The sequence below is a fragment of the Dermacentor andersoni genome, chromosome 1 (genome assembly GCF_023375885.2).
Source record: "Dermacentor andersoni chromosome 1, qqDerAnde1_hic_scaffold, whole genome shotgun sequence".
In the NCBI taxonomy this organism is placed as follows: Eukaryota; Metazoa; Arthropoda; class Arachnida; order Ixodida; family Ixodidae; genus Dermacentor; species Dermacentor andersoni.
In genome coordinates, this window is record NC_092814.1 from 232,393,825 (window position 1) to 232,525,131 (window position 131,307).

Genomic DNA, 131,307 nt, shown 5'->3' on the forward strand with positions numbered 1-131,307 from the left:
GCCCAGGATGCTAGAAAATATATGTATGTTGGGAAGAGTTCGAGGGCATTGTGGTCAGCTTCATGCTTGATCCATAGTACTATCTGCAATGCGTGTCAATAATTGGCCTCCTGAAAGTTGTTTCCTATGTAAGCATGGCTGTGTATGTTTCAGCTCAAGAACGGAACCTGCTTCTGTGCCTGAATTGACAGATGAGCACGCTTAATAAACCAGAACGTGTCAATAGTATACTGAGTAGGCGTATGTTAGCAGGCTAGGATTTTATTTGTCTTTAGTTATATTTCTCATCATTTTACCTGTTGCACAATGTAGACCAATGAAGGCCCAAGCACAAGAGGGAAGATGAAAAAGTGAATGCATACATGACTTTCTTTAATGACAAAATGAATGTTTTCTGCATCAATGTCATAATACATACCTGCCAACTTTTACAATTTCATCACAAAAAGTCATATTTTTAGAGGTTGCTTATAATTCTTCTATTGACACAAATAATTATAATGTGGGCATTTCTTAGGCACTTCATCATCTGCACATGATCATCATCAGATCGTGTTCTTCATCTTCATCTCTTGTGGGGACCCAACTTAAGATTGAACTGTGCCTTCAGTGTGATCGGTCCACCATGTCTTCGGGGCGTATTAAAGGTCATGCTAAATGCTACGTCACAGTAACATTTTTTCATTTGCATCCTAGTAAAGGCAAAAACTGATCTTAACGGAATGCAAATATTATCAATGGGCAATTTTCAGAGCCAGACTACTCAGACCCACTCAGGTATTCAGGCTTACTGGCAGCAGTGCCACAATAAAACGGCAGGTAATATTTTGGCTGACGTTACATGAATATTTTGCGAATAAACATCACAAACATTTCTTTTTCTATGATGCAGATTATGTTTGCTGCGAATATAGAGCAGCGTGCGTTTTCCTAGAGCCTCTACAGAATGAAGCCATGTAAGGGTCCCAGAAATGTTGCATAATTCAGTTTCCTAAAATCAGCTTCGCCACAATACGGTCTTGTTATGCAGTGAAGCATATGCAATGTACGACAGCGAAGCATATTATAAAAGTGGAAAGGGGCCACTGTCAGGGACATATAATGTGTTCCTTAAAGGGACAATAAAGAGAAAAATAATTTCTTCTGCATTAGTAAATTACCTTTCTACAACACCAAAAACACCACTCTTACCAGTATAAGATGCTTGGTAGACCAGAAAAAGTGCAAAAACAAAAGACGGGTGGCGACGCCTCCTTGAAGTTCCCAGACCTGGTCGCTGTGACGTCATGGATTTGGATGGTATCTTCTAGGGCCTACTTAAGTACATAGCGGTACAGACTGTCTACATTGTGTTCTAAAGGAACCAAATATGAAGTTTCTGGAATTTTTACTCAGCTAACGCTGCCCAAATGCAAAAATATACTTTGAAATCCCTGACGTCACACTGACGCAGCTGTGTCGAGGTTTTGGCGTGAATTTCAAATACTGATACTTCGAACTTCATTTTCACATCTAATAACCAAACTATTGTTTTAAAATGACTGCCTGCAGGGTCCTAAAACAATGCTTTATTAGTCTAAACTGATTTATTGTTTTGCTTTAGTGTCCCCTTAATGATACGTCTGTGCACCCTCCGTCTCCTGTCAGTAAAAGCACCAATACACCTATTTATTGTACTAGCAGGCCATCAGAGCTACTTTGGACATGGCTGGGACAATGTGAGCTGTTATTTCAACTACCTTGCAAGGATGTAGCTATTATTCTAGAAATATTAAACACTTAAAAAACATGAACTGTAAACTTTGGCTTGATAAACAAAACGTTACTTTCTTACAGCTAGGGCCGCACTTTTCACCCCAGAACATGGGCCTTAAATCTCCACAGAAACAGCTTTGAATGGCTGCCAGTAGTTATTACATGTGTCGGTATTTGTGGTATGACAGGAGACAGCAGGTGCGTGCGTGTGTAATTAAGGAACACGCATGTCCTGTCAGCCTCTTTTCACTTTTGACATGCTTCACCGCGTAACAGAGCTGTATTACGGAAAATCTGACTTTAGGAAACCGACTTACACAACATTTTTGGACCCTTGCCCAAAGTCAACCGAATTTCTTGTGCAGAAAACAATTCCCAGAATTTTTTACCATATTTTAGTATTTTATGTCTGCAGTGGTAGTACTTTTTGGATTTAAAGTTGAAGAGTCTGTAATACAAATGGTTTGTTTGTGTGTAAAATGTTTATCGGGGTATCTTAAGCACATGTGTAAGCACATGTGGTGCGCACGTCTGTAATTAAGGAACACACATGTTTTGTGACTACAGCTGTATTACGGAAAAACTGACTTTAGGAAACCAAATTATGCACCATTTTTAGACCTTTGCCCAAAGCCAACCAAATTTCTTGCGCGGAAAACAATTATCAGAATCACTATATTTCAGTGTTTTCTGTCTGCAATGGCAATACTTTTTGCATATAAAGTTGAAGAGTCTGTAATACAAATGGCTTGTTTGTGTGTAAATTGTCTATTAAGCGCCAAGTATAACACAAAAGCAAGATGACATACAACACAGAAAAGCTTAAATTTGGCCTGACAGCACAAGATAGCACGAATTTTAGTTCTTGTGTAAATGTCTTTTGACCATAAGTTGAAAAACCCTGTTCACTTAATGTTGAAGATAAAAGCTATAAGGAAAAGTACACAAATCCTTAAGGAATGAAAATGCACAGGGTAGGCTCATCAGAAAGTATAAGCTTTGCCTTTTAGTGAGAGTTTCTTGCAAATTTAAATGTGGTTTGTAATGAGAGCTAATTTTGAATGCTGATAATTGTAAAAATTCTATCACATTGAAGTCGTTTAATAAGGATCTAGCTTCGCTTTTTCCTCCAAGTTTGGCGTCGGCATCTAACCAAGTAGACGTAGCAGGATACAGCTGTACAATGGACAGGGAAAACGTGAATATTTACAGGACAAAAGACTCCTGCCAGATAGACTTAGCGGAAGGGCTCTGCACTTGTGTGATGGGTGTATTTAATAGCTCATGCAATTCAGAGATGCTCAAACAGTAAACATGTTTAGTACCTCGTAGCGGCATGACTGTCACCTCTAACGCAGGCGAAAAAGATGAGCTCACATGCAGGTAGTGCGAGAATAGATCACGCTAGCGCACTTGACCAAAGCGGCCGCGGTGTCAGCCTGCCCCGAGATCCCGTGGCACCATGGCTGGCTTAAACAAACAGTGGCTACGGCAGCTACTTCTTCGCTCTGCCTCCCTCAAAGTGATGACACAGCTGACCGAGCCCAGCCTTCCCACAACTTGGTGACCAGGACGACTGAGCCCTGCCATGCCAGCATCAGTGCACCAACTTTACCAAGGCGAGTAGTGACGTGGCCTCGCACGGTTTGGCAGAAGTCTTGCGATTGTAGGGGGCATGGGAATTCTACATTGACATGCTGGACATCTGGTTCATCCCGCTAAACAACCATTTCCTTCTTAACAAGGTTCCAGGCTCCGGCTCTCAGCCCCTGCTCTGACTTGTACAAGGACTCGTGAGCAGCCGTCCTTGCTCACTATGTCACCTCGAGCACTCACTCTCCTCCAGCTGGTGCTCCATCACAACAGCTCTCGCCATCTATCGTGTCATTCTGAATATGGTCGTCCCACATCACCTGCGTCCACCCGTGCCGGTCGTCGGCATGCGCCGACCCCAGCATCAAACCTCTACGTGGCCCCCAGCTCAAAGGCAGCTGCTCGACGATTCTTTCCAAGAAATACACTGGGCTAAACGCAAACGCCTTCGGCTACTTTACAGCTCGTCGCTCTCCTTCCTTAGACGTCCCCACAAGCTGCCCGCTTTCCACTCGGGGCAACTCACTCATCGCCAATTGAGAGGCTCAGCCACCGACTCAACAAGGCGCAAATTTCACTCTCGCTGGCGCGGCGTTGCCACAAGCACAACCTTCGTGATGCATTGAGTGACCCCTGCAACCCTGATGCTATCGGCATTCGAGATTCCACTGAAAGCAGCAGCAGGCAAGCTTTCCGATGTTGTGCTCACATCTTCCGCGGATGCATGGCCTACCGAAATTTTGCAGGAGCAACTTTGCCATCTGGTTTCTTCAGCTCGAGAATCACTTCTAAGTCAACAGCATGAGTGACCAACACTTGCGCTATCTCCACGCAAGTCCCAAGCTGCCAGATGGTCTACTTTTGGAGCTCCGACTTCTACAGGCCCGTGCATCTACGAGTGCCTGTGGCAGGTTGCGATTTCTCACTCTGGTATCATTGTGGCTGCGCTTCACTCACAACCTATGCTGCCTGGTGTATATCTCTCAGATTGCGAGAACCCGATCAGAATCAGAATCAGAATCGGAATTTATTGTTAGAATTTGGGTCATATTACAAGTATTTAGTATGCAGGAGGAGGTCCCATAGTCAAAGACTGTATCGGGACCTCCTGTACAAGAATAGTTATGATGAATGACATCTCAAACGACATTAGCATATAATAAGGTATTATATAAGCAACAGGAAATGAACGTTAACAGAGCAAAATACAGAATTCATTACAAATAATAACATAAAGAGTTGCATGTGAAGAAAATACCAGTAGTTTATTTACAAGAACAAAAACAAACAAGAAAAAAAAAAAAAAAAAAGAACGGACAAAAAAAACGGTTACAGTAAATTTTCTTATTAGTTTGTCATTAATAAATGCATTTTGAGTTCCCTTTTGAATTGGTGTAAAGATCTTGTATTTTTCATAATGAGAGGAAGAGTGTTCCATATTGATATGGAAGTGAATTCCACGGTTTGTTTACCGTAGTTAGTACGGATTCGTGGTAAAAGAAAATTGTTATTCAACGCGAATCTGGTGGTACTATTAGTTGTCAGGTTAGATGATGAAAATGTGATCGATGGTAGCTCATTATGTAGAAATCTGTAGAAAAAAATACATAGGTTGTATTTAGTGAGCCCAGAAATAGTAAGGATGTTATTTTCGTGTAGTAAGGAAGTGGCATTAGAAAAGCATGAACTATAGGTAATTATTCTGATGGCTCGGTTCTGAATTGTTTGTAAAGATGTAATATGAGTATTATAGGTGTTTCCCCAACATATGATACCATAAGTAATGTGAGAGTGGACGAAAGAGTGGTAAAGTGAGAGCATTGTGGTACGTGTGAAGTAAGGGCGTGCTTTAATTAAGATGCGTATACCATAAGCTATTTTCTTTTTTATGTGAGCAATATGATTGTGATATTTCAGATTACAGTCAAGTAGAACGCCAAGGAAAGACGAACACGAACTGGGATGAAGGCAGTGGGGACCAAGATTGATAGGTGGAATGGAAGCTATGTTTCGCTGATGTGAAGAGAATACAACAAATTTAGTCTTGGTTGCATTAATAGATAGCATGTTTACATTACACCACCTTAGAATGTTTTCTAAGTCAGCATTTAGTTTACTAACGAGAGATGAGATATCTTTATCAACAGTGAATATAGTGGTATCGTCAGCGTACAGAATGCATTTTGTTGAAGAAAGACAATTAGGTAAATCATTAATATAAACTAAAAACAGGAGTGGCCCAAGGATGGAGCCCTGAGGTACACCGATGTTAGTAGTTCGCTGTCGAGAATAAGCACTGGAAACAGAAACAACTTGAACCCGGTTATATAAGTAGCTTTTTAGTAGTGAAAGGGCAAGACCGCAAATGCCAATTGCTTCGAGCTTAGAAAATAGGATAAGATGGTTAATGCTATCAAATGCTTGCGTTAGATCGATGAAAACTGAGGCGGCGATAAATCCCTCGTCAATAAATTTTTTTAGTTGGTCCGTAAGATGAATAAGTGCCAGCTCTGTGGAATACCCATGGCGAAAACCGAACTGACATGCAGAGATGATATTAAATTTAGAAAGATATTTTGTTAGCCGTATTTCAATTAGTTTCTCAATAACTTTTCCAAAGAACGGCAGAATGGAAATAGGTCTGTAATTGTGCAGTAGTGAGTTGTCGCCTTTTTTAAGAACTGGGATAACTTTGCCACGCTTCAGTTCAGAGGGAAATAAACCTGTCCTGAATAATAAATTAACAATAAATGAAAGTATGTCTGAAATTAGGTGCGAAATAAGTTTAATGTGAGCAGGGTGGACCTCATCAATTCCAGCGCTTGTCACTTTTAGGTTATTTATAACAGCAGTTATTTCTTCTGGCGTTGTAGGAAATAAAAAGAATGAATGAGGTAGACGGTTCATGTTAATGTTTTCTGCAAGAGTAGGTGGGTTGTTAGGAAAGAAAAAACTACTAAAAGCCTCAGCTATTTCAGCAGGGGAATCGAGCTCTACTCCATCCTTTAAAATTCTAGATACCTGGTTTAGTCGTGAGTGTCTGTTTAAAAAGGAGTTGACAATCTCCCATTTCTTTTTAGTGTTATTAGCTGCCTGTAAAATTCTTTGCTCAAAATACAAACGTTTAGCTGATTTTATTTTACAGTTAACAATGTTACAGAAGTTTTTATATCTGGCACGTAAGTTCATGTTAAATGGTTGCCGTTTAGTTTTCCTATATAAGTTATCCCGTTTGCGCATTTGTGCTAATAACTGCTGTGAGAGCCATGGATTGTGAACAAATGACAAATTTTTTTTGCACTTCTTCTTGCAGGTGAACTTACGGAAGTATGATGTGATTAGAGAAAAAAATTTGGAGAAAGCTTTCTGCGGGTCATTTAGTGATTTATTATCAGACCAGTTTGTATTAGCAACAGCAGTTATGAAGCCATCTTTGTCAAGAACGTCTTTAGTGTGTGAAAGTGGGTAAGGTTGTACATTAGAATTGAAACGTAAAAGCAGGGGGTAATGATCACTGATGTCGATGTGCAAAACTTTTGCCTCTGGTGAATGAAGCAGGTTAGAAAAAGCATGATCAATAAGTGAGCCTGTACCATAAGAGACTTCGCGTGTGGGCACATTGATTAAGCAATCATATCCGTAGCTGTTGAATAAACTAGTATAGTTAATACAAATTGGTGATGTTTCATCGAGTAAATTAATGTTAATATCACCTATTACAACAACATTTTTATTTTCTAGTGATATAGTATGTAAAATATGATCGAGATTGGTACAGAATTCGTTGACTGACGATGAGGGAGAACGGTAAATGCAGCCAAATATGAAATTCTTGTTATCTTGAGCAAGAAAGCAGTTACTGATTTCAATCCAAACGGATTCGCACTTAGTAACGGTTAAGGATAGATCATGTCTTCGTCGATAAGCAATATTAGAAGAAACATATATGGCAGCACCACCATGATTAGTCGTCAATCTGTTGCAGTATTCCACTTTATAGTTAGGGAAGCAATACAAATTATTGTCATCGTCAGATAACCAGGTTTCAGTAATGGCAATTAGTGAAAACGGATTAGTTACTGATGCGAGGAAATTATCGATAGCGTCGAAGTGTTTACGAAGACTCCTAGCATTAAAATGAATGATAGAATGAAATCCATTTAGGAAAGAATTCAATTGATCGGTTTCTAGTGTAGAAGCCATGTTTGTTGTGTCAATAGGTTAAACAGTTATGCCTAGTCTAATTTGGTTAAGTCGGATTCGTCACGAATACGCAGAACTTTGCTGTTAGTAGTCTTCCTAGCCTTAATTTGGCAGTTGTCCGTCCAAAGGAACATCCAGTTTCTTTCTTTCTTCAAAGTTAGAGCTTTGGAGAAGAGAGCCTTGTTAGATGGGGTCAAATGCTCATTTACAAAAACGGGAGCGTTGGAAGAGCCGGAAAATCCAATGATACTACCAATGACGACACCGTCTGCGCACTTTACCTGGGGGCTTTACCATTGGACTTTATTTCAATTACACTTCGCACTAGGAGATGGGCTCTGTAGCCGCGCAACTATCACTTCCAACATAGGCAAAGAAGATGGGCTCACGCACAGGCAGAGCAAGAATAGAACATGCTAGTGCACGCGACCTGAACGGCTGCTCCCAAGATCCCGTGACACCATGGCTGGCTGGCTTGAATAAGCCGTGGTTACCTCTTCATGCTGCCTCCCATAAATTGGTGACCAGGACGACCAAACCTAGCCTTCGCACAACTTCTTTGTACATACACCTCTGCTCACAGTGCTTCCGTCGCAAGTCTGAAAACATTGCCTTAGCCTGCAAGTCATTATTGCATTCATGTAATTAACAATGAGGACTTGTTAATTTGAATTCCAGCAAAAGGGTTAAACAATTACACAAGTCGGAAATCAAAATGGAGCGACTCCCATGCATTATGGGAACCAATGTTATGGTAACATTTTGCTGGTAACCCAACATTGTTATGATTAACGTGAAGTGTTGCTAGGCGGACCAACATGTTTGTGTAAAATGAACTATGTGTGTAACAAAAGCAAAAAGACGTCAGTGACTATGATTGTGTGACACTGACAGCATGATTTCTACTCCGGCCATTTGAAGTCAGCTTACAACATGCAGACTGTTGCGTTCTACATGTGTACTGGACGAGCATATGAAAGAGAAGCATGGATTGTCAAGTTATCAGTGATTATGTGTTATACAATCGTACGTACCTATGGCTATGTCATGTGATGTATGTTAAAACAATGATGGCTTCATAGGTTTCTCAGCCCAAAGCAGTTTTTTAAAAACCCATAAGGGATTTCCTCGAAAAAAAAAAAAAAAGCTTCATAGCTGAAAAAAAATTTTCTCCAGGTCCTGGGATGGAACCCAGGACACTGTGCTAAAGTCAGGTTGATGAGAATTTTCCTTTTCGTGAACCCTCCTTGATTTTGCGGGCTTCCACAGAACTGATTTGCCATTAATCGGGCTTAGGAGCAGGCAAATGGTCGACGGCCCTAACTTTGACCGCCTAAATGCCTTGGGGCAGCATACAACAGTTTATTGGCTACTAGCCTGCTTCTAAGGTCACATGCAATTAAAATGAATTATATTAACTAACACGTGCAGGATTGTTTTAATAACATATGCCTCCATGAACTCATGCACTGCCCAAGATCATAACACGCAAAAAGCACAGTTCACATTAGTAGGCCTTGCAAAGCGTGCCAAGATGCACACCATGAAATTTATTTGAATTGTTTGAGTGCTTCCTATTATGGCCATTTAATGGGACACTAAAGGCAAATACTAAGTAGATGTTGCCTATTAAAGTAGCATTCCATAAACCTCACAGTGCTTCTTCCATGCCAAGAAGAGATAGTTTACGAGAAAATTGCATCTGAAGGGTTCGCATACCTAGAGAGCAATTCAATTCGCCTGCTCCCGAGGACAGAGTGGCGACGTTGTGCCATCACTGCCCTTCACTTCCATTGGTGAGTAAAACAGTACCCTACAGACGGTGCTACAGTTTTCTGTGCAAAATGCGTAAGCCCGGCCATGTAGCAACCGAGCCAAGACAGAACGTTGGACTCGCCGCTGCAACTGCTCTTGATCAAGTAGCACGGACTGTTCGGGAATCCCGCAACATCACATAAACATCGAATTCTCTGTAACTTGCGGTTTGTGCGAGTTTCGCGAGCCAGAAAATCCAGCTCAGCACTATGTGATAACGAAACTACTAAAACATGTAAGCGTGGGCGATGCTTTCAAGGGTAACCTCAATGGGTTCTTTTTTCTAAATATCAAATAGAACTAGACGAATAGCATTTTCTTTCATCTTATAATGCAATGCAGCAATCTTTTTATTACTAGTAGATAAGTCCTAGCGACAGAACTTTAATGAGGAGTGCCTTCATCATCGGGCTGGTACTTTAATGTGCTGGGGCAGCCTCTAATTGTGTATTGCAGTTACTTCCGTTCATCAATTACTGAAGCTCTGTTCGCAATAACAGTGATGCCTTCGACGTTCTCGAGCACTAATCTATTACTTTAGCTTGACTTAATAATTGCCTTTAGTGTCCCTTTAGACACTAGTCCCTCTGACCTGCATAGGACTTGCCACAGCAGAGAGGTATTGCGCTGATAACCCCCACAGCACAACACACAAAGTGCTTGGCATGGTTCTCTGTACATCCTTGTCTCTCAGTACTCGTGTTACAAAGACACAATTGGGCTAATCACTTCGGTGCGGGAGAAACCACTGGGGCACGATATCTACTAGTCAAGTTTTTCAATTTGTGGCTAATTCTGAGCACATATGGCACGAAGTCATATCTAGTGATATCTGTTCTTCTTATGTCCGATGGTGTGTCCTAGTGAGGAACGCTTCACCTTTCAAAGAATAGATTTGGTAACGGCATGTACAACCAATTGAGTAAGTGGGATTTCAAATGCCTGTTCGTTTGGTCAAATCACATCAACAGGCCACTTGCCCCAATTGGGCAAATGGCCAATAAACCATCATACCCTGTCTTAGGGCATCAAGGGGCAGCCGAAGTCAGAGCCCTTGAACAGTTGCCTGCTGATGTATTTTATGATGCCTGCAGTTAAGACGTCTGCTGCTGTGGCTGTGAGTGGTAGTGGCTTATGCCAAGGGGATGGGAGGGTGAGTGCCACAGTAGCTGAATTGGTAAGGCACTACATGCCTAATGAAGGTGGTGTGGATTCAGCTCCTACCTACAGCAAACTATCTTTTCGTCCACTTTCATTTCCCTTATCCATACTATATATAAATTCCAAAAATGCACATTTAATTTACCCTATGCTTTCTCCGAGTTCATTACCTATTTTCATCATCTGGTCAAACAATTATGGCTCAGCTCGATAAAGGCTAATTCAGCTTGGAAGATAAGAACATCCGAGGAGGCCAAAGGAAGTGACTTGGTCGGCAATTGTGGATACTGTTCAGAATCAGCTTTAAAAACATAGAAGGTTTTCAGCTAAGCGCATAGCAAAGACAGTCAACTTGTCATAAAGGTGCTTAGAGTAACTACTCACTAGTGCACTAAACATGAAAGTTTTAGCTAAGTGTGCCCAAATTGCTGACAAGAAATGTGGAAATAAGGTTACTTGTCAATCTAGTATATGCTCCGGACAGAGCACCTTGGAGGCAAGCACCGCAACACCCATCACAGCAGAAGCGCAACTAGCGAACAGATGGGGGAATAGGCACCCTGCAAGACAGTGCAATTTGCGGCTTTGAAGCTGGTCGGCGCACAGCATGGTATTGGCGTGTTCAATAAAAGCATGAATCTTTTTAAAAGGCGGGAGCTGACGCATACGCTTTCCATTCCGCGTTGTGGTACTTGTTAAGTCGTCAGTCCTCACATCACCGGCAACTGCGCTTTCCGTGCTCGTATGTTGACATTTCTAATGGCATTGCCAGACATTTGTGTCATTCTTCTGCCTGTCTGTGTAGAGGCTTGGTTAAGATGTCCTCTTTGCGAAATTAGGGCGAGACAATTGCTTAATAAAGCAAGATTAACATAAAATACATGTTTTATTTAGACTGTTGCTCCGGGTGATCACTTGATTCCCCCTCTCCCCAATGCTTCATAGGCTTCATCGCCTCTCTTGTTTCATGCTGCCGGCCAGACCAGGCTCTAGTTACTTCAGCGTCCAGTGAAGGTATGCGCCTGGGGGGTGCTATTTACATGGAGCAGCAGTGTCTGCCTAACCGGACCCTTTAATCTGATTTGCAACTAGAGACAATTTTTACATTTAAAATAGTGTGAAGCTTGTCACCGACTTGTGGTAACACTGCAATGCATACTAATAATGCGGCAAAAGTCGATCGTGAGGCAGCCCTATTACAAAAATCTGGACGTATATCTACCTTAACGCGCCCCTAAATAAATTTTCCATTTCGCTTTCCTCAATGGCACTTGGACTATCTTGGACTATCTAGTGACGTAGATGCGCTTGCGGCATGTTTTGAAAGCATTGTAAAATCATGTATAAATCTATTTGTTCCTTTGAAAACTAAGAGAAAGAAACAATAACCTTCCCTGGATGAACCGAGAACTGCTGCACTTATCGCGACGTGCAGGCAGACTTCGCACTAAATGCTCAAACAATCCTCAGGCATGCGTTTTGTACACTCAAGTAAAATATGAACTGCAGAAAAAAGAAATCCTCGGCCAAATGTTCAGTTGCCGAAACTGTTCAAATCTAACCCCCGCAAATTCTAGTCTTTCACATCTCCTGGCTCTTCTTCTTCGACATCTTTTAAAATCAGCAACAGTGCTGTTAACGATCCATTAGAGATTTCAGAAGTGTTTAATACATATTTTCAGTCAGTGTTCGCCTCGGATGATTCCAGTCTTTCAACACTTACAACTAACGATTCTTATGCAATTAATGATATCAACATTACCCTAGATGTTTTGAATCTCGTACTAAACTTAGATACTAAAAAACCAGCCGGCCCTGATGGAATTCCGTATTCCTTTTTAGTATGATTCTCGCTATGGACATATAAATATCTGTTCATTATATGTCAGAAGTCCCTTAATAGCGGCGTTGTGCCTTCTTCCTGGAGAAGAGCTCAAGTACTACCTTTATATAAATCTGATGGCACACAGCTCTCATCTAACTATAGGCCTATTTCTTTAACCCCAACCTCATGCAAAATACTAGAACACATAATCTATAAGCATAAAATAATGTTCCTTGAAAATAATACCCATTGAACAGATTTCAGCATGGCTTCAGGCGTGGTTTTAGTACTGTAACCCAACTTGCGGAGTTCACTCATGACCTTTCCCATTACGACGACTTAGGTAATCAGATTGACACCATTGACTTTATAGCAAAGCTTTCAACACTGTACTACAATCTAAATTTCTTTTGAGACTCCATAATATTCAAAATAACCCTCAGTTAATGTCTTGGATTTCCAGTTTCCTTTCTTTGCGTTCCCAATTCGTATGCTATGATTTTACGGATTCATCTGTAGTCGACGTCACCTCAGGGGTCCCACAGGGATCTGTACTTGGCCCTCTACTATTCTTATTGTTTATTAACGACTTTCCAGACCATGTTACTTCAAAAATACACCTCTATGCAGATGATTGTGTTATGTACAGCCCAGCTGACTCACTCGCTGATCATCAGCGCCTTAAAGATGCCTTTGTTTCATTTTGTGACTGGTGTGCTACCTGGAAAATAAGCATCAATTTTGACAAAACTGTTATAATGTATTTTACTAACAGAAGCATGCCCATATGTTTTGATTATGTATTCAACGGTGCACCACTAACACGAGTTTTTCAATACAAATATCTAGGCGTCATTTTTACACCCAGCTTGTCTTGGTCCAAACATATAATTACACTTGTAGTAAAGCGTTAAAAAAACTTGGTTACATCCGCCGAACTTTGTCTGCTGCTCCGAGGGACACTAAATTAGTAGCATACAAAACACTGATTCGCCCAATTTTAGAATATGCTTCCTCTGTTTGGAACCCATATAAACAATGTGAAATTAATTGTATTGAATTGGTCCAGAGGAAGGCTATTCGTTATGTTTGCCGTCGCTTCGACTGAGACTTTTCACCGTCAGCTGCTCTTGCGGAATTAAACCTCCAGTTTCTTTCTAGACGGCAGCACATATAATCTCTGAAGATTTTCTATTCTTACAAGAACTCTCTTTGTCACCTATCAGATCCCTCTCTTTTAATGCCTGTTTGCCCGACTTCAACTAGAGCTTATCATGCCTCTAATATCAGACCACTCCATCCACCAACTAACACTTTCAAATAGCTTTTTACCCCGCATGATTGAACAGTGGAATTTGTTACCTGCCGAAGTTAGTTTGTTATCCATTTCTCAATTTTTAAATGCTATTGCTGATGTATAGTTTTCATTTTTCTATTTCTATGTTCCTGTTTCTGCATATCATAATTAGTTTTACTCGCATGTACACCCACTCCTGCCATAGCCCTAACAGGCTGCAGTATGTATTAAAAAAAATGTGTGGCCGCAGTAGCAGATCCAGCGAAATGCATAGATATTTCAGTGGCGTGAATATAATGGTCACACTTCATCATTACCTCCGTGCATCAGCTTGAGAAGCGGCTAATCACTTTGAACACGCTAAAGTAATCAAAATTTGAGGGCTCACTAGAGCGTTGAGGCAGTGCCATGAAAAAGTGAGCTATTCGAATATCAAGCCGATTCATGCTCACACTCTTCTGAATTGCTATCTCAGCAAAAAAAAAAACCCCTTCTTTCACGCCAAAAATATGCGCAGCAGTGTACAACATTTGTCTATGTGAAAGCGAATAATTTTGCTATTGGCTTTCAGTAACAAAGCAAAATTCGTGCCATTTCTGTTGCTCTAAGCAAGAGCATGCATGCAGTTTCGATATTAGCCCAACACTGGCAGACCAGACCCACTGTGCCAGTGTTGACTCAACTTGTCGTGCGAAGCAATGATAGCTTTTGCACCGACGCGCCGCCTGGGCAGTGCCAGAAGCTTGTACGTTATTGTGAAGAGAGGCATCCGTTTTTTGTAGGTTACTCTTAATGAATTGGCACACAGTTATTTTTGTACAATGTCAAAACAAAGAAAATTGAAGACATTTGTTCCCCTCAACCTAAAGAATTTAAAATCTATACTTCTGCAGGTAAGGTACGGCGTCCATGTTTTGGGACCAAACAGGATCACCTTGGACTATATTTAAGTGGGTGCTACAGTAACAGCAGTGAATTATTTATTACTGATGGCTAAATGAGGCAGATAAGATCGACAGGCTTTTAAAAGCAGGTTTATCCTATAGGTCATGCGTGCCATGGCCGAATCCATTTCCCGAAAGCTGAAGAGCAGCTCGACAAGGACTTGCTAATCAGATGTAAGCAGAACAGACGCCACTAGGCCTGAGGTGTACAAATTGTACACCTCATGTACAAATATGCGCACAAATTTACCCACAGCTTCAAGAACATGCCTGCTAGATACAATGTCCCATTTGTTCCTTTATACACCTGTCAAATTAGCCCAATTGTGTTCTCGTACCAAAAGACAAGGGTGTATGAAAAATCACGCCAACCATATTGAGCATTGTGCTGTGGGTTGGTCATTAGATATCTCTCAGCTGTGGCAAGTTCTACGTGGACCAAACGGCCCAATGCCTGAATGACTATTTGAGGGAGCATTCAAACAATTTAAATAAACCGGATGGTGCAGCACACATTGCAAGGCCTGCTCATATGAGCCGTGCTTTCGCACATTATGATCCTGGGCAGGAGTAGCAACAAAACATCGCATGAGCTCACGAAGGTATATTTTATCAGAGAGTGCACATGTTAGTAGCACTTCAATTGCCTTAATTCCCCAGAGGTGCACTTGTTTAATGGCTATTTGTAGCATTAAAAGACAAACTAGCACTGTCACAACATTCACCTCTTGCCTGTGCACAAAATTTGTACACTATGTTTCATCCTTTGAATCATTAAATCAGTTAGTAGTTCGCACTTTCATGTGTCCTTCCTCTGTGAATAGATTTTCGCACACAAAAACAATGTGCAGCAGACTTCACCAATTTGCCCAAGACGAAGTCGTAGTCACACTCAAAAATCTCCTTCAGAGATTTTCTTACTGTGATGAGAATTTCTGTCACTGCATGGCACATCTGTTCGAACAAGGCCTTCACTGATAAGATGGGAAAAAAGAAAGGTTACAGAGGCAGAAATTGTCACATTGTCACTCAGATATATTCCCTAATGCAATGCCTAAAAGATTTTTTTTTTGTTGGACAAGAGGATCAGGGTAAGGCTCATGACTAATGAGCATTCTATTGCACAGATGAAGGGATTAACCAAACAAGCCCTGCGAAGTCAAGGAAGATTCATACAATGGAAACTTGGCATTTGTTTGAGAGTGGCATGCATGGACCTGCAAACCCACACCGGTCATATTAGCGTGCATCTCACATCTATAACATAATGCAGGTTCCTGCAATGAACCTACATCATGTTTGTAAACAAGTTGCGAGGAACATTTGCGCAAACCTGGTACCTCGCATAGCGCCATCAAAAGAAGCAATACTAAATAGCAGCTTAGCAAAATAGCTGGAAGAAATGTAAGAAAATTTCTTGGTCTAGCCAAGCTTTACAACAAAATTGAGCCAGAGTAGAATTATGAGCGGCTGGGCCACGTTCTGCAATATTTGTCTTCATAGTTTACATTGGGGTTGCTCAACATGTTCCTATTGAAGTGTGGCGAGCAGGTGCTCAAGCAAGTCGCGATTCGCTAGCCGCCAAAATCCGAGATAAACAAGGGAACAGTATGAACATGAAAGACAAGAAACAGTAGAGGTAAATGCGACGTCGAGTGCCATATAAACATTGCAACAGCTCACTTACTCAGGCAATATCTGCAACAGCAATCCTACGAAGGACGAAACACTTTTTTTTTTTTTGCGATCGATGCACAGCACTAAGCGGCAACTGCGGCAACAAGCACTTGGAACGAGTTTAAACGTTTTTACCATAAGAGCAAAAAGTTCTGCCAAACTAAGAGCCCACATATGCCCCATTCACATCAGTAAATTCAACAAACAAGAGCAACAGCACTGAAAAACGTAACAGGAGCTGCACAAGACCACACTACCAACCATAAACGCTCTCCAAGGCATAAAGAAACGAGCTGCTCCAGCGTTGCGCCCAAGTGTGGCTCGAGATCGCAAGCTCGAACACCATCCGGTTCTTCCAGCGCAACTAACTAGAACAACATTCTATCACACAACACAGTAAGAAACCGTAAAATTGTGTTTTAGCTAAGCTGAAAAGCTGAAGCAGCTCCAGCAGCGCGCGCAAAACTATAAACCGGAACACGCCATACTTGTTTAAACAACGTCTCATAACTGTGACGTCACTTCCGTGCGTGGCAGCAGCGTTTTAGTACGGCATTTCGCTTCTACCACGCGCGTGTCACCAGTTTACGCCAAAAAAAAAAAATGCCTCTCCGAATCTAGGACATGTGTCGTGGGCCAGAGATTCAACGGTCCACATGGCGCCACTATCGCGCCGCCCTTCTCTCTCTCTTGGCGCCTAGGATCAGGTCACGTGAGGGATTTTTGTACGACATTTTAGACGCACGCCCCAGCCCGCGCTGTTCGGATGTTTGTTGTTTCTAGCTTGTCAACGGCGCAAAATGGTCCGTAGCCCTGCGAGGTCGAAAGAGAGCAAATGGTCCCATTTAAGGTGAGCACAGTCTTCCTGCCTTACAAACGCACAAGTGCGAACAAGTTGTTTTGCTTATATAGCGAAGACAGCTTCGTTGCGCTTCACAGTAGTGTTGCCTAGAAAGAATAAAACAGCAATATCTGTCGCACAAGTAGCCATAGATTGTCGCAGAATGTGGGAACTTGTCTGTGTGACGCTTCACTTGCTCATGCATAAGAACTGTGTAATATATTCTAGTGACCACAGATGTATGGTCTGTGTTAGGTTGCATGGTTTGTTCATAATTGCGTGCACGAAAGCATGCATGTCCATCTTCCCGCGGCACTGTAGTTTTGGGCACTTTATTTCAGGCAGCTCTGCTTCCCATTGAGTGTGCCTGTAAAGTCCTGCCGCTTATTACGTGTCATCCTGCCTGCAGAAATCGCCTGCCGGTTGCTACCATCACTTTCGGTCACATTGGTTCTCAACATTTTCACCAGTCAACGTTACTATCAGATGAGAAGTAGCGTTGGTACTCAACCATTTACACAGTCGTCTTCAAGGGTATTCCAGGCTGTTGTGCTAAAAGCATTGCGTTGCTTTGTAGGAGCGGCTAGGCCAGGTTGCGCTTAGCCCCTGGAGTAATCTTTTAGGTCTGTTCTGAATTTTATTTTGCTCATTCAACGAGGCAATTTGTCGGCTGCGCGTTGACAACGCCCTTTCTCGTCTGAAGAACCCCGAACCCCCCCCCCTTGCTATTTCATTTTTTTTCCGACTTCCTGCGTCATTTTGATCGCGTGTGAATATACCTGGCCAGGTGAAAATTTTAGCCCGCGTTCCTGCTGCTAATCAAAAAGAGTGCAGGCTTTGCTTGAGTTAAATCTGTTCTCAAACAGTGGAGGTGCGATTCTACACCTTACGACCATCTCAAATTTCACTGAAGCAAGGTTCAATATTTATAGGCATGGCTACAGCCTGCCCCACGAACCTGAAAGGATAACCATCCTGTATCATGCTCTGCTTTCCCTCATTCAGCATGTAGCCGTGCATCTCATCTTCCCTTGTCGAATTCAGAGAGTTTAACAATAAGACATAATGACTCCACGAAAGTTCTAAGCTGAGCTGGTTGGTTTACATTCAACATAGCAAACAGCACAGACGAGACAAGTGAAGGAACAGAACAGATGCGCTATCAACTGAATTTTACTTGCAGCTGTAAAGTATACAAGGCACATGATACAATTAAAGCACACTGAGTTGCTCGGCCAACTGGCAAGAACAGTCTGTGAAAGCAAAATACTCAAAGGGCAATAGCATATATGGCAAGAACATGACAATCTAACTGCAGAAGATCTTATGTGGCGCGAACCGGAAGGTGCATTAATGACAGACTGGGTGAGCATCCAAATTTAGTTAAAGGAACATCAGGCAGTGATCTAGTTATTCGTTGCAACATGTGTGGTTGCTTGCAGCTGTTATATGGAATAGATATGTTGCAGTAAACAAGTGTGTTCCACTTCTCTGCCAGTGTAAATTTTCCAAAGCAGCCTAATAGCGGTCATGATTATGCCGTTGCTGAAAATTTACACCATCAGCAAAGTAGAATGCACATTGTAACTGCAGTAATAGCTCTGTCTGGTTGAGCTCTACGCCACCAGGTGGCTGCACTATGCAGGCCAGTCACGTTTGCGTCCCCGCTCACCCGCTATTTGGCCTGATCTGCCAGTGTTTTGTGGAATCAGGACATGCTAAAAACTGAGTTTTAGCGTGTCTGGTATTCCGGTAAATGCAGGCGGACTGCGTGTTTTGCTAGATGGGCAAAGCTGCAAGCGTGAGCGGCCTGCAGGGTGCAGCCACCTGGTGGCACACACGTAAATAGCTAATATAGCAGTAATCAATTGTATTCTGCTTTGCTGCTGGTGTAAACTTTAGGCAGCAACGTAATCATGTATTTAAATTTGTAGACTGTTTTACTCTTGGTTACAGCAATATTAGCTCTTTGTTTGCCAGTTAAGCTCTGTGCACCCACGTTCCTGCACCCTGCAGGCTGCTCACATTCAAGGTAAAGCCTCTTCATCATTGCACTAGTAATATGGAGGTACTTCAGTTTACGCCTCCGCCTATCTGTGAAAACGCCCAGCTCACCTATGTTTACCGCAATACCAGACATGCTCGGTGCTGTGATAGAAGACGCACAATGCACGCTACTTGGATAGCTCTCTGGGCATTGATGGCCAGGCAGCTACTGGAAAGATTGGAGAGGCTTCGTGTGCTGGCTCCAAGACACCGGAGTGAAGGACTAAGCTCCGCCAGTGAAGGCAGAGCAAAGCATGGGGAGAAAAAGCATGGCTAGGTAGGAGGGTAACTTGTAATTGTTCGTAGATCTCGTATTATAAGGTGTATCACTTAAATTGTGGTGCGAGTGTTTTACTGTTTCTGTACCCTATGCGCCTACAAAATTTCTGCAAACCTTTTCAGCGACCCTTTAAACAGGAAAACCATGGAAAAATGGGGTTTTCGTTATCTAGCAGCCTAAAGTTCACGATTTTCCTGGTAACTTTCACCGATATACATGGAAAATGGTCTTTTGGCCATAAACATTCTGATTAAACAAGTGAAGTCACTTCATGGGAACATGTAAAGAAAAATAATGCTGCTCATAAATCGTGTGACGAGCTCATTTGTACAGATGTTCGTTGGCATGCAGGGATTATTAGTACTTTTAAAAGAAACCACATGAACAAAAACAACGAATAGACGTGTTTGATGATCCCTACTTTACTTTGTTCTTTGTACTCTTTTTAACAAGGGAAAAGCATACAAATATTAGTGCACACATACATGCTTTGCAAGAAGTGTGATGCTTTACCTTATTACATGCCTTTGTTCATGTGCATTTTGCGCATTTCGTGGCATTTATCCTAGACCTGTCGGTCCTTTCATCCTTGTCCTATTTTACTGGTTCCCACCATATCTTTTTGCAGCAAGATTATTGGATTACCAACTACCCGAATCAGTTACCCTTTGAATGTAACATGGTTGGGTAAATGTCGTCTCAACGTCACAGCTACTGTTTGCAATGTAAATGACTGTCAGTGCTGTGGTCACTTCATAGCACATTACCGGCATCTGCATGTATGTGACATGCATTAAATTCAGTGCAATGCGCCATAGATGTATTCATGTAAATGCGGCTTCTGAGAAAGTAACACGCTTTTGTTCACTCAAGGCCATCACAAGTTAAATAACACAGAAAGAGGTGAACACACTTCAGCAATGTTAGTCGCCTTTTCTGCTAATGTTTCGTCTTTCTGCTGCTGATGCAAATGCAAAACAACCAATTCAACTCATCATAATCCAGTGCCACTGAGATTTGAGCAATTTTTTTTTTCTGTACATGTGCAGTGCAGCTATGTTGAGCACTTGCCTGTTGTGAATTCTGTGTGCTACTGTACAGACTATGTGACATGATCACCGCAACGCCATTGTCGGCATTCATGCTGTTCATGCTTTTGATGTTGTTTTCCACTAACTGCCTCTATTGGGGCTGTGTGCCATATTTGAGGCTGTTCACCATCATTGTGATGTATGCCTTCCTTTATGTCACCGACAGTGAAGAATTTCATGCCAACACACTATCATCTTGTTAAGAACAATATATATGCGATCCACATAATGTCATCTTCATGCAGTATTGGTTATTCTGGCATCCAAAATACATGCACAGGCTCCACCACCCTCAGAATATGTGTACAGCACAAAATCCTTGCTGTAATTGCCCAGTGCTGTGGTACGGTAGCCTGGTGGTTAGTGTGCCCTACTCCAAAATGCATATTGCTCCAGCAACATGGGTTCAAATCAGAGTAGTGGTGGTTGTAGATTTCTTTTTCTTTGTTTTGTGGCAATGATCAGGCTGAGGATGATGAGGTGGCCTGATGAAAAAATTGTTAGACGTCGTTGATGATCATGGTCGTCGTCAGTATAATGGAGTGGATGGAAAAGACAAAGCCAATTATGTGCACTTAACTGCTGTTGCAGTAAAAAGTCAATTGTGAGTCTCCACTCATGCTTCGTTTCCATCCTTTGTGCACGGTTACGTTTCCCAAAGTGCTCCAACTTGCCCAGCTCTCGATTTTGGCAAATCAGTTAGCGGAATCTCGCAAGGTGGAAAACGGTTCACGAAAGGGAAAATCGTCATCCATGCGAATGTAGCACAAAGCTGTAAACGAAGCCCATGTGGATTTCTCAGAAAGAAAGCTTCGCAGTTGATGAAAAATTCATCCTGGTCTGGGATTTGAACCTGGGACCAGTGCCTTCCTGGGGAGGTCACTCTACTATCCGAGCTAACCAGGAGGATAGCAGATCGCAGCGTGAGGGTGAACTATTTGACAACTCAAACCACGGGGACAATGAATATGGCAAACCAGTTCTGCAAAATCCTGCAAGATGGGGAATGGTTCATGAAAGGAAGAATTGTCATCCACCCGAACGTAGCGCGAAGCTACAACGGAAACCCGTACAGGTTTCTCAGAAAGCTTTGCAGTTGAGGAAAAATTTGCTGTGGTCCGGTATTCGAACCCGGGATAAACGCCTTTTCGGTGCAGTCTATCACGTGAGCTAACCAGGAAGCTAGCAAATTGCAGCACGTGGGCAAAGTAACTCGAAGAACAGGGACACTGAATATGGGAATTCGGGTGAATAATTTTTCCCTTTCATACACCCTGTTTGTATATCCTAGTATACCTACTTCTTGCCGATTGTGTATTTTTTTCACCCCATATATATTTACTTATTTAAAATACCTTACAGGCCCTATGGGGGCATTGTGTAAGGAGGGCTACAAAATCAAGGCAAAAAAAGAGTAAGCAGCCTTCTGAAGTCTAATACAAAAGATACACCTCAATGCAGGACTCATCAACATTACTACCAAGATCAAAACATGAAAAAGGAAAAACTGAAGTAATGAAAGGCCACGAAGGTACACTTTAGGAAATAACACGAGTAAAACTTAACGTTAGGCACTAATACTAGAAAGCAAAATACACTAAAAATGAATAGATCTGGGAGTACAATTCTTGAAGGGATATTTCGGGAAAATGATGCAAAAAAAGCAATAATATAGGGAGCATACAATATATACAGGCCATACAAGTGAACACGTGACACAGCATAAAATAGCAATTCATAAGAGCGAGATAGCAATGCGTCAATAAAAAAAATCGCAAGAAGTTCGAAGCACATTGCCAAGTGTAAGAAACTAGATAAAGTGATTTGTAAGTGCTATCATGAAAAATGCTCGTGTAGGAGATGACGAAATTTTTCTTGATCTGACTCGGAAGCAATGTGATCAGGCAGATTGTTCCACAAGTGAAGGCCGTAGGGAGTGTGGAAAAGTTAAAAGCATGTGCCGTACCGTACATGCGCGCAAAACTTAAGTGGTTATTTAATCGGCGAGACGTGTTCGAGGCGATCTGGATATGCAGTGTGGATTGTGTGGCATTATAAACATAATTGTGAAACAAGGATAACAGCGATATTACGGCGAAGAACTAAAGGCGGGATGGAATGATCGAGTTTGATTTGCGTTACTGTGGAGTGGTGGCTATAATTACGTGAATTGAAACGGGCAGCTCGGTTCTGGACTGATTCAAGCATGTTGATTAAGTAGGTAGGATGTGGGGACCAAATGGATGATGCATACTCGAGCTGTGGACGAACAAATGTCTGATAGGCCAATTTGCGGATGTTGGAAGGTGAATTACCCAGATCACGATGTAGGTAACCTAATGTCTTTTGCGCAAACGGCTGCAATGTGGTCTGTCCAGGAGAGGTTTTCGGTTAGGTGAACACCCAAATATTTGTATGATACTGTATGTAGCAATTCTTTATTATTGACGTTGTATAAAAAATGTGAGTTGTCACGCTTACGACTAAAAGAAATTACCTGACATTATGATACATTTAAAGCCATTAACCAGGTGTTACACCAATAATGAATTAGGCTAAGATCATTTTGAAGGGCCAGGTGGTCGTCAGTACTGTTACTTGACCTGTAAATAATGCAGTCATCAGCGAAAATACGTAAGCGAGAAGAAACACTAAGTGGCAAATCATTTATGTGTATTGAGTAGATCCGAACTAGTCATCGGCTAGTAGGGATTGGCTAGTTGACTAGTTGGGATTCATGTGTACTCTTTGTAAGATTCTTTTTTCTGAATAAAAGGCGATGATGATCATATTGCTACAATGATGCACCATGCTTTACATGTCGCTCAAAAGTTATCGCAGAACGATGACTGGATGATGTTTCTACTGATCAGTCTGTCATCGCTTCCAGATAATTTCAGTGCTCGTCTATGATATGTGTCAATCTTTATGGTGCCCTGTATTGAACTAATAGCCAGGCATAAGTCTTGCAATGTTCTGCAATATGCAATATGCCAGGTGGCTTTCTTTTCACCATTATGAGCTCATTCACACTGGTGATTTGAGGAGGTCGCGCGACTGATTGCAACTGGCTACCAAAAAGCAGTTTAAGGCGACCAATGTTCCACACTGGTATGTGCTTCCGGCAAGTCTCCACATTCAAATGCCTTGCGATATGCTGTTCACACTATTCATGTACATATACTCGCAATACCATGGCCACGTAAAATAAGCTCCAGCATATACAGACGTCCTGTTTCTGTGCATCTGATTGGTTGAGTTTTGCAACTGCGGTCACATGAGTGAAAAATCGAGCAGCGAGCGACTGGCCCAATGTGGTCGATTTATTTGGTACTAACTTGGTCTCATAACCGCTGTCGGTAATTGGTGTGAAAGAGCCTTAACAGAGTTTAAAAACAATTATTGGTATCATTGTGTTGCGCAGCTGAGCTCAAGGTTGTGGGCTCGACCCTAGTCACATTTCAATTAGGCCAAACTGTACAGCGCTCGTGTACTCTTTAAGTGCATGTTAATAAGCCAAAGAGGTCAAAATTAGTCCCGAGTCCCACACTACGGCATGCTTTGTCATATTGTGGCTTTGGCAAGTAAAAGCCCAGGACTTAAGTTCATTAAAAATTAATATCAGATCATAATTCAATTCTGTCTATCCAGGTGAAATACTTGTAAGTGTAGACATTACTTACACAACATTTGGCCATAGCAATATTTAGCTATCACAGAAAATGACAATCAATTTATTTGATTTGTGAAGTTTAATTATTTACTTTGGGCCACATGTTGCCATTGTGAAATTGAAGCCGGTCAGTTAGTCATTTCCATTTGGCAAAAATCGTGAGACAAGTTTCCTGCTATCTACTACAAAAGTCTGCTATGAAATATGATGGTGTTCTAGTTAACACTTTCCCAAAAGCCTCCCGTAGCCCTTGCACACTTCAAAACAAAACTGACTTGAACACTAGTTAATTCTGTTGCATGTTTTGGGGATAGCTGTCCTGAAACTCGAGGAAAATGGACCTAATCTTGTATGTTCACTAAAGTCAGCAATTTAATAGTTTACTAGTGCACCTTTGTTCAATAAATTATTTAAATTTGCTGCACGAGTAATATCTGCATATACAAGGGATCCACCTGGAAAGATGGAATTGCACTGTCAGTACAATGTTCGGTGTAAAAAGACATCTGAGGAAACCTAAGCTCTTATGAGTTGTGAATGTGAACGCATTAATGTGCAATTGAATGCCGCTGAGCAGTTCTTTGAGGTTTGTGAATAAATTGCTGTGGGTTATAATTTTTTTTTTTACACTTTATATTAGCATGTTGGCTGTAGACCGAAATCATTTGGGCAATATTGCTGAGAAATCAAGTATGTCACATGCTACCAACATCCTGCACAACGAGAGACCGAGGAAGCAACAGCGGCCACCAAGGCCAGCAGGCACGTGCAGCAGCTAATCTATATGTTGCAACGAAACTGCTTGTTGGCCTAGTTGGTGCTTGCTAAGACGTTTTTTTGCCGCAAGTTAAAACACACAAAAAACAAACAAAACACACAATGCTGCCCGTGTCTGTCTTCCTTTTGTGTGTGTTTTAACTTGCGGCAAAAAAAAATTCTTTTAGCAGCTAAGCTCAGTGGGGGTGAGAGAGAGAGAGATATGGACCACGTGCCAGCTTCTGAGATTGAGACGGCGGCACCCATGCATGCGGGTGCTGCAGTCTCGCTCTCTGAAGTGTGCCTGCCTCGCCAACGACTACCTGTCTTGCCCCATGGCATCACATCGCCGTATCTACTCAATCGAGGTGCGCTCGTAATGTGGCATTGTCTCAGATTCCGTCTCCCCTTGCGCAACACTTGGCACGCTATTGCGGCAGCAAGTGTTCCAATTCGCTGGCCCTGCTCAATCGAGGCATGCTCATGATTGAGTGTCGCAGCCAATGGGAATTTAGGTGCTGTTTCGCTGCTACAGACGCCGGCTTTCTTGCTCAATGGGCCATTTGACAGTTTCGCATCAATAAAGGAAAACAGTAGATGGTATAAACTTCCACAAACTGAAAGAAACCGAATGTATGTTACTAAAGAATCTGACGAGAAGGCTTGGGACTGGGAGAGGCCGTGTAATTTCTTAACTTCACTGACCCTGCAAAATTATGGTTTATGCTTTGTGTAGGCCTACCTGATGCATGACTTGTAAAATGAAATGTAGCAGCAGTTGTAGGCCTCATGTGCACTTTTGCAGCTAGTTAACAGAACTCAAGTAATTCAACTTCAATGTTATATGCCTTAAGATGCATACTGCATTTGTAGAATTTAAGCCTATCAGTGCTTGAAGCATATCCATTTGATAGGCACCCTGAGACTAGCACCAGTTTCGACATATCTGTCCCCAAAATGTGGCACAAGATATAGCACTCCATGTAGTGCTATGCGAAAGTTTTTTGGTAAAATCCCTAATATGAGGTATAACACCACTGTAGATTAAAGCCAAATTCCTTGTTCAACTGCTTTTCACCGCTACTGTAGTAGTGTATTTCATGGCCCGTGTTTGAGGCAGATGTCTTAAAAGTAGTGCTAGTCTTGGAATTCTTACTCAACAGACATGCCATGAGTGCTTATTGGCTTCAACTCCTCTATTGAAAGATATCTCCTAAAGTAAATTATTATGGTGGTAATTAAAATACTCTAATTTAACGAACTATTTTCATTTCCCGAGCTTAGTAGCATTGAAAATCGTGTATTTATTTTTCGTAACAAAGTTTTCGGTCATTTAAATCATGTACTTGGAGCCTGTATGTCTAGTAAATCTAGCAAGAAACTATGTCGGCCGAGGCAAAAGTTACTTCAAGCGTCCTTCTGCATGAAAAGTTCGAGCGGCAAAACTGCTGGCAAAGAACACACGCCAAGATGCGGTAGGCAGGAAACACCGCTGTGCCATTTATTGCACTGTTAAATAACTCGGAGAAACACGAGAGCTGACAATTCCTTCTGCACAAAAGGGATAGAGGGAATGAACTCGCACTAGTGGTTGGGGGAGGAAGGAAAGTGCACCCGTCTGCCGTCTCCTAAAGCGCATCCTTGTGCTGGCCACATGCCCTATCAATCTTGGAAGTAATCTCTCAATGGCAAGCCAAAACGGATTGTTATTCCCGCGCTTCTAGTGATGCTGATTGTTTCCGATACAGAGACATGGTACGAAGCGCTCGCTCACGTTGTGACTAAGTTAATGGTCATTGAGTGAGATCTGTTAATGTTTGCCTGAGCGCGCATGACACCGATAAAACTACGAACCCTACTTTGTGTGGTCTCTTTGCTATCGCCATCAATGCTCCACCTTTCTAGTGAAACTGACTTTCCTTCTTTCTTTTTTTTTTCCTTTTGGCTCAGGAGTAATATCCGTATCTTTTTACACTCTTGTTTTTAATTTGTGGTCACAGGCTGCGACAGTCAGCAATGGCATACAAGATTTACCGGCGCTGCGTGACGCAACACGCAAATCTCGGATGCCATGAGCCATGTCGATGCATTGCTCTCAGTGCGATCTGCACTGCACACGCTGGCGCTCATAACCTCGCTATTATTAGAGAGGTTTATCTTGTCCGGTATTCGGGTAAACGCAGGCTGACGGGGCGTTGGGGCAGAGGTGTAAATGGGAGTGGCCTGCATGGTGCAGCCACCTGGTGGTGCAGAGTTCAGATAAACAAAAACAGCTAATATTGCAGTAACCAAGTATATTTTGCTTTGCTACAGGTGTACATTTTTGGCAGCAACACGATTATGCCAGTGCCGAAAATTTACACCAGCAGCGAAGTAGAATACATTTCGTTAAGGCAATAATAGCTGTTTTTGTCTGTTTGAGCTCTGTGCCACCAGGTGACTGCACCATGCAGGCGCTCCTGTTTATACCTCTGACCGCAACACCCTAACGCCCTGTCCGCCTGGGTTTACCTGAATACCGGACAAGCTAAACCTCTCTTATGGCCCGACATTCTTGTGATTTGTTTATAAGTGCTTACTAACAAGATAGTGTCCACCCGGAATGCTCTGGGAATTGGTGAAGTTTTTAATGCTGAAACTGTAAAACCTCGAATTAATGAAATTCACGGTCTAAGTTTTTCGCTGCAAGTACAACTTCGTTCTATCGTGGCTCGACTGTATTCCTTGAAAACATTGTTTGCTTTGGTAACTGTGGAAAATGTGTTTTTTGTTTCAGTGTAAAGAAAAATAGATTATTTGTCTATAAGCACCCTGCCATGTTTGGTTGAACCCTACAAAAGATTGTATTGGGATATGGTCCTCACTTAACATATAATGCAAGCTTCTCTACAGCAGTGAGTCATGTTGAGCTACCATGCATTTAACCCTTTCAAGTGTCACAGACGTACCGGTACGTTTTCGAATTTCTGTCCTGCCATGTCGCTTATGTCAGATAGGAATGTGAGGACCATACCAAAAGAGCATTTTCCTTTATCCATGTCATTGTCTCCCTTTGCATAGCCAAAAACAAGCTGTTGTGTTTTATAATATTCTAGAAAAAAACCCGACGCAGGAGATGTAGCATCTTCGAAAAACTTAACACTGAAAGGGCTAATAGGTCGTTCTTTTCGCATAATTGCTTTGTATCTGCAGTACATTGAAATGTGGCATTCTTTTACAGGAGAAGACCTAGGTATATCAAGCCAACACACCGTTCTTTCAGAGTTCCTTGGCAAGACAGTACGGTATGTATGATTCTTTCACTTGAAGCTCTGTTGCACACTTTCGCAGACTTAGTTTTGTAAAGATGGCTATTGAAAACTGAGTGATGCCCTTTTAACCTTTAACCTTGATGAAAAAAGAGAGCGCTACGAGGACGAAAGAACAACATTTCATCAAGTATGCTCAACCAACTCGCCCACATCAAGCTTCTGCTCCTTTAACCTTGGCTCATTCCATTTGTCTATGTTAGTGATTTGTACTACACTGATTTTTCTAGCTACTGGAGCTTTCATTCATTTATATTTGTTTGAATTATACATAGTGTTTTGGAAAGGTGATTGCAAATTGGGGGAAGGAAACATTGCTATATATTTGAGAGGTAGGTTCAAATAGGGAAATGTTCTAAACAAATAACAATATTTGAAGAGCATGTGCTTCAAAAATCAGGGCGAATACCAAATATTTTTCCACCTCCTATAAATACAAAATGAAATATGCAAAACAAATATGACTGAAAAATGTAATTGATTTTTTTACAGCTTGTGCAATGTTGTTCATAACTCTCTTCAACTCGGAAATTATCAGAAAGTGAAATATCACTGCAGTTCCTGGTTAGCTTTCTGCAAAGACATGAAGCAGCTAGCAGCGACAGGCAGGGTCCAGTAATAACTTCAGTAGCCTTGTATATTCAGTCACAATTGAATATTAAAAGAAATAGAATATTCAATTCTTGAGTTGAACACCTTTATTCAACACAAGTATTTCATTTGTATTCACAATTTCTAATGTCTATACAACCTTTGTTTAATACAGTTAAACTTTGATGTCAGTCAGTCAGTCAAAAACTTTATTGAAGTCCTGAGGAGTTTCAAGCCGTTGAAGATCCCACGCGGGGAACTCCTCCAGCAGAAACCGTAGGCGACGCCCAAGTCGGGACAAGAACGTGGTGACGCTCCGCCAGTTCTTGGGCCCTCTGGGCGGCCTTGAGTTGTAGTTTGAGGTCCGGGCTTTTGAGGGCTTCTTCCCATTCGGGCTCACTGGAGAGAGGGCCCTTTGGTAACGCGGTACATTGCCATAGCATGTGCGAGAGTGAGCAATAAAGTTCTGGGCAGTCTGGGCAATTTGCCGGGATTTCTGAGTTATAGTGACTTAGTAGGCCTCGTGACGGATACGAGTCCGTTTGTAGCATTCGAAACGCGGCCGCCTGCGCGCGTTCGAGTTTGGCGTGTGGGAGCGGGAATTTGGTTCTGCCTTCCTGATAGTGGGAGGTGATTTCTTGGTAAGTGAGCAGCGGGTCATTAAACTGAATGTCCAGCCCCTCGGTGGCCGTGGGACCGTCGCGGCGGGCAAGTTCTCGCGCACGGTCGTGGGCCGTTTCATTGAGGTTAGCTTTTTGTGGGTGAATGTCTTTCCCCATGCGAGCGGGGAACCAGGAGAGGCACCGTTTGCTCTTTTGAGCTCGCTAGTAGTATACGCGCTGCTTCTTTAGATACATTGCCGCATTCGTAGGCCCGAATTGCGGCACGCGAGTCCGTGAAGACATAAGTAAATGTTGGGTCTGCCATGGCGATGGCTATGGCTATTTGTTCTGCTTTAGCGCTGCTGCTCGTTTTAACCGATGCGGATGATCGTAGCGTTCCGTTGCCGTCCACGACCGCTATTGCGAAAGTGGATGTGCTGCCGTACTGGGCCGCGTCCACAGATGTGGTGGCTTCACGATCCGCGTCGATGTGGTCGAGAATCACGCGGGCCCGGCGCCTACTCACGTTGTGTTGTGGGTGGACGTTTCTGGGAAACGGTGAGACTTTGTCTTTGTCTCTAATTTCGCTCGGTAGGGTAACCGCGTGCTGGGGATAGGGAGAAGGGGAGACATTGGCTTCATTTAGGATTAGCCTACCGGCTTTGGACGAGGATAGGCGGAGTATTTGCGCCATAGTCTGAGCCTCGATCACTTCGTCGATGTTGTGCATTCCTAGCTGGTCAACCTTTGCTGTACTTGCTCTTTGTGGAATGCCCAAGACCTGTTTGATGCTTTTGCGCACGAGTGTGTTTAGCTTCGTCTTTTCTATTTTTGTCCAGTTGTGGGCAGAGGCAACGTAATTAATGTGACTCGTAAGGAATGCGTGGTATACGCTGTGGGGCTTCGGGCTAACGTGCCCGGACCCGGCTAGCTAAGGTCTAAGGAGACACGTAGCTCGTCCCCACTCCGCAGCGCACGCAAAGGGGCGCCGCGGCGGGTTCGCTGACTCACCGGCAAGGCGTAGAGACGACTCCAGCCGTGGCACCAACGAATGGGGGTTTATTTCCTGCTATGTACAAAATGCGAGTACAATACAGGAATACGGCACTGGGGTGGCAGTCGCAGACTACGGGTGAAAGCTCCCGGGAAGTCTGCTCCGCCACGCTGGCTCTTCCGAGCAGGTTCGCCACACCAAAGGGGGCCGCCTTGCTCAGAGGGGCGCGGGACCAAGGGGGTCCGCACGTCCGACAGCCATGAGCACCGAAAGTCAATCTGTCCGGGCGAAAGCGCCCGCGCACCTCCGATGCTGAAGGAGAGGGAAACCGAAGAGAGGGCAAGAGGGGCCCGCTCCTCAGGCACTGTTCTTACGCGCGGCGCACGGCGTAACGTGAGCCGCGCGCACAAGCAGCAGGCTCCGCGTCGCGCCGGCGCCCGCGGCCGCGGGGAATGTACGCTATCCAAAATGAGGCTTGGAACTGCGTGTCCCCAGCGATCGCGCGGCCGAATGGCCCAAGTCGCGCGTAGACAGGAGACAGGGGTCCCAAAAGGGGTCCCCACAACGCGCAGAAGGTTATCGTTTTCGCTTTTGGCGGTTAGGTGTTTGATCGTGTGTCCGTGGCATCCGGTGGCTTCGATTAGGAGGCCAAGAATGCATATGTGGTTGACTCGCGGAATCTGTTGTCCGTCTCTTGTGTGTAGTGCGATCGGAAGTTCGTCTAGAGGTGTTAGGTAGCGGACTCCTTGGCAAGACTTGCGAAATAGTAATAGTTCCGATTTCTTTGAGGATAGTTTCATTCCTGTGCTTAGTAGGTACTCTTCCGTAGCATCTAGGGCAGACTGTAATGCCTGCTCCATGTCTCCCAGGGAGCCTCCCGGGCTCCAGATGGTAATGTCATCTGCGTATAGAGCGCAGTTTACGTTTGGGATGTTTCGTAGTTTGTCTGAGAGTCCCTTCGATATCACAAGCTTTTTTCAGTTTTCATCTGAGCTCTGTTGAACTCCACATATTTCTTCGAACAATTTAAGAAATTAATTTTGTTTCGGGGTTTCTATTTAACAAAGTGCACGCTCATTGCATGCAGATACTTAGAGGCTGTGTGGCAAACAGAAAAACATTGTCCAACAGTGAATTTATCTTTTGTAAAACATCCTTCTGCGAGCAAATGTCAACAGGTGCATATAACACTGACTGTCGAGCAGATTACAGTAAGGACGGAACATACCACTGTTCTATCTGTTGTGCTGAGTAACCACGATAGGCATGCTCCATTCAGGATCGTATTATTGTGGATATCCTCCCAAGTGTCATTGGTCAGCCAGAACAGATAAATACTAGGGGTGTGCAAATACCAAAATTTTCGAAAATGGCTCGAATACAAAAACTTCCCATAGAATATTGAATAATATGCACATGCACTTATTAGTAAGCTGGCTTATTTTGGCATGTTCAAACATTGCAATTACATTGTCATAAATTGAACTATTAAGTCATTATACTAAAAGATTGTATATTTGGCTCATGTTAGCTTTGGAAAATTTAATATCTGCTAGTTGTCTGTTCTCACCAACCTGTGCCTTAATATATACCGCATCAGTTTCCCGTTAACTCGGATACATCTGACCCTGCATCACTCGTCACTCATTGCATTTGCTGTCGAGCAATAAGCTCAGGATTGGGGGGTGGAACCTGCAAAAGTGGGCCCCCTCGCTGTTTGCATACCCGTGCCCCTTGCTACTGAGAGGCTGGCTTTTCTGCAAATCTTAGGTGTCCAGTGGCTAAGCGGGTTTTACAGGCGAAATTTTGCCAGCATCATGAAATTATAGCAAAATTCAGCACAAAATCACACTTTCTTAGATTAAATAGAAAAAAAATGCTAAGAACCATATCTGCTCCCGCACAGCCAGCAATATATTCGATTCTTTTTTCGAGTCGGATGCAAATATTAAAAATAAAATATTCGATAATAACCCAAATTTTCTAATATTTGCACACCCATAATAAACGCTCAAAGTGGGCTTACAAGGGTCTTGGCGACGACGAAAGGAATCCACATTGTCTCAGTGTCATCACACCATGTTGTTGTCATGACTGAATATAGGTGAGCTTGGCCTCACGACTCGCTACACCTCTGTAAACAAACAAAATGGCAGCTTATGATGATTACAACACACATGTACTCATTTTGATACACGTGCACGTGTATTCAACTTACAGAAGTTGGGCTCATAACACAATCTCTACCGTACCCATCAGTGCTTCTGAATCTGTATGTTAGTTGGGTTTCCTGCGGGATTCTTTACATAAATACTTCCGACAAGATGCCGTCCACAAGGACCATTCTAAAAACGTGCAGTAATTTTTACAGTAGAAATGTTGTTACGGAAGGATAAAAGAAGACTGAGAAAGATCGTGAGACACTGACTGCTGCGTGTTGTTGGTGGTTAGCCATCTTGTCTACGCTGACTCATCCTGTATATATTGACACAAAGATGTGGGGCTCCCGCACCGCAGTACGGCGCACGCAAAGGTCGGCGCCACGAAAGACAATGCAGTGTGTAAGCTGCACACTCTTCTTCTGGCCCGCCATTAAAAGCGAAACAGCTATTTTGTAAGACTCAGTCTTCAATCTACGTTACATTTTTCTGGTGGAGGTGCTGGGTACATGCTACTACTCCCAGGTGGAACGGCGCCTACGAGCCCAGTACGAAGTCCGGTCGAGCTGACTCCTGTTCACGTACGGACAAGCCGTCGACTTCAAGGACTGCCACCTGAACACGAGCCTCTACCGAATAGTCAGGATGAGTACATCGGTTCCGTCTTCTTCCTCAACGGCACCGATCGAGGTCGTCCTTAACCAGCCGCGAATGCCCACATCTTTCCATGGGGACACCTTCGAGGATGTTGAGGACTGGCTCGATCACTTTGAGCGTGTCACAGAATTCAACGGCTGGACTCCAGAGCGCAAGCTACGCAATGCCTACTTTGCCCTCGAGCACTATGCGTGGACATGGTTTGAGAACCATGAGGCGGCCTTATTGACATGGGACAAATTCTGACGGCAGCTAATCGGCACATATGCCAGCCTCGATCACAAGGAGCGAGCTGAATCTGCAATTCAGGCGAGAGTACAGCGGCCGAACGAAAGCGTAGCAATGTTTGTCGAAGATATATGCCGACTTTTCCGATGCACGGATCCATCCATGCCGGAAGAAAAGAAGGTAAGGAACTTTATGCACGGTGTCAAGTAAGAGTTATTCGGTGGCCTAATACGCAACCCACCAAAGACTGTTGCAGAGTTTCTCGCCGAAGCCATATCAATGGAAAAGGCACTGCAGCAACGAACAAGGTAGTACAACCGCGACGTGTCGACCCTATCGCGTGACTTTCTCGCTATACCCTTGGCCAATACCGACGCCTTGCGGGAGCTCATTAGGCTTGTTTTCGAGAAGAGCTCCAAAAGCTTCAGGTGGCTCCGGTATTGGATCTACGACTTGCTCTGGCTGAGGTCGTCCAGGAAGAAATCGGGCAGGCAGTACAGGTACCAGAGCGAAGCGAGACACCACAGCACGAGGTACGGCAGCCACAGCCTTGCATGTCGTATGCGGAAGCTGTGGGAAGTTCGTTGTCTCCGACTTTTCACGATGCGCGCGGCGTCCCGGACTTTCATGGTGTCCGCGCCGTTGAACAAGCAACTGGCGACTTCATGACTCGCGACACGCCATTCATGGCTGGAACACGACCACCCCGCAAGAGCAACGTATGGCGCACCGCTGACCAGAGGCCTTTGTGTTTTCATTGCGGTGAAGCCGATCACCTCTATAGGGCGTGTCCTTACCACCGGGCTGGGCTCCGTGGATTTTCACTGAATGCGCCGTGCCCGCGCAATGGTGAATGCCCCCTGGAGATTGAAGCATACCTCGCAGACGCCAGGACCTCATTTGCCCCACGATTCCGTGAACCACGATCACCGTCACCTGCCCAAAACAGGTCTTCTACCCCCCTATTCACGCCGAGAGCAACGAGGCGTGAATAGGGGGCTAGAAGGGAAAACTGAGTCCAGTGACCTGCGGAGGTGAGGTCGCTGACGTTGCGAACGCTGAAGATCCTCCACTATGACAACCATGATATGACTTAATTGAGACGCAGAGAAAGCAGTGTAGTTCTGTGTCAGTATACTGCGACGTACCAGTTACCATAGATGACCACGAAGTCACGGCGTTAATCGACACGGGTGCGGACACGTCTGTTAGGAGCCACAATCTCGCGCGTATACTGAACAAAGTTTCGACGCAATGGACCAGAACTTAGATTCGTACTGCAGGAGGGCATCTCATAACTCCAATGGGCCGGTGCATGGCACGAGTCAACATTCGGAGCTTCACGTACATCGGCGACTTCGTCATTTTTCCTGAATGTTCAAAGGACCTTATACTCGGCATGGATTTCCTTCAGGCGAACGGTGCCATCATCGACCTGCGAGAGTCTAGAATCAGCTTCGCTACTGCGCAAGCCATAGTGTGAACAGTAATGACAACGACCGTGACATCGCGCTTCACGTAGCTGACGATCACGTCACGTTGCCACCCAAGAGCAGCGTACTTACCCTTGTCAGATGTGACATGGAGGACGACGCCGAAGGAATTGCTGAGGCAAACATGCCCCTGCTTCTTGAGCGCCACATTTGTATAGCCAGAGGGCCTCAGGTGCGAAGCAAATGTTCAGTCGTTTTGCTAACAAGCTTTAGCAACGAGTATTGGCATGTACTGCAAGGAACGACAATCGCACTTCTTCGCAAAATCACTGATGTTACTGACATTGCCACTTTGGAAATCGCATCATTTTAACAATCTGAGTTACCCAGCCTAAAAACAACGGATTCACGTTAACGCTGCTCTGCCAGACCATCAGAAACACCGTCTGCTGAGTCTTGTCAATGAATTTGCGGACTGTTTTTCAACGTCGTCCAAAGTGCAGCGCACATACATCGCAAAGCACCGCATTATTACGGACTAGTCCGCACATCCTGTTCGTCAGCATCCTTACAGAGTGTCTCCAGTGGAAAGGGAAGCGATCAAGCATCAGGTGAAAGATGCTCCAAGACGACGTGATCCAGCCGTCCACCAGCCCGTGAGCCTCCCCTGTAGTGTTAGTCAGAAAGACAACACACTACACTTCTGTGTAGATTACAGAAAGTTGAACCGTGTCACCAAGCGCGATGTTTATCCATTGCCACGCCTCGACGGCGCATTGGATCGTCTACAACATGCCAAGTTTTTTTCTTCGTTGGATCTTAAATCGGGGTATTGGCAAATCGAAGTTGATGAACAGGATCGTGAAAAAACAGCGTTTGTGACACCTGACGGGCTTTATGAGTTCAAAGTTCTTCCCTTCGGTCTCTGTTCCGCACCTGCCACCTTTCAGCGGACGATGGGTACCGTGCTTGCTGAACTCAAATGGCAAACCTGCCTTGTATACTTTGACAACGTCGTCGTGTTCTCGAGCACGTTTGACGAACATCTCGCACGACTCGAGAGTGTCCTCGCTGCGATCCATACTGCCGGCCTCACCATCAAGCCTGAAAAATGCTACTTCGAGTTCCAAGAGCTCAAATTTCTTGGCCATGTCGTTGGTTCATGTACCTGAGGCTCAAAGCTGTGAGGATTGGTGCTAAACTTATTACGCAGGTTCTCCAAGATGAACGAAGAAACAAAACAGCTGTTATCCCGTACATTCATAGAATATCCCACGAACTTAAAAAAAATAGGACAAAGAGCAGGTATTGACATTGTTTTCTCTGCTCCAAAAAAACTTGCCCAGCTTTGTGTCAGAACCAATCCTGCTGCAAAGAAACGTAGTATTTGCAGCATTAATCATAGAAAAAAGTATGCAGTTTGTTCGAAATGTGTTGTGTATAAGATACCTCTGAAATGCGGTAGGTCTTGTATAGGACAGGCAGGCAGATGTCTTAACGTTAGGTTGCAAGAACACAGCAATAAAGTACGCAAAGGGTGGGAAGGCTTTCTAGGTGTTCATTGCGCAACAATGCGGCTGCGTCCCAATTTTTGAAGAAACCACTATCTTAGCTAGGCATTCTAATGAATGTACCAGACTTATCATTGAAGCAGCAGCAATTGCCAATTGTGACTCAGTTAGTAAGCCATCAATTGCATTAACAAAGAACTGGTTTTTTTTGAGGTCGCACATGCGCTCTTGTTCATCTTGGGTCATGAATTTTGAATGCATACTTATGTTGACGCTTTGTAGGTGGCGCTTTTGTCTTGGTGTCTCAGGATATGTACGGTTGTTTCTGAAAATAAAAATCAGTTGGAAGTCAGCGCTTGTCTTTGTCGTCCTTTTTGTCCCTCGTCTATGTATGCGCTGTAAGTGACGATTGATACCGTGGAATACCAACTAGCCCGTATCCAAACCTTGCTTTGATAAAGGCAGGCTGAGTTCCGTTTGGCGGCACGGCTGCCTTGGAATTTTTCACTGATTTCTGCACTTGGACATCACTTTTTGTATTCTTTTTACACATTATTTAGACGTTTCGCATAATCAAAAAGTCTTCGAGCGCAGCTTTCTGCGTCGGATTACATCGACATCTACAGCCGCAGCTCGTTATCGTCAAATATTGGGGAAAAGGTCCATCGCTGGTATGAAATAGTGTCAAAATGTAGCAAAACATGCATATCTGCGCATATGTGCCATGTTGTTACACACTGAGACGAGTCAATATGAGAGGCCGAACCACTTAAACAACGGCAACTGTGATCCAGATACATATATTACGGGCTGTTAACTAATTCTCGCTTTTCTTTAACTCCATCATACTTAGTTTTAGCGTGACATAGAGCATTATTAGAGAAAACTGTGCTCGCATAAGTGCTCATTTGTAAGCCATGTTGTTCTCTCACGAAAACGCGCGGAAGCCATCGCTCACACGGCGTTGGTATAAATGAGCGAGGCGGTTGTTTATGCTGCTGTATACCGAATACACCGTCTCTTGTTTGCCGCTTGACGCAGAGGCAAACAGTGCATCTCTGAAATTGAGAAATGTGTCTGCAAAGCAACACGTACAGGCCCACCCATATACGTAGTGAATGTGGCCGACAGCCTACAGGTACGGTGACGCACAGACGTTGGCACAGCGCCGTGTTGCCGCTTACCGTTTATTGTGTACGCGCCGTGCGAAGTGAAGTGTAGCTGATTTCAAGTCGCTAAGGCCAGAATTGAACAATAAAAGCAGTTTAGTTCCACCTAACTGCTTACATTTCAGTTCAGGTCCGCCGGTAGCAAGTGCACGAACTCGACGGCCTCAAGTTAACCTTCGCTGAACAGCATCGACATTGGCTCAAACTTCGTGGGCACGGCTTGAGAGGGTTAAAGCTTGTGCATTTCAACTTGGTAGGCGTGTATGACTCATTTTGAGCACGACTAATTATATATACAAGCGAAGACGCTGTCGCTATTGTGTTGTCGATTCGACGGCCGATCGCACGGGGTTCAGTCGAACAATGGTTGGCACGCTGATTTTGCCGGTGCCTTCGACATAAAAGCCTACCGCAGTACAACTCGTGCTCGTCGGTTGCGTCGTTGTCGACCTGGTATGATAAAAAGGTTTCAGTGACGCACAACAGTCGGTCAATCATTGGAGTGAGCATCTTGTCGGTCTTGTATCGACCCAGTGTTGCCGTGCCCTACGAGTACGTGCAGTCGGGAACGCGCTGCCACCATCAGCAAGTGAGGACCGACGCTGCAAAAAAGACGTCAGCAACGTGATGTACTCAAGGGTCGCCCAAGTGTAACGTACGGTTCTTTCGTTAAATTAGCCAGCCATTCATGAAAGGCGGCAACTACCCGGCTCACGGTACAGTCCGGACAACTCGGATGATGCCCTGGCCACTTTCTCTTTTAAAGTGGAGTTGCGGTCTTACGCTACGCACGTTTTCAGCACCGCACCGACGTTGAGCCACCAGTAGTTTCAATGCGGCACGCGGCACGAGTGCTTGCAGCAGCGTGCATCCGAGCGCTCTTTTTTTTTTTCCGGGGGACTTCCTGGCGCGCGGTCGCGCGCGCTACCCTTCCAAAACGTTTAGCGTCTCATCCGCTAGGGCAGGGCGCATGCACCGTCGCGCCATGAAAGAGGCAAATTCTTCGCCTACCATGCGTCGAGACGGTGCTTTACCACCCGGGGGTCCTGTTACAGAAGGATGAAAGACAGAGGAAGAAGATGGCGAGACACTGGCTGCTGTGTGTTGTTGGTGGTCAGCCATCTTGTCTACGCTGACTCATCCTGTATATATATATATATATATATATATATATATATATATATATATATATATATATATATATATTGTAAATACAGCCTTTATATACTCCTAACATCCCCGTAACAATATAAAGACTTCGAATGAATTCAATTTGCAAATTAGCTAAGTTTTTCGCTGCAAGTTAGACTTCATTATATTACAGCGCAACCAAGAGTGGCACCAGTCAGAAGACAATTCGACGTGTGGAGGTGGAAGCGGTCTCGACACTCATCTTGTTTATGCATCGTTCTCTCTTGTAAATATTGTAAACACATCTTTGTACTATGTGACCTCTGCAACATAACAAATTCGTGGAGGGACTGCGTAGCCAAGAGAAACAACAATGGAGTCTAGAGGAAATTGAATGTCCCGATGTCGGCTGCCATACTGGATCTTTTGTGCGGCCTGAGACTCGATGAGCCAGAAGCCGGCAGTCTGGCGTGATCAAACCAAAGCCTTCTCCGCCCTCATACACTTGTTCACGGCTCCCCTGTTGCTGGCTCATTATGATCCATCTGCCGCCACTGAACTTCACACAGATGCCAGTGGCTATGGAATTGGGGCTGTACTTGTTTAATGGTAGCGTAACGCAGAGCGCGTAATTGCACGCGCCAGCCGCCTCCTGTCACCCACCGAGAGGAATTCTTCAATTTCCAAACGGGAGTGCCTGGCGTTAGTTTGGGCAGTTGCCAAATTCTGCCCCTTCTTGTACGGCCACACGTTTCATGGTTACCGATCACCAAGCCTTGTGCTGGCTCGCCTCGCCTAGAGAACCCACTGGACGATTAGGTAGATGGGCATTGCGGCTCCAAGAATATTCATTTGCTGTTTTAACCAGTCGGGCTGTTTGCACAAGGACACCGACTGCCTCTCCCGTCATCCTGTAGACCGCCCTGAATATGATGCACATGACACCGACTGTTGCGTCCTATCCATTTTTGATCTTTAGACATCCGCACTGAACAACAGCGTGATGACTGCTTACGTGTTCTCATCGATCATCTCAATTCTGGACATTCGGAGCCCACACTGTGCATGTTTGTGCTCCGCAACAAAGTTCTCTAATGTTGCAGCTTACGCCCTGAAGGACCAGAATTTTTACTCTTTGTACCATGCCATCTGTGTTTCACGTACTTACGAGTGTGTGCGGCACCTCTTCTACTGGCCAGGCTTGTACCACTCTCTGCATCGCTACGTTGCAGCCTGTGCACTCTGTCAGCAGCGAAAAAAACCTGCTGTGCTACCCGCTGGACGCCTTCACCCCATCAATGTTCCCCCAGAGCCATTCTTTCACGTTGGTGTCGATCTTCTCAGCCCTTCTCTGATGTCGAAATCTGGCAATAAGTGGGTGGCTGTTGTGACTGATTACACGACCCGTTATACAAGCTTTGCACTCAAGCTGTGCAACTTAGATGTCATATTTCCTTTCTTGATTTCCATCATGGCCCACAATGGCAGCTCCTCACTGATCGCGGCCGCACCTTCCTGTCCAGAGTAGTTGAAGACCTATGTACTTTGCTTCTGTTCTGCCGAGCACAAGTTTTCCACCGCCTATCACCCAAAGACAGACTGACTCAATTGCATGTTGCAGGACCTGCAGGGCTCAATCGCATGTTGCCAGAAATGCTGTCTATGTACGTTTCTGACTGCAGTGATTGGGACAGTACATTACCCTTCATGACCTTCGCCTATAATTTGTCCCGTTGCAAGACCACAGTCTTTTCACCCTTTTACTTTCTGTTTGGCCACCACCCTTCTTTGTCTTTTGACACACTGTGTGCAGTAGTATAAATTTTCTACTTTGTGGGTTTTGCAAGCATGCATGCACCATGTGTTCCACTGTTGAGGGCTGTATGAAAGATGCAAGGTATTGCGGTGCTTTATTATACACTGCTGTTTATAATATGCGAAGTTTATTATACATTGTATTACATGTGCCGATCATTGAAAGAGTATCGTATTGTTGTCTTTGTTGCATTGGAATTTCATATATAAATGAAATTATGTTGGCTATTAAACCGTTCTTTTATCAGATGCTTACTGCACAGCTGAGCGTGAGTTCATAAATGTAAACAGCACCAGGCTAATTTGTCAAACTTTAAATCATGAAGTCCTCAATCCTTATCCCTGTCTCCTTGTATTTGTTGGATGTTAATAGGTGCACAGAAATACTAAACAATTTTTGTCTGATGCAGCTTTTGTTGTGAACAGTACATATTGTACTGAAAAATTCACACAGTTCTTTCCACTTAGCTAACTGGAGAGCACAATTCAGCCTTCGTTTTGACTGCTAGAAAGTGGAGTTTTTAAAGGTACGTCACCTGTCTGTGCAGCTGCTCTAAAGTGTCAAGGTCCAAGCGTCGGGCAACATGTCAAACTATCCCTACTTTATATTGGTACCTTTAGTCATACCCTTGAGAAAATTTCTCTAAAAATATCCATGCCTTGACAAAACTTTTTGCCGCACATCCAAATTTGCTGTCTTGGTCTGCAAGCCTATGTAGGTACCTGACACATCAGGGATGGAAGCCTGCACAATAACAGAAGGCTGTGCTGTCAGATGTTTGTAACATCACAAAAAATTGCGTACATAGTTTTCATACTAGAATTTCTTTGCAGACACCACAAGCTTATGGCCTGTAGACCTGTATAACTGCAAAGGCTAAATTAGGAAAATCATTTACTGTGTATTAAGAAAAACCCTGCACCTAAAATTAGACAGCTGAAACTTTGTTGCTCTGCAGTCTGCTGTGAAATGCTATCTTTCTCACATCTAATTATCAACCTTGTTTTCTTCAAACAGCCTAATAGCACTGAAGATGGCAAAGGCTCCTCCTGCAATGTCTCAAGTGCTGAAGCCGTGCCTACTGGAAACCCTGTTAATGACCCTCATGCAAACCTTTTGGCACAGTCAAAACCGGACTTGCTTGACAAGTCTCCAAGTTTGGAACTCGATACAGTCCCTCCATCATACTCCACATCACCTGACAGAGAGGAGCTTGTTAATAAACACACATTGGAAGTGGTGAGAAGTGGATATGAGAGTGACCTAGAAGAAGACCCAGTTCCACATTCTGTACCAAAATTGCGACTCTTGCCATCATCTGGAAAGGCCTTATCTGAGCTGCTACCGAACTTTCAGCCTAGCAAGTCCATTGGACTCTTGAAGCATCTGTGCGTTGACTCACACCCACTTATAAGTGAATGCACAAGAGAACCTCAGCTAGTAAAGAGGCCACTGCTAAATATAATTGCTGAGCAACAACCATCAAAGAGTGAAAATCTAGCAGCAAACGGAATGTCAAGCTCTTTTGGAAAGGAGCGATCAAGAAAGAAACTAGACTTTCAAGCTGACACAAATGGTGTAGCTGTATCAACGTTTTGGAGGCAACATGGAACATTTTCTACAAATGAGAGTGCAAATCTTCATGGGAAGGAAGAAAGGTCTGCTGAAAAAGAATCAAAGAGCAGACATTCCAAGATGCATCATGTGGAAGTTCCAAAAGGCAGCTCACCTGAGAATCAAGAAGTAGCATCAGTTAAAAAGCATATGTCAGACGTTGCATCCATGTCAAAGGGTCAACTCACAACTGTCGCTAAGATCCAAAACGAAGAAAAATCTGTACGTGCCTGTGAAATGGAAAGTCAGAAACACAACTTATTTGGAAATCAGCTAGTTGTGGCAGCCAGAAAGCGCACACTAGATCTTGCAGCATTCAGGCCAAAATCTCACAGTACACCTATCGTTCCTGTGAGACATGTTACTTCAAATGCAGAACCTAGTATTCCAATGGAGCTCGGCCCTGTGTTGTTACCAAGAATACTTAAAAGAACTGAACTGAAGTTGGAAGCACAGCCTGTCTCTTCAGACATCATTCATGCTGCCAAAAATGCACCGCATATGAGTTCCATTTTCCCATGCACACCAGCTCAATATCAACAGCACAGCAGAGCTACTTCGCACTCATTAACAAAACAGAGGCAATATATAACGCGTCCAGATAACATTGCTTCTGGAGGAGCTGACAAAAACAATGAATTATCTATTGGCAAGGCGGGCAAAGTTATTTTGGTAGAGCAGCAAGATGTTTGTATTTCTAGACATCAAGACTGTGATAGTGCAAAACAGTTGTGTTTGCCAAAGCATAACCGAAGCCAAGACTGCGCTGAAGATATGCAAGCCAGTGAAAAACGCCTTGCACGACTACATGTCTCCTTTGATGGTCAAAGTAGGCATTTGGAGCACAGTGTCATCAGCAATGTAAGTGACTTTTGTTCTGTATATGCACATATTGTCATCTAGGCTCTTGCAAACAATTTAGCTGCAACTTGGGCTCTTCAGCTGCATGTTTTTGTGCTGCGAGATGTTACTTTGTACTATTAAAGTTGAAAATTAAGGTTTCTGCATGTAACTATTACAGTTCAAAAAGCATGTGCTCATGATTATGTGAAAAGGTCTTTCGAGTACGCCAGGGCTCCTTGAGCTGTTACTATGGCATTTTGCTTGGCCGTTCCCAACAATTTCCCCGGTTACAATTATTATTATTATTATTATTATTATTATTTAAATAAATTATTGGGGGTTAATTCTCACAAAGGCACGATCCCTGAAGTAATCTACGGGTAGCTATATTACAGTTAATTGTTCACCAAGCTTTAAAATAAGTTACGAAGATAAACACTGAATAATGCGCATACTATATTATTTTCACGTACCACACAACATATAGGCTGTCCACTATAACACACCAGCCCTCTGTATTGCCTTTTTAAGTAAAGGGGGGCAAATATTAACCTTTTTCAAAAATGAAATGAATACTAATAGTAAGTTTCGAATATTGAATAGGCAAATGCAGGTGCATATATTTAAAGTAGGATATTTATTTTGATATAATAAAGCCTCTAAACTTTAGAGCCTCATTTCAAGCAAGCTTTCCAAAAAATAATGGCTGCTGTATGACTAGCTTACCAAAAAGGCTAAATAAATGGTCACAGCAAAAAAACTTTTTGCAGAAATTTAAAAAAAAATGCTGCTGAAGATCTTGTGTGCTATAAACACATGTAAAAGTGCCCATTGCAAGGAAAGCCTTGCAGGTTGTAGTGTAAAAGAAAAAAACTGCTACATAACGACTGTCGAAACACTAAATGACAGACTACAAGCAAGAATTACAAATGTAGGTTTCCGCCATGAAACCAAATACAGAGCTCTCACTGCTAATTTTTCTTCTGCGTTGCATTGAAAACGTTGATCATTGTCTCGCTTCTGATAATTTGTGACACTTTGTTCAGCAGATGGAGAACAGTAACCAGATGTTAACATTCAGTTGTAAAATATGTGGTTACCTTTGAATATCCAAAAATATCAAATAGTTCCATCTTGAATACGAATACAAATAGTGTATAGTATTCGATTCATATTCGAAACTTCAAATATTCACCCACCCCTACTTTTAAGTAATGGATGCCTGAAGCAGTGACAAAAAAAACTAATGAATCTGCATATTGCATAAAAATATTATGTACTTGAAAGTTGCCTTATCAGTAAAGCATTAATTGTAGTTTACTTGCCATTATCTCTGAAGTCTTCAATAAATGTTTTCCTGTTTTTATATATGGCGCGGCAGTGCTAAAGGTCGTCCTATGATACATCTGTTGCGTCATACTACAGGCCTTGTGTTGCAAGTTGCTTGTAGCACTAATTCTGTAAATATGTTCAATTATTACCAAACTTTTAGTAGATTCTCTTGGGTGAGCAGGAGCACTCTCCAGGCATTTAAAAGGGGCCTTTTTTTTTGCCTTGTGGAAATTTTATTGCGTGCTCTGTTTGTGTCATGTAAAAGCTCTCTCCAACTACAGTGATGGGTGGAGATATGTACTGCGACAGCAAAATACTAGATTTTGTAAGCAAACTATCAAACATTCCCTTCAAGAGTCATCTTCTGGCCATTGGCCATGGCATGCTGATTATCCCAGTCCTCATCAAATCGCCAAAGCTGAGCAGTATTGTGCTTGGACAGCTTCTGGGAAGGAGATGACTTGGAAACACAGAGTGCTGTTCCTCTGCCAAAAATAGTTGAGATATCCGTGATGAGCAAGACAGCTTTGGGGTGTGTGGCAGGAGGTCGTATCTTCAAGCCCCGAGATTTACCTTGTGTGTTTTTTCTTCCATATCTTCTGTCTTTATTGCAATGCCACAGCTTTCAATTACACCTCATTGCTTCTAGCAGCCACTGAATCCCCTTATATCTTCTCATGCTGGTACTATAAGCCATTGAAGGAGCTGGGAACCGTACCAGTTTTTCTTGAGGTCTTTGATACTGCTGCGGTATTGCCATTGCAACATCACACTATGAGAAATAACTCACTACCTGTAATGAAACTTCACAAGCATTTGAATGCATGAACAGAGCTGCTGCTGGGTCCATATGAATGGCCTCTGCAACACTTTAGGCACTCCAAAACTATGGAGTTTGGAGATGAGTCATCCTCACCCTCCCGAGCTTCATGGTTCTAAGTAAGCAAAGCAAGCCCCACTGCAGAGCCCAGAGTTAGCATTGATCACTCTGCTTAGGACAGGTCAAGTACGCACATTTTCAGTGAGTGTTTGCCACATACACTGTCCTTTAGCACTGCCAAAGCAGACACTGCAGCCATTCTGGTCACGATTGGGATCAGAGGTCATTAGTGGGATCAGGCACATGCACACTGAGCAGTCAAGTTTGAATTATCTGGCGAGGACCAATTTCAGGATTGAAAGAATGAAAGCCTTGTCTTAGAGAAATGTGGGGGCATCTACCGGGACCTTCGGTCAAGACTGAACTAATAGAAAAGTTGAATTAACGAATGCTTACTTATATGCAGCCGTAGACTGTGTGCATATGAAGTTCTGCCAGCGGTGCCTTGAGTGTATAGTTTATAATTGCCTTTAGACTAATGATAAAGTGCATTTTATACTGCCCGAATTGGGACACCTACAATAATTTCGGCCTTGGTTTAATGAAAACAGTGCCATGCTTTATACTTTTTGGTACATGGCTATTTTTTACAAGCCATTCACTTGTATAGGCAAAAAAAATGTAGAATTAACTGCTTGTTTCATTTTATGAAATCCTAGTTATTTGTGATGATGCCACATTCTTAAACAAGCCCTGAAACGATTTTGACAATTTTTACAAATGTACTGAGTCGTTAAAGTAGGTCCTGATTATTATGTGACGCATTTAAGTGCTCCATGTAAAGTGTGTAATTTATTATAAGGTTTCAAAAATGTTCATTGCTACTGATTGCAGTGGCGCCGCACCCCTGAATTTTCAGCTGCCCCCTCACAATTGATGTAGTTAGCCCAATTGATGCCAGTTCAGTGAGCTATACGATTGGCTACCGAGGTTGAGTCATCAATAATTTTTCCAACTTTATGGTGGACAAGTGTTCGTAATAGTTGGGATGTTGGTGAACTTGTTTCTATAAAAAGCAATGTAACAGAGAAAGAATACTAGACAACAGTTTATCACTACACTCAAGCACTTCTGGCACACAGCAAGTGACGTCTGCTTGTGTTCCAACATTCTCCGTGTTGATGCAAGCTGAGTGGTCACTGTTATGTTGAATTCCAATGGCGGAGTCGGAGCAGCCGACTAACTCCGCGAGCGAGCACTCGACTCTGCCGTAGAACAACGCCTCCAAGTACGCGAGTGGAACACAACCTGCGCCGCCGGAGCAAGGCGGAAGCGGAACTTCTATCGCCGAGTTACCCAGGATTCCTTGCGTGTTGTGCTTTCCTTCCGCTGTTTGATCCCAGCACTGCCGCACCGGTCACTTGTCTCTTCAGCGCCGTTCACCTGTTGTTTTTTTTAAAAGTGCGGAATGGATATCTCGCCAAGCGTGCAGCAGCTTTAGCTTCCTCGCGAGTCGTGACCGGTGGCGCCTCCTAGCAGACAAACGTGGTAAAGGAAATACGTCACGCAGAGTTCCGGTCCACTCCGCCGATTTTGGCGGAGCAGCTTTTTCTGCTCCACGGAGTGACTCCCGCTCTGAATCCCCTCCGACTCTCTCATTGGAACGCCTTATTCCCGCCCTCACTCTGCCATTGGAACAAACTTGCTCCGAAACGAGCAGAAAAACTTGCTCCGACTCCGCCATTGGAATTCAACATTAGTCTCGAGCTTTCTTTTCATGAGCACCATGGATAACCCCTTGCTATGTTGTGAGCTACAATTCTAGATATTGGCTGCAGCGCATCGGGCTGTCAGTAGATGATAGATACCAGCATCCGCACGTTTGCGGCCGTCACCATGCCGGAGGATTACTACCACAACAGAGTTTTAACATGTCCGGTATTTGGGTAAATGCAAATGCAAGCGGACTGGGCATTTTACTGGATGAGCAGAGGCACAAACATGATCAGTCCTGCAAGGTGCAGCCACCTGGTGGCACAGAGCTCAACCAGACAAACACAGAGCTAATATAGCAGTCACCAAGTGTATTCTACTTTTCTGCTGGTGTACAGTTTCAGCAGCATTCTAATTGTGAACATGTGGTCTGTTTAAATGTTTAAAATGTTTTACACTTAATTACAGCAATATTAGCTTTGTGTTTGGCTGGTTGAGCTCTGTGCCACCAGGTGGCTGCATCATGCAGGCCGCTCACGTTTACGCTTCCGCCAATCTGTCAAAACATCCAGCTCGCCTGTGTTTACAGGAATACCGAACGTGCTTGGCACTGCGACAGATTGCTTTAAATGCACGCTGCTTGGATAGCTCTCGCAGGGTATCGACATCCAGGTGACTAGCGGAGAGGTTGTAGAGGCTTTGTGCATTGGCTCCAAGACAATTGGAAGTAGATGACACGATGTCGCATCATGACACAGAGCCAGTGAAGGTGGAGCTTAGCCCCAATTACTCAGGGAATGAGTTAAGCAGAAAAAGCATGGCGAGGGAGGAGGGTAACTTGTAATCGTCCGTAGCTCTCGTAATGAGACGCTTCACTTAAATTGTGGTGCTAATGTTTTACTGTAGCTGTACCCCACGCATCTACAAAACTTGTCCCAACCATTTCTGGGGCCCTTTAACTCTTTCCTTACCGCACCTATAGTAATAGATCAATTTGATCTACAGTTTTTCTATGCACTGTTAAAAATTTCTGTTGGAATTCTACTAGCACGTCATGCACCATCTTAAGTGGCGACTGAAATTTAAATATTTGTCACACATGAACATTTTTGGCAAGAACAGCTGCATGGGCTTGTTGGTTTTCCATCCTGGTGTTAACAGTGCAGAATGTAGATGCGGATACGAGACGAGAAGACACCTTGAGTGCTCATCTCGTGTCTCCGTCTATGTTCTGTGCTGTTAACACCAGAATGTTTGGCAGATTGTGGAGCCTGGAAAAATAAAACTATTACTGGAGATACCGTCAAAACTAGCCTCCAGTGCTCCTAGCACTTCCTCAATAACACGACGCAAAATTTGCGCTTTGGCCGACTTGGCAACACAATTGTTAAATGACAGCAGCAGTGAAGACCGACGCTTCTCTCGAGTTGTCTAGTTCTCTGATGTGATGTCAAAGGAACTGACAACCGATTTTTATGGTACCCATTTTATTTAGTGCAATGGAGAGCTTACCCTTCAAAGTGGCTAATCATAAAGTGCTAATGCAGAAAACGCCATGGAACATATTTTATCAGAATTTTTCTATCTGCAGTGAGGATGTAGTTCACTGGAAGCATGCTGAAAACGGTGATAGGTGAGCGCGATAGCGATTATACGCTGATATAAGTGGGAGGTAGACGGCAAGTGTGGCCATAGCTGTAACAAAGCACGAGTTTGTTTATCGAGTCGATGTTCCTGCGGTTCATGTTTTCCGAATTGTTAAATTATTTCTGCAATAATCCCTACGTGTTTTCGTGGTTTTCTGTCCAACTGCTTAGGTATTTAACCATTTGAAACAAAAGCAGTTGTATAGAAAATAAGACGACTCCTTTACGCGTGACAGAGTCCAGCATGTTGCCGTAGCAACGTGGGCATTCTTAATTCCCAAAGCATAGAATAATTCAAGCATGTCTAATAATATACTGACTGCAATTTTAAGCAATAATTATGTACAGTAATCTCGTAGAATACATCCGAAGTACCAAGATTTCACCGCCATGTCTCTCCACTTACTGGTTTTTGACTTTCTTTGCCAATTTAAAATTATAATTCCTACTTAAATCGTGAACAGTGTGCTGGATTCTATCGCTATTAATCATGGTCATTTCATTTCCATCGTCCTGCAGCACATTCTGGGCAGTTGTCAGCCCCTTTAAACTGCTTTAATGATGTCTCAAACAACAGTAGATAATCATGAGTGCATGTTATTTTGATAATTGTGTACATATAATATCAAGTGCAACGTTATTTTCCCCACCACGGACTGCTTTTATACATCAGCGCTTCGACAGCACATGTACAAATTATTATGAGTATTCCTGCTTGTCATGTGGGGTTCTCACTCGCACAAGAACATGCAGTCAGCCTCAGACTGACCTTCAACCGAAGCTTGACTAGCTGTATAATCTCGTACATTTTAACGCTGCCTGTGCAAGTGCCCTTATTCATTACTGTACAATATTGTACAACACTCCACATTACTATACAGCACTGCACAGGAACTGAACAAAACTTGTGGAGGCTCCAGTGCCAGTTGAATGCACACTAGAGCATCTTGCTTGCACAGAAAAGCTCATCTAATGCAATAATCAAGTATGCGGAAGTTTCTGCATATTTCCTGGCGTGAAAACTATTGCTTCTTGAGCCTATAGGTTGCAGTAAAAAGCAAACCAGGTGCCTGCTGCAATGAGTAAAAACAAATGCTCCCATTACAACAACAACTTGCCTGTTTTCACATTTGCAAAGCTACTGCTTTCTTACATAGCATGGGCATCACTATTGCTAGTATTGATGCAAACGAATCTTCATATTTTTTTTTTGTCTGTGATCTGACTTGCAAAAGTTGGGAACTAGGAGCCAGATGCGTATTGTATATTTTAGAATTTTGTTTAATCTCAGTATTTATACTAAAAATCGCAAATTATTATTTTCATTCATGTTCCTTGAGGTGGACCCGCCGTGGTTGCTTAGTGGTTATGGCGTTGGGCTGCTAAGCATGAGGTCGTGGGATCGAATCCTGGTAACGGTCGCCACATTTAGATGACTACGAAATGCGAAAACGCCCGTGTACTTAGATTTAAGTGCACATTAAAGAACCTCCTGGTGATCCAAATTATTCTGGAGTCCCCCACCACAGTGTGCCTCATAATCAAATCGTGGTTTTGGCACGTAAAACCCCATAATATAAGTAATTTTTTTCCCTTGAGGTGCTTCTTTAATGTTTCGCATAAGAATTCTCAAACTGCCTGAGCAGTTATTACCGCTTAACATCTATTCTGGAAACCAGTGATCAGGCTATCATGTTATGTATCACGGTATACGTTGTGACTACCATGTACTGAAACAAAACATTCAAACATAAAAGCACCGAAAATGAACACATTTTTAATGGTAATGAAAGAGTTAAGACATTTATTCATGCACTTAACTTAGTAGGTCATCACAACATATATGCCAGCCTTGCTTGGCCTAAGAAACAGTGGAAAACCTTCAGAATTTTATTGCTTTACATTTTTCTTAACTGCAGGAAGCAGTTGCTCCTGCTCTGTACATCTTTGTACAACTTGCCAGTCATGAGTTTCTCGACTGTTGGCCTTTCTTTGCTGCTATATCCTGCAGGCACAATGAGAATCAGATTTGATTCTCCCAAAGTTTGGAACAGACCCCAGACAAAAACCTAGTCAGTAGCTCGACTGGGTCTGGAGCCCCTGGTCACATGGCATCACATGGAAGCACGAAGGAACAAAAATGCATGACAGTGAAATAAAATGTACACACAAGTGGCCTATCGTACTGCCTAGTGTTTTCATGCAGCTAGTGCTAAAGATGAAAATAAATATAAAAACACATGGCACAATATTCAGAACAAAACAAGGGAAGATAGACTTAAAACAAGAAAAGCACAAGTACCACTCATGATTAAAAACACAAAAAAAGGTATTATAATGCAAATAAATACGGACATACACAATTATTTTAAAGAGTGTATCTATGCTATGCTATACTAATAGATCGTACCTGTTTGAAAATCCAATTACAGCTCTGGACATTAAGTGTACCTTTTATTCAAGTAGTTATGCCCACTACAAGCTTTGAGCATTTCATGCTTTTCTTTTTTCTCTCGGTTCTTTAAACTTCTAGGACATGCAGAGTGAAGCAGGGTCTCCAGTCATACCTAAGCTTCAGGAAAGTGGTCGTACAAGAAAAGGCAAAATGGATGCATGCAGTGAAAGAGAGCATCAAGTACTCGAATTAAAGCTTCTGAAAAGTGGTCAGACAAAGAGCAGTAGGGATGCACAGTGTGGAACAGAGTCGCCAGTCATACTCAAGCTTCAGGAAAGTGCTCAAGGAAAGAAGCCCAGAATGGACAAGCATGACCTGCCAAAGTCTTCAGCCATAGCCAAGTTTCAAGAACGTGCTGAAAGGAAGAAGCGCAAAAAAGCCAGTTTGTACACTTTTATTCTTTTGATTGTGCTTGCTATTTTAACTAAAAACCCTTATTTGCTACATAACTATATATATCCAACATGTATTGTGCTAACATTTGAGTAAACTTCATGTGTGAAAATCCTGGTGTCCCTCAAGCCAGGTTTTCAGTAAACATATGCTCGCATCAAGATGAGTTTGAACAGTGCCTCCTGTTAATATGCTCCTAGAACACGAGGGTTGTCTCTGGTTGCTATTGTCCTTTTTCTTTTTTTTCAAATATTGTACTAAATTATTTTTAATCTAAATTAATGTTGTAGCTCTGAAAGTAGTCTGTGCTTACATATGTTTTAAAACAAAGCTTTCTGTGCCTGTTCCTTCGACTTTTGCACTGCTGCTGCGGCTGCTGTATTCTTGCACGCCACCTTGGGGGGTGGTTCAGAGTGTGTATATGCATGGCAGGAGCATGGCAGAAAGGAAAGTCAAGGCGAAAAACTCGTATGGACCTTTCCATTGCGTCAGATGTGCACAATGCCCTCTGGTACACCTTGGGTGTCGCCACATTAGTCTCTTTACAGCTGTAATTATCTGTGACCCCCCCCCCCCCCTCAAAAGCATTGCAGAAACTGCATTGCTTACCTGAAAACTATTGCTTCGTGAGCCTAAAGAACGCAGTAAAAATACAAATAAGGTGCTTGCTGCAATGAGTAAAAAACAAATGCTCCCATTACAATAAAGGCTTGCCTTTTTTCATATTTGCAAAGCTACTGCTTTCTTGCGTAGCATGGACATCACTATGGCTAGTATTGATGCCAACAAGCCTTTCTTTTTTTCTTTTCCTGCATGATCTGACTTGCAAAAATTGGAAACTAGACACTAGGTGCACATTGTTTGTTTCAGATTTCTTTTACTAAGTGCTTATACTTAGAAGAGCAAATAGTTACTTTCGTTCTTGTTCCTTGAGGTGCTTCTTTAATGTTTCACATAAATCTCAAAATTGTCTGAGCAATTATTACTGCTACACATCAATTCAAAACACCAGTGATCAGATTAAAATTTTATGTATCCCAGTATACGTTGCAACTACTATGTCGAAATAAAATGTTCAAAACTTACAAGTACCAGAAATGAGCACATTGCTAGCGGTAAAAAAGGAGTTTAAGAAGTGCCTAGTTCGTACCTTTAAAATGTTCAGGGTAAGCAGTGCAAAATGTCTAGAAACAAATGTGATGGAGCATTACTTTACTGCGCCTATTTGTATGAATACCATATGGTGCTGTTCGTCAGTGTAGATGAATGTTTTACAGAGCATGCAGTTAGAACTACACAGTGGTTTGAAGTGTATTAAATGGCCCCTAAACCACTGAGTTGGAATGTGAGCAAGCAGTTTCTCTCACCTTCGCTACCCTCCCCGAGGTGCTTTCTTCTTGCTGCGTGCTTCTGTAGAAGACATGGGGACACACTACGTCAGTAATGAACATACTGGCGAGCGAGCGGTTTCTCTCTCAGCTTAGCTACCCTTCCCCGGGTGCTCTTCTTGCTGCGTACTTTTCTAGAAGACGCATGGATATTACGTCAGTGCCGAAAGTACTGGCAAATGAGTGGTTTCTCTCACCTTCACTAACCTTCCTCCAGGTGCTCTTTTCTTCTTGTCGGGTACTTCTCTAGAAAACACATAGGTGCTACGTCAGTACCGAATGTCACACTGGAATTCTTTTTTTTGTTTGACTATACCATCAACTTCCACTTATCAGCATGCTTTGACTACATACTGTTGCCACTGCCCGTGCAGTGCAGAACATCCTATGTGAGGTAAAATTAGCTGATGGCACATGACTGTTAATGAGACGACAAAAAAGAGCAGTTGTGCAATTGTATGGCAAAGACATGCTAGCAGATAGAGTGGAACTGATGTCCCTCATATATGGATCAATTGACAGCCTTCACCCTGGTGGTGCTGTCAAGCATTATCCACTTACCAGAGGTGGTTTTTAAAAACGGAACCAGCATTTGTGGTGGCTACCGTGGTAACAAAAAATAATGTATGAATGATTTTCATGTATTGCTTGTGCATTGAACAAGGATAAGGGTATCTGAGAGGCTAAATTTTTTTTATTCACAACCATATGAAGAAATGGATGATGTAGCCACAGAAAGAATTGGGGAAATCAATTATGTTGAATTGCAATGTATAAGGTATAAGATAAAAGAAAATGAAAGTAGACAAAACAGTAACTTGCCACAGGTTGGAGCCGAAGCCACATGTTTCTTGTGCATGTTTCTGAAGCATGCATAAAGCCTTTGTGTAACTGGTTCTGCACACATTCTTTATAAGCTGCGTTCTCAACTTATTTCATTTACAGTAGAATCTAAGTGATCCAAATTATAAAGGACTCCAAAAATTTGTACCATCATAAATTTATATTATCTAATGAAAAATTAAAAGTAAACAGTGAAGTAAAGGGCATGCATTGTTTTTATTTCTAGTCAATACTTTCAGTAACAAAAATTGATACTCAATTGGGGCTTTCTCTCCTTATCATTATGGCACATAAAAATATACACACTCGCTCAGATTGCCAGAGTTCAGTGTTCCATGAGTTGTCTGATGAATAAAGTGTTTCAGCCATCAGTAGGACCTGCTCGTTAATCTTGTAGCCACTTGCACTGTCACTATTGTTCCTTTTGGGCTTCAACTTTGTCGACAATGCCCTCAACTTCCCCAAATGAAAAAGCAGCGAGATCACCACCTGTGGTGACAAGGTTATACACTAATGCTTCTGTCTCAAATTCTCAATCTTCAATCGTCTAATTCTCCACTGAACAGTGGAGACTCGCCAGATGAACCTAAATATGCGTACTAGCTGAACCTGTTTGAAATGGTGGCTGCACTTGCATCACTGCATAGCGTATCATTGTGTGGCATCCAACATGCTTAGTTGAGTGCACTTCCTAGTAATGCTTGTAAAGAGACTGTGCAATAAGATCATGATTCCTTTGAAACTACGTCCAACATTTTGCTATGTGCCAGCGCTGGTGGCAGTGCCTTGTGCGTACCTGGCAGCTGGGCTGTGTATAATCCACCACAGCCCAATAAAGCATTTGCTTCATTCCAAATGTGGCATATACCTAATCTGATCTGGTTGGTACTCCTTAAAAAATTCATATTCTTAAATTTGCGGCAGCTGTGTTTGTATAATGAGATTCTACTGTATTTTGATACATTTATGGCTGGCATCTGTATTAAGCTGACTGTTGTTTTGTTTCAATCTAGAATGTGCTTACTACAGGGATTATTCATTCACTTCAATGCTTGTCTCAAACCAGCTTGGTATTAACTTGTTGGCGAAATTAATATAAATAATACTATATTATTTCAGAACAGATAAGTATTTTTTAAATGTTTATTTCATCTATGCCTTGTTTTCGTTGTAAAGCATGGGAACAGTGGGCAATTTAAGGTTACAAAATTTTACAGCTGCCAGTTGTGCTTGTGGGCTGTACGTGCACATATTCTGCATTGCTTTTACTGTATAGTGGTAAAGGCACACTTTCATACTGAGTGGGTAGAACAAGGGAAAGAAACACTCACTCACCAATGTGCTGTGGTTGTCCTTGCAGAGGTTTGGGTTCGAGTTCAACTATATGACCAGCCTAATGGAACGCGCTCAAAAGCTGATGTGAACATGTACGACATCTATCTTACACTTGCACTTGAAATAATTGAAGAGAACAGGTAAGTTGCTTTGGCTGTATTCAATTTGTGGCCACTTTTCTCACTTATGTGGCCTATCAATATTTCAAGGGGCACTAAAGGGAAAAATTGTTTTAGCTGTATCAGTAAATTACTCTTCCACAATACCAAAAAGGCTGCTGTTGCTGAGAGAACTTTGGCAATCCAGAAAAGACGAAAAAAATGGAAGACTGGTTGTGATACCACCTTGATGTTACAGCACAAGCTCCGTGTGATGTCATGGATTTGGATGGCGTCTGCTAAGACCTAGTCAATTTGTTGGTTAAGATGGACTACATAGTATTCTAAAAAAGCCAAGGACTTGGCAAGATTTACAAACTCTCATCGATCCATAACTGCTCAGAAGTGCAAAAGTACTTTTGAAACCCACAAAGTCGCACTAACTTACCAGTGAAGGGGTTCAGGTGCAAAATTCATAAAAGTTAAACTTTGATCTTTATTTTCTCTTCTAATAACCAACATATCACCCTCAAAATTAACAAAAATAGTTTTGAAGAAATATTTTATCAGTCTAGACTGATTGAGTGTTTCTCTTTAATGTCCCTGTAAGTGTTTGTAATGGTGCTGTCATCTTTCTTTTTTTGTGCTAGTTAGCTGCCATGTGTGCTCAGCGACTATATTCTATTGTGGAGCACATGATCATGGTATTGGTTACTCAACACTGCAGCTACATTGCCATAAAAGAACTTCGCAATTCTCGTCCCTATCTCACATCAAGATTTCAGCGATTCTCAATGCCCGTTCGGCTCATTTCAGTTCTGTGACAGCAGACAGTAAAAAGTCTAATCTCAATGTCACTCTATGGACTTTTTTTGTACTTTTCTCCAAATATTGTACAAATCTTGTTGAAACTTTCCCAGAAGTATTATTGTCCTCCAATGCTTGTAAGACCGTAAGGTCCCCTTCAGTCTTTTACAAGTCTTGTTCAGACCACACCTTCCCTCGACAATTTTACAGCATTTTCCGATGACACATTTTTATTGTACTTCTGCTGCTTTACTACTCTTTTCTGCTTCCTGCTACTTTGATTCATGTTTCTGTTCTTTGCACAGCTCTGCAACATCAAGCATCTGCCTGTCACTTGCAAAATGCATGCATATGTTCCCACGCTGCTGCTTGTTTTTTTTTCATGCTCCTTCACTCTATACAAAGCAGCATCGCACCTAACTGCAACTCTTTCTTTGCTTGAACGGTGAGTATCTTCCAGTTGTGTGGCAGCATCCTGCACTGAAATGTGCACCCGCCATGGTTGCTTGTTGGCTATGGTGTTGGGCTGCTAAGCACGAGGTCGCGGGATCAAATCCCGGCCATGGCGGCCACATTTCGATGATGGCGGAATGCGAAAACATTCATGTACTTAGATTTAGGTGCACGTTAAAGAACCCCAGCTGGTCTAAATTTCTGGAGTACCCCACTACAGCGTTCCTCATAATCAGATTGTGGTTTTCGCACATAAAAGACCATAATTCTTTTTTGCACTGAGAGGTGCAGCACTGTGTGTTACTGCATGCTATCTTACATGAAAGAACTGCTGAATGCATTCTAGCATTTCGAGTCGTCTTTAGCTTTGTGAGTAGTAGTGATGTGCTAGCTATTGCTGTCATTGCTTCACGCAGTTGATGGAACTGCAGCCTTTAGTTCTTTTTGTGTGCCTTATATTTACAACAGGTTAATAAGAAAGCAGTGATGCAGAAAGAGAGGTTTAAATTTATTATCAGAATCTTGATATTGTTGTGGTCTATTTTCTTCATGACTTGTGAAGGAACAGGTACCAGCACACACTACAGTAATCAACTATGCAGGAAAAATTTATGCTGTGTAGCAAACTTAATTTCTTTTTTCTTCTTTTAAAGTAGCTTATTCTAAACTTCACTTTATGCCAGGGTATTGTTTCAAGTTGTTTCCTCTGACTGTTCTTGCCTTCTTTTTTTTTGCAGACAGAAGTGTCAGTCAGACAAAGAAAAAACAGTTATGAAGTGGTTTTATGAAGAAGTTGCCAAGGATGCCACTGCAATTGTAAGGCTGCCTTCAGTATCTGTCTGGACAACACCTAGCAAGCACAGTGTAATATTCTTTGTCAATGTGCTTTGCTCCTCGTGCGAGCATATGGTTGACTATGACCACACATCTGTACTTGGTGTCCTAATTTATGAGGAAGTGACCATCTGCCTCTTTTTCATATGGTTTATGATATCTCTGAGAGGTCATTTTATACATTAGAGCCTGCCTTTTCACATTTATTGGGTACAAAAGTGCACATGGTAGACAGTAGCACACATAGCCTGTATGTCGAGCACAGTGTGAAGTGTCCACAACTCATGCAACATCCATTGTGACGGCCGGGAACAGCTGCCATTGAATCCTTTCCACTTATGTGTATTGTCTTGTACGTTTTCTTGCCCACTTTGGCGTTTTTTCTCTATATCGCTCCACCAATACACTCTATCCCGTACTTATTTCAAACTGTGCTTTATTATCCTCTTTCTGCCTTTATTTTGCCAGAGCCCATCTCTTCAGTTTTTGGCACTGTGGCCACAAGTTAGCAGCAACACAAAAGCATTGTGGCTGGCCCTGGAGTGCCTTATATTTAAATTATTTCCTGATACAAAGACTTTTGCCTTCATGTAGTTGATTGGAAGTTCTGAAACACATCCAGTGCTGCATCTTTGAAAGCTGCAAATGCAATTCTTAAAAATGTGCAGTAAGTAAATGTTTCTGCAAAGCAGTAAAGTGCACTTTCTTTATCTGAACTATTTTTTCACCAAGCTGATTACATGCCAGAGACAGCACAAAAATCATAATGCTGGCCCTCTTAATGCTGTGCAAAAAAAGGGGGGGGGGGGGTGAGTGTCGTAAAAGTGAGCGTGGAATACTGATGTACATGAAATTGCAACACCACCAACAAAGTTATAATTTGTAATACCATCTATGATCAATTTGACCAGATGAATTTTGAACAACAAAGACTTAACCCTCTTTAAAAAACGGTACCAAATAAGCCTTCTCTTTCACAAAAAAAAAAATTTAATTTATGGCTTTGGCATGTATAACTTATTATTATTATTATTATTATTATTATTATTATTATTATTATTATTATTATTATTATTATTATCACAATAGAAGGAACATTGACGCTAGCACCTGTCGACACCGGCGCTGTACCTTCAGCGATAGATGCCCGTATTTGCCGCAAGATAGGAAAAGTGAGGACGACGACGCTTTCTGGACTGTCCCTTCGGACTGCCAATGCGCAGCACGTCGAGCCATCCGGCGCCTGCACCGCTCGTGGCGTCATTCAGGAGGTCCTTTATATCATAGAATTCATCATGTTGCCATCATGTTCACACGTCATTTTAGGTTGGGACTTTCTATCGACACATCACGCGATCATTCACTGCGCCCGCGCCAAAATCGAGCTGTTTCAGTTTTCGGCGATATTATCACTTGCCACAGGGACCCTTGTCGCAAAATCGCCGTTTCTGAAGATACCGTTCTACCTGCTTGGTCTTCCGCTCTTGTCAGTATCTCTTGTGAATCTATAGATGACGGCGCAGTACTCTTCGCTGCGTCTGAACTCTTAGTTCGCTGCCGTTCACTACCACTGCCATTCGCCGTCCTCAAGTTCAAAACTGGCGCCTCTCTCATGTGCGTGTAAAACCCATCGGCAGAACCAATTACGTTACGCCGCTGTGAAAGCCTTGGCAGAGCAGAGCCCCTGGCCTCGCCTTCAATATTTGACACGACGGACGACTCCACTTATCTTGCCGCTCTCGAGGCATCGCCTCCTCAGTCACTGTCGCGTTCTTTTACGCCAGCTATTGCCAGTGACCTTACGAGGACCCAGCGCGATGAACTTCTTCACTTGCTTGAAGGCTTCTCTTCTTTTGACTGCCAAGCAACATCACTCGGCCGCACAACGACTGTCTCTCACACTGTCGACACTGGGAGCCAAGCACCCATTCAGCAGCGTCCCTACCGAGTATCGGCAACCGAAAGACACGTTATCAATGACCAGGTGAACAATATGCTGAAACGCGGTGTCATTCAGCCTTCTAGTACGTAGTCCCTGGGCATCACCAGTCGTCCTAGTTAAAAAAAAAAAGACTGCACCATACGGTTTTGCGTTGATTATCGAAGGCTTAACAAGATTACCCGAAAGGATGTATACCCGTTGCCACGTATCGATGGCTCCCTTGGCTGTTTGCAAGGAGCGGAGTTTTTTTCCTCCTTAGATCTTCGCTTTGGCTACTGGCAGGTGCCCATGGCTGACGCTGACTGTTCTAAAACCGAGTTTGTGACACCAGACAACTTGTATGAATTCACTGTAATGCCGTTCGGTCTGTGCAACGCACCCGCCACCTTTGAACACATGATGGACGGCATCCTGCGCGGCCTGAAGTGGCATACTTGTCTCTACCTCGACGACATTGTCTTTTCCCCTTATTTTCCGGCCCATCTTCGCCGTTTACATCAAGTTTTTCTCCAGCTTAACTTAAAAAAGTGTCTATTTGCAGCTCGAAAACTGACTATTTAGGCCATGTTGTATCCAACGACGGCATTCTTCCTGATCCTGCTAAACTTCGCGCCGTATCCGAATTCCCGAAGCCGACTAACTTAAAAGCACTACGCAGCTTCATTGGCCTACGTTCCTCTTTTCAATGTTTCATTCACAATTTCGCTGCTGTGATCGCACCACTAAACTTTGTCTCCCTTGGACCATGTACTTATAAGCTATGAGTAGTCATCCTTAGTTTAGAAAATGTGAAGAGAATAAAGAACTTGTGTTCCATTTGCACTCATGGGAATATAGTTTCAGTACCACTAATCTGCACCTTCCGTAGAGACTGCTGCATGCTGCTTGAGTCGTGTCTTCTTTCTTTCCTTCTCTTGCTCTCTAACTGCAATTGTGCCAACATTGATATAGAATACAAACAAAATAGCTTAGAGAAGCCACAGCCAACAAGTGGTGTGAGCAATTACTTAACAGAAAGGGTGTAGTAGGAGCCAGAGCCCACAGTGAGGAAGCAATAATGGCATGGAAATCTGTTGAGAGGGGAGCATGTAGTATGGCTATGTGATTATTTTCTATCTTGTGCTGAAAGAACCTCTTCAAAAGGCTTCATTTTTAACACTAGGGCTGTATCATCTGCCACAGGTACATCTTGATGAAATTTACATGATCAAAGTACAAACTTGCATCCTGCGTTTACTCAAGGGGGTGGTTTAGCAGCTTTGGTGCTGCCCTGCAAAGCACATGGTCGGGGGATAAAATCCCGGCCACGGCAGCTGCATTTTGATGGGGGCGGAATGCAAAAACACCTGTGTACCGTGCATTGGGTGCACATTAAAGAACTCCAGGTGGTCAAAATTAATCCTGAGTATTCCACTATAGTTGCCTCATAATCAGTTTATGGTTCAGCATGTAATGTTTAATTTTTATAAAAGTCCTGCATTTGCTGGCTCGTTTTACTACCACTGGTTATGTTGCATGTTTAGGCCATGGATCAACTGAGCTTTGTTGTATTTCAAAAATATCCTGTGGACAGGTATCTTTGTGCACAAAATGGTCCACAGTTGGAAACAGCTATACGTATTCAAGCCAATATAACGTAACAAAAAGAGTAGTTGACAAGCCTTTATGCCTATTCTATCCTGAGCATCTAATCAATGCTGAAATACTAGTAGTTAGGTGTTTGATCTATTAGTGCGGACTCTCTTGCACATCTTTATTCCATTTTACTTTGGATTCATCCTCACCATGAGTCTGAAGTTGATAGCTTACAAGTATCAGCAACCGAAAGTATGAACCGAAAGTAAGGCTTAAAACCTGTGTCATTAAAATGTACACAAAAAATAGAGGCAGAAAAAGCAATTCGTGTGAAGCTCATCTGGTATGTGGCCAGCTGATGCAAAAATTCTGGTTGTTAAGCCGTTGTGCTAATCTTTATTGTCTATACGTTTCAATAAGCTGGAGGAACAAAACCACCACAAATAAAGGCAATGATTTGACTTCATGATAGGGGAAGCATAAAAGAAAAGGGACGTACTAGGAATGGAGAGGACACAGTGCTGACTTTCAATAAAGCATTAATTGCATGACAATATGTACACGGAGGATTTTTCACTGATTGATTACTTTTGAAATTTCTTTTAGATTGATGATGTCCAGCTGTACACCAATGAGCTCTTCGAATTGGAAAAGGTGAGACAATGTACAAAAATTCATACTTGCATTGGCAAAAATGTACATGCAGTGTTTTCACCCTTTTCCGAGAAAGCACCTTCAGTTGCTTTTGCTCCAAGAAGCAAGCTGAAAGCTTCCAAACCTCTCAAATGAAGTAATTCCAGAATACTACATAATCGGAGAAAAGAGAGAAATCTTGTGCGTGCAGTTGTGAATTGGTACCGTTAAGTTCAGACACACATGGCAGTGTTACGTACGCCTCTTTCCCAATCATCTGGGGAAGCCAGGTGGCGTGAGAAAAATTTTTGCTCTCCAGCCTTCACTAAAATGGTAAATTTCTGCCCTTGCTCTCCCTACTGTTCATAAACGACTTTTATGATTAAAAAAGAAAAGGCGTATTGATGATTCTTACGCACAAAGTTTTTTACTGGCTTTAGCAGTATGACTTTAATTTTGTTAAAGGGCCCCCAAAGCACCCTTGACATTTTGAACACATCTTAAATTAAACACGTGCATTATATACTGAATGTCATGACTGTCATCTTTCACAGACATGGCAACGCTACGTGCCCCGTGGAAGCCACAAATTCATAAAACAATCGCATGCTCACCAGGGTAAAAGCTGTCGATTGGTTAATCTACAAGGGACATTGGTTCCAATCTGTATGCTAGCATTCCTTTTCCATGATATTGCACGCCTCTTCATTGTGATCTTGCTTGCCTGACATTCAAAATAAACTAATTTCACGTCATGTACTGTGTTTTGCCCTGTGTGTGGGGCAGCAACTATGTGTAGCCAGAAAGCATGGAGTCATGGTAACCAGAAGTAGATGGTGTTTGCAAGCAAGAAAAGAGCGCCATGACGTTCGGTATTAACTTGGTGTTCACGTGTCTTCTAGAGAAGTACTGTGAGAAGGAGAGTACCCACGGAAAAGGTAATGAAGGCGAGTGAGCAGTTACTTGCTTACATTCGAGGTCTCGTCATAAATTTTGGTTATAAACTAGAATTTCTTAGATGCCACTCAAGGACAACTCCACCACAAGATTCCTTGAAAGGGAATAGCGGAGATAGAAGCAAATTAAATGTTGTAAGTCAATGGTGCGAAAAGGTGCCTGCAGCGGAGGCTCTCTGCCATCACTTCCACCAGTTCCTGCAGGCAACATGCCTCCCCTGCCTTCTCCCATATCAGAGATAAGGGCTTATGTGACATTTGCATGACTACCTCCATTTTTCTGCCCCCTCCCACTAGACCTTTCTTCTTTCAGCATGTGCGTGTGTTTGTTTTTTATTTCTGCACAGCATATCTACAAGGCAGCTTTACGTGCTCTGTATTTCACAGGTACCCATGAGTTCGTGTTGCTTCTTGTTATTTGTGTGCTGCATGTAGTACACATGTGATGCAAAGGTGACAGCCTGTGATATCATCTCTGCTGGTGGAGAAAGGGGCTCCTTCTGCAATAAGGGCAAATGTTTTCTTGTCTTAATTTTCAGCTGTTTTCTCAGTGCACATCAATGTAATACTTTGCAGACACAATCATCCTGTTGTCTGCCCACTGCACTTCTTTTTGCAATGCCCAAACATGGTGAGGGGCTCTTTAAATCAGCTAAAAAAAGATGCACATGCAGTTTTGCTAAAGAACATGTTTTCTTTTCTGTTGTCTTTTTTTTTCTACCGTGTTGTAAGTTGCGGAGATGGGCTTTTGCAAATCTTACAAGCAAAGGCTCTCAAAAGGCCAATCAGTCTGCGTGGCCACTGTGTTATGGTGACTGGATAGTGGTTCTTTGAACTTGAGAAGTCATAGAAACAAATGGTCTATGTTCAACTCGTAGCATGCATGTAGAAAATCCACTGCAGTAAGAAAAGCACTCGGTGGTTCAGACTGTTCAGAACTCAGGTGTGAGAGGGTGCCCCAAGGGCAATCGCAAGTCAATCGGGACAAATCCTAGAGATCTATGCTTGCACATGTGACTCCACTCTTGGAATCAAAAGCTTGGTTGGTGTAGGAAACTAGCTCTAGCATGCAATGTTCCTGCCCAAGTGACCATTTCCCTGAGATAGAGCTTGACAAATGGCTGTCAACATGTATGAGCTGGGGTAATGTGTGAAAGGTTGCATTGATCCTCACAAAGTATTGTAATGGGCTTGCTGCCATGAGTATTTTAGGAAAGCCATCAATGTTCCCAGTTTAAGCATCAGCCTCTTTATCATCAGTCACCTTCCACTGGCCACTTTGCACAGGTGTCCTTATACCTTTCATGGGGGTATTTCTGTAAGTGTTCAGCTAGTTTACTTTCCGTTTCGGCTGCTGCTGATTGACTGGAGCTGAAGCAGCAAGAAGGAAACTGGCTGTGGGTGACTGTTTCTTTCTCACTGGTACCTCAGCCCAGCCAATCAGCACTTCAGCAGCAGATGAAATGGACATGTACATAAGGTGAACACTTACAGAATACTTTATTTGATGGGACAAGGCCTCCTGGCTACATTGAGGCAGGCCAGTCGTGATGAGGAGTCAAATGGTCAATGTGGACAACTTCATGCCGGAGTATGTCTGGATGCTTCGTACTGAACAGCACACTGTATAAATATGCGTCATAGTGTGTAGGGTCCTACCCACACATTAGAAGTGCTCGGGCAAATTAGTGATATTGCTGCCGCTGAGCGCATAGGCAACCACTGTAACTGTGCAACCTTTCTATGCAGTTAGGGTTACTAGACTCTTGCAGATGGCTGCCAAAAACCAAGACATGAAACAGCCATATACAGTTATGCCACTGGGTGCACAAATTTAACAAAGCTGAGGAAGCTCATGCTTTTTGTCTGTACTCCTGTCATCCGTACATGTATAGATGCAAATAAACTTGAATTGAATTGAAAGACTCAGTTTAAGCTTTCAACTAAGCCATTTGACTGAGGGTGTAGTGTTGTGAGATGTTTACCAAGTGCTAACTGTTTCACACATTTTCTGGAAGAGGTCAGACTCAAATGTGACTCCGTGGACATTTATTTCCAAAAGGGGTACCATAGTACGCATTCTCTGTGAGGCAACTATAGCTGCCATAAATGGCACACTGAAAAAACCTCTGGCCATTTGGTAAAGTAGTCTAGTACAACCACAAAACATTTGTTCCTGCTTCGTAAGTCAATACCAATACTCTTAAAAAACTGCACCAGACATGTACTTCTTTGTGCAGCTCTTCAAAATTTTCAGCTTGCAGGCTGATGAGAAAAGCAACTGTGTGCTAGGAAAAGATCTATCATTTGGCTCACATTGGTGGTCTTGCAAAACCAGCTAGTCCTACATGACTCATATACATTGGAGGCTGAACTGGCTGATGAGAAAGCCTCCCAAGCCAGGTGGGATTCAGCCTCTAACATACAGCCAGGTAGTCTGATACAACTACAAGGTACAGTTGAACGCCTTTTACAATGAACTCCTCTACAGCAATATGACCTGTATAACGAAGGATTGATTATGTCCCGGTCAAATTTTTATGTTTGTGTATTTTGAGCACCTCTACAACGAATTTGCCTGTGCACTGAAGGAATTTAGATGTCCTTAATCGCTGATTCGTTGCTTTACAACGAATGCCATGTAGGGATGCCAGCACTGCCCTCTGCAAATGTCGCCAAGGTATGCTCTGTGCGAGAGCTAATGGCAGTGCTAGCAATGCGCTTGTTGAATATGCTGATATAGGTAGTAGTCCTGCTGCACTACTCCAGAAATCGCTCAACTTGTGTGTTACTTGTAATGTAGCTATGGGTACAATGGATGACGAATACCTCGCAGTTGATGACGACTTGATGATGTAGTCGTAACTGACGACCGAGAACATCTTAAAATCCATCTAAGGCAGAAAGGACGCAAATGTCAACAAAGGCAACAGTGTTAAAAATTCTGTAAACAAGGCAAGAATTTTGAAAGCGCGAGACGCAATAGCTGCATTCCATGATCTACAGCATTGCTTTCCTTAGCTCTTGCATTTCGCCACGGAGCACACTGTGTACCTCTGTGCAATAACATTGACTGCAGTCACATATTCTGTCAGACAAAGCTTACAGAGAATAGTTAGCTACCTACTTCGATAAGTTTCTCTTGAATTCATATTAAAGACAGGCCAACCGAACTCCAGTTGACATCTATGTAAAGCGAAGCATTCTTGGTGTGACTGGCTCATGAACCACTTGCATCTGTATATGAAGTGTGGTTTTTGAGGTATAAATATTAGTATTAAAGAGCAGCATGTTATATGGAGAAATGATTCTATTTGCCGTGAGTTATAGACAGGCTGGATATTATACACATATTTTCATGCAGTACGTCATATTGTTCAGGTTTTCAGAAGTGAGCCATAGTGTCGTGTAGCACTCGTGGTGTTTCTGATATGTCAGTTTTTTCTAGTACAGCTGGGATCTAAACGCACCAAGCGTCTCAACACGCTGACTAGCCTGTGAGAAAGGGTGTTCTATGCCGCTTGTCTACGCATGCATCAGTGCCGTAATAGTTTCGATATCAGGCTTGTGTGCCAAAGGTCCTCTGTTCGAATTCTGCTGTAGGCCAGTTTTACTATTATTTATAACACCATACTTTGTTGAACATGATGACTTTGCAGTCACAAAACTGTTTGAAACCAAAAGGATGGATTTTAGGCAAATCCATGTACTAACCATAATTTCCATGCTGGCTGAATCACCTGGCTTCTAGCTCCTGTGGACACTAGCACGACATTTTCCTCTCGCAATTATTGTATGAAACTCTATGCTTCAAATGGTAAACTCGTAAACTACTTGTTCACTGCACTATTCTTGGATGACGCCACCATTCCGTCTAATGTGTTTGGCATGAGAGACCAGATACATAAGAAAAAGCGCCTCAAACTCGGCAAGAAAGCTTTAAAAAAGGTTTGCTTTTGTTCGACATGCTTATCCGATGTTGGACACATATGTTTATCCGATGCTTAACAAGGGACGTCTGACCAAGCGGTTGATTGTCAGTGTCAAATATGTCGCGGTAGGAAAGCAAAAGGCGATAGAGGGCGACTGCTTGGTCAGGTGCGAGGTCCGGAGCGACCATGGGACCTAATGGGCCGTCGAGGTTCAAGGTATCCTGTGGGCAATCGGGAGGATCTGGAGGCACGTCGGCTGCAAAAGCAGTGACGTGGTCGTCTGTCACTGACCTGAGCGTGGCCACCGCTATGCCTTCAGGTAACACTTGCTTCGTCAAGCCAAAATTGATAACGGGGAAACACATCCTATTAGCGGCAAGGGTTACGACGGAGTGTGGCACAGAAATGTCGCACGCCAGGAGGACATTGCGAATAGGTGCGACGACATGGTCTCCATCAGGCACGGTTGCCGTTGAGGCCAATTCGATGAAGGTTAGGGCTTTTGAAGGTAAGCAAACAAACACCGTAGTGCAGAGGGTGTTCGGTTGTTCGGGGTGAATGTCTGAAAGAAGAGGAAGCTCTAGGCACAGCGTACCGGTGGCACAATCTATGAGGGCAGAATGCATCGTCAGAAAGTCTAGCCTGAAGATTAGGTTATCAGGGCAACTGGTCAGCACGGTGAACAGGATGAACATTGTGGTAGGCGCCGCAGGTCTAGGTGGCGACGACGTGGTTCCATCGGAAGCCATGGCTGAGAAGACGATGGTGCGGCCGTTTTGGAGCTTCGTGGCAAGGATGGGGAACGTTCCACCTCCACCACAATGTTACGTGAAGGACGAGTCAATAAGACGAGCAACTATTTACAGGTTATATTTACAACAGTGGTTGCAGCGCTGACCGGTTAGATTCACAGCGCGAGCCCAGTTTGTTCTTCCTCCTCTTTTCTCAAGTGATGGCGCCCACGCGCCTTGTTCAAACAAGCAAATACCACACGCGTGTAGCAAAATCAGCAAAATGTACGAACCACCAGTACAATACACAAAGGCATAGTGATTGAGGAACAAATACCAACATTGGTGCAAAATATTGATACTATATTCATGCACATACCTATAATATGCACATACCAATAGTACGCACAAAAGCTTAGATGTATTAACTCTTTCATTACTGGGCCTGTAGAAATCAATAGGATCAAGTCTTTCTACATGTTATTAAACATTTGTGTTAGAATTTTTCCACTGGCAACACCATTCACCGTCTGAAATGATGACTGAACTTTAACTATTGGTCAGATTTGACAATTTTTGGCAGGTTGTGAAGTCCGGAAAAATAAAACTGACTGGAGGTATCATTGAAATTAGCCTCTAATGTTCCCAGTGCTTCCCAAGTAAAGCAACACAAAATTTGCTCTTCGGTCACCTCTACAATCTCATGTTTAAATGACTGCAGCAGTGAAGGCAAAGAAGCTTCTGTCGGGCTGTTGAATTTTCCGATCCGATGGCTAGGCCGTTTTAACTGTCTTAAACAACGGTAGATGCTCCTGAGTACGTGCTATTTTGATAATTATGATAATGAATAATATCAAGTGCAATATTATTGTGGCGCCCCCCCCCCCCCCCCCCCCCCCTTGGGTTTCTTTCATCCATCAGCGCTACCATGGCGAATGTGCAAAATATAACGAGCAATCCTACCCATCGTGTGAAGTTTTCACACATACAGGAGCAGGCAGTTGATTTCAGACCGACTTTCGACCAAAGTTTGACTAGCAGTCTAATTTCTTACATTTTAAACACTCCCTGTGTTAGTGCTCTTATTCATTACTGTATAATGTTGTGCAACATTGCATGTTACTGTACAGTACTGTACAGGAACTGAACAATGCACGTGGAGGCTGCAGTTCCAGTTAAAGATGCACTGAACCAGCTTGCTTGCACAGAAAAGCTGATTGAACATAATAATCAAGTATGAGGAGGCTTCTGCGTGCTCCCTGACCTGACAATTATTGCTTCGCGATCCTAAAAGATGCAGTAAAAAACGAACCAGGTGCTAGTTGCAATGAGTAAGAACAAATGCTCCCTGCAGGGTAGGAACTTACCGTTTTCACATTTGCGCAGCTACTGCTTTCTCGCATAGCATAGACATCACTATGGCTAGTATTGATGCCAATAAATCTGCATAATGTTTTGTTTTGCATGGTCTGACTTACAGAAGTTCGGAACTAGGACCCAGCCGCATACTTTGTATATTCAAGTTTCTTTTTATTCTCAGTACTTCTACTAAAATAGCAAATTATTATTTTTGTTCATGTTTTTTGACTCTTTTTTGAAGTTTCACATACGAATCCTCTACCACAGTCAGAGCAATTACTGCTTTACACCCACTCGAAGCACCATTGGTCAGGCTATAATTTTATGTATCACTGTAAATGGTGCGACTGCTAATTCTTGAAATAAAACGTTGGAACATGAAGGCATTGAAAGTAAGCACATTTCTAGCAGTAAGGAAAGAATTAAAAGAAAGCTAGCTCAAGGCCAACTGCATGTAAAGTGCCAAAATGCTTTTATGAGACAGGTACTGGACGAATTTGAATTAAATTTGCATTTAGGAGAGAAAGTTAGCATTTTGGTGACTGTAGGAAGCAGAAATTCAATTTATGGTTAGAAATTTTTTTAAAGGAATTCCCAAAATCAGTAAAGTTTACAATAAAATTGAAGCACAAACTTTACAATTACGTCACTCTGCACCAAAAACAGGTATTGCTGTTCTGTAAACTGCATCTCCTAGAGCATCTGAAGCGGACAAATTTGATATGATACACCTTACATGAAATTTTTACAATACTTATGAGGGCTTTGCAAAAGTCCTACTCGCAAATTTATTACATACTTCAGAGTGGTGTATAATACATGAATTTTGTTTTCTTTAGAGGCATTAAGTGCAATTCACAGCATTGCGAAATTGTTTTTTATTGCTGGGTTACAGAGTTGTAAACGTAACACTGGAGTTTTTCTCACTTTGGCAATTTTCAACTATTTCTGTTACAAGATTGATGGCCTATATCAAAAATCAGCTTCCTGCAGTCACTAGAATAAATTTTTATTTTAATGCGACAAACCTCGTCAAATTGAGTGCTGTAATTGGCGAGAAAAATTTCTCCTTTCCCATGTGTTTGCAAGAGTGAGTGAAAATTATCTACACTTATCGTTCTACAATTTATTTTTCCACAAAGATAGCAGGGCTCCAATGTGTACATAATTTTTCTACATTGTCATCCCTCTTTTCAATGCATTTGGTACAGCAGTCTACAAGATTGCATATTCCTTCGACAGAGAAGGTTTTTAGTTGGTTGTGAAGCCACTTTTTCACTGCTTCTGGCAAGTCGTAAGTTTGTGGAAAATTGAGGACCTCGTAAAGCATCCTTAGGCAACCAAAACAGATTAGTCTCCTCATGGATGATTTGGTGGGCAGAACCATGACTGATGTTCAGAAAAGATGCTATCTTATAGACGCTAACTTGCCTATTCGCTAGAGCCATCTCTCGTGCTTGCTGAATCTTGTCATCCATAGTGGAGGTTGCCAGTATCCAGCTCCCTCTTCATGCCTCACACTCATCTGGACAAATTTAAACTTCCCAGTCGACAAAAAAAAAATCTTTTACCTGATAAAGCACTGTCTCCATAATGTCTACGTGGAAATTCAGCCCCTTTCTCATGCTTCAACCAGAGAAATCAGATCACGGCTCATTGTTCTTCCTTGGTACAAACTTGCAGAAGAGCGATCATCTCTTGCAACAGGGAAAAGAAAAAATGGAGAAATTAATATTAAATTTTCATAGCATTATCTTAACATTATAATAAGCAAGGGCAGAAGGCAGTGTGCACAATATAAGGAGAGTTATAGTGAAAGTGTGTATTATCATCTTTTATTGTGATAGCAATTATATGGACACTCCAGGCCCATTTTATCTGCTGTCCGCGTCAGTGTCACCGAATGTTCCATATAATCATAACATCGCGGCCACGTGCCGCATGCTGTGGGTACGAGTGTGAGCCGAGGAGGATGGGGGCTCGATCCCTCACGCTCAGGGGGAAAGACGGGCAGGAAGTGCGCTATTTTCCATCGCGTGGGATACAGCAGGGGGAAAGGGGGAGACATTCTATTCCGGCAGCGACTGCATAAGGCATGGCTGCATGGGTCCTGTCTTGAAAGCCATCTGTGGTAGGTACAGAGTCTAGGCACACTGAGGGCTTAGGGCGTTGTGTGCGCTGTGTTCTCACCACTTAGTTTGTGTTGAAGTGAGAGGCAGCACAAAGGGCAATTCGTTCACTGCTGCTGCCACTCTTCCTCATGCCAGCATTTTGACAGCGAGCATCCACGGTTATGGAGCGAGATGTATCCATTTCGCCTTTGTGCAAGTAACACCATGCTTGTTAATTTAGTTAGTAAACGAATGTTTATACAGCCAATAAAACTGCTATTTTTACTTCGTATAGCTGTCTAATAATTTGATTGATGTTGTGCCTTTTGGGTGAAACTGCAGCATTTTTTTTACTTTCCCACGTAGATAGGAGTGCCCGAGCTAAAGCTTCCTCTTTAAGTTTATGCTGGTTCATGGGCTATAACCTATTCTCTACACTACAATTCCACAGGGTCCATTTTGCGGGACTTGTTGCAGCTTGGCCTCCTCCTTAAAGAATTTGTTGAGGGATCAAATACATGAATAATAACTGCATTACCATTGCAGCAAAGATGCTGCAAACGAATTCTTGAACGCTATGCACTGTCAAAACAAGTAAAATATGTATTTTTTCATAACAGAATATACAGTCGAACACTTATAACGATACCGGTTTTAACAATATATGTCAACTTTTGTATGTTTTGCATGGTGAAATAACCTGCTTACTACAATGCCCCGATGCCGCATTATCAGTTATAACAATGAAGTCTGGCTGCTCGGTGTCCGAGCCAAAAGGTAGTGAAATGCGAAAGCCTTGAAAAGAAAACGTGAAATCCGAGCCACTTCACAATGGCCCGCTGCTCGAACGGCTGCCACTTGCTCATTTTCCAGCCTTTTTCACGCACCTCTCTTCCGTCACCCTTCCACCCCTCCGAACACGCCCATATCTCTACGCCGCGCCACCCTCCGAAACATGACTGGACCATGCAAACTGTTGTGCTCGCATCTTATTCGCTGGCACCTCATTCAGCGCAGTTCTGCAAACAGCGTAATCGCCCGCGTTCGTCTTTGTTGGTTGCATCAAAATCGTTCCTGGTCACGTGCTTTCTCGGCCTCTTTTGACTGGCCACCAAAACGGAAGATGACTGACCTGCCCGCTGATAATCGGCAATGCACGACATTGCAGGTGAAAAGAAAGTGCACGGCTATAGGTTTGGAAACCAAGTGCTTCTAACCGATGCGATCATCGCGAACGTGCTTGCATTGGATAGCGACGGCGACGACGGCAGCGATGATGCGGTAGGCCAGGCTGCCTCAATGTTGTCCTCACAGGAGGCCCTGTAGATGATTCAGTCCCTCCGGGGATTCGTTTTCGCGAGAAACCTTCCGCTGCACTACGTGAAGCACCTGTATACCTTGGAGAAGGATGTCGGCAATGCTGACGGACATAGTGTTTTCCTGTGCAATGCAGTGCGACGTACGTGGCAAGACGCTTGTAGCGATCTTGCCTCAGCATTTCTTCTGGATTTCTCAAGCCGACAGGCTGCCGCGGCAACCTCCTTGCATATTTTAAAAGGCCCCTTTTGGGCCCACCATAGCGCTGCCTCGGCAGTACTCTCATATGGCTTGCCACCTGTGACCTCGCTTTGCAGTTATAGCAGTGCAATTCTTTAACGCTGACTGCCGCGGCTTGTTGCACCTGATCAGAGCACCCAGCAAGCAGTTAAACGACTGAGTACAATCAGCAGCAGGATGGAGGAAGGTGGTGGGGAGGGGCACTGGCCACAACAAAGCCACAACAGAGAGCACATATAAAAAGCAGTTCTGTAAAATATGCGAGCGTGAGTCAAATGAAAGTGAGCCAATGCGGATATGACAAACGGGGTGCTTTATTTAAAAGTAGTCTCCATGAGCATTTAGACATTTGTTGCCCGATTCATAAAACTAGTAAAACTTGGGTTGCTGCTTCAAAAATTCTGTAACTGACTTGAACCTTGACTTGAACGTCATCATCTGGCACGAATCTGGTTCCATTGAGCTGTTTTTTCAGATGCCCCAAAATGTGCAAGTCTCAAGGCGACAGGTCTGGGCTGTATGGCTGATGTTGCAGCTTTTCCCACTTGAACGTTGCCAGTTTTGTGTTAACCACATCAGTGATACGGAGACGGGTGTTGCCATGGAGCAAGATTACCTCATTTGACTTTTCCGTGTTTGTTTTTGATTGCGACATGCAGCCGATCCGGTGTTTCACAATATCGGAAAAGATTGATAGTCTCTCTAGATTGAGCAAGTTCACTCAGTAAAGGGCCTCGACGATGGGAAAAAAAAGTCAATGCAGAAATGACGGCCTTTGCTTTCTTTGGGGGTATTGAATTCGAATGTTTCTGCTGTAAGCTTTGCCGTCGTGTTTTAGGCTCATAGTAGTGGAGACATGGTTCGTCCCTGGTCACAATTGTAGACAAGAAGTCGTTGCCCTCATTGTGATACCGGATTAGATGAGTCAAGGCAGCGCCGAATCTCTCAATTTTCTGGCGGTGGTTCAAAATCTTGGGCATCCGTTGCACGCACAAGAGCCGATAACCGAGATGTTCATGAATTATGGTGCGACATGAACTGTGACTGTGGTTCACAAACCCTGCCAATTCATCTACGCTTATCCTCCGATCTTGCCTGATGAGCTCGTCAACCTTTGCAGTTGTTGGGAGTGATTGCACAGCAGCTTTGGCCCAGTCTTGGATCATCGTTGCAACTTTCACGTCTTTCTTTGAACCGTTTGCTCCAACGCTTCACAGTAGTGGCCAATAAAATGCAATGTTCAACGTACACAGCAGCCATATGACGACTAATTTTCAATAAGTCTCCAATAAATCTACGTATCTAAGAAAAAAATCGATGTATGTAATGCGTCAAACAAGCCAAATAAACATGTTGTGCAACCACAGATCACAGCACCCCCTCCCTCCACTCGCACTGATATATTGCGCGCAACAGGAGGTGGTGTGCTTCCTCCCCACTTTTCTCCCTTGTGAACACAAGACTGAGCCACCATCGTCGGCTCACCTATGCCACCCCCCCCTCCCCCCTGCGGTTTCACTCGCACATATAGCATGCGGGGTGCGGTCACGATGTTATCGCCCTTGGACTTTATCCGGAACATCAGGGGAACGGCGATGGCAGGAATGCACCTGGAGTGTTCATATAATTGCTATCGCAACAATCCAGTATCGCAATATCGCAGTATCCGGCAGCTGAAGCATCCCGTGGCCCATTACTTTCTTCAAAGGAAGTAACAAAATCGAACTTTCGCCATGCGTTAATTTGCAGCACCGCAACAATCTTTTTTCTTTTGTGGGGTGGGGGCACGGAAACAAAAACTCAAAGAAAACATGTTGGCCACAATCGAATGCCTACTTTCGGCACGTAATGTGACTACCGAAGGAATATCGAAGAAAACATGAGACGCTTGGTCCACAGAGAACCGTACGCATACTGCTCGGTATCCTACACCGGCAAGACATTTTCCGTAGAGGTTGCTTTCAAGTGAATGCGTTGCAATGCATTGAGTCTCCGCAGTGATGGCGGTGAGCAACAATGCATCTTCTTTTTCTCGTCTGCTAGCCAGAAAGCGTCCAAAACTCTGGCAGGCAAAAATCCACTCGTCCAAAGAAAAACGAACGCACATCGAAGTGCGCCGCGCAGTGGTCGAGGCAACATGAGAAAAGCGCATGTGCTTTGGCTGGCTCCACCAGCCTGCGGGTAGCGAGACCTAAAAAAAAAATTGAAAAGGCTCAATGTGTCCTCACGAGAATATAAGTCAAAGTAGAAAAATGAATAAGAACATTTACTTTTGCTGGCTTTAGTGTCTTGACATGGATGCTATGGTGAAGGTGAAAAAAAAAAAATGTTGATATTCTTTTCTGTGACATGACTGCAAAAATGAACCACCACAACGCTTTGTCTCATCGGAACTCTCTGCGTGCTTTGTCAACTTGTCTGATATTGTGTTGATTTGGCTGTCTAGTTGTATGGTCCAATCTACGACTTTAGAAACGTCAATGCACCTTTGGCGTCAAGTGTTTATAACAATGATAAACCCACAAAGTTCCGGAATTGAAAATCTAAAGCACAACTTTGCAAATGTCAATGCACTTTTCGCATAAAAAGTTAATGAGAACTTTATACCCATGAAGTTTCAGAATTGAAATTCATGCACCCCATAGATTCCGTGACCTCTGAAAGATGCCGTGACGAGCCCGCTTGCCATCAAAACGGCCTTGAAACTTTGTGCTCGGATAGGGCTGCTTGCGTTATGCGACTCCTGGTGCATGGGCTTTGCGGCGAAATCCAGCCTGATATCGCAATGTTGGCGCTGAAATGTCATTTCAAGCGTGAAAAGGACATTCTAGACAAAATCCAGCACGATTTCTGGCGCCGGGGGTTGTTTTGGTTGGCCGTGCATGACAGCATGAAAAAGTTTTTTTTTTGGGAGGGGGCGGCACTGAAGCCCCATAAGCCCCCCCCCCCCCCCCCCCCGGCTACGCCCCTGCTACCAGTGTCATAAGGGCATTGGAAAGTGGCAGTTCAATTTCATTAAATGCTTTTCCTGGCATGATCCACACTGTTTTAACAGTTGTGGGCCAGTGACTGCAAAAATATGAATGTGTGGAACCATCGAGCGCAGTTAAGAGCACAGGGGTTTTATTTGTACATATCGTCACATGATCTATTCCATCGTTTCTAACTCTTCTTCATCTCTTAAGCCGTACCTTACTACTCGCTCATGTCTAAAACCAGTGACGTGCCAGAAGAAAGGTTTGCCACAGATGGCCCCCCTATGGGCAAAAGAGGTGGTCAGGCAGAGGTGTTGATTATGGGAGCCTGTTTAATCCTTGCGATATCAACTGTCTGCACAACCATTATGCAGGATTGTGAAATGGTGTTCAGAACGTTTGATGACGGGGGAAAGGACCGTCATAGCCGTGCTGAAGAGCACGACGAGGCGTCTCAATACGGACAAAAGCGTGAGGATGTTTGCAGGTTTGAGGGTAGGAAAACGTGCTTATTCGTGTGAGCAGAGGTTGGCGATGGACACGAGTTGTGCGTGAAAATGCCTAGACACTGGACAAAAGAAGACTGGTCTGAAACATTCGTTGTAGATATGGGGTTGACTGCGTGGAGACGCCAGTCAGCTTTGAGCAAAGGAATTATGCTGACCTCCGCACCAGTGTCTACCAACAAACGTACTCCTGTGGTTTAGTCAGTTATATGGAAAAGGCGGCTTGACGTATGGCTATGATCGCCCGCTGCTGTTACTGACGACTGGCCTGAGCGTTTCCCGTGTGCCATGAACAGGGTGACGCACATCGCCGAGCCACGGCAAGACAATGTCGGCGGTAGTAGCATAGGCCCTGTGATGAAAAACTGCACTCAGGTAGTTCAAATGGCTGTTGCATAGAAGGCGGCGCGAGAGGCTGAGTTGGTCATTGAAGTTGCAAGTGTTGTGCAATTCCTGACGCAAGTCGGCAAGTTGAGATGCGAGCTCTTTTACTGTTTCCCGAAGGGAATCCACTTCAGGAAGTGGAGAGCTACGGATAGCATTTATGACTGCCGGAGCAACATCCATTATATCGTTTGACAGTTCGGCGAGTTCTGACAAGGGCTTATGCTTAGCTGTGACGAGAGCCATGTGTATGTTAGCTTGAAGGCGTTAAAGCGAAGTCCAAGCGGAGTTTAAACCGATTCAAGCATCTGAAAATGGACTAAGTTGAACCCACTTATGATACTGGTTTTAAAGATATATTGGATGTAACCATGAGCAGCCGATGCACTGTCAACTTTTGTAATATGTTCTATGGTGAAATGAACCGATTATTACGATGCTCCTATGCTGCGTTATTTATTGTAACAATTAAATCTGGCTATTGGGTGTGTGCGCCAAAAGGAAAAAAAAGCAAAATCCAGGAAAAGAAAAGAATGCAAGCCACCATTCACCTTCGCCACACCTATGTTTGTGCAACACACATGCCTGGCACGTAGGCAGGATTTTTTCAGACGTGGCCCAAGCCTCCAGTTGTGCGAACACAGTATTTTCTTCTATATGTGTATGTGTGTAATATATATATATAAAAATAAAGGTCAGTCCATTCATCAAAACTGTTGAACATATAAACCTAAGATTACTGTAAAATTGTGCTTCTCATCGTTGTAATCACACACATGCACTATTCTTTAATTTATTACAAAAACGTTACACGTGCAGACTTTAGAAAAGATTAATCAGTATGAAGCCAGCATGATGATTCCACTATGCCAAGCTCTCTCCTACATATGCGATTTTAACAGTATGACTGTAATATAACACTGCCTTTAATACAATTCCTTTTCCTTTTAAAAGATGTTTTGTCCTGGGTTCGAATATTTGCTTCACACCATGTTTTTCATATGCTAGGGCTTCTTTGTAAATATGGAGACTTCAATTATGGCTGGCACCCGGTGAATGGATATGAGATCCAGCCGATTAAGTTGCTCTTCAGCAGTCTTGTTCTGCAAATGACACTTCAGTATCGACTGTTGTCAATAATTTGAGAATTGTGTGAACTTTTGGGAGCAGGTCTCTGTCATATTCAACTAGAGCGTCTCTTGTGTAGCATATGAGGCCTTCTCCTTGCATGGCCGGCCATTTTGCCTTCCAGATCTTCCACTAGCATTGTAGCATAGGAATGTGCCATTCTCATGTTTTCGTTGTAAAATTCAAAGGCAGGCTTAAGGTTAACCTTTGCAACGTATCTTGGTAGCACAAATTGCAAGCTGTGTATAGTGTTGTTGTCGTCCAGTGTCCAGCGGTTTTCAAAAGTGTGCTTGAGAAAGGTCCCCAGATCGCTGATATAGAAAATTTATGAAGCTCACCTGTAGTGCTCCTCTACAGAATTTCAAGAATAACTAACCCACTGCAGTAGAAACTCGTTAATACATTCCGACGTTCCCATTCTCGGCATCGAGAACACAAAAATGGCCCAATAGTTACGCTAACTTTTTACTGATTCATACGTTCCTGGAAAACACTATCTTTCGGCACCAATGTTCAGTACGCCGCCAAACTGTGATTGTATGATACGTTTGCCGGCGCTAGATCCCATGTAAACAAAAAAAAAAATATGCGAGGCGCACACAGTCTAGAACAGTATATAGGTGGCCACCGTGGCATCTTCACCGTAATACTTGCCCCCCCCCCCATGTCTCGCATGAAAACGCCGGCGCGCACTCAGTTTCTCATTTCGGTACCAGCAAATCTCCAGGGTCGTAGCTTGCGGCATCCACTGCTATCGCCGCCCATCCTATTGCGATAAGCATCTTTGCCTATCTGTTTCACAGTGCATGCTGCCATCGGAAGCGTAGCACACGCTTTTAATAGTTGATCACCAAAACTCAACGCCGTTCCCTGCTACAGACTGCAATCGTAAGCGTTTTCTGGCTGCTAGATTCCATGTGAACAAAAGGCACAAGGTGTGCGCGGTCAGGAACAGTATATGGCCGCCCTTCTCACGTGAAAACGACGGTGCGCAGTTTCTTATTCCGGTACCAGCAAATCCCTGCCCAGGTTGTCGCACGCCGCATTCACAGCTATCGCCGCCAAACCTATTGCAATAAGCATAGTCATCTATTCTGTTTTACAGGATGTTGTGCATAGTGCCATTGGTAGCATACTGCATGCTTTTAGTAGGCGATGATCCAAACGCTCCGCCATGCTCTGCTGCAGGCAACGCGATGTGGGCATCACGTTTACGTTTCGCTTCGGCGACATCCGGGGTCGCCCACCAGCTCGATTTTGTCTCGGTTTCCCGTCGCCCTCTTAAAGCACCGTGCAATAGGAAAGCAACAAAATGCGTCTCGGGCTGCAGGAACACCACCAGCTCGATGCGTGTCAGGGTCTCCTGCCACAACGATCCGCGCGACGCTTCGCATGACATAAGATGTCAACAATGGTTGAGTCTGTCAAATTTTGTAGTTACTTCAGATCGTAGGTTTTCCCGGTTAGTACTTTTTTTCTTGCGGTTTTTTTTTCCAAAACGTATGAACGAGGTTCTATTTGTATTTAGCAGTAGGAGGCTCTACTGTATTTATCTTTGCTGACTGTGCACTCATGGCACTTTCCACTTCACTCAGAACTCTCGTTCTGTGTGGGTCCAAAACAAAATTCTTTGCAAGGCTGACACTAGACTCTCTTGCCCGAGTCGCAGCGACGACTTTAGCGTTAATATTTATGCCTTCCTATGACAATATGTTGGGGAAATTACTTTCTTTGCACATGAGCAGGTGTATCTCTTGCGGGAGAGAAATGGGCACATCACTGCGTGTACATACTTGTATTCCTCTTTCACTTGTGAAAATTGGCTAAGTTTCCCTTGTGGGGGGACCCAAGCCACCCGGAGCACTCCCTTTGAATATGTGCTTGCACCCCACATAGCACGCCTTCATCGCATCACCCTAATCATCGCCAGCTTCACATGCCTCTCCCCCGTCTTCCTTCCACCCCTCCAAGGTCGGCGCAGTCGACTCGTGTATCCTGTATCAGAGGGGTGGAAGGGAAACGGGACAGAGTCGCACGAAGCTGATGCAACAAAGGCATCCGAGGTGTGCTGTATAAAGGCAGGTGTGGAGAAGGTGTGTAGCATGCATACAGGTGCAGCTGCTCGCGCTTACTTCTATTATTACTTTTTATTTTACTTTATTTGGCACATACACCCAGTAGCCAGATTTAATTGTTATAGCCAGTAATGTGGCATGGGAAAATTGTAGTAAGTGGTTTATTTTATCATAGAACACAACACAAATGTTCAGTGCCATGGCTGCTCATTGTTGCATCCAAGTATTGTTAAAACCAATAATACATTGGCAGTATAGTTTCACATTTGAACTCTGCTGTTGCTGTCAGTTGAAGCTCATGCCTGGTTCATTAATGTGTTCCTGAGCATTCCAACGGAAATGGCATGTGCCAAGCACAGGAACTATTGTGCCAGACAGAGAAAGTGGGACAGCACTACATTTTGCTAGTCGCTTCTATGTTGGTAATTCTCACAGCGGCTGCGAAAGTGTGTACGTCCCATGCAAAGACATTATATATATTGAAAAATTTGAACTACAGCAGCGTGCAATGGTGAGCTAGTTCTGTGCCGAGTTTTCTGCCTTTTTCTATCTCCCATCACAATGCTCTTTTTTGTCGTGAATAAAATAAAGTATGCTATTTTATAGAACATCTTAAAGAGCTCCCCACCAGGCCCCATTGCAAGTTTTGGTTATACACTGGAAGTTGTAAAGTGCCATCTTGGGATTGTTTTGCCGTAAAGAGTTTTTTCAAGTCTGTTCATTATTGGAGGAGGTAGAAGAATTTAAATTGTTTCGATACCATGCTGCCAGGAGGCAGCATGCTTTGAACAGTCAGCAAACACAAACTTTGAACAGACTAGCAAACACAAGCGACATTCGTCCCCTGTCTTCTCCCCAGACCTGTACAAATTACAGAAAAAGGTAGCTGATTAGTTTCTTCATTTAAAAATGTGATTGATTACAGACCAATTACTGCCCCAGGAAGGTAATTGAGCAATTACTAAAAAAGTAATCGATCATTTTTATGTTACTTTCCCACTGACTTTTAATATTGCACAGATACACTAAATAGAGCATACAGGCTGGCCTGCCTCTTTCAACGAATCCTCTCGCACATTGTTTAACTTTGCTAACAATTGCTTTTCAACATTTTCGGCAGTCATCTTTTCTTGCTTTCTTCTGAGAATCGCAGCACAATACTGAAACAGCTCTAAAAAGTGAAGTCCAAACTAACTGAACATGAGCATTCTGATGTGGTGGCGCTCGTGCCGCATAGAAGCTCAAAAACGTTGCAAGATGTAGAAAGCAGTGCTGACAATACAGGCCACATGACCTGCCTTTAAGATGAGGAATCAAACATTGAGTGCTGAGTTTGCCTTCCGAACATGTGAATTCATAAGGCTGCTGTATTAGGATGGCTAGAATAGCTGCGTGACACGACTGCGGGCGTTCTGCCGAATTCAAATGCTCAAGCTTCACCTGTTTCAGTTTTGTAGCATCAATATAAAGTAGCCGGTTACATGTCATTGGTTATTGAGCAAGATAAGTGAATTACAGTGAACATTACCGAGTGAGAAAAGCAATTGATCAATTACAAAATGATCAAAAAATGTGATAGATTACATTAATTGCATGTAATTCCTTAAATACCAGTCTGCGTCTCCCATACCAAAGCCAAGCGCCCTTGGTCATGTTCATGTGACAAAACCCGCCTCTCTCCCCCCCTTTTTTTCTGCGTGGCACACTTTCAGGGGCGACATTGCGGGTTTTGCATTGGATAGTTAGCCAAAGTCATGCGACATATTTGTGACATTGTAGGCAGTGCATCTTGCATAGAGGCATTTGTGCATGTGACCTTGACTCTCTCGCTCAAAGCACGGCCCCCTCGAGAGGAAGGGCACACAGCCTTCCGTTTCAAATTTAAATTTGCATCATTTTCGCACCACGCAGCCATTTTTTACTTTGCGGACAGAAGCGCTACTACTTGATCTACACGCTGCACTTATTTGTTTGTAATGCCCAAACATGTTAATAATAAAGCTAACTGAATGAAACTTATGCAGAATGTAGAGTTCAACCTCATTATTTTGAATTTTAGTTTTTCATTATCTTATCTGGTTATCTTCCTGTGATCCTTGAAAGTAAGAAAAGTATTCTCATGTTGCAAGGTTGGGCTTCATGCCAGGCTGAGGAGTGCATTATAAAATAGCATATATTGCTCCTTATGGGCAACTAATTGCAAATAAGCTCAAATTCCCTTTTAGCTTTACTAATCAAAACATTTTGATACCAACTATTTATTGAGAACATCAGTGGGGAGTGGTTTCCTAAAAGCACATGACCAACATTGTTGAAAATTACAATAAGGCCTAAACACTTGCGTTCTACAAATACTCGTGCATGTACATGCCAAATTTGGCTGAAACAGAGTTGCTTTAAGTACCAAAATTTTGGTGCACAATGAATGAAAACAGCGGAAATTGAAGAAACAGAAAAACGAAGTTAAAAGTTGGAAACATGCTTTTACTATTGGAAATAGTCAATTTCCATAAAGTTCGGCCAAAATGCAGACAGTCTTTGCAGAAAAAAGTTAAACTTCAAGATCCTCCTGCTGTGTAGGTGGTACCCTCGGAAGCCTTGCGAGCTTCCTCCTCCAGGCAGGCTTTCTTTGCTGCACTGCAATGACGAGATTTAGCATCAGTTGTGTGTTTTTCAGACATTCTTCTGATTCTTCTCTGGTCTGTCTGGTTGCTCAGGCTGAATAAACTCCAGCGTTCGAAGGACGTCAATCTCCTGTAGAACCTCCCCGAAGCCTTTGTTGAACCACAGTATGGCTATAGAAGTGGCCATCACAACAATGTGTGGATTCGGTTAAGCACTGGAGAAAATGGGAGAGTGAGCTGGTGCCAGCTTAGTCAGGGCTACTAATTGCTTGTTCTTGCACCATGAAAGCTCATCATTTGGGCAAAACTAATGATTGTGACCTTCATCTGTCGAGAATTAATGGAAAAGTAAGGCCCCTACAGCTACCATGCCTCAAAGAATAATTGTTCGCAGTCTTCTGGATGGAGAAACACCCTTTGTACACATGGAAATAGAATACTGAAGTGTAATTTTGCAAACGAAATATAAAATTTTTTTAAAGATATTTTTCTACCCACATGTTCCCTTAATTAAGGGCATGAGGATCACAATGCCATCACAGATTTCATTACATCAATATTCCTTAGATAGGACTGCTATTCTGATTTGAAACTTTGCAAAAGATCATATTTATAAGCTTTAGTGCACTTTAGACACACCTACAGCCTGGCTTGACATGATGTGTAACAAACTTCTGTTCTATCACTAATAAAAATTTATAGGAAAACATGAAATTGATGGCTCAGTGGTGAGATGTGGGCTGGTTGTATGTTTGTTTACTTCAAATGGCAAGAAAGAAGAGCATGCTTTTCTTATCATTAGACCTCTTTCAAGGCTTGGAAAGCTGCCTCAAGACACATCTGTACCAATCCAGTACTGCTCAGGTCAACTATTCTGAAAGCACCTTACATGAGCTGGCTGTGTGTGGTTGCCAGAGCAACATTCATCTCATGCTTTACTTTCATTTTATACATGCAGGAAGTGCGGAGAATGAACGCTTTGTCCAAGCAACTTTACAACATTGGCCTTGAAGTGCAAAAGTAAGTCCTTTTATCCTTCTAAAAGTTCCTATTTATGAGTGATTAAAATGAGCAAATGGAAGTAAATCCTGATGCCACATATAAAAATATAGTTCATAGGTGCTGCCATCTTGATGTGTAATGCAAACATTTTCTCAATTTTGTGCTTGGTGAATTGAATTTAATGTGCTTGTGAAATGTCAAACACTGGCTGCAAAACCACTTTGTGCAAATACCAGCCACAATACAGTGCATTGGCCAATAGAGTTCTGAAATGCCTGCATTAACATCAGCCCATGGTGGTGACACTTAGAGCTCCTTCACTGCCCTCTGGCTCCCTCCCCTCCCCCCCTTCTTTTTTCAACTTGCTTCGTGTATTTGCAATGTTTGGCACACTGCAGTGCCAAACAGTCAAGCCTTATAAACTAATGGATATTAAAAAAATTTTGTTGCCTCTTGAAATTTCAATAGAAGCGCTAACATGTATAATCTCATTTTCATGACGCAGGCATTTACTATAAATGCATATAATTAACATTTTAGTTCATAATGATGGTTTACTGATCATATCATGCTGATTAAGCCAAAATCTGGCAGCATGCAATGCTACTACTAACTTCGAGGTGTCTAGTGACCTGGAAAAGAACTGGAATTGCCTGCGATTTTTTTCTTTTTTTTAGTGAATAAAGTCATGGAAAATGACTTGCTAAACTGTCAAGTTGCAAGTTCATGTAGGTTGGTCCCCTGCAAAGTTACTAGGCTGCTTGCAGCACTGCAAGTCAGCCTTCCTGCACAATTGTTTTCAGTCACCTTAATAAAGAAATAGATTTGTAAATTACGTGCAGCACTGGCTTCTGGCCCAATTCAAGTGCATGCTTAGCTCCTGCATGCACTTGCGAGACAGCATGACCTTCTAGTGCAGTTCAGTTGTTTATACGGAGGGCTTGCTGTATGTGAAACATCTTGTATTTTGCATTGAAGGATATTGATAGTTACAAGGGTGTGTGTGTGTGTGTGTGTGTGTGTGTGTGTGTGTGTGTGTGTGTGTGTGTGTGTGTGTATATAATGAGTTGATGCTACAAATGGCTGCATTGTAGCCCAACAGAAACAAGCAATTATTGCAAACAGCATTTGTTAGTACAGAAAGTTCAGTGGGTTGTGTGTCATACACATGGGGCAACAACATGCGGTGACTGTAGATTAACCCTTTAACAGCCAATCCTGAGCTGTGCTTGTCATGGAGGTTTTGCTACTGTCGCCAATGACGAGTCGCACTCATTCAGCCCGATATTGCGCAGCTCTTACTGCCAAAGATTATTTGCAGTTGGTAGTTGGCTTTGGCTTCAATTTTTAACATTAGAGTGTGGTAGAAGTCTGGAAAAAACAGGTATTCAGTTATGAAGAACCAAGTAATATATTTTCAGAAACAAAATAACAGAAAAGTAATAACTACTTAAAGAAATTCAGGAAACCTGGCATGTTTTTCGGTAAATATTTTGGGGGGTAAAAGGCTGGACATACCTCGAAAATGCTGCACCAACGCATTTTGTTACACTATTAAAACGCAGTTGTACTAAAATGTCCTCATCGGCTACTATAGTGCAGCTATGCAGCTTAAACCAAATCTGCCGCAATGAAGTAAGCTTCACTGAAAAGTACCATTGAAAAAGGTCCATTCTCATGAAGAAATGCCTACAGCATAAATTTCAACTCAAAAGTGTATAGGGTGTAGTTGGAACACGCAACAGGAAGAACTGCAAGGCAGTACGATGAAAGCCACATGCCCAGCATTCTTGCAGCACTTTTGTATAGGAAAACACACCGTCAACACATCAATTGCTCACTGGACTAAGGTGTGTATTGCAGTGAAGGTGTACTGCAGATCAAGGACTACTGGGTGGAGCAGCAACCCAACTTTTTTTTTAAATTTTCTTCTGTAATAAATACCTTGACTAAAATCACTTAAGGTGGAAGGCCACACACACAAAAAAAAATTTTAACTCTGAAGCCAGTATTGAAATAACTTTTTTCTTGACTAAAGTGTCTTATTTAACTTACCTAAATATTTAAAGTGCAACAAATAGTTCATTTTATTTTTTGGCCAATAATTCTCATAAAATGTGTTAAAAGTGCTAGTTGTACCAGAAATTATAAGTAACTAATGAAGTGATGAGTTGAATAAAGCTTTGGTATTTATGTAGCTAAGTGTGGGACTTATACAATGAACTAGGATAAATGTAATGTGATAAATATTAAAGGGACACTAAAGGTTAATATTAAGTCAACGTGGACTGTTGAAATACCATCCCAGAAACCTCAAAACGCTTGTTTCATGCAAAGAAGCCGACAGCAGCGCGAAAGCGAAACTATGGTGGCTAGCGGAAGGGAAAGCTCGCGACGATAAGCTGGTTCTTTATTTTATGACGCCAACTTTGACGCTCGTTGCAATGGATGACCCTGACAATGACACGTTGGTTCGCGATGCTGGGCTCGACTTCAGCGGTTTAAGCACTGATGAACGTGACCTGCTGCTGAGGGCTTGCGCTGCCGGCGTCGTTGCATACTATATACTACGACGGCAACTGTATGTCATGGCTGTACATATTCGCACATTTGTAGCTTTTCCTTCCTGAAAATCAAATGCCGCACTCACGGCCTCATCTTCGACCTGCAGTTGGTCTTGTGCTTCAGAGAATGCAGGCAAAATTGTCGGAACAGCGCTACGGGAACACATTGCTTTAAAAGGCACTCCACACGACTTCAATAAGTCGGCGTTGAACTCGTAACCCTCTGGACAAAAGTGCAGCGAGCACTCTATGCGATTTTTCGGCTCTTTGCCAATGTGCTGTAGCAGAGGTACGGCACTTAACCACTTTGAACGGAAAGGTTCACTCATTGGCACACAGCGCGCGTGGTGCAGAGTCGAGCGAAAACGAAACATTTTGACCACCCATACTACTGAAGGGTAATGTCAAAATGTTATTTTTTCTTAGAATCGAACAGAAGTAGACAAGTAGCATTTTCTTCCGTCTTATAACCTAATGAAATGATCTTTTTAATACGAGTAGTTGAGTACTGGTGACATAAATTATGATGAGGAGTGCCTTCGTCATCGGGCCAGTACCGGAATGTCGCTGGGGGGTCTCAAATCGTGTCATGCATTTACCTCAATTTTTCGGTTACTAAAGCTCTGTTCTCAATTATATTGACGCCTTAGAGGTCCTAGAGCATTGCTTTATCACTTTAACTTGACTTAATAGTAATCTTTAGTGTCCCTTTAAGTAAGTAATGTTTGAAAAACTAAGTGAAAAAAATGCCCATTTAGACAAAATTTATTTGAAAATTGAGCTGTAAATTCAAAAATATTGCATCAATTTTATTTGTCCTAGTTCGTTGCGCACATATCTATGTAAGGAATGAGTGTGCTAAATTTCACTTCAAAATGTTTATTCTGAAAAAAGTTATCAAAGTTTGCATAACATCAGGTGTAGGAAAATCTTGTTTTCATAAATATAAATGTTTCGAACTATGTGAAAGATGTCAAAAACACATAGAGGCCTAAAATGCACCAGGTTCATAGCTAGGGCCCCCATAAAGTGCACTAGTCTCTTGTTCTGCTCATCGATAACATAAAATGAAAGAAAAAAGTATTTTGAATAATATTTATATAAAAGAAATAGTACTGATTTTCGGAACCAATGCAATGTGGTTTTGGTTTTGCAATACTGAGGGTATGGGTTGGAAAACTTGCTGTAACTCCCAAAGTAATCATGATAGGAAGGTAATTTGTTTTGCAACATGTTTCTCGGTGTTTGGGCATACATAACATTTAAGAAACAAAAACAACCCTTTTGCAAGAAAATTGAACGTGGCTTCCCACCTCAAGCAAGTTACAAGTCTTGCTGTCTAAAGAACTATCATTGATATTTTTAGATGACCCATAACAATGTGCCATCTACAGCAGAACACACAGCAAAAGTTTGATTTTCTCAAATTTTTCCTTCCTGGTGTTTTGTTGCATGACAAGGCACTTTTTTCCAATTATCTGTACCTTTGAGAGTGCCAATGTCACATAATAACATGACAGTGAACAAAGCAAAATGTTCTGTATACTTTAGACCTGCCCTACATTGATTGTTCAGCAGTAATTTCAGCAACAAATACAGCAAAATAAAATGTCTAATTACAGATGGCACACATCAAAGTGCAATTTCCCCAAAGTACCCACAAAATATTTCTGTATTCATGAATTTAAGACTTAAAAAAAAAAAAACATTTCTTGTACACCATATATCGTTTTTTGTAAAATTTTAATGGCACTGAGATAGTTTTCTGCCATAAGTTTTCTGGGAATACACTTACCTAAGTGTAGTAGTTATCCGCAACTATTTAAATATAAATTGCAGGTGGTTAACTTCATGGCTTGTGCATTTGGCATGAAAATAAATGCACGCAGAAACTCCACTTGAGTTGTCCAAGTATGCATAAGCATTTTGCCACTCGCTCATCTCCACACAGCCCACTGTCATCAAACTTGATCGGACCAGTATAAACACTTATCAACCCTTAACGCAGTGGATCCAATCCTTAGCCTTATCAGACATGATCCCACCCTTATCAACTATTATCGTCCTTATCAACCTTGTTGCACTCAATCCAACCCTTATCAGTTATCAACCTTATCAGAATTGCTCCAATCATTATAAGCCCTTACCACTCTTCAGCACTTTATCTATTGGCGGTCAACCATTATCAACTGTGATGAGATCCATATAACCCCTCATCACTCCTTATCGTCGTTGTCAACTCACTGACTGCTTATCTGTCAGCGTTGCACAACACGAAGTGCACGAGTTCTCAGAGGTCAGTGGCAATTAGGGCGGTGAAGGAACGGCCTAACGAAAGGAACATCCTGCGACCACCAAGACGCATCAAGGATGTGACATGTTTGGCATTAAATTTTTGCAAAATCGGAATTTTCCTAATGTCTACAGTGCTCAAAGTCGGGCCTACATGTGGTCCTAAGATGGCTGTTATTGCACCATCGCCAAATCTTTCAAGAAAGCTTTCATAGAACCGCTTTTCCTTAGAAATTTGTTTTGTACTGCGAGTACAACACATTCTAATGGTTCTGATATATTCACCTTCTGCAAGTGTGGGTGTTTAGTAAGGCACTCAGCTTCTGAGTGTGGGGCCATAGGTTCGAGACTCACCACTGCCAATGTTTTTCCTTTCGAATTTTTGTTTTATACATTAATTTCTTTATAGCAATTCGTCTTACGTGATGGACAGATGGGGTTCCTCGTTGGGTAGGCATAGAAATGCTTACGCATTTAATAACCCTTTTGGACTATTATTAAAAAATAATGAGCAATATTCCACCTGGGATTGGCAAGGGGGTTCTTAACTGTTATAGCTATGATCACTGGTTGCTAACTTTTTGAAGAAGCCCTTTTGTGCAATTTCATCTATTCTTGCTTGATGAGTAGTCCGTTTACAGTCGCTGTTTATTATTCAGATTTTATAACGACATGATTACTCACTCACCCTATAGAGCTAGACCATAATGGTGTTCGAAATTTTGGATTACTTGCAAGGTTTCACTTGATCTCGTCAGACATCATCTGCCCGTATGGCATTGCTAGTGATAATCTGGCCACATAATTTTAAGTGCATTTGTCCACAAAAGCTTCAGAGTTTAAAAACAAAACTTTAGTCTTTTGTGGTCTTGGTGCCCATTATTTTGATGGGAGATGACATTTGTTCGACGCAGTCATTGTACCCTAAACATCGCCAAAGCAGAGGCTGCTGCTATTGCAGTCACCACTTGGATCACCATTGGGGTTAGGTGTGTGCGTGCTGACCAGCGAAGGCCAATTTCAGGATCGAAATACCTAAAGGTTGGGCCTACAGAAATGCATGGGCACCTGCCAGCACCTTTGGTTGGGATCAAATTAACCAAAAGATTGAATTAACTGGAGTCCAAGTAACGGTAGTCTACTGTACTTAGTACTTACCTGGAAATTTGTCCCGAAGATTCGTTTCTTCAGGATTGCATAAAGTTTTGGACATTGTGAAAAAATTGTGCTTAAAAAAAAGAAAGGTTGCTGTCGTGGAGAAGTAAGGGAACATTGAAAAAGAATTTGCTAGACAGCCTGCAATTCTTCTGATGCAGCAACTCAAAACTTTATCAAGCTGTCGGCTACTTGTCAACACACCAAACCAGTAGTGCCTGCACTATACCGCTGCTGCCTCCACACTACACTCTCTCAATGCTATTGATTCCAGCACTCTTCTGCACTGGCTTATGCCCGAAATGAAATGCCAACAGCTGTGCATGTTGTTTATGGTATATGGAGGGCGGATTCTTTGGTACATGCTGCGCCATCTAAACATGGCTGTATTAAGCTGATGCACATGCCAGGTCAAGCAGTTTCTTGCGTCAGACTGCGAATTATACAATCCATTTGATTTTTCATTCTATTCACACAGTAAGAGGCAAAGATGAAATTGGTTGTTACGAAATAGGACCTCTGTTGCCACTCGGCTTACGAGCATCTCATGAGCATGCCCATGGAGCACTGCAAGCCTTTAATTTGTAATTTCCTGTAACCTTCGTCACTGGATACCAGTGTAAAATTTTTTTTGGTTGCAGTAGTCCTGATGCTTGGGCTAGTTGGTATATTAGTTAATGTAGATTCTATGGCATGAAAAATACAACACATGAAATACACACCACAAACACCACCACTGGTGCTTGCAGTATGCCTTCCATGTGTCTTCATGTTTTCACACCATAGCATCTAGATCTCTTTTGTTATTGTTTGGACACCTTGTGGGGATTTGGGGAATTCGACGCGCCATTGCGCGGGCGCATTTCACCCATGTCTGCAATCCTCAAGCCACTCGCGGTGGTTCGCGGTGAGGGCGGAGCTAGTGACCTCACGGAGCGGCCCCTGGTGGCTACTGCCGTGACAGTAGCGACTCTCTTGCTCCTTGGGACGGCGCCCGGTACGTGCATGCTTCCTCTCGGCCGCCGACACCTTTGTGACTAGGACTGAGCTCGCGCACGGTGCCTTTGCCCGTGCGGGGAGCGCGTACCTCGTGTTGTTCCTATCCCAACGCTAAGCCGAAGAACGGGTGCCTAGTGCTCGCGCGAGGTCGTACCACACCGAGCCGCACTCATCGGAGGCCCAAGCCGAAGGAGATTGCCCGAGCTCTCGCGAGTTGGCCCATCGGTTATCGCGAGAGCAAGTGGCATAGCCGCCGGGACTTTTCCTAGCGGCGTGTCCCAGCTTGAGCCTGTGCTCTCACAGCGACGTGCTACAGGCGCCCCTAACTGTATTTTTCGCCCTTGGTGCGGGACCCCTTTGGTTCCCCGCCGTCCCGGGACCGGGCATTCGTGCAGTGTTGGGTGCCGTTGGAGACAACAAACGGTTTTTGTTAACTTAGGGCAATACTGTGTTCTTGCGTGCGTCACTCGGTAGCCCCTTGTGGCCTGAGTTCGCGCGCACCGGCGCTAGAGGCTGACGCGGCCCTGTGGCTCGCTAAGCTCGAACCCGCGGTGGTCGGTACTCCTGTGAGACCTTAAGACCCCACACTGGCGCCCAACGTTGGGCGCCAGTGGGATAGGAACAACACGAGGTACGCACTCCTCGCACGGGCAAAGGCACCGTATGTGAGCTCAGTCCTAGTCACAAAGGTGTCGGCGGACGAGAGGAAGCATGCACGTACCGGGCGCCGTCCCAAGGAGCAAGAGAGTCGCTACCGTCACGGCAGTAGCCACCAGGGGCCGCTCCGTGACGTCACTAGCTCCGCCACCGCTGAAACTGGTTCGGAACAAGGACGACGTGGCAAAGGATTGCAGACATGGGTGAAATGCGCCCGCGCAATGGCGCGTCGAATTCCCCAAATCCCCACAACATACAGGAAAAAACATTGTTATTGTTTTGTTATTGTTGGACACATACAGCAAAAACCATAGGCTTGCTGTGCTTCGCCAGCACACTCACGAAATTTATTCATTAGGCAATTGCAAGTGTGTCAGGAAAAAAAAGAAATGGGTTGTGTGAAAGTATCAAACCATGTCCAACTGCTGCATGAGTACTTTGCAATTTAACAACACTGGTCAAGCTGAATAGCTGTCAACAGTTTTCTCTCTTGTTTTGTATTGCAGGTATGTTAAGGAAAACAACATCCAAGGTGTGGACCCATTTCAGTTCTATTTCGAAGGGGAACTTTATGCATAATCTACAGAAAGTGCTGTATGAAACAGATTTATTACCATTTGTAGCCATGCAGCAGAAAGTGGTTGCACGGATTTATGCATAATCTGCAAGGAAGTGTTGTATGAAACAGGTTTATTTCCATTTTTAGCCAACTGACTCCACAGAAGCATCGTTATATTGCCAACATATTCTTTGTTTTCGCATTAAACTGTGGTGCAAATAAGGTGCTTGCTCGAGTCTTTCTTGAAACTATATTATAGAAGAATGCTAACATTTGCACACGGGTATGTAACGAGCTTACAGATCTAATGCTAAATTCCAATGGAAGATCGCGAGTACTCGGCTGGATCATGAATAGGGAGCGCATCATTCTGACTGAGGTCGCTCTCATGAAATCTGCGAATGGAATGAGTGCTCCCATGGGGGGTACTTAGTACAGGGAAATCAAGTGAGAAGGCGTTAGACTACAGGTGGATAGGGTAGGCCTCATCGCCATCACCACCATCATCTGGATCATCCCAGCATTCCATGCGTTTGGTTTTCTTCAGTGTCTGAAGAATCATCGCTGGACTTGGGAACTTAGTCTGAGTCGGAGCTGTCGCTATCCAGGAGCAGGAACAAAAACGCACGGCACGACATAGCATCCATGTTTTCCATGTTGTCCATAGCTGCCGCGACCAGAAACAGGCGACCGCGACACTAAGCAGAGGCAAGTGAAGGAAATACGTCACACGGACTTCCGGTCAAATCTGCCAATTTCTGCGGAGCAAATATTTTTGCTCCACAGAGCGATCCGGAATTGGCGACTGGTCCCAATCTGTCATTGGAACACACCACTCACGTTCTCATTCTGCCATTAAAATAGAATTGCTCCATACAGAGGAGAAAAAAAAACTTCATCTGGATCTATCACTGGAATTCAACATAACCCAAATGGTCTTTGAAGAATCCTACTACTATAGGGAGCCCAAATTTGGAATGTCACTCATGGCACTGGCATTGGTTCATGCTGAGGAGTTGTTGGACGATCTCGCCGCTGCCACCATTTGTAAGCGTTGAAGGTCGTAGAGAGGAACTTGGGAGGAACTAGGTGAACAGGGTTTATTTACAGTATTTACATTTGAACATGGGATACATTTACACAGTCTAGCGTAACTCCCAAATGGAGCCCGCAAGACGAAGCATACAGCAAACGAGCACACAGCTCACGAGTACATTGACGAGCACAGAGCATGACAACGAGCACGCACTAGCAGCGGACAACCAGCCGTTTTTAAACACTTCGTGTTCCCTAGATCCCTAGGCGAGGCAAAACGTTCTACGGCATCGTAAACAAACCGCCTCTCTGCGGGACGGCTTACACACACACACGTACGCACTTTCACTGCACTCGGAGCTGACCTTCGCAATGCAGCTGTCGTGTTGTCCATTGTCCTGCGTCCCCTTAGCCAGGTGGTCACGCCCGACCCCAGCCGGCGCCTCTAAATTCCAGAGCGGACCTCGCACAGTGGCCTCCGCCGCTGCCCATTGTCTGGCGTCTTCAAAGGCACCGCAAGGCATCTCCTTCCAGGAAATCCCCCTGCTTCAGTCGAACCGCGAAGGCGTTGGCGATTTCACTAACAATAGCTGATCGCGTTTAGTCATGCAGCGCCGAGGGGTTGTTGACGCGGCACCTCGCGCCCCCTACGAAACGAGTCACCGCGGCAGGTGTTGAAGGCTTCCATGGTAACTTCGGGAAAGCTTGCCACACTCGCAGCTGCAGCTGGCTGCGAAAACTTGCATGTTGCCACCTAGGCAGGCCATTCCTAACAATGGATAGCAGGCAAATGCAACCCTCTTCCTTTACCACAGGTGATAATGATGCTTGCATAATACCAAACATGTCGCTCATAAAGGCGTTTTCACAATCTATGCTGAATTCAACCCCATCAGCCTAGGAGAATGGTGGACAATACTACCATATTTACTAGATTCTAAGCACCCCCTTTTTTTCACGATCGCGATGCCCAAAGTGAGGGGGGGTGCTTAGATTAGATAGATTAGAAAAATCTAGAATTACCCCCCTCCCTCTTTTCGCTGCGACATCACGACGAGACGGGTGCGAGAAATAAGATTTTATTTTGCAAACATTTAAAAGAAAAATTGGTGCAGAGTGTGAACCCACCGCTTGTGTCGGATGCTCAATCACTATCACTGCCACTAGAGTTTGTCGCACCGCCTGAACCGCCGCTCTCGGTATCCCACAGGAGGTCGCCTTCTGTTCCGTCGAAGTGGTTCGTGATCGATGATTTGACCACAACGTCCACTTGGACCCGCTTCCAAGCGTCCGAAATCCACTTTGCGATGGTTGATGGGCACGCTTTCTGCAGCTTTTGCCGTACAGCTGTACAGTCCGGCTGTACGGCGTACTCACGCCGCGGCCGCCGTGCCACCTCGGGACTCCGACGGCTCCGGCTCGATGACAGAGTGAGCAAGCACGCTTGGCGCCCTTGGCTACGCGCTCTTCCTAACAAATAGGGGGGTGCTTAGATTCGCATGCAAACTTTTTTCCAAATTTTCTCGCGAAAATTGAGGGGGGGTGCTTAGAATCAGGGGGTGCTTAGAATCGCGAAAATACGGTATATATTTGCCAATGACTGCCATAAGAACCTGATGAACACCAAGTTCTGTAAATTACCGACCAAATTTTAGATTCCCTGAGTAGTTGCACAAACATAAAAGGAAGAAGTGTGGATAACTGCTACCTGTACAAATGAGAACTTTCGCAAACATTTCACTACTACAGCAGACAAGTGAAAACAGTAACCACTTTTTCCTGCCATCAAGTGTTACATACAAAGAAACAATTTTATTCTAATTTCAGGCTGGCATATGTGTTTTGTAACAGTTTACTGGCATTGTCAATGGTAAAGGGGACGTTAGTGCCCACGTGAAAGTAGCTCAAAGCTATAACGGGAAACTCGTACAACGCGCCGCTACTCACGACACCAGGTGCTGCCTTCTGGTGAGGACTGCAGGAGATGGGAGAAAATCTGTGCACTTGCGGTGCATGTTCGCATATTGTTTTTAGACGTATTCTTGCATAGGTGTTCTGTGATCTTACATTTTATGAGTGGGGTGTACAATGGTTGTTCGCTCGAACGGCACTGTGCCATTGTCGGCTGCACTAACCAGTGAACGAGGAAGCTGCTCATGCAAGAGCCCTAGCAGCGATCTACGTTTACGGAGATGCAAGAACCTTGTGTTTGTACGTGGTGCATTCGACTGTGCGCACAAGGTTCCAGTGGCACGTGAGAAACAACACAGTGGCTTTAAAGAGGCCATGATATGGTCGTCCAACAGGTCTATATTTGTGACTAAGAGTAGAGGGCCCAATACAGACAAAAAAAGGGGGAGGCTATCGGCACACATTTTAACCTGAAATTTCAATTTGAAATCGACCTCAGAAACTGAGCGGCCACCTATGTGTCAACTGGTTTGAAACACTTGGAGGCCACGTTACAGTGTACTAGTACACTGTAACCACATCTGCATGCTCTGGCATGCAACGGCATAGCAACAGTGCCACCGTTGAATGGTAGCGTTAGTTCCTTTACTTGCGCAATAAAAAACGGCACACCATAGAGATGTGCTGAGTTGCACAGACAGAATAAAAGCACGTACATTTAGCCACCATAATGCACATGCAAAGGCAAAACAATGCATGGCGGCTGACATATTTCCAGCTCCTGCAATCACGTCCGCAGCTTGCATCGCCTTCAAGACTGACTTCTGTTACCCGAGGGAGCTGTTTCTTGGGGTGGCCATTCATTTCGTCATTGCTCAGTGCCGGCAGACTGCTTTACGGTTCAACTGCAACAATAAGAAAATTCAAATACAATTTTTCTACTACACCGATGCATTCAAGTTGCCAGCTGCCAGCTTGCTGTGGGACGCGTACTGTCATGTTTGGAGTCGGGCATGAAATAGATGGTAGCTGGCCCATGCTGTCGTCCAACTTAATTACACTGAGGACGTTGAAGGGAGAGACTTGTTCTCATCGAGAACGAGGAATATGGGATTTATTTACAGTATCTACATCAGAATGTTACAGTTCATCAGTCTAAAAGAGGAATGCACATTCAGCAGCCGCACAACAGCTGCTTATAAACACTGTCCTCCCTAAATCCCTAGGTGAGGGAAAAACTGCTGTTCAACCTGCTACCAATTTGGAGCGTTCAGTTATCGTAGCCGAGCCGCCTTTGAGGGGGAGGGTTTACACACACTTACGCACAAGTTTCGCTGACCACGCTGAGGTGAGCGGGTTCTCACAGACACGTGTCTTGCCCTGAGCAGGCGCCTCTTCATCCCAGTGTTGACTCCGCAGACAATGGCCGCCGCATCTGTCCATGACTTCTGAGCTGCGTCAGAAGGCAGTGCAAAATATCTTCCAGGGGCTCCCCTGCTTCAAACAGCCCATGGCGGCCACGGCGAATCCACGAACAATACTTGATCCGCCGACCACGTTTAGTCATAGCGGCGCTGAGGGGTGTTGATGCGGCACACCGTCGTCCTACAAAACTAGTCACCGTGGCAGGTGGGGAAGGCTTCCATGGTTGCTTCTGGGAAGCTCGCAGCTGCGGCCGGCTGGGAAAATTTTGTATACCAGTGTCCTTGCAGGCCGTTCGTAACAGCTCCTCCATGGCCCGGAAAGTCTCTAATGGCCGGTCAGTGCTGATAACCGCTGGGCAGGAAGAGAATGGCTGGTGGCAAGGGAGGGATGCCTTGGCTTGCAGCGACCAGCTGTGAAATGACACCGCCCCAAAACATCCAACAAGGACAGGCAACTGCAAAATGAACCCCACAACACAGCTCTGCGCCGAGATGACGTATCTTGGATCTCGCTTTAGACCCACTAGGCTTCAAAGAAAACAGAAGTGCAGAAACAAAAAATGCTGCATTTCGCTACTACAATTTGGAAGGAATTTCGTGCTGACAAATTGGGCAATCATGGAGTCCTGCTAAATGAGAGGGGATCTTCTTGGCTTGGCAAAATTAGCAATAACAACCCCAGAATTTAGGCGGGATCCCTAAACGCAGTATTCAAATTAGCCTGCTCAAACCATCCACATTGCTATGCAACTTTCCCTTCTTATATCTAACAGAGAAGTTGTACTCTTGCAGAGTGAGGCTCCATCAGAGCAAGCAGCCATTTTTGTGTGACATTTGATTAAGCCACGTCGGAGGACATTGGTACGGAGCGAGGTTCATCTTCGAGACCGACAAGTAACACGACAACTTCTGGGCTGCCCAAACTAAACAACCACATTCCTTCTCTGAAGCACTGTAGGCTTCCTCTCTTACAGTTAGTTTACAGCTGGCATAGAGGATAGGATGCTCCTCGTTATCGTCGCCGACCTGACTAAGTACCACGCCCATACCTCTGTCGCTTGCATCGCATTGAACTATGAATTCCTTTGTGTAGTCTGGCGCGCGAAGCACAGGGCGAGAAACCAATAGCGTTTTCAAACTTTGGAAAGCGTTCTCTTTGTCCTTCCCATGAAACACGCAAGCAGCTATTTGATGTCTAAAAGATGTCTTGAACGGCTAATTCAAAAGCCTAGTAGCTGTCTTGATCAAGACATTTTGTAGCCATGGACGTCTAGAAGTACTTCAGTAAGCCCTGCTAACGTTACGCTAAAAGTTGGCTAATGGACAGCTTGACAAGAACATCTGAAGACATTTATTAGACATTCCCTCAAATTTTTGCGGCAGCTGTTACAGTAACACGACGTTTTCCCACAGTTACAATTTATTTTAAACGAGGCATGGACATCAGAAAAAAAGTTTATATTGTCGGATAGAGTGATGCACAGGTAGTTTTTCCAGATGTGAACCATGGGAATAGTGTAGTAAGACCTCATTGGTCAATTAGTGCTTTTTAATTAGACCAATCAATTGAATGCCGCCTGTCAGAATTATTTTGCAAATGAAACAAGATCTGTATTGTATGATGATATCATTCCAATGTTCACCCATTGACCTAAACAAGAACATCTCTGCATGAAACACGTCATTGACAAAACTTCGCCCTGCTGGGTTCCACCAAATTGAAATAGCCTCTAGCAAAGAAAAATTGTCAGTGATGCTGCAGTTCAGGCAAAAATTACATCCTGGTTTCAGCTACAGGGGCACAATAGCATTACACCAGTATACGAAACAGAACACTGTGCTGCAATGAGTAAAGAAATAAAGGATAGTACACATCTGGAAAAACACTCTGCGAACCACTCTAACTAGCAATATAAATATATTTTTTCTGATGTCCATGCTTCATTTAAAAGTAAATTGTAACTTACTTTGTGGGTGCCTCTTGTAAGTAACGCCACATGCTTGCACAGCATCACGCAGAAATAATGGCCAGTTCTTCGGCATGTCATCCATTAGTGAATTCCTTGTACGTTGCATGTTACCAGAACTGAAAGATAAATCATAATATGCTGTTATTTTTCTTCATAAACTGTACGATGAGCTTTTCATGCATAAATGATGAGTGCAAGGGAAAATGCAGCAAGACGTCAACTTCACACCATGTCACTTACTCATACTTTATTACCTAATAAATTAGAAAAGACGCAGAAAGTGTAATCAACAAGAGTGACAAAAAGCAGCAAAGGTGATTATGGATAAATCTTGAAGATGATTGCCGCCGCTGCCAGAGTAGGCCAGCCTTCGTAGGAGAGCACTTGCTGCCCACAAAAGCTTGCTGTCACAGGCCACGCGTGACGGTTCTTGTAGACATAGGCAAGCAATACCTGCACAGAAGAGGAAAAAGAAGGCGAGGGAGGAAATGGGAATATTGAAATCGGAACTTCAATTAGTAATATGTGCTAAGTAAGAAGTTTGCTCACATTAAAAATAAATTTAAGCACTCCTTTCTCTTAAATTATGGGTATCTTAGGGTAAAAAGGTTAAAGGTTAAGGTTAAAATGACTAGTATATTTCCTATCATAAGAAGCCAACAAACACTGACACTAAGGACAACATAGGGGAAATTACTTGTGCTTAATAAATGAAACAAAGAAACGATAAATTAATGGAAATTAAAGTGGATGAAAGAACACCTTACAGCAGGTGGTAACCGAACCCACAAGCTTCGCATTTCGCGTGCTATGCTCTACCAATTGAGCTACAGCGGCGTCGTTTTCCCATCCACTTTCTTGGGTATTTATGTGTTCTAGTAGAACCCTGGGAGTGTTAGCCAGCGCCACAACTCGGAGACCTTGTTCCTGCCATATAGTCATTAAGTTTCATAGCAGAGTCAGCCTTTAAATTATTATATGGTGTTTTGTGGCTAAAAAGCCACTTATCAACCTGTGAAACAAGTCTGAGAAGCTTCCTGCAAAATATAATCAGTTTAAAACAGTAATTCACTCTGCAGGTAAATGATGTACTAACTTAATTAAAAAGTTAAATAGCATTTTATATTGTTAAACTAAAAGCAAGTTTGACATTTTGCACTGCCTAGCTGTTGCCTTCTTTTCAAACTTAAACATGACACAGAACAGAGTAAGCAGGTAGCATGCAAAGGAGGACTGGTGATAAAATAGTGTTCCAAAGCAACACTCCTAGCTGGATCAATCACTTTTGTTGATATATTTTCATGTGGCCCCAATTGGTTTAGGGCAATACCTCACACAAATGATGCAGCACCTTGGATGATGCGTCACACAAAATTGAAAGTATCTCATGATGTGATCAAACGATAACATTGCCCACTGTCTTGGAAGTGTTAACATGCTGTTTGCACAAGAAAGTGCAAAGTGATTCATATAGGTAGCAAATTCATCAGTGCATCTATAGCCTCAGGTAATTCTGAGAATCTATGTTGACTCGCAGTTGAGAAGCCACTGCACACAAAAAGGTGTATTCAAGTAATGGTCCATGCTGAATAATTTCCCACCTAGTGAAAAGGCAAATGTGGCAGGCTAATGGGCTAGGGCAAATAGATTGCTGAATTCTGATAACACCTCCAATGATATTATTGAAATAGGTGATAAAAAACAGCACAGGTAAAATTGCAGTTATGACAAAATTTTAAAAGCACCTCTGCAAACTGCTGGAACCCTGAGCATCATGCCTGTTCTACACGCACATATGTTGCAGCGCAATCTACATCTCAGACGCAGGCGCCTCCACACATCACTTTGTGATCTCCTCACAATAAGGTTAAAAAACAGTCTGGCACAAGCTACCTGATGCGATTCATTTTGCAAGCGCCAGCCAAGTGCTGATGGTGGTAGAGCGAAATTGAAGTTTGTCCTTGTATGGAAGCCTCGGCCCATGTTTTATCAATTCTAGCGGCAAAGCACACCTTTTACAGCACACATAAATCTTAAATTACACTGCTTGCTGATGCTGTACAGCAAATTCCTGTAAAGAAACTAAATCACACAGAAAACATGTAGAATACCAAACTATTCAAATACTGGCTTGAATACATTTGTGCATTAGGGAAGCAAGGTGTAATGTGCACTGTTGTAGCAAATTTTTACTCATGTATGGTACACTTGTATGACACAGCAGAGTTAACTTTTGAGTTCTTACATAGCAATGACTACCTACAGGTACATTTTGTAAGGCTTAGGGAAACTAATTATTAGTAGAACTGTGTATGTACACTGGCACTGAGAAATTGGTTATAATAGTGGCAGCTTATAATGGACCAGCGCAAAAAAAAATGCCCGTTTGTGAGACACCAACTAGCTATTTTACCACGAAGCACTCCCTGGCCTTAACCCATATAAAAAGCACTGGGAGGACCAGAGAGGGTACAGTACATTGGCTTACACTGATCATGATGAGGTCCCGTCATCCAGCTAGCGCCAAGGTACAAGAAGGATGTCCAGCAGTCTATAGAGTGAAAGGAACAAAATAAGATAGCATCAAGTCAGTTGAAAGGCAGATTTGCAATTACAACTAAGGTGACCCAGTCACAGTCATTCAATAATAAGTGCCAAGCTGTCGTGTTTTCACTCCCAGATGAAGCACCTACTAGGTTAAAGGTTTTGCTGCTTATTTAGAACAAAACACAAGTGAAATTTGTACATCAGCAGACGATTTAATTTGGAATTGTATAGATGAAGTAAACATAGCAGTTATATTTTTTGTTTTGCTATAAAGTGGGAACGCTACAAACTGCATAGTCACTGACACACACGCGCGCACATGCACGAACAAAAGGACACAAAATAGGGCGAGTTCAGTCTGGTTCAGCATTACAGCCAGCGCGTCGTCTTCGAATGCACTCCTTTCGGTTGGTTCGTGCTACGTCAACCACAAAGACTAACAAGCAGGGCAAAGTTCTGACTGGTGTTGCGGAAGTCGTGGAGCGCGGTAGTGCTGAACGGCTGAACACAAGCAGAACCCTCGTATAAAAGTAATGACGAAAACTCGCAGGGCAGAAGAGCCCATATATAAAGAACTGTCGCGGGTAACACCTAAAAATATTCACATTGTTGACGAAAAACTAAGTGCAATGTATTTCACTTACCGCAAAAAGTGTTATCCGAACGTGCGACGTACAAAGACGCACCGAGACACGAAGGCGGCGAACGCAGATCCCGCCATTGTGGTAGTAAGCCGTCGGCGAAAACACGCAATACAGCCGATGTCACGAAGCACTGATGCAAAACACACGGCAAACAGCATCAGCACAGCTAAATGACTCCAATTAATATCCAGTATAAATGTACAGAACGGCTTAGAATGACGCACAACTGGCATAACGAACCCACGACCAGCCCACGACCGAGACATTGCGGGCGGCAGTGGCCGTTTTTTCAAACTTCCTGCCTCCCAGTGTTTCCAGCACAGAATGAGATGTCCGACAAATTTGGATTAAGTTTCCGCCGAAGTGATCGCAGCGCGGTGGCTCGGTGACACCGCTGTGCAACGCCGGCGTTACGCTCCTGCTGCTGTCAGTATACCTGCTGCGCGAGCATAGAATGGCTTCCAGGCGTCGTGTGCGCGCCCCGTATGGAAAACAATAACACGCCCTTGATTGTTGAAGTTCTGGTGTGAAATTATTTAATATCAAAGCGAATTAACTTATGTTGCTTCCAACGAGTTCGATTTGTCTGTGGCGTCTTTTATTCGCTAACGCCGACGGCCAACGGTAACCGCACTTTTAACACGCCGTTTGCCATTTTATGCACTTTTAGACAAAAAGATCTAGAAAAGTTCTTGAGTTAGACATTCTGAATGCGTTTACCAAAACACTCTAGTGACACCAGTAGTGGGTTTTGCCGCATATAGAATATATACTAGCATATTCCAAGTGCTGAGGTTATGTTTAGAAGAAATTCTATTTTCAGTCTTATCATAGACCAAGACGTCTATAGCCGTTTGTAGCCGTTTCAAGAAGTTTTTAAGAGGTTCTGTGTTTCGTGGGTTATCCCAGTGTGCGTTACTCGGTGCTCCCTTTCGGAGGGCGTCTGTTAATGGACTTGCCATTTGCGAGTAATTCGGAATGTACCGTTGATAGTACCCCACAAGTCCCAAAAATGAACGAAGGTCCGTTTTCGTGCGCGGCTGAGAAAATCCTCCAATCGTAGCTATTTTCAGCTCAGCCGGCCGTCTCATGCCCTGACCGACAACATGGCCCAGATAAGTAACCTGCGAACAACCAAACCTACACTTTTCCGCTTTCAACGTTAAGCCGGCTTCCCTCAACCGTGAGAACACCTCTTTGAGGTGCGATACGTGTTGTTCCCAGCTGTCCGAAAAAATTGCCACATCATCAAGATAGGGCAAGGCGAACTCCTGCAAGTCTTTTATGACAATATAAACGGCGCGTTCTTAAGCCCGAAGCTGAGGGCGAAAAGTGCCTACAGGCGAGATAAATGAGGCATAGCGGCTGGCACTTTCTGAAAGGGGAACTTGCCAGTATCCCTGTACGAGGTCTATAGTTGAAATCTATATAGCAGCGCTAACTTTTTCGATTTGTTCCTCAATGTTGGGTATCGGGTACAGCTGATCCCTAGTGATGGCATTTAACTTCCTGTAGTCCACAAACAGACGAGGGTCCTTATTAGGGGTTTCTACAAGTATTAGCGGTTACGTGTCACTCTCACCGGGCTCAATAACTCCCCACTCTAGCATGCGCTGTATCTCTGCCTCCACAATTTCTCTCTGTTGTGGAGACACCCTGTAAGGCTTTGATCTTACGGGTTCGGTTGATGTCAACTCTATTTCATGCATTATTTGTTTGGTTCTACCTGGCCAATCGCTGAATCTGTCAAAACACTCCCCTAACATCCCATTTAGCTCATCTAGCTGCTCGGGTCTGAGCGTGCGAGCTTACTGAATGTTTTACCACTTCTTCCAGGCTGATTTCAGAGTTGGAGGTTGCCTTACGCTCATTAAACTCTGTACTAGTGCTATCCTGCTCTTCAATGGTACAGTTAACGGCTCCGCTCCGCTCTACATATGGCTTCATCAAATTTCCATGGTATATCCTCGCCTCTTTCCTGCGACCGGGCATTTTCAGAGCATAATTAGCATCTGAAAGTTTTTGCAACACTTTAACGGGTCCGTCCCAGTAAACTTCAAGCTTGTTCTTTCTTGAAGGTTCTCCGCAGGGGCGTCTGCGTCAGCAGGCGTTTGGTGTGTTGCGACACCACGTACCGAAGCACACAAGGGTTGGACCCTCCCGCATGTAGCCATGCGCGGCTTAGCCGTGTACAGGGAAAGGGGGATCCTGGGGGTTGAGTTGATGCCTGGTGTTCGGACCGTTAAGGCCCCCCGGCGGAGGCAACACACCTCTTTGGCCTCTGCTTCACGTACACGGCAACCCCTAACTGACCCGCCCGGGGGAAATCGGCAGTCGCCTTTTCCTGTCCCCCTCTTCAATCTTTTTCTTTCCTATCTTCTTTCTTTTGCTGTCCTATCATCTCTTCTCTTCCATCACTTCCTAATTTCCCTAGGCGGCTAGGGTTAACCTTGTGTATGTGCCCTCCCTTGGGTATGTTATATTAGGTTATAGCAGCAATGCACGGCTGGCGTCTGCAGCCTTACACGTTAAGTGCTACAGCGTCCCCCTGTTGGGCTCCGTGGTGGGTGGCCGCCATTGCCACCGAAAATAAACCGAAATACTATGGGAACACCCGCTTTTCCCCGCCTACTTGATCGTCACCCTCAAAAGAGGGGACGCACCGAAGACTTAAGCTCATGTTTCACCCGCACAAGAGAGACCTACCGAAAATATCATGTAGTACACAGTGGGAACTCTGAAAAAAAAGCCAGATTCATTTCACCATTCACAGTAGCAAAATCTTTGACCGAAGCCTTAGGGTCAAGTTATAAAGTGACTAAAATGGCTAGTGGAGACCTTCTTCTTGAGATCCCTCAGCAAAATCAGTATGAGAAACTAGGCAGGCTTGTGACATTCGGTAACATACCAGTGTCTGTTGCACCACACCGATCAATGAACAGCTCGCACGGAGTTGTGTCAGGGGCAGATCTCCAGGATTTGATAGAAGCTGAACTCCTGGAAGGGTGGAAAGATCAAAATGTGACTGATGTAAAGTGTATTATCATTAGACGGGACAATAAAGAAATTCCAACCAAGCATCTTATCTTAACATTTGCATCCAGTGTACTAACAGAAACCATGGGAACAGGATATATCGGGTTAACTGTGCGACCATATATCCCCCACCCTAGACGGTGTTTCCAATGTCAGAGGTTTGGCCATGGCTCGCAGAGCTGCCGTGGTCAAATAACTTGTGCAAAGTGTGGAGTCCAGGGCCACCCTTCTGACAACTGCAGTGGCACACCTCACTGTGTGAACTGCAGTGGAGACCATCCAGCCTACTCACGCTCCTGTCCGAACTGGAAAAAAGAAAAGGACATAATTGCCCTCAAAGTCAAAGAAAATATTTCGTTTAAGGAAGCCCGTAAGAGGTGCTCACCTTTCCACAGCACACCTTATGCTGATGCGGTGCGTCGGGGGGCAGCGTCGCAGCTAGCAGCCAATGCCAAGTGCCCAGCCCGCGTGCAGCGAGCAGGTACCTTTGGCTCCTGCCCCCAGGGTGGAAGTAGGTAAGCCTACTCCATCCAACCAGCAAACAGGCCAGGCTACCCTTGCGTTGCCGGCCCCGCAAAAGCTATCTGCGGCATCTTGTGCTACACGCAGCGATCCCGCAGGACCGATAGCGGCCCCAAAGGCGGGCGCAGCCAAGGCTGCCTCAACCTCCCCGGCCCTTTCCAGCGCTGGCAACAGCCGGCGCAGCTCAAACCCAAAGGCAGCCCCATCGACCTCCGGGCTGGTGGGCGCAGGGGTCTTGCCCTCCGAGGCGGGACCCTCTCGGCTAACTTCTCGCTCGCAAGAACGAGTGTCCGGCGCCTCACAAGAGGCAATGAATACTACACCTATCCTCACGGCGCACAAAGCGCCTAAGGAGCGGCGAGGCTCCCTCGAACGCTCCAGAAAGGACAAAACTCCCATTACAGGGCCTCAAAAGGGCTCTGTAATCTGAGGCACCATTTCTGTTTCGTACACACAGCACCAACTTACTCTTATGATGGATACACAAATTATTCAGTGGAACGTCAGAGGTCTTCTAAGAAACCTTGATGATGCGCAAGAACTCACCCACGATCACAATCCAAAAGTGCTGTGTTTACAGGAAACACATTTAAAATCAAAACACACAAACTTCCTTCGACAGTATGTTACTTTTCGCAAAGATCGCGATGAAGCTTTCGCATCATCGGGCGGTGTTGCCATTCTAATCCCAAAAAGCGTAGCGTGTCAGTTTACAGCTACGAACGCCCTTTGAAGCAGTGGCGGTTCGAGTTGTTCTCCTAAACAAACTGATCACTATTTGCTCGCTTTACATACCCCCACATTACCAATTAAACAAACATGAATTTCAGTCCTTTATAGATGAATTGCCAGAACCTTATGTTGTTCTTGGCGATTTCAATGCACACAGCTACCTGTGGGGCGACCCTCGTATAGATGGCCGTGGTCGTCTTGTTAAACAGTTCCTTTTTTCCTCTGGTGCGTGCCTGCTGAATAAGAAGGAACCCACATATTACTCTTGCAAACAGAACCTTTTCTTCAATATATCTTAGTGTAGTTTCCCCGTCTATACTGCCCGAACTCGAATGGGAAGTTATGAACAATCCTTATGGGAGCGACCGCTTTCCTTTACTGCTAAGAACATCTAAAGAAAATGAATAACCTCCACAGGCTCCAAGGTGGAAGATAGATACAGCCGACTGGGGGAAATTTCGAACTCTCACTAGCATCTCATGGGCTGATATGTCTTCTTTAGATATTGATGCTGCTGTGGAGTATTTTACAGCATTCATAATAGATACCGCATCTAAATGCATATCCGAAGTAAGTGGTTTGGCATGCAAACGATGTGTACTGTGGTGGAACAACGAATGTAGGATCGCCCGTAGGAAACAGAACAATGCGTGGGGATCGTTGCGTGCCTCTCCCACTGCAGAGAACCTTATTAACTTCAAGAAAGTGAAGTCTCAAGCCAGGAGAACGCGCCGACAGGCCATAAGAGAGAGTTGGCAGAAGTTTTTATCGGGTATCAACTCTCATGCAGGCGAAAGTCTGGAACAGGGTTAATAGGATGAAAGGACGACAAACATATTCACTCCCTCTGGTAAACACAGAAGGCGATACCCTGCTTGATCAGGCAGACTCGCTTGGGGAGCACTTTGAGAGCTTGTCACGTTCCACCAGTTATACAAAACCCTTTCTCAAATATAAACAAATAGAAGAATGTAAGCCACTCACAAGAAAGTGTCGGCAGAATGAACCGTACAACCGTCCTTTTAGTATTGCAGAGTTGAGAGCTGCCTTGAGCGCATGCAAGAGCTCTGCACGGGGATCTGATAGAATCATGTATGAAATGCTCAAAAACTTGCACAATGATAGGCAAGTTACACTACTTACACTTTTCAACACTATCTGGGATGCAGGGTACCTTCCAAGCGCATGGAAAGAAGCCATTGTGCTCCCTGTTTTGAGACAAGGCAAAGACCCTTCCTCAGTGGCAAGTTACCGCCCGATAGCCCTCACAAGTTGCATTTGTAAGGTATTTGAAAAAATGATAAATCGGCGACTCATCCATTTTCTTGAACTGAGCAAAATGCTTGATCCCTATCAATGTGGCTTCAGAGAAGGGCGCTCCTCAACTGATCATCTTGTACGTATTGAAGGAAATATCCGTGACGCATTTGTACACAAACAGTTTTTCTTGTGCATATTCCTCGATATTGAGAAGGCGTACGACACAATGTGGCGTTACGGAATCTTGAGACTTATCAGAAATGGGCATCCATGGTAATATGCTAAACCTAATAGAAAGCTATTTGTCCAATCGTACCTTCCGGGTTAAAGTCGGCAATGTACTGTCACGTCCTTTTACACAAGAAATTGGTGTACCCCAGGGAGACTTGCTCAGCTGCACGCCCTTTATCGTGAAGATGAACACGCTTCGTGCTTCATTACTACCGGCCATCTTTTATTCTGTCTACATGGACGACATTCAAATAGCTTTCAAATCCTGTAACCTCGCAGTGTGCGAGAGACAGGTACAACATGGCTTGAACAAAGTGTCAGTGTGGGCAGAGAAAAATGGATTTAAATTCAATCCTAACAAAAGTTCTTGTGTTATTTTTACAAGAAAGAGAGGCCTGGTCCTGGATCCTTGCTTAGAACTGTGTAGACAACAAATACCTGTAAACAAAGAGCACAAATTTCTAGGTGTTATATTTGACTATAGACTCACTTTCATTCCACACATTAAACATATTAAAGAAAAATGTCTAAAAACAATGAACATAATGAAACTTCTATCCCAGACTACATGGGGTAGTGACAGGAAGTGTCTAATGAATCTCTACAAGAGCCTAATTCGGTCACAATTGGATTATGGTGCCGTAGTGTATAACTCTGCCACCCCGAGCGCGCTAAGGATGCTGGATCCTGTCCACCATCTAGGTATCCGCTTAGCCACTAGCGCTTTCAGAAAAAGCCCGATCGAAAGCTTATATGCCGAATCGAATGAGTGGTCGCTCCATCTACAGAGATCATACATCAGCTTTACATATTTCCTTAAAGTGCACTCAAATCTTGAACATCCATGTCTTAATACCCTTACCGATATGACGTGTGCTACACTTTTCCGCAATCGTCCCTCTATAAGACAGCCTTTCGCGCTGCGTGTGAAGGAGCTTAGCGATGAAATGCATGTCCCACTCCTCGAGCATCGCTTGATGTACCTAGCCAAGCTATTACCTCCTTGGGAGTGGCAGGTGATAGAATGTGATGTATCCTTTCTAAAAATTGCAAAGCAAGCTCCAGAGGTCGAAATCCGAATGTATTTCCTAGAACTTCAGCACAAGTACAGCATAGATGGTAGCTGGCCCATGCTGTCGTCCAACTTAATTACGCTGAGGACATTGTTGAAGGGAGAGAGTTGTTCTCATCGAGAACGAGGAATATGGGATTTATTTACAGTATCTACAGAGAATGTTAGTTCATCAGTCTAGCATGACTGAAAGAGGAATGCACACTCAGCAGCCGCACAGCTGCTTATAAACACTCTGTCCTCCCTAGATCTCTAGGTGAGAGGAAAACGGCCGTTCAACCTGCTACCGATTCCGAGCGTTCAGTCATCGTAGCCGACCCGCCTTTGAGGGGGAGGGTTTACACATACTTCCACACAGGTTTCAGTGACCACGCCGAGGTGAGCGGGTTCTCGCAGACACGTGTCGGTGCCTCTTCATCCCAGTGTTGACTCCGCAGACAATGACCGCCGTATCCATGACTTCTGAGCTGCGTGAGACGGCAGCGCAAAATATCTTCCAGAGGCTCCCCTGCTTCAAACAGCCCGTGGCGGCCACGGCTAATCCACGAACAATACTTGGTCCGCCGACCTCGTTTAGTCATGGCGGCGCCGAGTCGTGTTGATGCGGCACACCGTCGTCCCTACAAAACGAGTCTCCGCGGCAGGTGGGGAAGGCGTCCATGGTCGTTTCTGGGAAGCTCGCCACGCTCGCAGCTGCGACCGGCTGGGAAAATTTTGTAGGTCGGTACCCTTGCAGACCGTTCGTAACAGTACGGTTTAACATGCAATGCATAATTTAGGCTCGAGAATTCGGTTTCATAGCCTCTTTAAATAGGAAACACTTCATGCCCAGCAAGCTTGCTCGGGTGGGCATCGGTTTCGTTGTGGTGAACTATGCGACAGTGTGCGTCTTGTTCCTGCACTGGCGGCCTGCGATAAACCTTTTGACGTCTTTATTTTGGGTCTGTTCGGTTCGCTTTCCGAAGGAAAAGCCCACGGAGGTCAACCTGTACCTAAAACTGCGTTTTGCATACTAAAGAACTGTAAGCAGAAATCATTCGGCTGCGTGTGTCAACTTCATGATTGCGCAGCGATTGTTTTACGACAAATAAACAAGGCTGTACGGAACTTTACGTTTTTCGTGTCCTGGGTTTCTCATGCTCGTTAATTAGCTGTATTCGAGTACTCCTGACAGCGCGCGCAGCATATGACTAGCGTGCATAGAAACAGGGCAGCGCACGCGTCAATGTCTTAATCTTTTTCTTTCGCGCAGTGTATGGGTGGAACTGCTACAATTGCGTGACGCTCACCCTCAGCTAGACTTTCTAGTAGCATGTTGAGCCGTTGCTAACAGAGCTGGTGCCATAGGCGTATCTGCCGGAAGCGTTTTTACAATTGCTAGTGGGTCCAGCGCAGCGTCGCGCTTTTGACGGCGCTCGAAGTTCCTGCGCAGGCGCGAGTAAGAGCGGGTGCGAGAGAAAATCTGGGTGCCTTTGCTCCTTGAATATGTGACTCTGCCTAGGCACTACGGTGGAGAAGTTTCTTTGCGCGTGTAGCGTGCGTTTGTCCCTAGGCGTGCCGGCATGGCGGAGGGGGTAGAGTTTGTTTACGCTCCGCCGCTGACTGCCCGCGCGGTGAGGCAGTGGGCACGGACGCCCCATTTGGTGATCGCTGTCTCTGAAGGGGCAAGGTTCTGACTGGTGTTGTATAAGTCGCGGGTCACTTTGTTAGTCGCGACGATAGCTAGATTGCATTTTTTACAAGCACTGCTCCAGGAGGGCACATGTAACCGGCAAACCGAGGCCTCAGGAGAGCACCTGAGGTTATATTAAAGCAGGCGGCGCAGGATCTCCGGGGCACCCAAGCGGCCCGTGGGTTGGGCCGCGGAGGCCGAAGCGTGCCAGGGGGTGCTCGCATAAAAAATTGGCTGTCCGCGACAGCGGACAGCCTGCGAGCCCCAACCCACGAACCAGTCCGGCGTCTAGCTTTGATGTCCCTGCTGCCGCTTTGGTGTCCTGGAGGCTACGCCAATAATGCGAAATGATGACACGTTGTTTTAATTAACAAACAGCACGATTGAATAAATATAATTGCGTCGAGCCGCGAACTTGCCATGCTAGGTTCAGTACTACCGCGCCCCGCGACTTCTGCAGGCGCGCCTAGGGACAAGCGCATACAACACGCGCTAAGAAACTCCTCCGTAGTGCCTAGGCGGAGTCGTATATTCAAGGAGCAAAAGTCCCCACATTTCCTCTCGCAACCGCTCTTATTCGCGCATGCGCGCAAACGTCCGTCGTCTCCGCAGGTGCCACGCCCCGCTGTACCTACTAGCAATTGGAAATACGCCTACCGGAAGGGTGGGGGGAAGTAGGCCATAATCCCCCCCCCCAACTTTTGAATGCCGGGAATACGGCGGCTGTAGTCCTAACCAAGATCACTCGAGCCAGCAGAAATAATCTTGAAGCGCCCCGATAAGGGGGGTCTGGCCTCTCCACCAGCTCCACGTGGAGTCTCGGCCACATTGGTTCTTGAGGGCACCGATATGTATATAGCAGACAGCGTCTACTCGGTTCCAGCTGGTAAATTTCCCCATTTCTACACATCTGCAGCAGCCGTACAAACTTGATCTAGGCATTGATTTGGACTACTTGGTCTGTCATACTAGGCAGCTCAATACTGCAATTGAAGTTCCCAGTATCTTCAAGACTGCTTTCATTTATTTGGCTGTGAAACATTGACTTGCCCAATGCAGTGCAGCGTTTTCATACTTCCAACATGAAGCGAATTGGTAGATAAACCTCTAGAAGGGTTCTCGATGGAATAAAGTTTGAAGATAAGCAATAAAAAAACGCAAAATAAGATGACTTTTGGTCAAAATAAAAACACTTAAGGGGTTAAAAACAAAATCGTTGTTTACTTGAGGCGTTTGAATAGCACAACTTCCAATTCGAATTGAATATTTAAAATAAATTATTCACATCAGGAAATAGAACATCCCCTACAAATTATCGCCCCATCTCGCTCACTAGTACTTGTTGCAAACTATTATTTAGAACATGTCTTCTTCACTAACCTTGTGAACTTTCTCGAGCCTAATTAATTTTTTACACCCGCACAGCATGACTTTCGTAGGTCATTTTCTTGCGAAACACAACTTGCCAGCTTCACTATCAAACTTCACCATATTTTGGATCGCACATCAGAAGCTGACTGCATTTTCCTAGATTACTCGAAAGCATTGGACAAGGCATGTCACCGCTTATTATTTTTAAAGCTAACCCAACTGAATATCGGCTACATTGTTTTGAAAGGGATCGAATACTTTCTTCTTATCCGATCGTAGTTCGTTTACGCTAATAATTTTAACTCGCCTTTCAGCAAAGTTTACTCGGGCGTGCCACAAGGGTCAGTGCTTGGGCCCCTTTTATTTCTTATTTACATGAATGATCTCCCTTCTATTGCAGCATCTAACATTCTTTTGTTTGCTGACGACTGTGTTGTTTTCCGCGAAATAAAATCCCCCGACGATGCTAACATTCTTCAGCGTGACCTCTCTAACATTTCTCTTTGGAGTAATGAATAGCTTATTGAACTTAATACTAATAAGTGCAAAATTATGCGAATATCAAGAAGCGCCAACTCCGCCTGTGTACTGCCTAAATAACGTAGCGTTAGAAGCGGTTACTTCATATAAATACCTGGGAGTTCATATTTCTGCTGACCTTAACTGGACGCGCCATACACCCGCCGTGGTTGCTCAGTGGCTATGGTGTTAGGCTGCTGAGCACGAGGTCGCGGGATCGAATCCCGGCCACGGCGGCCGCATTTCGATGGGGGCGAAATGCGAAAACACCGGTGTACTTAGATTTAAGTGCACGTTAAAGAACCCCAGGTGGTCGAAATTTCCGGAGTCCTCCACTACGGCGTGCCTCATAATCAGAAAGTGGTTTTGGCACGTAAAACCCCATAAACTGGACGCGCCATATTGAGTACATTACTAACAAAGCATTACTAACCGCATGTTGGGCTACGTGCGTCGTAACTTTTCCAAAACTCCATCTTCTTTGAAATTATTGCTTTATAAACACTAATACGTTCTAATCTGGAATATGCCACCGCGATATGGGATCCGCATCATGAAAAACTGATAACTTTACTTGAGCTGGTTCAAAATAACGCTGCTCGTTTTATCCTGTCTAACTTTAACCGTACCGCAAGTGTAGCAAGCATGAAAGCTAATCTTTCTTTACCCCTAGCATCCCGCCGACAGATAATTCGTTTGAGCCTTTTTCATAAACTATACCATCACCCCATGCTACGCGATTCCCTCATTTCATCCCCCAGATACGTGTCAAGTTGCATTGATCATCGTCACAGAGTTGGCATTGAATCACGTAACACTAAAACTGCATTTCAGTCTTTCTTGCCTCGTACATCACGTGAATGGAACCGCCTTCCCGCAGATATCGCCGACATAATTGATAACCAGCATTTTCGTTCTGCACTAGCTTCTGCAATGTCCCGCTTGCTCTGTGATAGGTCACCATCATCATCATCAGCCTGGTTACGCCCACTGCAGGGCAAAGGCCTCTCCCATACTTCTCCAACTACCGCGGTCATGTACTAATTGTGGCCATGTTGTCCCTGCAAACTTCTTAATCTCATCTGCCCACCTAACTTTCTGCCGCCCTCTGCTACGCTTTCCTTCCCTTGGAATCCCTTCTGTAACTCTTAATGACCATCGGTTATCTTCCCTCCTCATTACGTGTCCTGCCCACGCCCATTTCTTTTTCTTGATTTCAACTAAGATATCATTAACTCGCGTTTGTTCCCTCACCCAATCTGCCCTTTTCTTATCCCTTAACGTTACACCTATCATTCTTCTTTCCATAGCTCGTTGCGTCGTCCTCAATTTAAGTAGAACCCTTTTCGTAAGCCTCCACGTTTCTGCCCCGTACGTGAGTACTGGTAACACACAGCTGTTATAAACTTTTCTCTTGAGGGATAATGGCAATCTGCTCTTCATGATCTGAGAATGCCTGCCAAACGCACCCCAGCCCATTCTTATTCTGATTATTTCAGTCTCATGATCCGGATCCGCAGTCACTACCTGTCCTAAGTAGATGTATTCCCTTACCACTTCCAGTGCCTCACTACCTATTGTAAACTTCTGTTCCCTTTCGAGACTGTTAAACATTGCTTTAGTTTTCTGCAGATTAATTTTTAGACCCACCCTTCGGCTTTGCCCCTCCAGGTCAGTGAGCGTGCATTGCAGTTGCTCCCCTGAGTTACTAAGCAAGGCAATATCATCAGCGAATCGCAAGTTACTAAGGTATTCTCCATTAACTCTTATCCCCAATTCTTCCCAATCCAGGTCTCTGAATACCTCCTGTAAACACGCTGTGAATAGCATTGGAGAGATCGTATCTCCCTGCCTGACGCCTTTCTTTATTGGGATTTTGTTGCTTTCTTTATGGAGGACTACGGTGGCTGTGGAGCCGCTATAGATATATTTCAGTATTTTTACATACGGCTCGTCTACACCCTGATTCCGCAATGCCTCCATGACTGCTGAGGTTTCGACTGAATCAAGCGCTTTCTCGTTATCAATGAAAGCTATATATAAAGGTTGGTTATATTCCGCACATTTTTCTATCACCTGATTGATAGTGTGAATATGGTCTATTGTTGAGTAGCCTTTACGGAATCCTGCCTGGTCCTTTGGTTGACGGACGTCTAAGGTGTTCCTGGTTCTATTTGCAATTACCTTAGTAAATACTTCGTAGGCAACGGACAGTAAGCTGATCGGTCTATAATTTTTCAAGTCTTTGGCGTCCCCTTTCTTATGGATTAGGATTATGTTAGCGTTTTTCCAAGATTCCGGTACGCTCGAAGGCATGAGGCATTGCGTATACAGGGTGGCCAGTTTCTCTAGAACAATCTGACCACCATCCTTCAACAAATCTGCTGTTACCTGATCCTCCCCAGCTGCCTTCCCCCTTTGCATAGCTCCCAAGGCTTTCTTTACTTCTTCGGGCGTTACCTGTGGGATTTCGAATTCCTCTAGACTATTCTCTCTTCCGTTATCGTCGTGGGTGCCACTGGTACTGCATAAATCTCTATAGAACTCCTCAGCCACTTGAACTATATCATCCATATTACTAATGATATTGCCGGCTTTGTCTCTTAACGCATACATCTGATTCCTGCCAATTCCTAGTTCCTTCTTCACTGCTTTTAGGCTGCCTCCGTTCCTGAGACCATGTTCAATTTTATCCATATTATACTTCCTTATGTCAGCTGTCTTACGCTTGTTGATTAACTTAGAAAGTTCTGCTAGTTCTATTCTAGCTGTAGGGTTAGAGGCTTTCATATATTGGCGTTTCTTGATCAGATCTTTCGTCTCCTGCGATAGCTTACTGGTATCCTGTCTAACGGAGTTACCACCGACTTCTATTGCACACTCCTTAATGATGCCCACAAGATTGTCGTTCATTGCTTGAACACTAAGGTTCTCTTCCCGAGTTAAAGCCGAATACCTGTTCTGTAGCTTGATCTGGAATTCCTCTATTTTCCCTCTTACCGCTAACTCATTTATCGGCTTCTTATGTACCAGTTTCTTCCGTTCCCTCCTCAGGTCTAGGCTAATTCGAGTTCTTACCATCCTATGGTCACTGCAGCGCACCTTGCCGAGCACGTCTACATCTTGTATGATGCCAGGGTTCGCGCAGAGTATGAAGTCGATTTCATTTCTAGTCTCACCATTCGGGCTCCTCCACGTCCACTTTCGGCTATCCCGCTTGCGGAAGAAGGTATTCATTATCCGTATATTATTCTGCTCTGCAAACTCTACTAATAACTCTCCCCTGCTATTCCTAGTGCCTATGCCATATTCCCCCACTGCCATCAGTATAGTGTATTTTGTTTTGACTTTACACATCGCTGATTCCACGTCTTCATAGAAGCTTTCGACTTCCTGATCATCATGACTGGATGTAGGGGCGTAGACCTGTACAACCTTCATTTTGTACCTCTTATTGAGTTTCACAACAAGACCTGCCACCCTCTCGTTAATGCTATAGAATTCCTGTATGTTACCAGTTATATTCTTATTAATCAGGAATCCGACTCCTAGTTCTCGTCTCTCCGCTAAGCCCCGGTAGCACAGGACGTGCCCGCTTTTTAGCACTGTATATGCTTCTTTTGGCCTCCTAACTTCACTGAGCCCTATTATATCCCATTTCATCATCATCATCATCATCAGCCTAGTTACGCCCACTGCAGGGCAAAGGCCTCTCCCATACTTCTCCAACTACCCCGGTCATGTACTAATTGTGGCCATGTTGTCCCTGCAAACGTCTTAATGTCATCTGCCCACCTAACTTTCTGCCGCCCCCTGCTACGCTTCCCTTCCCTTGGAATCCAGTCCGTAGCTCTTAGTGACCATCGGTTATCTTCCCTCCTCATTACATGTCCGGCCCATGCCCATTTCTTTTTCTTGATTTCAACTAAGATGTCGTTTACCCGCGTTTGTTGCCTCACCCAATCTGCTCTTTTCTTATCCCTTAGCGTTACACCCATCATTCTTCTTTCCATAGCTCGTTGCGTCGTCCTCAATTTCAGCAGAACCCTTTTCGTAAGCCTCCAGGTTTCTGCCCCATATGTGAGTACTGGTAACACACAGCTGTTGTACACTTTCCTTTTGAGGGATAGTGGCAACCTACTGTTCATGATTTGAGAATGCCTGCCAAACGCACCCCAACCCATTCTTATTCTTCTGGTTATTTCAGTCTCATGATCCGGATCCGTGGTCACTACCTGCCCTAAGTAGATGTATTCCCTTACCACTTCCAGTGTTTCGCTACCTATCGTAAACTGCTGTTCTCTTCCGAGACTGTTTAACAGTACTTTAGTTTTCTGCAGATTAATTTTCAGACCCACCCTTCTGCTTTGCCTCTCCAGGTCAGTGAGCATGCATTGCAATTGGTCTCCTGAGTTACTAAGCAAGGCAATATCATCAGCGAATCGCAAGTTGCTAAGGTATTCCCCATCAACTTTTATCCCCAATTCTTCCCACTCCAGGCCTCTGAATACCTCCTGTAAACATGCTGTGAATAGCATTGGAGATATCGTATCTCCCTGTCTGACGCCTTTCTTTATAGGGATTTTGTTGCTTTCTTTGTGGAGGACTACGGTGGCTGTGGAGCCGCTATAGATATCTTCCAGTATTTTTACATATGGCTCATCTACACCCTGATTCCGTAATGCCTCCATGACTGCTGAGGTTTCGACTGAATCAAACGCTTTCTCGTAATCAATGAAAGCTATATATAAGGGTTGGTTATATTCTGCACATTTCTCTATCACTTGATTGATAGTGTGAATATGGTCTATTGTTGAGTAGCCTTTACGGAATCCTGCCTGGTCCTTTGGTTGACAGAAGTCTAAGGTGTTCCTGATTCTATTTGCGATTACCTTAGTAAATACTTTGTAGGCAACGGACAGTAAGCTGATCGGTCTATAATTTTTCAAGTCTTTGGCGTCCCCTTTTTTATGGATTAGGATTATGTTTGCGTTCTTCCAAGATTCCGGTACGCTCGAGGTTATGAGGCTTTGCGTATACAGGGTGGCCAGTTTCTCTAGAACAATCTGACCACCATCCTTCAACAAATCTGCTGTTACCTGATCCTCCCCAGCTGCCTTCCCCCTTTGCATAGCTCCTAAGGCTTTCTTTACTTCTTCTGGCGTTACCTGTGAGATTTCGAATTCCTCTAGGCTATTCTCTCTTCCACTATCGTCGTGGGTGCCACTGGTACTGTATAAATCTCTATAGAACTCCTCAGCCACTTGAACTATCTCATCCATATTAGTAACGATATTGCCGGCTTTGTCTCTTAACGCACACATCTGATTCTTGCCTATTCCTAGTTTCTTCTTCACTGTTTTTAGGCTTCCTCCGTTCCTGAGAGCCTGTTCAATTCTATCCATATTATAGTTCCTGATGTCCGCTGTCTTACGCTTGTTGATTAACTTAGAAAGTTCTGCCAGTTCTATTCTAGCTGTAGGATTAGAGGCTTTCATACATTGGCGTTTCTTGATCAGATCTTTCGTCTCCTGCGATAGCTTACTGGTTTCCTGTCTAACGGCGTTACCACCGACTTCTATTGCGCACTCCTTAATGATGCCCATGAGGTTGTCGTTCATTGCTTCAACACTAAGGTCCTCTTCCTGAGTTAAAGCCGAATACCTGTTCTGTAGTTTGATCCGGAATTCCTCTAGTTTCCCTCTTACCGCTAACTCATTGATTGGTTTCTTGTGTACCAGTTTCTTTCGTTCCCTCCTCAAGTCTAGGCTAATTCGAGTTCTTACCATCCTGTGGTCACTGCAGCGTACCTTGCCGAGCACGTCTACATCTTGAATGATGCCAGGGTTCGCGCAGAGTATGAAGTCGATTTCATTTCTAGTCTCACCATTCGGGCTCCTCCACGTCCACTTTCGGCTAACCCGCTTGCGGAAAAAGGTATTCATTATCCGCATATTATTCTGTTCTGCAAACTCTACTAATAATTCTCCTCTGCTATTCCTAGAGCCTATGCCATATTCCCCCACTGACTTGTCTCCAGCCTGCTTCTTGCCTACCCTGGCATTGAAGTCGCCCATCAGTATAGTGTATTTTGTTTTGACTTTACTCATCGCCGATTCTACGTCTTCATAAAAGCTTTCGACTTCCTGGTCATCATGACTAGATGTAGGAGCGTAGACCTGTACAACCTTCATTTTGTACCTCTTGTTAAGTTTCACAACAAGACATGCCACCCTCTCGTTAATGCTATAGAATTCCTGTATGTTACCAGCTATTTCCTTATTAATCAGGAATCCGACTCCTAGTTCTCGTCTCTCCGCTAAGCCCCGGTAACACAGTACATGCCCGCTTTTTAGCACTGTATATGCTTCTTTTGTCCTCCTAACCTCACTGAGCCCTATTATATCCCATTTACTACCCTCTAATTCCTCCAATAACACTGCTAGACTCGCCTCACTAGATAGCGTTCTAACGTTAAACGTTGCCAGGTTCAGATTCCAATGGCGGCCTGTCCGGAGCCAGGTATTCTTAGCACCCTCTGCAGCGTCACAGATCTGACCGCCGCCGTGGTCAGTTGCTTCGCGGCTGCTGGGGACTGAGGGCCGGGGTTCGATTGTTGTATTCATATAGGAGGTTGTGGCCAAGTACTGCACCAGGGTGGCCAATCCTGCTCTGGTGAGAGAGTGCGTTACCGGTTCTGGTCACCGGGATCAGGCCGCACTCCAGGCCTGTTTGTGCAATTTTCTCAACACACGGTTTTTTTTTTTATTTTTTTATTTTCCGGTGGAGAATAGCGCGGCACCGGGATTTGAATCACGGTCCTCTTGCACTGGAGACGGATACTCTACCGTCCCCGTAGGAGTTAAATTAAAATTTAATTTGTGGGGTTGTGCGTGACAAAACCACTTTCTGATTATGCACGCCGTAGTGGAGGACTCCGAAAATTTCGAACACCTGGGGTTCTTTAACGTGCACCTAATTCTAAGTACACGGGTGCTTTCGCATTTCGCCCCCATCGAAATGCGGCCGCCGTGGTCGGGGTCCGATCCCGCGACCTCGTGCTCAGCAGTCTAACACCATAACCACTGAGCAACCACGGCGGGTCCCGCAGGAGTTGTACGCCTCATTTAACCTAGTGGTGCCCTATTTGGTCAGTCAAGGTGGACCAATCCGAGCTCGGTTATACCGCATGGATGGCACTCGGCTACAGAACCTGGTATTTATGACCTGCATATGAGAGTGTGAGGCCATACATATTTGTAGATATATATCGTTCTTTTTCTTTTTTTTTTAGGAGGGTTCCCGTACAGTGATAAAATAACGGACAAGGCATTAAAAGAAAGAAAAAAAAAAGAAATGGGGCGAAAAAAAAAGGAACATAACAGGTGATTTGAACTCGTGACCCTTCGATGTTGCCCGGAAAGATAGCTCAGTCGGTTGGTTCGTCAGGCCCCAGGCTACTTTCAAGCGCCACAGCTCCTGCTCCGAGCCTCACACTTACGTGGAAAGAGACTCATGTTGTCCGCGAAGGCATATTTTCTAGGAAAAATGGCCGCTCGAGGAGAAGAGCGAACTCGAGCGGCTTTAGAGGCTAGGAAAACTGCCTTAAAATATTTAGACTTGAGGGAAAGCTTCGTTCACAAACTATAACACGGCAATCAGCACTCGAATACGACAAGAGAAATTACTGAGACGTGGAAAATTCCCATGAAAAAAAATCTGGTTTGCGAGACAAATGCTTGTATGTATTGAACCTCTTAAAAGATGAGGGGGAAATATGCGCTCACCGAGAGGGCATCTTCAGCACGGGACCACCCCAAGGCACCTTACAGAGATGTGGAGAGCTTCGCGGCCGGAACGAAGCATCCCTTCTCCGCCGGCCAAGAGGGGGAAACGCGCTTTCCGATCGCTCAAGGTTGCGCGGACAAAGCATACTCTAGCGTCTAGGAAAAGCTTAACCAGGTGCGATGGCGGCACGCATAGCGTGGGAAGCTAGCCGCCAGAATAATTATACCAAGGACTGCTGCTGATGAGGGCGAAATACCTTCGTGTAATTATAATAACCCTAATAGGACTACTTTCGAAAAAAAAAAGAAAAAAAAGAAGGAAACGGCCCAGAGGGCTATACTACGAGAGCTCTGACTGATAGTTTTCTATATATATATATATATATATATATATATTCATCTCATCTATGGGATCGCATGCGCGCGCTGTTGCTTTGTCTCTGCGTGTAGTATAGTTAAGAGAGCCAGTTTAAGGGCGGAGAAGAAGAAAGAAAAGAAAAGCAAAAACTGCAGCGCCGTGGTTTTAAAGCGCACCCGTGGTAGAGAAACGGAATGCGATATAAGCGTGCGTAGCCATGATACGCACACGACAAACTGCCTTGAAATATTTAGACTTGAGGGAAAGCTTCGGTAACAAACGATAGCACACCAATCAGCACTCGAATATAATTATAACCCTAATACTAATTGTAAATATTCATCTCATCTATGGGATCTAATGCGCGCGCTGTTGCTTTGTTCTGTGTGTAGTAGTTAAGAGAGCCAGTTTAAGGGCGGAGAAGAGGGGAGGGAAGGAAAGTCTCTGAAGCAAAATTACAGCGCCGTGGTTTTAAAGCGCATCCCGTGGTAGAGAAACGGAAGGCGATATAAGCGTGCGTGGCCATGATACGCACACGACAAACTGCCTTAAAATATTTAGACTTGAGGGAAAGCTTCGTTAGCAAACGATAGCACGGCAATCAGCACTCGAATATAATTATAACCCTAATAATAATTGTAAATATTCATCTCATCTATGGGATCTAATGCGCGCGCTGTTGCTTTGTCTCTGCGTGTAGTAGTTGAGAGAGCCAGTTTAAGGGCGGAGAAGTGGGAAGGAAAGGATAGTCTCTGAAGCAAACTTGCAGCGTCGTGGTTTTAAAGCGCAACCGTGGTAGAGAAACGGAAGGCGATATAAGCGTGCGTGGCCATGATACGCACACGACAAACTGCCTTAAAATATTTAGACTTGAGGGAAAGTTTCGTTAGCAAACGATAGCACGGCAATCAGCACTCGAATATAATTATAACCCTAAAAATAATTGTAAATATTCATCTCATCTACGGGATCTAATGCGCGCGCTGTTGCTTTGTCTCTGCGTGTAGTAGTTGAGAGAGCCAGTTTAAGGGCGGAGAAGTGGGAAGGAAAGGATAGTCTCTGAAACAAACTTGCCGCGTCGTGGTTTTAAAGCGCAACCGTGGTAGAGAAACGGAAGGCGATATAAGCGTGCGTGGCCATGATATGCACACGACGCACTGCCTTAAAATATTTAGACTTGAGGGAAAGTTTCGTTAACAAACTATAACACGGCAATCAGCACTCGAATACGACGAGAGAAATTACTGAGACGTGGAAAATTCCCATGAAAAAAAATCTGGTTTGCGAGACAAATGCTTGTATGTATTGAACCTCTTAAAAGATGAGGGGGAAATATGCGCTCACCGAGAGGGCATCTTCAGCACGGGACCACCCCAAGGCACCTTACAGAGATGTGGAGAGCTTCGCGGCCGGAACGAAGCATCCCTTCTCCGCCGGCCAAGAGGGGGAAACGCGCTTTCCGATCGCTCAAGGTTGCGCGGACAAAGCATACTCTAGCGTCTAGGAAAAGCTTAACCAGGTGCGATGGCGGCACGCATAGCGTGGGAAGCTAGCCGCCAGAATAATTATACCAAGGACTGCTGCTGATGAGGGCGAAATACCTTCGTGTAATTATAATAACCCTAATAGGACTACTTTCGAAAAAAAAAAAAAAAACAAGGAAACGGCCCAGAGGGCTATACTACGAGAGCTCTGACTGATAGTTTTCTATATATATATATATATATATATATATTCATCTCATCTATGGGATCGCATGCGCGCGCTGTTGCTTTGTCTCTGCGTGTAGTATAGTTAAGAGAGCCAGTTTAAGGGCGGAGAAGAAGAAAGAAAAGAAAAGCAAAAACTGCAGCGCCGTGGTTTTAAAGCGCACCCGTGGTAGAGAAACGGAATGCGATATAAGCGTGCGTAGCCATGATACGCACACGACAAACTGCCTTGAAATATTTAGACTTGAGGGAAAGCTTCGGTAACAAACGATAGCACACCAATCAGCACTCGAATATAATTATAACCCTAATACTAATTGTAAATACTCATCTCATCTATGGGATCTAATGCGCGCGCTGTTGCTTTGTTCTGTGTGTAGTAGTTAAGAGAGCCAGTTTAAGGGCGGAGAAGAGGGGAGGGAAGGAAAGTCTCTGAAGCAAAATTACAGCGCCGTGGTTTTAAAGCGCATCCCGTGGTAGAGAAACGGAAGGCGATATAAGCGTGCGTGGCCATGATACGCACACGACAAACTGCCTTAAAATATTTAGACTTGAGGGAAAGCTTCGTTAGCAAACGATAGCACGGCAATCAGCACTCGAATATAATTATAACCCTAAAAATAATTGTAAATATTCATCTCATCTACGGGATCTAATGCGCGCGCTGTTGCTTTGTCTCTGCGTGTAGTAGTTGAGAGAGCCAGTTTAAGGGCGGAGAAGTGGGAAGGAAAGGATAGTCTCTGAAGCAAACTTGCAGCGTCGTGGTTTTAAAGCGCAACCGTGGTAGAGAAACGGAAGGCGATATAAGCGTGCGTGGCCATGATACGCACACGACAAACTGCCTTAAAATATTTAGACTTGAGGGAAAGTTTCGTTAGCAAACGATAGCACGGCAATCAGCACTCGAATATAATTATAACCCTAATAATAATTGTAAATATTCATCTCATCTACGGGATCTAATGCGCGCGCTGTTGCTTTGTCTCTGCGTGTAGTAGTTGAGAGAGCCAGTTTAAGGGCGGAGAAGTGGGAAGGAAAGGATAGTCTCTGAAACAAACTTGCCGCGTCGTGGTTTTAAAGCGCAACCGTGGTAGAGAAACGGAAGGCGATATAAGCGTGCGTGGCCATGATATGCACACGACACACTGCCTTAAAATATTTAGACTTGAGGGAAAGTTTCGTTAACAAACTATAACACGGCAATCAGCACTCGAATACGACGAGAGAAATTACTGAGACGTGGAAAATTCCCATGAAAAAAAATCTGGTTTGCGAGACAAATGCTTGTATGTATTGAACCTCTTAAAAGATGAGGGGGAAATATGCGCTCACCGAGAGGGCATCTTCAGCACGGGACCACCCCAAGGCACCTTACAGAGATGTGGAGAGCTTCGCGGCCGGAACGAAGCATCCCTTCTCCGCCGGCCAAGAGGGGGAAACGCGCTTTCCGATCGCTCAAGGTTGCGCGGACAAAGCATACTCTAGCGTCTAGGAAAAGCTTAACCAGGTGCGATGGCGGCACGCATAGCGTGGGAGGCTAGCCGCCAGAATAATTATACCAAGGACTGCTGCTGATGAGGGCGAAATACCTTCGTGTAATTATAATAACCCTAATAGGACTACTTTCGAAAAAAAAAAAGAAAAAAAAGAAGGAAACGGCCCAGAGGGCTATACTACGAGAGCTCTGACTGATAGTTTTCTATATATATATATATATATATATATATATATATATATATATATATATATATATATATATATATATATATATTCATCTCATCTATGGGATCGCATGCGCGCGCCGTTGCTTTGTCTCTGCGTGTAGTATAGTTAAGAGAGCCAGTTTAAGGGCGGAGAAGAAGAAAGAAAAGAAAAGCAAAAACTGCAGCGCCGTGGTTTTAAAGCGCACCCGTGGTAGAGAAACGGAATGCGATATAAGCGTGCGTAGCCATGATACGCACACGACAAACTGCCTTGAAATATTTATATCCCATTTACTGCCCTCTAATTCCTCCAATAGCACTGCTAGACTCGCCTCACTAGATAACGTTCTAGCGTTAAACGTTGCCAGGTTCATATTCCAATGGCGGCCTGTCCGGAGCCAGGGATTCTTAGCACCCTCTGCTGCGTCGCAGGTCTGACCGCCGCCGTGGTCAGTTGCTTCGCAGCTGCTGGGGACTGAGGGCCGGGGTTTGATTGTTGTGTTCATATAGGAGGTTGTGGCCAAGTACTGCACCAGGGTGGCCAATCCTGCTCTGGTGAGGGAGTGCGTTACCGGTTCTGGTCACCGGGATCAGGCCACACTCCAGGCCTGTTTTATGCAAATTTATCAACACGCGGATTTTTTTCTTTTTCTTTTTTTTTTAAATCCGGTGGAAAATTGCGCGGCACCGGGATTCGAACCACGGACCTCTTGCACGCGAGGCGGGTGTTCTACCTCTACGCCACCGCTGCAGCTGAGTGGCACCATGAGTGGCCACAGCTCGGAAGCCCTTGCTTTGCAGTTTCTGCAGCAGGTGCACCACCGTCGACTTGCGGGCAACAAAGATCAGTGTCCGCTGTTCCCCTTCCTCCATGATGTCCTGTAGAATGTTCAGCAGCTTGCTTTCTTTCTCAAACTGATCACATACCTGCACAAAATACCAGTTGTTGAAACACCATTAGCAAATGGATGCCACTTCTGACACACTTAAAAATGTAGATGGGAAGAGTGTCATCCATACGACTGTAACAAAGGAAACACAATATGGGCTTCTCAGACAGAAAGCTTCGCGATTGAATCTTCCCTTTCATGAACTTTTCTTCATGTTGTGGACTCCTGCAGAACTGATTTGCCGTATTCCGTATGCCTGTGCTTTGAGTTAACTGATTTACCCTCACTCTGCGACTGTCTAGTCTCCTGGTTAGCTCAGATGGCACAACTGTCCCAGAAAGGCACTGGTTCCTGGTTTGATTCCCGATCCAGGAAAACTTTTTCATCTGCAAAGCTTTCTTTCTGAGAAATCCTTTCCTTTATAGCTTTACACAAGTCAGGTGAATGGATATCTTCCCTTTCATAAACCTTCCCTTCCTCCACCTTGCGTGCTTCCGCAAAACTAATTTGCCACTTAAAAATGTGCGGCAACGCTATCCCTTCAACTGGCAAGATAGGAATCAAATGCACAGGTAATTTTTTTTTATTATTTCTTTAATTTGTATCATGTGAGCGTCTAATCGACTTTAAGAAACAATGCAAACTTTACTGATCTGTCAGTCGAGTTTGATGTTCTGTCTGACATGCTACGCAATATGCAGAGGTATTGAGAACTCAATAAACAAAGCATGAAACAAATCCCTGCAGTTTGCAAAAGCAGTTTTCTCTGTGAACTGCAGTGGCGGCAAATTGTAAAGAAAAACATATTCTTAGTTGATATTTTTAATGCATCATTCCCCACCCCCTACATGTTTAAATGTACAATAAAGAGAAAGTGTATTTGAATTGTTTTAGTAACTTAGCTTTGTACAGTACCAAAAAAAAAAAAAACACTCTTGCCATGAAAAGCTTGGCGGAGTACACTTTGCCTACTACTTCGGAGTTTCGCATGGCCACTCGCATCCGTTTTTCGCCCAGTCAGCTGACCCCTCAAGGAGGTTGCGTCATCCGCCGTGCATGGGCGGGATTGATGCACAGAGTGAGGGTAAGGCGAAGCATACAGGAAAGCCCGCACTGTGGGAAGCGCCTGACATTTGCACTGGTGTCTTGTAGCGTGAAAACTAATTTACACCCTTAAAATGAACAAGGGTGTAAATCGGTATATAACTCGCACTCTTACACCCTTTCACGTGTAAGGGTGTGAGTTGTAGAATGTACCTTGCTGAATTTCTAAAATTATCAATAATTTCTGTTATTCCATTTACTTACATTACCTTATTTTATCAAAATTCTTAACAATATTTTCATTACACGCCTAAATTACAGTTCTATATTCCCACGCTCCACTATTTAAATGTAGTTTGGCTTTACTTATAAGTATACGAAAAACCGCCTGCTTCTTGGCCAATCCCCCATAGTGGGTATGCGCCACTGTCTGGGATACAAGACAAGACAATCTCCCAGTGCGAGTACGAGGCATAGTATGACGCCATCATCATCACCATCATCAGAATAATAATCGTGATCATTATAGCGGCTGACATGTTTAGCGCTCGGAGTCGTAGTCTCCGCAATGCGCTTTGTGTCCTGTGAAGACCAAGAAATTTCTCTTTAAACCTCCTTGGACGAGCCGTACGGGTAAGCAGGCACAAAGCGCCTTCATCTTGCAGAGCTGCACGCATTTCCAATGCTTATGGATACTGCGTCAACGATTATCTAACGATAGCACGAGGACTCGCCTAACGCAAAGTAGTCTTCCTTCTGAGCTGAGGAATCGGGACCGTTTGATCTCGCGGCCATTCAGGTGAACACAATGGCAGCCCCTTCCGTGAAAAAAGATCCGTCGCTCGTTGGTGGCTACGTAGAGAGCAGTGAAAGCCCTAACTCTGATCGCGGAGACGCGGACCATTACCGACCGGCGTGCACTGCTTCTGACGACCAAGCGTGCCAGATAAACGACCATCTCCGCATTTGCAACGAGTTGCTCTTCAATGCCTACCTACAGCTGCGCGAACTTCCAGGAACCCACGGTTTGCACACCGTCGCGAGCCTTAACGAATGCGAGCCAATGTTGACGTGCCCAACAGACTTTGAATTGCACAAGGCGATTGCGTTTCTTCGATGGTTACTCAGGATCCACGTCTGCGTCGTAGGTCTTGACCTTGCCATATACAGACATGGTCGATCTTCTGGGAAATCCTGCCTCAACAGTTCGCGCTGAACAGGATAAAGCTACAGTTCATTGGTCCCACCTCAGACACTCATTTCCCAGCCACCCTACCTTACCTGACGAGTCTGAGAGAACTCGAATGTCGCATCTCCTGGAGGCGCACGGACGCGCTGGTTGCCTCGCTCGCGACACTTCTGCCAACAACGAGTTGCCTGACTTCGCTAACGCTGGAAGAGGTCTTTCTCGACGGCGAGCCCTCGAAGAGATTCTTCGAGGCACTCGCTGCGAACTCGAGCCTCAAATTTCTCGACCTGAGTTTCTACAGCGCCGAAGCAAACGAGACGGGCGTGACTGCGGAGAACGCGAAGACCACCAGATTGCGGGAGAGTTGGTCAATTCGTGTCGCGACTTTCAACACAATGCTTCTCGGGGAGGTCATCCTAGCCAACAGGAGGCTTTCGACGCTGCGCATTGATTCTATTCTCCACAATGAAAGATGTGTGGAGTACCTGTCGCGAATTCTCACGGAATGCGACGCCCTCACGAAGCTGACCATTGACGCGAAGTGGCTATGGAGTGTCAGGATACCAGAATCCACTTTCGAACGCTGCGTGAAGGCGCTGGTAGAGAACAAGACGTTGGAAGAGCTCGCCCTTCCTTACGGCTTGTGGAGTCCGCGGAAGTGGATCACATTATTCGCGTTTCTGCCACAAATGTCCAAAGAACCTACACGTCTCGGGAAACGATACTATGTTTTGTGGAAGAGTCCAGCATGTCCTTGAAGCACTAGAGCAAAGCGAGTCGTCGTCAAAAGTTTCTTTCGGAGCTAGTGTACACGGTCACAGACTAGGCCTCATGAAATTCGGGGCATTTTCAAACATGGAGCTTCAGTGCCCCGACAACGTGACACTGACCGCTTTCGAACGCTTGCCTACGTTGCCTCACTTCACTTCACTGTCGCTCGAAATCTCCGAGAGTAATTTGATTTTGTTCACCTCTCTCGCCAAGTACATCCGGGAAACGACCGTACTACGTGAAATAATCCTGGATGTCAGCAAAGACGAGGTCCCTACGAATGCACCAACCCCGTGCTGGATAATGCTGTGTGATGCCATCACGCGTAACGCGAGCATTGGAACACTCACGGTTGCCACTGGCAGCAAGTACGAGGAGTGCCTGGCTGACACAGTCAGCCGCAGCAGGAACATCACGCGAGTGACACTGGTACTGGGCAATTTTCGCCGGCATCCTACGGACTTCGTCTCGCGACTGTCGAGGAATATCGAGGACAACCACACTCTCCTCGAAATCATTGCTCACTAGTGAGCTCGACGCCGAAGGAACGCTGGCCTGGTGGCTCGAGCGAGCAGTGTTTTCCCGCACTGCTCGTCTCGACTGTTAGCTGTATCTGAATTTCTTGAATGATAAGGTAAAGACGTATCTCCTGTGAATTAAACACACCGTGAGGTAGTGTTTTGAATATTGTAAAAATTAGGAGCACCGGGAGCCAGATCTACTCATCTAAGCTCTGTTCTAACCTAACCTAATCGAACCTAACCTAGATATTTGCTGTAAGTGTATTTCCCCCCTCATTAAATGCCATCGCAAGTTCCTATCAATATTTTGCCGTACTGCAAATCTTATGTGAGATCATAAAAAGGATACGCGCCCAACGACAATTAACGTACGAAGTGATTATAAATGCTAAACAAGACGTTTGCAATAGGCAACTGACCATGTTTAACATAACGAAACGCAAGGCAACTTTGACCCTAGACCCTGGAGTAACTGCAGTTTGAAAAGAGAGTCATTACAAAAGTGCTTACCCTAACCCACGGTGTAAAGAATATTATGAGAGGTGTGCGAACAGCGGCTCCTCGCCGTGCTGAGCGCACGTCGGCGACTCGCGTGTGCTTCGGCCATCCTCCGAGTGCGGCGCTATATGTTCGGGGGCCGAAAGCATCTCGAGAGCACAGGCAGGCAAAGAAGGCGCAGTTGCCACAGGATGAAGTAACCAGTAAATGGGAAATATACCGGGAGAAAAAGTCTGTGGTTCAAATACTGGTGCAAGCAAAATTAAAAGGTGAAAGTGAACGTTGGTTGTCAGAAATACGTGAGAAAAAGAAGGCCGCACCTAGAATATTTTGGAATCACATAAAATTATTAGGCACGAACTCAACAATAATACAACAACATATCCTAGACGAAGATGAAAACAGACTGGAAGGAGAAGCGGCAATAAATTACATCCAAAAAGTAACAGCCGAATCTTTCCAAGGCAAGGACGAGGTTGTATTTGAAGAAAAAAAAGAGCATGAAAGAGACCCAAGTGGAAAAGGAGCTGGTGCTGACAAATTTGACTGGAAGAAAGCGGAAGAGAAAATTCCTAAGCGCACAGCCACAGGGCTAGACGAGGTTCCCGTTAGGCTGATAAATGAACTGGGACCAAAAAGTAAGGAAGCTCTGGTGAAAGCAGTGGAAAAAACTTTAAAAGATAGACGAATACCAGACAGTTGGCGACAAAGTAGAATGAATTTAATTTATAAAGGTAAGGGGGAGAAAGACAGAATTCACTCGTATAGACCGTTGACCATTACATCGGTAATATACAGGCTAGCAATGCAGGCAATCAAATTAAAGCTTCAAGCATGGGCAGAGAATTATGGCATTTTGGGAGAGCTTCAGAATGGCTTTAAAATAGGTAGGCGTTTGGATGATAACTTGTTTGTTCTTACTCAGTGTATTGAAATATCAAAAGCAGAAAGCAGACCGTTGTATGTGGCCTTTTTGGAAATTACAGGAGCCTACGACAACGTAGACCGCAACATTTTGTGGGATATTCTGGAAGGGGAAGGCTTAGGTAACGATTGTCTACAGCTTTTGAGAGAGATTTACCTAGAAAATACCGTTTGCGTTGAATGGGAAGGGATGAGGAGCGCGGAGAAAGTTCATATCAACAAGGGACTGAGGCAGGGGTGCCCTTTATCCCCGCTGCTGTTTATGATGTACATGGTGAGGAAGGAGAGGGCGCTAGAAGGAAGTAATATCGGGTTTAACTCTCATACAAACAGGCAGGTACAGTAATAGAGCAGCAACTCCCAGGTTTATTTTATGCGGACGACATTGTGTTGCTCGCTAACAAGCAAAGTGATTTGCAACGTCTGGCTAATATCTGTGGACAGGAAGGCAGCAATTTAGGTTTGAAATTTAGTGTTAGAAAATCAGGTGTTATGGTATTCAATGAAAACAGTGAACAGACAGTGGAGATACAGGGCCAAGAAATACCTCGGGTAACAGAATATAAATACCTTGGTATATGGATAAACGAAGGCAATGGATATATGGAAACACAGGAAAAAACCATAACAGTCAAGGGGAAGAGAAATGCAGCCATAATGAAGCACAGAGCGTTATGGGGATACAATAGGTACGAGGTCCTCCGAGGTATGTGGAAAGGGGTAATGGTTCCAGGACTTAATTTTGGAAAATGCGGTTGTTTGCTTTAAATCAGGGGTACAGTCAGGACTCGACGGGAACCAAAGGTCAGTGGGTCGCCTCGCATTGGGCGCTCACGGGAAGACTACAAATGAAGCTGGGCAGGGGGATATGGGCTGGACTAGTTTTGAAGTGAGGGAAGCTCGCAGTAAAATTGAGTATGAAGAACGGCTGAGGAATATGGAAGAAAGTAAATGGGCTGGGAGAGTGTTCAGGTATCTGTACAGGCAAAACATCGATTCACAGTGGAGGAAAAGAACTAGGAAGCTTACCAGCAAGTATGCGGCCTGTGGGGTGGGCAACACAGCAACAAGGAAGGTCAAGCGGAAAGTCAGAGAGGCTGAATTAATCTCATGGGTGGCGGCAATGGAAAAGAAACCTGCCATGAGTAACTACTTACGAGGAAAAAACGAAATCAGGAAAGAAACCATTTATGATAACTCAAAGGGAAGCTCATTACTTTTCGAAGCGAGATCGGGATGCCTTAGAACACGCACCTATAAAGCGAGATATAAGAAGGAAGAAGCATGTGCTTGCTGCGGTAAACCTATGGAAACGACGGAGCATATTTTATTAGAATGTAAAGACTTCTACCCAGCGGTCGATTTAGGCACCACTGGCCTCCTTGAAGCCCTTGGGTTCAGCGGGAGCAGTGGTAAAGCAAACAGGCCCACAATAGACATTAGTAAGAGGCGATTGGAGGATTGGTGGAAGAAAAGTAGGGAAACGACAAAAGACGGAGACGTACAAAAACACAGTTCGCAATAGGGGATCAGAAAATTTGGACGTGTTAGTTCATAGTGTTTTTTTTTTTCTTTTCTTTTTTCATTGGTTAACCTAGGTAGGATAACAGGCAGCATAGTAGCAAGAGCTTGGTGGCGCAACCCACCGTCTCGTTCCAAAGGGGACGCTCATAACATCCATCCATCCATCCATCCATCCGCCAGCTCGTTCTAAAGGGCGGGCGATGCCTCACCGACATGACATCATTGCTCGCGTTCGTCGCACGCAGTTGCGAGCACTTCTGTGCTTTGCGCTGGTGTACGTGTGTTGCTTTTGCACGGCTTCTTGCGGTATGAATTCTTTTGCGAACCTGCTCACCCATTTATTTCTCATAATGGCATTTGAAGCAAGCGCGAACAAGGCCAAACCAACAAAACAAAACAAGCGCGAGCAGACGATAGTACGAAACGAGCGGTCGGCCGGGTCCGCGTAATACCAGTTCAACGCGTTGACCAGTTTCAACCGCCAACGCCTCCTTTAAAAAGATGCCTGCTGCGTGCGCCGAAAACCTGCTGCCCTTACCCCTTACCTTTCCCCCTTTTCACTCGAGGCGGTAGCTAGCGATCGTTGCGGTGGTCGCTTGCAACACATGCGCACATCACCGCATGGCAGCGCGGCCGCCGCGACACCACACCGCCCCAGTCCCCTTGGCGGAGATAGGGACGTAAGTGGCGCCGTCTCTTGACAACTGACCGCAACTCAAGGCGCGACAGCTACAATGGTTAAGCGAGCGACGCCGCAGGCATCTTTCTAGAGGAGGCGTTGCCCCTGCGCACGTCTCCTAGAGATTCTAAAGGAGATGGAAATATGGGATTAAGTGCAGCGCAGTAACTGTCTCTCCGCAGAGGACACCTCAACCGCGCTGCACAGCAGGAATTAAAAGATGGGTGAGAAAAAAAGAAAAGCCCGGCGGCGACAGCCGAAGCGGTAAGAAGGGGCAGCTCTCATTGGTCGCCACCGATTGTGGCTCGCGGACGCCAACGGCGGATGGAAGCCGCTCCTCCATTTGAAGCCGGACGTAGGTGGCGCTGTTGGCCGTAATGCGATGGACTTCGTCCATTTACGATAACCATTTATGATAACTCCAAGGGAAGCTCATTACTTTTCGAAGCGAGATCGGGATGCCTTAGAACACGCACCTATAAAGCGAGATATAAGAAGGAAGAAGAAGCATGTGCTTGCTGCGGTAAAGCTAGGGAAACGACGGAGCATATTTTATTAGAATGTGAAGACGTCTACCCAGCGGTCGATTTAGGCACCACTGGCCTCCTTGAAGCCCTTGGGTTCAGCTGGAGAAGTGGTAAAGCAAACAGGTCCAATAGACATTAGTAAGAGGCGATTGGTGGAAGAAAAGTAGGGAAAAGACGGAGACGTACAAAAGCACAATTCGCAATAGGGGATCAGAAAGTTTGGACGTGGTAGTTCATAGTGTTTTTTTTTCTTTTTTCATTGGTTAACCTAGGTAGGATATTAGGCAGCATAGTAGCAAGAGCTTGGTGGCGCAACCCACCGCCCCGTTCCAAAGGGGACGCTCATAACATCCATCCATCCATCCATCGATGCATGGTACGCGCCGCTGGC

The 131,307-nt window shown here is 44.2% G+C and overlaps 1 protein-coding gene and 2 long non-coding RNA genes across 6 annotated transcripts; 1 reads left to right on the forward strand and 2 right to left on the reverse strand.

Moving 5' to 3' along the window:
* The first annotated feature begins 16,988 nt into the window (after window positions 1–16,988).
* On the forward strand, window positions 16,989–91,068 carry LOC126548501 (uncharacterized). Of its 3 annotated transcripts, none has more exons than XM_055063437.2 (9): window positions 16,993–17,120; window positions 28,178–28,241; window positions 41,574–43,031; window positions 51,058–51,361; window positions 54,964–55,078; window positions 57,034–57,160; window positions 61,254–61,301; window positions 82,577–82,638; window positions 90,794–91,068. In XM_055063437.2, exons 1-9 carry the CDS (start codon window positions 17,071–17,073, stop codon window positions 90,864–90,866), a joined length of 2,301 nt encoding a protein of 766 aa, XP_054919412.1. In that variant the 5' UTR covers window positions 16,993–17,070; the 3' UTR covers window positions 90,867–91,068. The 3 variants fall into 3 exon arrangements, with proteins under 3 accessions (XP_050052673.1, XP_054919412.1, XP_050052670.1); XM_050196713.3 differs by having other exon boundaries at window positions 16,994–17,120; window positions 57,034–57,112; XM_050196716.3 differs by lacking the exons at window positions 61,254–61,301; window positions 82,577–82,638; window positions 90,794–91,068 and adding an exon at window positions 56,149–56,288 and having other exon boundaries at window positions 16,989–17,120; window positions 57,034–57,068.
* A 3,637-nt stretch (window positions 91,069–94,705) lies between these two features.
* Window positions 94,706–105,764, reverse strand: LOC140219760 (uncharacterized). 2 transcript variants are annotated; one of them, XR_011895929.1, is made up of 3 exons: window positions 103,799–105,764; window positions 103,286–103,718; window positions 94,706–95,627 (listed from the first exon to the last, which is right to left on the reverse strand). It is a non-coding gene; the product is annotated as an uncharacterized lncRNA (long non-coding RNA). The 2 variants fall into 2 exon arrangements; XR_011895931.1 differs by having other exon boundaries at window positions 94,710–95,627; window positions 103,286–103,374; window positions 103,546–105,764.
* LOC129381007 (uncharacterized) lies at window positions 96,405–100,740 on the reverse strand. Its single transcript, XR_008609255.2, has 3 exons — window positions 100,378–100,740; window positions 99,675–99,737; window positions 96,405–97,639 (listed from the first exon to the last, which is right to left on the reverse strand). It is a non-coding gene; the product is annotated as an uncharacterized lncRNA (long non-coding RNA).
* Window positions 105,765–131,307: the final 25,543 nt, after the last annotated feature.

What these genes read in the sequence shown, in the direction of transcription:
- LOC126548501 (XM_055063437.2), top strand. Translation starts at nt 17,071, where the DNA reads ATGGTCCGTAGCCCTGCGAGGTCGAAAGAGAGCAAATGGTCCCATTTA. An exon ending in GAAGAAGCGCAAAAAAGCCA is followed by an intron (nt 51,362 to 54,963) that starts GTTTGTACACTT and finishes TTGTCCTTGCAG; the next exon opens with AGGTTTGGGTTCGAGTTCAA. An exon ending in ATTGGCCTTGAAGTGCAAAA is followed by an intron (nt 82,639 to 90,793) that starts GTAAGTCCTTTT and finishes TTTGTATTGCAG; the next exon opens with GTATGTTAAGGAAAACAACA.